The following is a 144,179-nucleotide window of genomic DNA, read 5'->3' as shown; positions in this document are numbered from 1 at the left end:
CAAATAGATGGAGAGATATACCATGTTCTTGGATTGGAAGAATCAACATTGTGAAAATGACTCTACTACCCAAAGCAATCTACAGATTCAATGCAATCTCTATCAAACTACCACTGGCATTTTTCACGGAACTAGAACAAAAAATTTCACAAGTTGTATGGAAACACAAGACACCCCAAATAGCCAAAGCAATCTGGAGAACAAAAAATGGAGCTGGAGGAATCAGGCTCCCTGACTTCAGACTATACTAGAAAACTACAGTAATCAAGACAGTATGGTACTGGCACAAAACCAGAAATATACATCAATGGAACAGGATAGAAAGCCCAGAGATAAACCCACGCACATATAGTCACCTTATCTTTGATAAAGGAGGCAAGAATATACAGTGGAGAAAAGACAGCCTCTTCAATAAGTGGTGCTGGGAAAACTGGACAGGTACGTGTAAAAGTATGAGATTAGAACACTCCCTGACACCATACACAGAAATAAGCTCAAAATGGATTAAAGACCTAAATGTAAGACCAGAAACTATCAAACTCTTAGAGGAACACATAGGCAGAACACTCTGACATAAATCACAGCAAGATCCTTTTTGACCCACCTCCTACAGAAATGGAAATAAAAACAAAAATAAACACATGGGACCTAATGAAACTTCAAATCTTTTGTACAGCAAAGGAAACCATAAAGAAGACCAAAAGACAACCCTCAGAATGGGAGAAAATATTTGCAAATGAAGCAACTGACAAAGGATTAATCTCCAAAATTTACAAGCAGCTCATGTAACTCAATCACAAAAAACAAACAACCCAATCCAAAAATGGGCAGAAGACCTAAATAGACATTTCTCCAAAGAAGATATACAGATTGCCAACAAACACATGAAAGAATGCTCAACATCATTAATCGTTAGAGAAATGCAAATCAAAACTACAGATATCATCTCACACCGGTCAGAATGGCCATCATCAAAAGATCTAGAAACAACAAATGCTGGAGAGGGTGTGGAGAAAAGGGAACACTCTTGCACTGCTGGTGGGAATGTAAATTGATACAGCCACTATGGAAAACAGTTGGAGTTTCCTTAAAAAACTACAAACAGAACTACCATACGACCCAGCAATCCCACTACTGGGCATATACCCTGAGGAAACCATAATTCAAAAGAGTCATGTACCAAAATGTTCATCGCAGCTCTATTTATAATAGCCAGGACATGGAAGGAACGTAATTGTCCACAACAGATGAATGGGTAAAGAAGATGCGGCACATATATATGATGGAATATTACTCAGCCATAAAAGGAAATGAAATTGAGTTATTTGTAGTGAGGCAGATGGACCTAGAGTCTGTCATACAGAGTGAAGTAAGTCAGAAAGAGAAAAAGAAATACGGTATGATAACACATAAATATGGAATCCAAAAAAAATGGTTTTCAAGAACCTAGGGCCAGGATTGGAATAAAGACGCAGACGTAGAGAATGGACTTGAGGACACAGGGAGGGGGAAGGGTAAGCTGGGACGAAGTGATAGTGGCATGGGCATATATACACTACCAAATGTATAATAGCTAGCGGGAAGCAGCTGCATAGCACAGGGAGATCAGCTCGGTGGTTTATGACCACCTAGAGGGGTGGGATAGGGAGGGTGGGAGGGAGATGCAAGACGGAGGAGATATGTGGATATATGTATATGTATAGCTGATTCACTTTGTTATAAAGCAGAAATTAACACACCATTGTAAAGCAATTATACTCCAATAAAGATGTTAGAAAGAAAAAAAGAGAATCCTCATCTCTCATCCTAGAGGAGCCACAAACTAGAGATGCTCTGAGTCAAGAGGTGACCTTGTATTGAGCCAGATATGACACCTAGGAAGTTGAGAAAGGATGCCTTCCACTGCTACTAGTCTCCCAGAATTCAACCTTTAGTTTTGGGCCATGTGGTTTAGGGTGACCAATCATCTGGGTGTTCCCAAGACCATCCCAGTTCTAGCCCTGAAAGTCCTGCATCTGGGAAACCCTATCTATGGATATGTTCCCTCTTCACCCTCTACCAAATCTCCCTGAGGCCAGCTGCCTTTCTACATCTCTAAATGTTCATTTTTTTAAGAAACATCAAGGCTTTACTATGTGGCAAGACTTTACTACAGTAAGACTATACCAGGTGTAAAGGATATCAAGGCAAAAAAAAATCAAAATCTCCAAACAGGTACCATCTGCCTGCTGTATCATCCTTTCAAACTGATAGCCATCTTTTCAAACACCATCCAGGCCTAAGACCTACCACCTGCCATCATGCTCTGTAAATACCAGGTCCCATCTGCCCAGCTCTTCTTCCTCTAGCTGGTTGCTCTAATAACTGCCTGTGTCCACCTGCTGTTCCCATATGGTCTGGTCTATTCACCCAGTGATTGAACTCCTAATCCCACCCTGACAAGTGGCTAAAAAGAAGCCACTTGTCTCACTAGCCTACCTAGCTAAGTGGGAAACTAGAAGTGGCTAAAAGCCTCATGCCTCAGGAGAGCTGTTGAGTCAATGATATGTTTTCTCAAGTTCTAGACCATAGATCCTCAAGTAGAACAACAGAAAAATGGTTATCAGGGGATCTCTGTTTTAAAATATAATTGGGGGCTTCCCTGGTGGCGCAGTGGTTGAGAGTCCGCCTGCCGATGCAGGGGACACGGGTTCGTGCCCCGGTCCGGGAAGATCCCACATGCCGCGGAGTGACTGGGCCCGTGAGCCATGGCCGCTGAGCCTGCGCGTCTGGAGCCTGTTCTCCGCAACAGGAGAGGCCACAACTGCGAGAGGCCCAAGTACCGCAAAAAAAAAAAAAAAGTAAAAAAAAAAAAAAAATATATATATATATAATTGGGAATTCTGAAAGTCTTTTTTTCTCATCCTCAGTACTTCCATTTCTCTGCCCCCTTAAGTCTATGCTTGGGCATTTTTTTCCTTGACGTGATGTAGCACTTGGACTGAATAGTAGGCCCTTGTAACTACTTCACATAACTGCTTTTCACAAAGAATATATTTCTGAATATATTGGAATCAGCTCAGCTACTTATTACCTCTGCTACTTTATGGATGTCACTTCATCTTTCAGGACCCCAGTTTATACAACATGAATGGGATGATAATATCCTAACAAAATAACTAACATATATTAATATGAATGTCATGGATACCTGTTGCTTTTGCCTATCCTATACACATCCCTTTACCTTCTGTCAAGTAACAGGACCTGTCTAACAAGTGAGAAAGTCATTACAAGTAGTCTGGACTGAGTTTGTGCCACCATGATACACTTCTTCCCAGCATTTAACTCCCTTTTCTCACCAACACTACCCTGATATTCTTTATGGAATATGCATCTCGCCATTCTTAGTCATGTCCTACCTGAATAAGTAAGCTACTTTTGGCTTAATGCAATTGACACATTCCATCCTCCAGGCCATAGAAGGAGGCATGTGACCCAGTGCCAGCCATTAAGAGAGGGGATGGGGCTTCCCTGGTGGCACAGTGGTTAAGAATCTGCCTTTCAATGCAGGGGACACAGGTTCGATCCCTGGTCCGGGAAGACCCCACATGCCGCGGAGCAACTAAGCCCGTGCGCCACAACTACTGAGCGTGCACTCTAGAGCCTGCAAGCCATAACTACTGAAGCCCGCGTGCCTAGAACCAGTGCTCCGCAGCAAGAGAAGCCACTGCAATGAGAAGCCCACGCACCACAACGAAGAATAGCCGCCGCTCGCCGCAACTAGCGAAAGCCCGCACGCAGCAACAAAGACCCAACGCAGCCAAAAATAATAAATAAATAAAATAAATTTTTTTAAAAAAAGAGAGGGGATGAATGTCAGAAATTGTGTGGGAGCACTGAAAGAGTACTCTCAACTTGAATCACACGGTGTGAGAAATAAAATCATTTTGATCCTGTGAAGAGAGAACCTCCACTTGCCAGGGCCATGTATGGAGCCCGATAATGAAGTCAACAATATAGGATACAGAGTGAAGAGATGGGGAGAAATCTGATCCCTGACAACATCGTTTGTAGATTGAACCCCACCTGAAATCAAATCTGTATGAGCCATTAGATTTCCTTTATTGTTTCTAATAGTTTGAAATGAACTCTCTGTCTCTTGCAAACAAAAGACATTTGAACCAGCATGAGACCCAGGCCTGGCCAATTAGAGCACATCCATCCCTCAGATTACAGTAATTAGGGTTCAAGGGTGCATAGAGAAGCCAAGGCAGGAGCTCCCCAGGAACGTTCAGCCAGTGCTCTTAGAGAGAGATGTTTCTAGAAAAGAACCTATCTCACAAATGAGTCTCTCTTTATAATCACATTTTTGAATTATGGAATCTAGCAGCACCAAATCCAGGTCTAGCCTTGATTTTTAGTCATGTAAAACATATTCCTTTTGCTTAACAAACCTGAATTGTGTTTCTGCTACTTATAACCGAAAAGGTCTTGACTAGACCCTTTATGCTAGATTCTTTGGTAACATTTTTATGTACATGAGAAACCATAATTATCCCCATTTCATAGATGAAGGAAGTGTGACTCAGAAGTTAAGTGAATTGTTCAAGGTCACACACCAGGTAACAGAGTTCCTGAAGTCAAAACTTTGTTGTTGGGCTTCCCCAGTGGCGCAGTGGTTAAGAGTCCGCCTGCCGATGCAGGGGACACGGGTTCGTGCCCTGGTCCGGGAAGATCCCACATGCCGCAGAGCGGCTGGGCCCGTGAGCCGTGGCCGCTGAGCCTGCGCGTCCGGAGCCTGTGCTCCACAACGGGAGAGGCCACAACAGTGAGAGGCCCTCATACCGCAAAAAAAAAAAAAAAAAATTGTTGTTAAAAATTGTGTTAAATGGTTTCCAGATGCTTTCATGAGGTTGTTCACAATTCTTGGATTCTGATTTAGCAGCTAAGCTCTATGTAACAAAATGGAATGGGGCAGTCTTGATGGATGACCTCACTGGCATGTCCTCAGAAAACATTTCGTCAACGGTTTACTCTGTTAACTTCTCAACAAAACTCCTAGTACCTGTGGATTCTGCTTGTCACAGGCAAATTCAAGGAGTTCAGTATGACTCATTTCCCTACAAAACCAAGGGTGCCTCCCAGGTGGACGTTTATCACCTGGTTTAAAGGAATGCATGATATTGGTACCTAAAAGCAGAGTCAGCAACATTTACATTCCGTTGCTTATAAACAAAATAAAAAGCAGGCAGTTTAAGGCTGTCAAATGGCAGCATCTTCTAGCGTTTAATTGTTGTTGGTAGTGGTTCTATTGGTGCAGTAGTGCTAGTATCTTGAAAACAGACATTTAAATCCAAGCAGGAAGAATTCTATTAAGAAAACAATAAACAAACAAAAGCCAGCCTCAATAAAACCACCTAAACATTAAGTGCCCCCCATCCCATTCCATGGTACCTTATGAAATCATGCTCCATCAGTCTTTCCCTCCTTTTCAGAATAAAGAAAAACCCTAGTGGAGTGTGAGTTTGGTTGCACATTTTTCTTGTACTCTCTAGTTACTACTGCTCAGACACTAGACAGCATTTAGGGCTGGACCTTATTAATTCAAAACTTTCAGATGGATTCATCTCTTCTGGCTCAAAGGGGAGAGTAAGGGTTTAGTATGAGCAATTGGACTCAGTCTTGACTCTCAGCCTCTGCAAATGGGCATATTTATAGAACTCTGTATTAGTGTATTCATCCCCTATGGCTGTCATAACAAATTACCACACACTTAAAACAACAAAAATGTATTCTCTTACAGTTTGGAGGTCAGAAGTCAAAATGAGTTTTAAGAGACACATATCAAGGTGTTGGGAAACTTGTTTCTTCTAGAGGCTCCAGGGGAGAATGTGCTCCTTGCCTCTTCCAGATTCTAAAGGCTGCAACATTCCTTGGCTCCTGGTGTCATCGCTCCAATATCTGCTCCATTGTCACATAGCCTTCTTCCACCTCTGATCTTCTTGCCTCCCTCTTTTAAAGACCATGGTGATTACCATTAGGGTCCACAGGATAATCCAAGATAAGCTTCCCATCTCAAGACCCTTAAATTAATCACATGTCCAAAATTTCTTTGCAATATTGGTGACATTCATGGGTTCTGGGGACTGGGAGGTAAACATCTTTGGGGGACCATAATTCAGCCCACCATAATTTGGAAACGTGAATTACCACTGAACACCAGGATAGAGAGGCAAAATCTAATATAGGAATTTTTAAATAATCAGATGAACGAAATCCTAGGCAGCTTTCTAAACAGAGTGGAACAGGTGGATAAAAACAGCCATGCACCATCCTTTGTAGAAATAGTCTAATTTACTATATGGTACAAGTAGCCTAGATCTAGGAAAGCCACACCAAAAATTTTTTTTAAAAAAGGTTGTAGCTGATCTACCACTTACCAGCTCTGTGAGACCTTACATGAATTACTCAATCTCTCTAAACCTGTTGTACTCTGTGAAGTGGGGAATACTTACCCACCTCATAGTGCTGTTGTAAGTATAAAATTTCCATGTAAAACATCAGATCAATGCAAGGAATGTAGCAAGTAACCTATAAATGTTAACTGTTTGTATAATGTTAATGATAACAATAATAATTTCTGATTTTTAAACTTGTGAAATACTTGACTATATTGGCCAGGAAGGTTTGCAATTTCATAGGGTTTTTTTAAAGCAAGACTAGAAAACAATTTTTCTCAGAGAACATCGTAATTTTTAGAAGCAAAGGGGATCATTTTTGCCTAAGGTCTGTCTCTAGCAAACAAGAAGAAAGTATTGATCCTCAACTTGTTATGCAACTCTTCCCGTGCGCTTTATAGCAGAAGATTAAAAAGACTAAGATGTGTTCTTCATCCTCAAGAGCCTTGCACTGTAGTTAATGTTGACAAGACTAACTTATTTAAAACAGAGCAAAATAGGAGACAATATCGAGTTGAGTCTGAATTACACGGAATGGATTATAAACGCAATAAAATCCCAGAAGAAAATCAGATTAGTATGGGACAGAGTGGTCAGGCAAGAGAGCAGGCATAAACTAGAACTTGAAGGGTGAGTAATATTTGGATAGCCAGGAAGAGGGCATTGTAAGACATGGAAAATGGAAAGAACAGAGAAGCAAAGGCTAGGGGCCAAAGAGAGGTCAATCATTGTAGCCTGGCACCACGCCTATGAATGTTAAAAACTAATAATGTAAGGACGCAAGTGCTGGAAATTAAAAAAGAAAGAAAGAAAGAAAGAGAAATACGTGGCAGTGGTTAAGAGTAGGAACTTGGGAGTCAAAATATTTGGATTTTGGTTCATGTCTTCACCACTTGCTAGCTTTGGGACCTTCAACAATTCCTGTAGCTTCTCTGGTCCTCAACTTTCGCACCTATTTAACAAACTTGATAATATCTACCTCATAGTATTGCTTCAAAATTAAAGATAATGAATGTGAAATGTTAACACAATGCCCGGTATATATTAATCATTCACTCAGTGACATCTATAATAGCTGTAATAGTGACAGTAGTAGTAGAATAATCCTGCTTGACTGTAGAATCATAGATGTTCAAACATAGAACAAACTCCAGAGATTTTTTTATCCGGGGCCCCTCATTTAAGAGGGAAGATAACTGAAGTGTGGAGAGATGAGATGACACTCAGCCTCTCATTGGCAAACTCAGAATCCACTATTCTTCCTTCCACACCTGTCAGATTCAACATTCCTATTCCGAAATAACTAGTGGTTGGTGCTCTTGAATATGCAAAATTAGTGCTGATTTAGGAACCCTTTTTAAAGGACTGCTGAGTGTTAGCTGCCTTCAGTCAGAGGGAGAATATGAGAAAGCCAAATTCTACAAAGAGAAGTTTTCAACCCTCCAATAACCACTCCACCAAGAGTAGAAGCTGAACAAGGACACTTTGGGCTTAAATTCATTTGCCTGTTCTTCCTCCAGTCAACCTTTTAACCGACCTTTGCTAGAAAAATTCCACCTCGGTCTCCTGGAGTTTAAACCAAGGCCATTAAACATCTCTCGTCTATGTTGGAGGGTTTTTTTTTAATGCTCTGGAATTTCTCAGCCCTGGAAATATATGCAAAAATAATTTCACAAAGCACTTGGTGTGATTTCTAACAAAAAACATTCTCAAATGCAGATTATTCAAAGACTTGGTGCAGTGAGCGGTGAGCAAACCATGCTCTTATACTGTCCCCTTCTGGTTGATGGCCAAAAGGGACAGACTGTATGGTTTAAGAAACTAGCTCAATTTCATTTTAAATAAAATCCCTCTTTTGTAATCACCTTGCCCTAGCCTTGTTGATAGGCAGCTGTAGGTAATTTACTTGCTAGAAATAGTTATATCAGCTGAAAAACTCATTAATGTTAAAGTGAAGACAGGTTTGTGCTTTGGAAGAGCAATAAGTAGGGAAAAATTACTCAGCTGTCTTAGCATCAGGCAGGAGCACGGAAGGAGAGAAGAAATAGAACTTGCTTCTTGGTTGCTGAGAATGGATGATATGAAATTTCTTCAGATGCCAAGTTTAGCCAAATCACAGGAGGATTCCATTAAACATAAGATAAGCAGCAGGAATATCCACCTGAGCTTTCTTTTTTGATGAGACAGAGGCAAGGAAAGGCCAATTTCTACAATAACGTGGCTAAATAGAGATCAATTTGAGGAATGAATCCTGGCCTCTGAATATCTTCCTAAAACATGAAAAGAAGACTTGAGAGAGGATTTAGGCAGGTATAATTCCTCTTATGCAGATACAGTCTGTTAGTTATGATAAGCTATGCCATAGTGACAAACAACCATAAAATCTCAGTGGCTTAATCCAAAAGAAAGTTTATTTCTCACTCACATAAAATCCACATGGCCAAGGCTCATTGTCCTTATCACACTGTATAGTAATTGCCCATTTATTTATTTACCATAGCAGACTGCATGGACAGGCCACTCAAGATAGCTATTCCTCTTGCTCTCTGTACATTCCCTGCTTTACCTACACCTACTCACATGACTATCCAATCCTCCTTATTATAGGGCTTAATCAGTAACTCCCTACATGCTTGCCCCCTGCCACAGCTTCTGGTTTCCCTGGTAACTGATAAGCCAAACTGACATCAATTCCCCCTATAACTAGTAGCCTCCTTCTCACCCCCCCTCCCCCCTCCCCAGTAGCGAAGACTGTTGCCATGTCCTGTCCACCAGCTGCTGTATACAGTGGGTTGTCACTCCAGGACTTTGCTTCAGACTTGTAAGATTCCCTATACAGTAAACAACTGATGTCTCTGTCACTGTCTCTGGGCTCTTTCCTTAGTCTCTCAGCTGAGCAATTACAAGGTTCGCAGGCCCACGGGATGCAGCCCAACAAGACCATGAACTATCTTCAGGGAGGAACTATGTCTATTCAGGTCTATGCTATATCCCCAATACTTAGCACAATACCTGACACGTAGGTACTCAAGGAATATTTGTTGAATAATGAAAGAATGAAGGAAGAGATGAATGAATGAATCAAACTAAATACCTCTGGGCATATTTCCAGGAGCTCTGACTTCTCTTTTCACCCTCTCCATACTTTAGGTACAGACCTAAAGCAAATGCCCATTTTACATTGGGGTAGCATTACTGTGTTCCCCTAGGCCTCTGTCATGGTATCATTCCCATGTAATTGTGTGATGTCTTTTAAAGGTCTTCTTGGTGGGCCCTTGACACACTGGGGCCCTTGGCACACTGGGGATGTGAGTCAACAAGGGTGGGAAGTAAATATTCTTAGCAACCAATCTTTGTAATGCTTGCATTAAGGAGAGGGGATGGATAGAGCACACAGCCCACTGGAGCCCTTACAGATGGGCTGCTTGGGGAGCCATTTCACAAAATGGTGCCAGCACAAAGCACTAAAAATTAAAAAGACAGGGCTTTCCTGGTGGCGCAGTGGTTGAGAGTCCACCTGCCGATACAGGGGACGCAGGTTTGTGCCCCGGTCCGGGAAGATCCCACATGCCGCGGAGCGGCTGGGCCCGTGAGCCATGGCCGCTGAGCCTGCGCATCCGGAGCCTGTGTTCCGCAACGGGAGAGGCCACAGCAGTGAGAGGCCCGCGTACGGAAAAAAAAAAAACAAAACAATGCAAGACCCAATGAGATCACAGGGAGAAAGAAATGGGGGGAAATATCCTAGATAGGAGGAAGATAGGAGAAGAAAATGGCACCTTAAGACGTGATTCTCATCAAAACAAAACATATCCATACGTCTTATCAGCAGTGTAGAAGACCCCTGGAGATTCTTTTCCTTTTGCTTTTCTCTTTTCTTTCCATAGAGTTTCACCATTTTTCACTGACTAAATACTAACTGAAGTAATACTGTGACCAACTATCTTGAATCCCCATCCCTAAAGATCTTACCATTTCTACCTGTTTTTTAGCAAAGACCCTTTTAACCATTACACATTGATGGACACCAAGCTGGCAGCTTTGGCTCTCTAAGTTTCTCAATTCTTTATGTATTTATTGGAGAATTTACAGATTATTATTTTGCACCTAAGGCAAGATAGGGAGTGTGTTTGAAATCACAAAAGGTGCTGGGACGTAAAATCTCTGAACCATAAATCTTGCAGTTTAACAAGAATTGCACCCAGGGGTACTGGGTCTGTCTGTATATGAGGTTTTGGAAAAAGATCCAGATCTATCGATCATAGCCCCATTCTTTGTACTAGAGACTGAGGATCAACTTACAATTTGTGCTGAAACACAGAGCTATTAGCCCAAATTCCTTCCTCCTTCCTGGCCCCCCATGCGCCTGATAGTGCGTCTCCCAGAGAAGGTGCAGTTCCCCACCACCACCCTGTGGTTAGAGGGAGAACTGCACTGTCATTGGGGCTTATATTTGCGTGACCTTTTGCATACTCACATTAGGCAATGATGACTATTTCTGGACTGCAAAATACTAACTGAAGAACAGATAGATTATATAGTGTGCCTTCTAAGTGGCATGTTGCTATGGTTTCCCACTGAAAGAACAGAATTCTCACCATTAGGTTATCTGAAATCTGCAGGATTGTTCCAAAATGTTTCTGCAGAGCAATGGAATGTCCTTTGAATACAACTCCATCTGTATGATCAAATGCAGTCTCAGACTAGCAGGGAGCACGATGTGTTTTTTGAAGAATGTCTTCATTGAATGCAGTAGGATTTGCAGGACATGTATAAGGCTAAAACAGGCATTGACCTCTGTTGATAAGGCACCTTTCCTATATTTATTAACTATATCCCTTATGCCAAAAAGTTATTGAATATGAACCACCTAGGCATGCAAATGGGATGCTTTAAACTCTTCAAAAGCTTCCCACTGCTCTTAAGATAAAATCCAAATCCTTTCTCATGGCCTGTGTTCCTTGTATGGTCAAACTCCAGACTACTTCTCTATCCTCACCTTACCCCACTCTTTCCCCCCAATTCACAATCTGCTACACTCACCTTTTTTTACATCCTTCAAAGCATCCTCTAAAACGCCAAGCTTTTCCCTGCAGTAGGGTCTATACACACGCTATTTCTCTTGCTTGGAATGCTCTTCCCCCATTCCTGGCCTGCCTTAATTCTTACAAATCCTCCAGTTCTCAAATTAATACCACATCCTGAGACACCCATCACCCCAATTTAAATTAAGTTCCCATTTATACTCTCTGACAGGACTCTGCACTATTTCACAGCACGCATCAAAATTTGAAATTAATTGTATATTCCTGTGATTGTTTAATATATATCCCCTCCACTAAAATAAAGCCTTGAAGTCATGGATTATGTCTTTTTGGTCTGCTATATCCCCAGCACTTATTACAGAACTTGGCATATGGTAGGCATTCAATACTGAATGAGTGAATCAGCCCACTGACTTCAATCCCCATTTACTTAGTAATTAGGAGGGAATTCAATGATCCATTGAATGAGTATTAAAACTGGGGAAGATGCAAAGAAATCTTGTCCTCAAGTAGCTTATGAATACAGTAAGGGGAAATACAACAGGGGAGACAAATAGGCATATATAAATGAAACAGCAATTTATGCAGGACGTTTCTTGTCTCCTGGAACCCTAATGACAATCACGGTCAATTAATGCCCATACATTGCACACCTCTGAAGGAATTGCTATCCAGTCCAGTAGGAGTCCTTAGGTCATCACGTAACCCCACCCAGGATAAAAGAAGCCCAGAGATTCAATAAGGAAGAGCGAGTATATTTTGAAGGGTGTTTGTGGAAACAGAGTGCTCTGAAACATACGCCCTCTCGCTCCTCAAGTTCCGTGAAGGGTCAGCAGGAGAATCCTTCAGGGAGATTGGGGGGAAATAAATCCAGAGTGTTGGGGTGGGAAGGGCAGGTGGGCACACAGAATGGTTGGTGAGCCAGAGCCATCTTGAGAGAACTCCTGATTCACGACAAAGGGAACACCAGGAGCACACTGCCAGTGGGCAGAAGTCAAGGGGATGTCAGTATCCTAAGAGGGCAGCACTTGTTCCTCATGGGGTGTCCAAAGAGTCCTTACAAGTGCCCCATGGTAGGAAGAGCCAGCAGGTTACCCTTGTCATGAAACAAAGCACCAGCAATCAAACTGACCAGCATCAGAGAAGTAACGCCTGGCCCTTTCTCTGTAAGTTCAGCACGTGCGTGCACGTGTGCACACACACACACACATCCACATACACTCGTACACGCTCTGTGCTCAACTCTAGAAGAGCCATAAGCAGCAGAGGGAATGGAAGGACCAGGTGGAGCAAGCACAACCAAAGAATGAACTACGTTGCCCTTTCCCAGTGGTAGACTAGGGATTCAGCGGTCAGGCCTGCAGGGAAGAGGTTGCTTAGACAGAAACCCTGACTTAGATCAGTGATTAACGTTTTGATTTGGGTTGCACACAAATTCACAATATCTGATAATGAGACTGTTCAAATACCTGAAAGTGTCTGAGATTTGGCGAAGAAATCCTCTCAATTGGGGAAGGTGATCCAAAGAGTCTAGTTGAAGGCAGTGCTTGGAAAATAATGAAGCTGGTTCCTGATTGTACCTTCTCAAGTCCAGTCTCTCCAACAAACCATCTACATAAAATAAAAAATGTTAAGTTCAATGAGAAGAGGAAAAATAAAGTACAATAAGATATCTGAGTTGTAATTAGCTCAAACCCTTCTCTGCTTAGAAAATAACTTACAACCAGTGTTCTAGGAATATTAGGAATAAAAGAATCATACTTGTACTATTACATATGGAAAATATATTCAAATTTTCCCTTCCTTCAGCAAAAATTATTCATGAAAAAGATAAATTTCTCATCAACTCTCAGGAAAAGTGTACATGCTGCAACTGTGGATAATTCGATAATTTTGTGAATATACAATGACAGTATATCACATCTGAACATGTTGCCCTATGCAAAGAACTTCAAAGAACAAATGCCTCTCACTCATCACCACCCTAGGTGGTTGGTAGAGAAAATATCCTCCCATTTTACCAGCAAAGAATGTCATACCAAAATGGGGGTCTGCAAATTATGACCTACCAGGTTTTGGTATGGCCCACGAGCTAAGAATGGTTTTTACATTTTTAATTCATTGAAAAAAAATCAAAGAATAATAATATATATTTCACAACACATGAAAATAATATGAAATTCAAATTTCACTATTCATAAATAAAGTTTTATTGAAACATAGCCAATGCTCATTCATTTACATATTGCTTATAGCTGCTTCCATGCTACAGTAACAGAAATGAATAGTTGTGGCAGAGACTGTATGGCTGGCAAAGCTTAAAATATTTACTATTTTCCCATTAAGATAAAAGTGTGCTGATCCCTGCTCTAAAAGGTTAAATGGCATCTAATTCCGCATGCTTAGTTAGCTGAAAAAAAGTCATAAGACCACTGATTCAGAACATAATCATTTCATCATATTTCCTATATAATAACAATAAATATTGGTAGTCTTTATATGTTTTTACCTTCCCCTTCTATTGGGCCACATTTTTTTGGGAAATAAAATCTCATAAAACTCAAAAACTTGGAATGCCCTTCCCCCATTCTTGGCCTGCCTTACTTAACTCTTACAAATCCTCCAGGTCTCAGATTAAATATTGTCTCCTGAGATACCCATCAGCCCCTGACAGGACCCTGCACTTCCAGCTCATAGCATTCATCAGTGGAGTGCTGTGAACTGGGCAGGACCTTAGCAATCATATAATCCAGGAGTCAGCAAACTTTCTGTAAAGGGACAAATACAGTTGTCCCTTGGTATCTATGGGGGATTGATTCCAGGAACCCCTGCAATACCAAAATCTGCTTATGCTCAAGTCCCTTACATAAAATGGTGTAGTATTTGTAAATAACCTACACACATCCTCCCAAATACTTTAAATCATCTCTAGATTACTTATAATACCTAATACAATGTAAATGCTATGTAAATAGTTGCCAGTATGCAGCAAATTCAAGTTTTGCTTTTTGGAACTTTCTGGAATTTTTTTAAAAAATATTTTCAATCTGTGGTTGGTTGAATTCATGAATGCAGAACCCATGGATATGAAGAGCTGACTACAGTAAACATTTTAGGCTTTTCAGGCCATATAGTCTCTACAGCAACTACTCAGTTCTGCCACTGTAGCAAAAAAGCAGCTATTACAGACAATATCTAAATGAATGGGTATGGCTGTATTCCAATAAAACTTTACTTACAAAAAAAAGGAGCTGGCTAGATTTGGCCGGTGAACTGTAGTTTGCCAACACCTGATATAGTCCATACCCTCATCTTAGTGTCATTGGATTTCCCTCCACCCTGGAACTTATTACAGAACCTGACTTACAGCAGACATCTGATAAATTTTGATGAATAAACGAATAACGGCAAGCAAGAAGGAAAGAAGGGAAGAATGCAAGGATCACAAGCAAATGTACTCACAGTCCTTGTTTTGAAAGTATTCAAAACACAATTAAGGAGACAAGCTATATACATGTGAAAATGCCTTGTATTACAAAAGCAGGATGGTGAGTGACTTAGATATCAAGGACCATCTAAACTCAGAAGAAGACTTCATAGGTAAGGTCAGATTTGAGCTGATTATTGACATTTGTTGCTTGTTTGGATTTTTATTGTTGTTTTGGGGAGGGGAGGTTAGCATTAATCAAATTTGTACAAAGAAAATCACATGTGCAAAAACTCACTATTATAAAAACAAAACATAAATCATTTTATAGAGCAAGAAATCCTTGAGAGATGCATATAAGCATTACCTAGTCATTTTTATTTTATTATTTTTTTTTATTATTTTTTTTACTTTTGACTGCACCGCACCGCTTGTGGGATCTTAGTTCCCCAACCAGGGAGTGAACCTGGACCCTCGGCAGTGAAAGTGAGGAGTCTTAACCACTGGACCGCCCGGTCCTACCTAGTCATTTTAATTCTAAGATTTGAGTATGTTAGGTTTTCTTAAGACATGGAATATTTTTGTTTGAAGCAACAGAATCCCAAAGTAGTACTTCCCTTAGGCCAGTGGTTTTCAATTTTTGGTGCCCAAGAATCATCTAGAGAGATTTTAGGTATGCAGATTCCTGAGCCCTACCTTAGACCTTCTGAACCAAAACCTCTAGGGTAGAACCAAAGGAATTTGAATCTTAAAACTTTCGCCCTCATGTAATTCCTCTGCAATTAGTCTGTGGAGGCTTTTGATGTCATGGAAATTGAACTTCTATAACTAATGGTAAAGATGTTATGACTCATGGGAAAGACTGTTCAGTAGAGAGTAAATAAATGTCAGTACGTCAAACACTATTGTTTTCTTGCTAATTTTTTCCAAGTGTATATTTTTTCCAGTATCTTCCAGATGCTGATCACCTTACAAGATTTCAAGTTTTTAACTCAGAGAAAGATTGTGTTGTTTTATTTTGAAGCCATTTTTATAATCTTGAAAAAGCAAACAGTTCCTTAAATATGCAGAATACCATGAATTCAGAGAGTCTCTTTATATTTGGTACCCCAAGTTGCTGACAAGGTCCACTAATGATCATTACCAATGAATTACCAATGGTTGCCAGGTACCAACAGGGGGCACAGTATTTAAGAACTTAAAATTTTCATTCTCCGTACTGTCTAGCAAAATGTTCCCTATTGAAAGACATTTTCAACCATCATGTTGGCAAGCCTTGATCACTGAACTGAACTATATTATTAATACGTATGCCTGGCCAGAAGCTCATGAACAAAAAACTCTTCCGCCTTGCTTCCTAAAAAGAACCAATTCTTCATGCTTTAATGTGAAAAGACTTGGAGCCATAATGATAAAAGCTAACTGAGCATTTACTATGGACCAGACACCATAATAAGCACTTTAAATATCAGTATCCATTTGTTGTCATGACGGCCTGTGATGGAGGTTCCATTATCATCCTCATCTTACACATGAGAAAACAGGGTTAACATTCCCAGGTCACATTATATAACAGAGATGAGATCTGGACTTGAGATCATCTGACTCCAAATCCTGTGCTACATGTTTTCACCTAAGTTATGAGATCCTGGTGAACTGGAATGAGCACCGGGCTGAGATCCAAGAGATAAATGTTCTTGTCTCAGCTGTGACATGAAGTAACTGGGTAGATCTAACCGTGATATTTCCCCTCTTTGGGTTTCCAATTCCTCTTCTACAAAGAGTTGTAATTGGACTACTAGATGAATAATAAAATTGCTTCCAAGACTAATATACCATGATTTAAGAGCAGCCACTTTGCACAAAAAGGGGACTAGAAAGACAATGGGAGCCATCTGGATGTGAAAATGATGAATGGCAAAAGCTGCTGGAGGGGATAGTCTCAGATTAGCATTCCCTGCCACTGGGTCCACACACCACATTGCCAGTCTCCTGCAAATTGCCCGCAGCTGTACTGATCTCGAGGCCATTTAGAGTGCAGAACCCTTAACAAATTGTTCAAGGTATTTAATCTTGGGTTTCCCAGGAGCCCATCTAGCCCCATAAAATTAAATGTCTTGTGATTTGCCAACTTTGCTGTTAGAAGAGCAACAAAGTTTTTTATTGTTGTTGTTTGAACTCAATTATCGCTTCGTTCTGGATAGAAAGGATGCTTTTGCAAATTCTTTCTTCAGTAGCTGACTGTGGAGTCAGCTTTTTCACATCAGTCAAAAAAAAATGAAAACCATCCAAAGAAACAACCATTGTCGATGATGGGAGAAAAGCTATGGTATTCTCCTAATCTACGTGTCTGCTTCCAATTTATAGGGTCATGCTTCCATTACTCCTGCCCCCAATCCATAATGCTCTTCCCAATGCTTCTACAGATTATAGGAAATTATACTCTCATATTACTACTTATTCTTATTTCGAGATCCTACAGAAGCCTTATTCTTACTCATTCTAGCTTCCTATAGCTATTTTTTTCTCTGTCCAATGTTAACTGAATATCTCCCTAAGTATGTCTCCCACAGGGTCGTGTTGGACATAACAATGGAGGGTTCCGTTATGGCAGAGCGAACAGTTATAAATCTAACATTACACATCACTGTTCTTGAATTTCTCCCAGCCATCTTCACCACTGGAAATTTCGCAATGGCCATATTTTGCACTGAAGTCCTGGCCCTTTCATCATGTTGCTTGACCCTCTCCCCATCTCCCTGGTTCCTTAATCCCTTAAGATACCCTCTCAAAAATCATATTCCCATGATGTTTTTATGCATAAAAAGTAGTTTTTGATACTGCCCTCTCCTTCCAGACAATGCCCAGAGCCTATTTCTTCATACTAACAAAGAACTCTGCCACTAGCGTGATGTATCAAAAAAATAACTTGGAGCTCCATCTGCTGTTTCCCAATCTTAGTACAAATCTACTACTACTTGAATATAAGTGAGGGTCTACATGACCCAGTCTCACAACATTCAAAGAAGAAAAAAAGTAATTCTGATTCTTCAAGTTATTTTTAAAAATAAACCTACTGCACCACATCTTAAAATTATTCTCACATTTCTCTCCACCCCCAACTTTCATGGTAACTGCCCCAAATTGTTCTCCCCATTCTTCATTTTCTGGAAAAAAAAATGTTTTAATTACCCAACATTCCTATCATCACATACACTTCTGTTTTCTTGTTCCTCTCCTGAACTCTCTTTTGTACTAGCATTTTGGGTGGGCATTTTTGCACTTCGCAATACCTCTTAGCTCTTTCTGAAACAACTCCCTCCCCATCCCTGGTTCACTGACTGGTCTGATCAGCACAATAGGTAAAAGGAGAGGAGGTAGCCGTGGGCAAGCACAAAATCTTCAGGTTCAGGTAAGGGGAAAGGAAAAAATGTGATACTCATGCATCATGAATTTTTGCCCCTTTTATAAATAAATTAAAATTTATTAACAAATGAAAACAAGACAACAAATGAATTGCAGCTGAATCGTGCGGTGACAATGGTCATGCCTGGAGTTCTTAGGACTTAAAAGAGATAACATGCCAGAAACAAATTAAAGTTCTTTTTGACACACTAAAAAACTTGACTGAAAAGAGGTTTAACCTGAGAACTGTACCTGAAAAATGACAGCTGTGAATGGATTTGAATTCAACAACAGCTATTAAAGGGAACCAAAAACAACTATATGCTACAAATACAAAAGAATCTTTCGAACCGTGTATTTGTAGCTTTAGGCAATATTCAGGCAACAGAATAAAACAGGACCCAGTGTAATGAAATCCAGTCCAACTGAGTGTTGACAACAGAATGCAAATCGAGAGAGCTGCGGAATCAGTTAAGCTTCATTGATTGCAAACAACAGAAAAGATCCTAACTTAATCAAAGTATAATGTCATTATAAAAAAATGAAGGAATGGGGGCTTCCCTGGTGGCACAGTGGTTGAGAGTCCGCCTGCCGATGCAGGGGACACGGGTTCGTGCCCCGGTCCGGGAAGATCCCACATGCCGCGGAGCGGCTGGGCCCGTGAGCCATGGCCGCTGAGCCTGCGCGTCCGGAGCCTGTGCTCCGCAACGGGAGAAGCCACAACAGTGAGAGGCCCACGTACCGCAAAAAAAAAAAAATGAAGGAATGCACAGAATGGAGTAAAGAGTGTAATTCTGGCCATCTCACTTTCCTGCTGGAAATGCTTAAGTGGATTTCTTTTAACTGTAATTAAGATCAAGACCAAACCATTAATAGTGCCTATACACTGTGCATGGCCCAGCCCTTCCTGCCTCTCCAGCAGTTTATTTCATCTCTCTCCCTTAATCTCTAAATTCTACTCACCCTGACCACCTCATGGTTTCACTTTTACCATATTGTCCTATAGCCACAGGGCCTCTGCACATATTCTTCCCTCTTAATAGATGCTTTTCCTCTTTCCATCCCTCCATCAACTAATTTTCATGTACTCATCTTGCAGGCAAAAGCTCAAACTGCACTTCTCAGGTAAGAGAGTTTGGGGTTGGATACATAAATGAAAATCCAAATAAAACAACAAAACAAGATTGTTAACTCCAGCAGAAAAGACTTTGTAAGAAAAGAAGAACAATTACTGTATACTTCATGACTAAGGCATGAATAATATTTACAGACAACAATCATACTGCCGAACACTGAACTCTCTAACCAGAATTATGATATAACTGTTTTGGGTGGGAGAGGGGTCAGGAGAGTGATTACATTTGTAAGGGGGGAGAACGATGGGGGGAGGGGGGAGAGGGAGCTAAATCTTTATCTTTCATAGCACAAAAGTTGCCATAAAAGTGCCTAAAACTGGAAAGTCAAGATAGAAAACAAAAGTGTTATTTACAATTGTGAAGAAGTAACTGGAAGAGTTCGAAGTATTTGTCTCTGGAGGATTGGGGCGAAGGTGAATCAGGAAATAGAGTTAAAAGATATAATGGCTATCTTTAAAATAATTCTAGAGTAATTTCTTATTCTTAAAACCAGGTATATGTATAACTTTAATTTTTAAATGACACTATTTTTAAAAAGTAGTAAATGTGCTAATGGGAAACTAAAATATGCAAGATACAATGAAGACTGGAGTGAAGCTAATGCATGCTGTAAAAACTTGTGCATCTCCTAGAAATGGGCCAACAATTTGATTTTCTCTAATAATGTATTGAAAGAACTTTTAGCCAAAAGTCATGTTCTCAGAAGAATATGTCTCTATGATTGCAGTTAGCACCTTGTGTCTAAAAAAAAAGTCCTCCTTTAAAATTACTCTTTGGTGTGTTTTGTGTTTGGTAATTGCAATCATTGTTGTTTTTGTTGTGGTCATCCATTTACAGTGCTTGGTGTCAGTTGATTTATCTGTTGTAAAAATAAAATACAGTGTGTGTGTGTGGAAAAAAAATTACTCATTGGTAGGCTACTGGTAGAGCTTTTAGAAGTGGTAGGTCTCTGGGAAAGGTTTATCTAGAATTCTCTAAAATGCATCATGACCACAAGTGACATTTTCTTCAAGATAAAAAATAATGTTTGATGGTCCATGTATGTTGTAAGGCAATTATTTCTGATATGAATAATAATAAGGTCATGTTTTGTACCAGAGAATGCATAAGCTTGAGAATTAAGGAACTAGCTTTGGATGTCCTGTCCAGTATAGTGGTCATCACCCACATGGGGTACTGAATACCTGCAATGTTGCTAGCGTGAATTGAGACATTCTGTATATGTGAATATACGAGTGGCTACTAGGAAACTTAACATCATGTCTGTGGTTTGCACTGTATTTCTGTTGGACAATGCTGCTCCAGGCTTAGTGCTTTCATTTCATAGTGCTAGTGGTGTTACTGCAAGTCACTTAAATTCACTGGGCTTCAGTTTTCTTACGTATAACATGAGGGGTTAGACAGAAGTCCTGTAAAGTCCCTTCTCAGAAATTTTATAAAGCTAGCATCCTAAAATATGATGGAGACTAATGGATTCTGGACTTGAAAAGTCAGCAGGTGGTTCCTTCCGACGGTCCACCCCCACCATGCTGTACTGTCCTCCCTGCCACCATCAACCTCATCCAGACATCTTTACCAAATGCTGCTTTCACCAGTCACCAATGCATGTCCTACGCAGAATGCTTTACAATTACTTCATCACATCTTAATTCCTACATGATGAAATAGCGTTATTACCCTGTTTCACATATGAAGAAAAAAATCTTGCAAAGGTTAGGTGACTTTGACAGGCATCAGATCCAGAATCTGGAGGAGTCACAATACACATCCCTCTGAATCCAACACCTGATCTCTTCGTCAGTGTGCTCCACTCCCCTTTACAGAAACCAAACGGGGGTATTTTTGGAACCTAAATGATAAACCCAACTTTTTGAGTCAGTACACCTCTCCTGCATTATTTTCCATCCCTGGATCCTCACCCCTTGAAAAAGATAGTTAATGAACAATATGTGACATAATATTCTGAACTTCCATGTCACTTGGTTTAAAATGAAGATCACACTTTAAGGTATGCCTGTAAAATGATGTGAAGTGGTTGGGTTTTTTTTTTGTTTTTTGTTTTTTTTATTGTTTTTTGCGGTACGCGGGCCTCTCACTGCTGTGGCCTCTCCCGTTGCGGGGCACAGGCTCCAGACACGCAGGCTCAGCGGCCATGGCTCATGGGCCCAGCCACTCCGCGGCATGTGGGACCCTCCCGGGCCGGGGCATGAACCCGTGTCCCCTGCATCGGCAGGCGGACTCTCAACCACTGCACCACCAGGGAAGCCCGGTTGGGTTTTTAAGAATAAATATCACCAAAAAAATTCATATGACTATTGTCCCCTCCAGATGAATTACTTTGAATACTTATTCCAACATCACTGTCAACTCAAAAACAACTAACCTCCTTTATAATTCTCAGAACTAATATATTCCTTTAAATGTCTGTGGCACAAATTTTGTCTCTTTCTTTAGGTATTGTTTATGTTGTGCCAGAGAACAAGATATCAAAAGGCCAACCTGACTCAAGAGCCAATCTTGAAGAGACTCCTAGTAGCCTAAGATGGGACAATTTGAGTATCAAAAAGGAATAATAATAGTATCTGATTAAAATAGAGCAAATATTTGAAAAAACATAGTGGAAAATAAACCTCATTTTCATAACAGGAATTGGCTATATCACCAACCCATTACTTTAAAAACTGACAAATAAAGGGAATAAATTGAGTACTTAGCCCAGCTTTCCTGTATGAGCTATATTTCAGCAAAGCCAATAGTTGCTGAGGAAAGTCTTTTACAGAACATTTCTAGCCAATAAGTGCAGCAAGTATAGTAAAATTAGAAAGTCAACATTCTGCAACCTCTAATAAAATAATGGATCAGGGCAATAATCATCATAGGTGCTAAGACCACTAGGTGAAATTTGATAAGGAACTTTATAAGGAAGAAATCAGGCTGACACCATCTGAAAATGGAACATCCAAAGTTATGCTTCCTCATGTGATGCAACAAAAAGTACAAAGCACTTGCTTCAAAAAAAAAAAAGAGGGCTTCCCTGGTGGCGCAGTGGTTGGGGGTCTGCCTGCCGATGCGGGGGGTGCGGGTTCGTTCCCCGGTCCGGGAGGATCCCGCGTGCCGCAGAGCGGCTGGGCCTGTGAGCCATGGCCGCTGAGCCTGCGCGTCCGGAGCCTGTGCTCCGCAACAGGAGAGGCCACAACAGTGAGAGGCCCGCCTACCGCAAAAAAAATAAAATAAAATAAGGAGGCTAGCAAAAAAGTTAAACACCAGAAGAAACCAATCAGCCACATTCAGAATCCAGCACATTCTTCAGGATAATTAACTCGGTTTACTCAATAAACAGTAGCATTTTTTAACAAGAAAAGGAGAGACCATTATAAATTAAAAGAGTTAAAAATATAAAAACCAAATGTGATGTGCACACTTTGTTTGGACCCTGATTCAAATAAACTAACTCTAAGAAATACTTTTGAAATAATCAAGGAAACTTGGACTGGGTATTAGATAATGTTAAGAAATTGTTAATTTTGTTAGGTATGGCATTGATTTGTGTTTTAAAAAAAAATATGCCCTTATATGTCAGACATATATTATGCATATAATGTGCATAATAAACTAGTAACTCTAGTTAGATGACAGGATAGTTGGGATTTTCTTTGAAGACTGAAATATACCAGCAAAAACACTATCACCATCACCAGTAGTAGTAGTAGTAGTAGTAGTAGTAGTAGTAGTAGTAGTAGTAGTAGGGATGGGAAATAATATAAGACTGGGCTTCCCTGGTGGTGCAGTGGTCAAGAATCCACCTGCCAGTGCAGGGGACACAGGTTTGAGCCCTGGTCCAGGAAGATCCCACATGCTGTAGAGCAACTAAGCCCATGCACCACAACTACTGAGCCTGCGCTCTAGAGCCCACGAGCCACAACCACTGAGCCCACGTGCCACAACTACTGGAGCCCGTGTGCCCAGAGCCCGTGCTCCACAACAAGAGTAGCCACCGCAATGAGAAGCCTGTGCACTGCAACAAAGAGCAGTCCCCACTTGCAGCAACTAGAGAAAGCCCACACGCAGCAACGAAGACCCAATGCAGGCAAAAATAAAAAATAAACAAAATAAATCTAAAAAAAATAATAATATAAGACTAACAAAATGTTTTATAATATGGAAACTGAATAACAGGTACACTAGGGTTCATTATATTTTTCTCTGTACTTCTGTATATGTTTGAAATTTTCCATAATAAAAATAATTTAAGCCTCAAATAATTTGGAAGCAAGTCTCATGAGTGAGGTGTTGATTCAAATGTATTATTCCATTTTGGTTGAAAACTACGTTTGTCTCTACCACAGTGAGTGGTTTTCTTGTGTGTTTCTGAAGGCAATTTCATAAGAGGATAACTGGGTTTTAATTATCATTCTGGGTGAACTTGAGCAACTTAGCCTCCACCTAGCTTGCTTTCCTTATCAGTCAACTAAGAATGACTTGATCACCAAGGTCTTTTCCAGCACTATGCTAGAGCTGTTTCACTCTCTAATAGGATAAGGGAACGGCCTTTAATGTAATAATAATCATTTGATTGTATAAGTATTCATTTTTTAAAGTAATTTTTAAAACAGCTTCATTACCTGTAATGACTGTATTTAATATTCGACCACAGTGATTATACAAGGTCTGAAATGTCCAAAGGCAACCAATTCTATGAACAATATCTTATGAGGAAACTGCTTTAATTTGTACTTTTCCAGTAAGAGTGAACCCATAACCCCTAGAAATTCTTACCTGCTAATAGTAATCCAATCATGATTGTCTACATGGCTCAAATCACCAGATAAGAGCTTAATTTACTACAATGAATGGACTGGTTGCCCCATCACATAGCAAAGATTCTTCAAAATAGTAATCTGATTCTGCATAGAATAAAAGAAACATTTGGAGGTCTCATACTCTTCAAACGGTTTGTACTGACTTCAAACGGTTTGTACTGATGACCTTGTGGATCAAATATTACCAACTGAACCAGCCATTACGCCCACACCTTCCAGAGACACAGAAGTGAAATGAGGCCAGCAGGATCATCCAGTGTGGGGTTTTTTTGTTTTTGATTCTGTTTTTGTTTTTTCATTCTCAGTCCATTATTTTCTACAAAACTCCATTCTATACTCTTACTTCCCAGGAACATTTCCAGTTCAGGATCAAACAGATCACTCATTAAGAGTAATGTTTCCATACCTTTCTTTTGATAATTTTAACTTAATTCAATTGCTAAGTTGCCACTGCATAATTTGATTCTTAAACTATTTTTATAAGGCAGAGAAGGGAGATTTTTCATATCCAATATTGTCCCTCTTAAGTTGATTTTAAAACTCCAAGTTACAGCTTTTCAACAAGAGAGAAAACATAACTTACAATCAGTAAAATAATTCAATATTTATATCGGAACATGGTAGGTATAATTAACTAATTAGGTTTAAATCTGAAATATTTGAGTGATGGCTACTTAACTTAAAAAATAAAATTGTTGGGCTTCCCTGGTGGCGCAGAGGTTGAGAGTCCGCCTGCCGATGCAGGGGACACGGGTTCGTGCCCCGGTCCGGGAGGATCCCACATGCCGCGGAGCGGCTGGGCCCGTGAGCCATGGCCACTAAGCCTGCGCGTCCGGAGCCTGTGCTCCGCAACGGGAGAGGCCACAACAGTGAGAGGTCCGTGTACCGCAAAAAAATAAAAAATAAATAAAATAAAATAAAATTGTTTATTACTCAATATGAGTACTTGTTTTCTTAATTGCAAATAAAGAACCAACCTGTCAATAATTTTACTGTTAAAAGATGTCAGACTTGGAAGAAATCAGAATTTAATGCTTCAGTTTTGAAGATTTTAGAAATACCTTTGACTTCTTGCCCTGCCTTAGGAAGAAAGTAATCACACTCTTGGTTAGATTTAGAATTTTGAGAGAGTTTATACAATCACCTTAGCCTGTTTCATTCTTCTAAGCCCTTTCAGGGTAAATTTCTCTATTGCTTCAGGAAAGGAGAGGTCTGATGAATTTGAAACAAAGTATTGCCTTTGAATTCTTTCATTAATTCATAGTAGGCTACCAGATAATTCTGGGTTGAAATGTTTGAATTTCCCTTGAAATAAACTTCCAAGTACAAATTATCACTATTTGCAAAAGCCCTGTGGGGCATCATTTGAAACTATTTTGTACTTTCATTGCTAATCCAGAAAATATATATTTCAGCCTCCGCACTGCATACCTTCGAGCAGTACCATGGCATCCCAGTCCATATGAAGATGCCCCTTGGCTGTACTGCATGGTTGTGTACAGTTGCCTCTGGCAACTGCATGCTCAATTTCACAAAAATGCTCTACCAAGAGTAAAGTCTCAATAAATATTTGCTAATTAATTGGCAGTTTCTATAGCAGCAGATTCAGGTGAATATTGGTGGGATATTAGAAGACTCCGATTCCAAAATTTCTTAATGATCAAGTAGTACCTGTGAAAGTTTTTATTATATTAAACTCTCTTACTTGGGTATATCTGTTGCAGGAAAGGAGGACCCCCTTCTAGGGCCCGAGAGTGGGCTCCTAACACTCGGAAACGAATTGTCCGAAGAGACACATGTGCTGACAAAGCAAGAGACTTTACTGGGAGGGGGCACCTGGGAGGAGAGCAGCAGGGCCCAGGAGAACTGCTCTAGCAAGTGGCTTGCAGTCTCAGGTTTTATGGTGATGGGGTTAGTTTCCAGCTTGTCTCTGGCCAATCACTCTGACTCAGGGTCCTTCCTGGTGGCGCACACATCGCTCAGCCAAGATGGATTCCAGCAAGAAGGATTCTGGGAGGTTGGCAGGACATATGGACTGGCATCTCCTCCATCCTTTTGACCTTTCCTAAATTATTCCAGTTTGTGGTAGCTTGTTAGTTCTGCATTCCTTGCCAGGACCTCCTGTTGTAAGATAACTATGCAAGTGGTTACTATCGGGCCTGGCTAGGGTGGGTGGTTTCCATCAGTGGTTCCCCTAATATATCCACACAGTGCAAAGTGAGTAAATATTTGGCAATCTTTGCATTCATTTGTTAGGGAGAAATAGAAAACTAGATTTGTAATTCAAACCAGCAGTGTGATAGTAGGCATTAACCAAGCAAATATAATGAATACCAAAATTCTGTTTTGCTCTTGGAGAAAGACCTAATCGTTACATCAATGTCCAACACAATATAATGTTTTCTATCCATAAGTGCCTTGTGCTTAACAAAATGCTGTCACAGACATCTTATCTTTTCCTTCCCTTTTCAACAACTGTATGAAGTGGTATTATTATCCATATTATTATTATACATTGGATGAAACTGAGACTTGGAGAATTTAAATAGCTTAACCATGGCCACCGCAAGTGGTAGCACCAAAACTGAAATCCATGCCTTCTAACTCCAAAGTTTGAGCACCTTCCACCACCAAGGTCAAGGTCAAGTTCTATTTCAGTCATTCTTTAATTCTTCCAATTAGCTCTCTTATTGCCTGAATGTAAAACCATGATGAAAAGAGAATCAGGTTATTTGAAATAATTATGATGAAGAAAACTGCCAAAAACAAAGATAGGTAAGTAATTTGATTTGCAGACTTTTGATTGTAGAGTTTATAAAATAAGTGGCATGGAACATGGAGCCCACAAGTTGCCCTTTCTCATTAAGAATCTTTTCCCTTTCAGAAATTGGCAACAGTGGGGGGCAGGGAGAGGTGGAATAGAACAGTAGAGCTGGAAGCATCCCTTGAAGCCCAGACTTACTCCAAAAATCTGGCTTCCAATCCAATTACGTGTCCTTGAATGTCTCTGAGCCTCAGTTTCTTCATCTATAAAATATATAGACTAATATACCCGTCCTCACAGTAGGTATCGTAAGATTAAATGAGGTAGCATAGGTAGGACATTAGTACAAGACAATTGTTCAATATAATCGCATCAACCTGGATATTTCCCAAATGGTTAGGGATGTTATTTTAGGTATGTTTTTACTACCTCTACACATACCACACCATGCAACATACTGAGGTAGATGCAATTGTATGCAACGATTATTATTTCAGGTAGCTTACACATAACTCACCAGATACTATGCAGCACAGTATCTCAAGACACAACCAGCTCAGTCTGATATGGCTGTTATTCATCCCCTCCTGTTTCCCTATTCTAAAACCTCCAGCTTCTCTGGCCCCTCCTAACCTCATCCATCCTTCTGCCCCCACCTCTGAATCCCCCTCCAACCTTCCCTCCAGGGTCCCAACTCCCACGCTTCACTTCCCCTCGGCTCTGCCTTCCCTAAGGCGGGGCTGTAGGGGACAGGTTAGACACCAGTGAGCCTGAAGGAAGCATGGGGTGGTGGCCTGAGGTTCCAGCAGGGTGGGGTTGGGGAAAGAGGCTGAGGGAGGAAGCCCAGTGTGCTTCAACGTGGAGCAGACGGCTCTGCGGCCCCAAGAGTCCACTTTCCTAAGCCCCTACTGGCAACCTTTTCATTTAGAACCCTCTTTAGTCTTAGATCTTCCTACTCTCTCCATCACTGGGCCCAAACTTCTTTTCCTAAAGAACTTCCAGGAAGCCCAGCTCTGTCTGCCCTCACCTGTTCTGGCAAAATCTTTCCAGCCTCCAACCCACTTACCTCTGCCCTGGCCTTTCTAGGCTGTAGCTTATTCTCTCCTGGCCATTGTCTCTATCTTTCACACCTGCCTTTCATTCCTCATCTACAATATTTACCTCAGTTAAAAGGAAAAAAAAAGAGCCTTATTTTAATGTTAGCTCAATAAGAGTATAGATGTGAGGAGGCATCAACAACAATTAAAAAAAAGAAACCATGAAGTAGGATATACTGATAACGAAGCTTGAGGAACACTGAACATTACCTTTGGAAATGAGAAAACTGAAATGCAGTGATGTTACGTGAATTGCTCAAAATCACACAGCTGACCAGTGCCAGAGCCTAAGCTATCCTTAGCCTTTTTTGCGGTACGTATCCCAAGGCAGAGTTGTATTCAGATTAGCTGTGGTTATTCAACACAAAGACATAGTATGCCTATTATGAAGAGGCCCAATTTTCCCACTTATTGGGATGTAGTTTAATGTCCCTTTGTTTAAAGATTCCCTGGCCTCTTCTATTCCCCTGTTTTCAATTACAATCTCAAATTGCAGAATAAATGTCTGTTAAGATTTGGGGAAAGAGATGTGACTAGCAAAATATTATCACACAGGCCTATTAGTGTCTTTTGAGGGAAGAAACACAGAAACACACACACACACACACACACACGCGCGCGCACACACACGACTCAAGAGAAGGACCTTGGTGACCGAGTCAAGAAAAATAAAAACTACACCTTTTTCTTTTAATAAGGAAGAACTGAAATGAGAAGGATGTCATACTGAGGATCTTGAAAAACATTTAGTGACAACATCTGAAGTTTTTATAAGGACCTCCAAATGCTACAATCACTCCACTATTAGAACTTAGTCAACTCTTTTTCTAGGAAAGAAAGTAAAGGTAATAAAGACCTATTACCTAATTCTGGACTATGGCTGAGTCACTGTTTAAACAAACTTCAGTTACTGGCCTGCTTTCTCAAGGGTTAATCAATTGCCTTGAACAATGAATGTGATGAGTCTTCCAGGCTTAGTCCAGCAGAATAGAACCACCCAGCATCGTTTTGTGGAAGAATGAAGTACAAGTCAATGTCTTCGGGGTTTGCAGGCTCTCTTCTATTTTGGAATTCGAATTTGCCCAACAGCCTGCAAAGATGAGCAACTAGGAGGGAAGGAGAATTGCTACAGTGCCATGAAGACAAGAGATAAGGAACTCAGAGACCTGGATTCTTTTCACGGCCAAAACAAAACTCCAAAGTCCCTGGGAAAAGAACACTTCCCAACACATTCACAGTAAGATGCAAAGGACTAATTTCACAGACTTTCCTTCCTTCTTTTTCAACAAAACTGCTCTTGGGAAAAAGCTGGGCCACTGCCTCCTCTCTCACTTATTAACTAATCTTAGACAAGTCAGGTAAGCTTTATGAGCCTCAGCCCTCTCCTCACCTGTAAAATCAGATATAATATCACCTACTATTAGTGTGAGAATTAAATAACACACCTAAAGTATTTAGCAATATGCCTGGCATACACCCCAATCAATGACAGTTATTATTTTTATTATGATGTATGGCAAGGACAATGTTGCTGCAAAATAGCTTAAAGATTACTCAAGCCACCTGACATGGGATGAGGGAGAAAGATAAGGTAAAAAAATTTTTAAAAAAAACAGACAACATTTCCCTTTCTTTAAGATTTTGCTAAAGAATGATTCCAGGTTTACAAACAGTTGGCAGCCAAGCACCAAGGATGTTTTCTTAACTTTTCTTTCAAAATCCAACCAGTCCTCATAAGAATAGACCCTATGTTGGCCTAAGTAAACTAGGGTTGTCAGATTTAGCAAATTAAAATGCTGGATGCCTATTTAACTTGGAATATCAGATAAATAATGAAATTTTTTAGTATGAGTATTCCATGAGATATTTGAAATACCTTTACTCAAAAAGTATTTGTTGTATAGCTGAAATTCAAATTTAACCGGCCATCTTGTATTTTATCTGGGAACCCTAATAAACACCTGGGTTCCAGAAATCAGGAGAATCCAAATGGAGTACCTAGAGCAACCTTCAAACACAAGTGTAAGCCTGGGGGCTGATAGGATATTTAAAGGAAATGGAAAAGTGATATTTACCTTCACTGGCTTCAATGCATTTCTATTCCTGAATACCAAAACACTCAACCTTGTCCATTTTAGTTTTCCTATCTTGAAAGATAGAGGAATAAGAACCATAAGGCCCTTGTAAAGACAAAATAGAAACTGAATGTGAAAGTACTTTGTAAACTAGGTTTTGGGGACTTCCAGGTAAAAATGCTAGACAGAACACATCCTCCCTCCAGCAACCCTTCTCAAATAAGAGGCAAGGGGGTTTTTTCAAGCATGAACCCAAAAGAAAAAGGAAAACAGGACCTGAAAGGACATAGAGGAGACAACAGCAGTGGCAACCCCTCCAAGGTGCCAAACTGGTGAGCGAAGCTGTCTTGGATCTTCTAGACCAGACCAGCTAAATACTATCAAGTTGACCTTAGTCAACAACAGATGGAGAACAATCCCCCAGCTAAGTCCTATTCAAATCCTTGACCAAGAAAATGATGAGTTATAATAAAAGAGCCATTAATTTGGGATGATTCATTACACAGCACTGAAATCCATAAGAGAAGGCAGGATGGGATTGGTGTCGTTAAGACATAGGGTGATATGGGACACAGGTAAGATCCACTTCTAAGCAAGCAAACTGGAGAAGAGTTCACCAGGAAGGTAGCATTTCAGCGGGTCTTAAAGGATAAGTAGAAAACAAGAAGCATTTCATATAGTGTATAGCATAGGCTTAAAGACCTTCCTCTCTTTCAGAGGGCCTTGAGGGCCCTAGATACTAGTTTTAAGGTCCCCTCAAATTATGGGAAATGCAAACATGAAGTGAGAAGTAAAATCCCCGGTGATAATGAAAGAGTAACTCCATTAAAAATATTAGCTTCAATTCTAAAAAATAAGATTTTGAAAAACATATTATTCCTAAAATCTTTCAAATACTGCTACCTGCAGAAAGTTTTCTTTAGCACTGAAAAGAGAGACCTGAATTGCGTTACGTGGGCCTCTCACTGTTGTGGCCTCTCCCGTTGCAGAGCACAGGCTCCGGACGCACAGGCTCTGCGGCCATGGCTCACAAGCCCAGCCGCTCCGCAGCATGTGGGATCTTCCCGGACCGGGGCACGAACCCGTGTCCCCTGCATCGGCAGGCAGACTCTCAACCACTGCACCACCAGGGAAGCCCAAGACCTGAATTTTTTTGTAATTTGTTTATTTTTATTTTTGGCTGTGTTGGGTCTTCATTGCTGCACAGGCTTTCTCTAGTTGCGGCAAGTGCGGGCTACTCTTCGTTGTGGTACGCGGGCTTCTCATTACGGTGGCTTCTCTTATTGCAGAGCACAGGCTCTAGGTGTGCAGGCTTCAGTAGTTGTGGTGCGTGGGCTTCAGTAGTTGTGGCAAGCAAGCTCAGTAGTTGTGGCTTGTGGGCTCTAGAGCGCAGGCTCAGTAGTTGTGGCGCACAGGCTTAGTTGCTCCGTGGCATGTGGGATCTTCCCAGAGCAGGGTTCGAACCCATGTCCCCTGCATTGGCAGGCGGATTCTTAACCACTGTGCCACCAGGGAAGCCCCAAGACCTGAACTTTTAACACAAGTTTTATTGCTTTTTCTTTTTATGGACTGTCGTAGAAAAAGACTATTTCTGTTGCAACTGACAGAATGCCAATTGAAACCAACTTAAGCAACGGGACAACTTTATCGACTCAAGAAACTTAAAAGTTCACACATGAAACTGACCTTCTCTAAGAATTCAAATGGTAATGTCATTCTCTCTTTCTCTCTGTGTGTCTATGTGTTGTCTAATTCTTTCCTATCATATGGAGGCTTCGGTCATAAGATGTTGTGCAGGCTATAACTTCAGATAAGACTAAGTCATCCCAGCTTGGTAAGCTCACAAAAAATGAAAACTTTTTTCCCAACCTTGCCTTAGTATTTAAAATCACAGGGAAGGTCTCTGATTGGCTGACTTGTTCACATGTCTTTGTCCAATCATTGTCCAATCATTGTCACCAGTTGATAGGGTAATATGACTGGCCAGTGACAAAAGTTCCTACAGAGGAAGGGGTAATAGTGCCATAAATCAGAAGAAGCAGGGTAGAAGTGTTGCTGGGCTGACCAAAAAAAAAAAATATATATATATATATATATATATATTATATATATATATATGGCTAGTACATGGATGTAAGGACCGACTTTGTTTGCAGAATTACAATTTAAACAACGAACCCTCATACTTTTAAGGGCAGCATAACTCTTCATTCCTAATTCACTCTTTCCTCATCCCACCTCAGTCTAATCTGATTGACTCTAGACTTAAGAAATTATAATTAATTCCTTGAGGAATTAAACAACTTGCACATCACAAAGAAGTCAATGAATAGACCTAGAAACATAATTCACCTTTTCTGAATTCCTAAGATGTGCAAGAAAGAAACACACAAGCAGGGATACATACCTCTTGAGAATGCAAAATAAGAATATAGACAATAAAAATAATGTGAGGAGTGGATAAATTTTACACTCCTGCACAGCAGATTTTATTTCCAAACATCTCATTCCCTCTCAAAAACTGCAGTGCAGATTTTGCAAACATGATGGGTTACATAAGTAGGATTATGTACTCTTCATGCAAACTCTGAAGCCAGCTGTCCATCCAGTTCTATTTCCCAAATAGCAAAAAGGATTACTACACAGCTCCAACACAATGCTGAACAGATATTGATAAATTCTGACTCTCTCATTTCAAGTTAGGAAGAGGAAATATATATATTTGAAAAGCTTATCCAACCAGACTCGCTTAATGAAGGCAATGGCATGTTGATTATATAATTATGGTTTTATAATTATATATTCAGTGTGTATATAAGGGATCCACACAATATATTAGAGTATTTTGGGTTTAATTGTGTCCTCCAAAAATTCATATGTTGAAGTCATAACCCACCCCATACTTCAGAATGTGACCGTATTCAGAGACAGGGTCTTTACAGAGATAATCAACTTAAAAAGAGGTAATTAGCATATGACTGGTATTTTTATAAAAACGGGAAATTTGAAGACAAACACTCATAGGGAAAATGCTATGTGAGGATAAAGGCAGCAAGCATGGTGATGCTTCTACAAGCCAAGGAACATCAAAGATTGCCAGAAAACTACCAGAAACAGGGGAAGACACATGGAACAGATTCTCCTTCACAGCTGCAGAAGCAAACAACCTTGCTGTGAGATCTGTGAGACAATACATTTCTATTGCTGAAGCCACAGTTTGGGGTACTTTGTTACAGCAGCTGTAGGAAACTAATATTGGGTTGGCCAAAAAGTTCCTTCGGTTTTTAAGTAAAAATAAAAGACACATTTTTCATTTTGACCAAGAACTTTATTGAACAACGTATTCACCATTTTGTTCCACTACCTTTTGCCATTTCTCAGGCAACTTCATAATTCCATCTTGCCAAAACTTTTTATCTTTTTGAGCAAAGAACTGTTCCAGGTGCCTTTTACAGTCTTCCAGGGAATTGAATTTTTTTTCCATTAAGAGAATTTTGTAAGGACCTAAACAAATGGAAATCCGAAGGTGCAATGTCTGGTGAATATAGCAGATGAATCAGAACTCCCCAGTCAAGCTGTAACAGTTTTTGCCTGGTCATCAAAGAAACATGCGGTCTTGCGTTATCCTGATGGAAGATTATGCATTATCTGTTAACTAATTCCAGATGCTTTTCATCGAGTGCTGCTTTCCGTTGGTCTAACTGGGAGCAGTACTTGTTGGAATTAATCGTTTGGTTTTCCAGAAGGACCTCATAATAGTACTCCCTTCCAATCCCACCATATACACACCATCACCTTCTTTGGATGAAGACAGGCCTTTGATGTGGTTGGTGGTGGTTCATTTTGCTTGCCCCACGATCTCTTCCATTCCGCATTACTGTACAGTATCCATTTTTCATCACCCCTCACAATTTGTTTTAAAAACGGAACGTTTTGGGGACTTCCCTCATGGTGCAGTGGATAAGACTCCACGCTCCCAATGTAGGGGGCCCAGGTTCGATCCCTGGTCGGGGAACTAGATCCCACATGCATGCCACAACTAAGAGTTTGAATGCCACAACCAAGGAACCAATGTGCTGCAATACAGAGCCTGAGAGCCGAAACTAAGGAGCCAGCGAGCTGCAACTAAGGAGCCCTGGAGCTGCAACTAAGGAGCCCACCTGCCACAACTAAGACCAGGTGCAACCAAATAAATAAATAAACATTTTTTTAAAAAGAAATAAATAAAAATGGAATGTTTTCATTATGTTTAAGTAAAGAATTGCATGTGGAAATACAGTCAAGAAGGTTTTTTCAGTTATGTGGAACCCAAACATCAAAGCATTAACATAACCAAACTGGTGCAAATGATTTTCAACTCTTGATTTGGATATTTTGAGTTTGTCGGCTACCTCCCATATGGTATAACATTGACTGTTTTCAACGAATATCTCAATTTGATCGCTATCGACTTCAACTAGTCTACCCGACCACTGAGCAGTCTCCAGCATGAAATTTCACAAATGACTTTTGACACATTCGATTAGTCACAGTACCTTCTTCATACACTGCACAAATCTTTTTTTGTATTTCAGTTGCGTTTCTTACTTTCTTGGAATAATAAAGCACAATATGCAGAAAATGTTGCTTTTTTCTTCCATCTTCAATATTAAAATGGCTACACAAAAATTCACCAATTTTGATTTTTTTTTTTAATGCACGCTGATATGACAGCTGTCACAATACAATCTAACAAAATTGTTTCGAATGAAGTTAAAGGCAACTAAGTGCTCACTGCTGGAGCCACCTTATGGAAAAAACCAAACCAACATTTTGGGCAACCGATCAATAAAGCAAGAAACATCATCACAAGAGTGGAAATGAAAGAAGGAATACATTACCTCTGAGAACTTTAAACTTTCATTTTTGCATTCACTCTAATGAAGAAAGGGTTTAGTCTATTCTCCTCAGACCAAACTACCTTCATAACCCAGGCCAAATTTCTACTGTTTTATTCAGTAAAATCAGATTAATTGAAGCAAAATCAGGTTTCTTCCTACGGACTAAATAATCCAGATAACGGTCTCAGCCCTCAACTTTGGTTGGCCATTATGTAGTAAACCTGATTTCAGGTAAAGGAGTTTAGATTACCCTTGACCAAAAAGACTTAACACCTTAATCAGTCTCTATTCATTGGCCCACAGAGAAGAGACCATTAAAAGGCAGAGCTTTCCCTTTCTAACCTGCTAAGCAATTTAGTCCTAGTTTCAGTGTCTAATCTAGCTCTCCCTTTCAGTTCCATGTGGGTTCATGTTCCTTCCTGTGCAAGTGGTGGGAGAGGGGCTGGAGGGAGGGATGAAGATAATATTGAAAATGCAAAACTAGCAATCCCAACCATCTGTGTCTATGTGTCAGGTGAAGGTCAAGACCCAGAACTGCCTGGGAAGATATCTAGGCTTCTCAACTTTTCCATTTCAGAAGCATTAGCCTCACACCCAGCCAAGAAAATGAATCAGAACTTTACTGAAGAGACTATAAATTTGATACCCCTGATCCCATGACTCCAACATGTTTCTTTTATAGGCCTGTGTACAGTTTTGGCAGAACTATATGGCCCTTAGCATCCTATTCATTGGTCAATCTGAGCATGAAATTCAATTGTTTCTCCAATAGGTAGCGAGAAAGCAGGATGCAGTGAAGGTAGTTATTAACTGGCCCTAAAGTAGCCTGGAAGGTCTGGGACTTGTCATTTTAACCTCAGCTGAAAAGCACAGAAAGTAAAAGGGGGTTAGGGTTAACTGCATTGTTCAAGAAACAAGGATTCTAGGAGAAGCATGTTGTCCTGTTCTTGTCTTCGTTGTCTTTTAGTTAGAAAACATGGCTATTTACTCAATATCAGAAGCCCACTTAGGAATGCAAAGAGCATGGTAGGTGTGCCAACCTATACATTCAAAATGGCAAATGCCAAATTGTTTTATGTAGGCAGATGGTGTGCATTTGGAAAAGGCTTTGAGGTTCAGATGCTTTGAGCAGAAGTAAAACTGCAAAGCCTCAAGAAATCTCTACCATTTCTGCCCCTTTTACCCTCCCAAACCTGCCCAATCCCCCAAGATGACACTCCTTTCACTTTATTCTTGGTTGTTGCCTCTCTGCATGCCCCCACCCCCTTATAACCTGACCTTTCACACTGCCTTTTGGTTTTGAAACTTGCTTCACTTAAATTGACCTATTAATACCACACTCCAACCTCTACCTGGACTTCACCCCTATAACCAAAAATCATCTCTGTCTCATTCCTACATCCCAGCACCAGCTCACCAGCCTGATGATTCAAAGCCTTGGTTTGCTGTTGTTATGTTTAACTTCCTCTATATCAAGAAAGATATGTGATTTTATCCCAAATGCCACTTCCTATGAATAGATAGAGCCCATTTCAGGTACTGTGTTGAGAAGGATTCTGAAGTCTTATCCTAATTTAGTTGAAAGGATGACTCAGCAATTAGCAATATCTGCCATAGTCACTAAGAGAGAAATGGAAAAATGCCTGCTATATGTTTGCCAACTGTCCTGTGTATCACTAAATCCTGTGCTTTGGTTTACTTATTTCTTCAAATACACACACACACACACACACACACACACAGTCATTTTAAAAGAACTATTTTAGTTACATATTCTTGCATCTAGTAGTACAAGCCATGTGATCAAGGCAATTTTAACCACATGGTAGCAACCTGGTGTTGCAAGCCCATTTAAAAATGGGATCGCAAATTTAACTCATAAAAAGATAATAGTGGAATTTCCCAGCAGCCCGTTGGTTAAGACCCCCACGCTTTCATTGTCGTGGGCAAGGGTTCGATCCCTGGTCAGGGAACTAAGATCCCACAAGCCACGCAGTGCAGACAAAAAATAAATTAATTAAAAGAAAATCATTCTTAATTAAAAAAATAAATAGTACGAAATTTTTTAAAAGAGTATAGTAACATTACAAATTATAAAACATTAGCACATTCACTTACATTTGTTAACCATATTGCCTCAAAAAATCCTGAATAAAGAGAGCACAGAATGAGTCATTTTGATGAACTAGCAGGAAATAGAAGAAAGGTCTAAAGCATGGGGTAGGGTCTAAAATGTCAATCCTAGAGGAATGCTGAAAAAAAGGAAGGGACTTCTGAAAGAAAAAGGCACCAGAACAAAGTTGCCTTATTTCAGGGCTTTTGAGGGTAGATGCTAACTATAGAGAACATCTCATGAATGAGATGGTATTAGACTCTGTTCCAAAATGAATAACCTTGAAACTGAAATCCACAGAAAGAAAAATCACATGAGTTAAAGCTTCCATAGTCTATCTTTAAACACAGTTTTTTTGTGGGGGGGAGAAATCTATTTTAAACAAGCATTTAGAAAAGCATTATTTCCCTGGCATGATTATTATGTGCTTCATGTTGGCAGGAAGACTTCATTTCCAGTGATATTTTCCAATTGTTAAAATAAAAAAAAAAAAAAAAACCCGCTGCTTTCTTTGCAATCCATAATTTTGTATTTTTAATTTCGATAACTCAAGTGTCTCTAAGCAGAAATAAGCTGCATATTCATGAGTCCTGATTTGCTGTAATCATTATTTCTGTCGCTCTCTATCTATGAAGACTCCAAGTACTTGAGTCCTTGTTCTCAGGCAATTATATCAGATTGACTTGGAGCTGAGGGAGCTCGGAGACCCCACTTTTTCCTTTTTCTCTTTGAAAGGCTCTGTTGTTCCATCTGAGGTCAACTTTCCTTGCTCCTAAACGGGGCTGTTAATTAGTTGCCTCAACATCAGCAGGAGGGATAAAAGTCTATTTAATATGCTAACTAGAGAACTGTTAACTTTTCATCAATCAGCCTTTGGTCATAGACAGCAAAGGGGAAAAAAAGATATATTAAAATGAGCTGAGCTGAAAGTAAAGGAAGGCAAATAGACATCAACAATGTTTTGTGTACGTGAAAGATATAGATGCAGAAGTAAAAAAATGAAATAAAATGAGGATGGCCAAAGGGTAAAAAAAAACAATACTAGGAACTAGAAAAACAACTAGAAATCATCTATATTCCTGTCTAAAACTTGGTTTCTCTTAGTGGAAATAGCCCAGGTTTGATGTTCAAAGAAATAGGAGTTTGAACGTCATAGCTGCTGCTCACCAGCTATCTGTCCAAGGAAAAGTTCCCTAATCTCTTGGCCTTACTTTCTTGGTCAGGACTGATACCCTCATCTACAGTGGGGTGATCACATTTCCTGCTAAAGGTTTCTTGGAAGACTTAAATGAGATGTATTGAAAGCATATAGTATCGAGTCTAGTACAAAGTATACACTCACAATAAATGTTACTGTCTTGCTTTGCCTGATTTCTCTTCTAGCTAAATAGCTATTCTGTTTTTAAAAGCCTAACAGCTCCCTTTAGCAACCATTCCAGGCTACAGCAAGCATCTCATTTAGGAAGTTCTCCCTAAAAGATGATACCAGAAAAGATGTCCCTGGTCATCTACCCATTTGCCTACAATTGGGCTTTCTTTAGATACAGTGGAAAGAGCACAAATAAGAATTCCAAATCTGGCTCCACCATTTTCTAGATATATGACCTTGGGTTCTCTAAACTTGTTTCCTCATCTGTACTTTTTTTTTTTTTTGCGGTACACGGGCCTCTCACCGCTGCGGCCTCTCCCGTTGTGGAGCACAGGCTCCGGATGCACAGGCTCAGCGGCCATGGCCCACGAGCCCAGCCGCCCCGCAGCATGTGGGATCCTCCCTGACTGGGGCACGAACCCGTGCCCCCTGCATCGGCAGATAGACTCCCAACCACTGCGCCGCCAGGGAAGCCCTCATCTGTACTTTTTAGATTTAAAAGAGATACACTGAATAAAGGGGCTTACCATGGTAGGTGGACAAAGTAGTAGATTACCAAATAGCATTTGTTGTTATGTCTCTTCTAGTCCTCCTACTTCCCCCAAGAAAATGCCAGCAGGAAGAAAGAGCACATTTGGGAAATGTGTCCTTCCTTTCTGCAATTATTTGGCAACAGTTACATGGTCACATCATTCAGTTCCAGAATCAGCTTGAACAAACAGCTAGATTCCACCCAAAACCTCCATTCTTCAGATGTTGTGTGTGAAGCCCAGAAAGTTAAAGTCCCCATTGGAGGTCACGCAGCAGAGGAAGTCTGAGATTTTAAAGCCATGAGATCAAAATAATAGTATGTCTTAACTGCTCAGCTTCTTGGAGCGACTCAAGTCTACATCTTTAAAAATCTGACCTGACAGACCATTTTTTCTGCCTGTCAGCTGGCTTGTTTAGCATAAGCTAAATTTGAGATATATATTACCAGCATACACAAAGCTATAGTATATTTATTTATTCATTGACTTAGAGAATGAATCTCTACCAGGGAAATAATAACATTTTCTATATAAATTCCTTGAGGGCAAGGACCATGTCCCTAAAAGTACTTAGTAAAATGCCTCCTAATCAGTATTTGTTAAATAAATCATAAAGAATTATCTAATTGGGAGGGGGGCTCCCCTACTTTTCGCTGGCTCCTTCCTTACCACGCCATTCATGAAGGACAGAGGTGCACTTTCCACCACTAAACCTTTGCACCTGCTGTTCCTCTCCCTGTGATGCGCTTCCCCATCTCTTCAATTAGCTGGCTCATTCTCATCCTTCATTTCTTGGCTTACATGCCACTTCTTCCCAGAAGACACCCCAGACCACCCTTTGTAAATTCCAGTGACTTACTATCTTACACTCCTGGGAGCTTCTTTAATTGTGTCCACCATTAACAGAATGACCTGATGGTGTGTTTCACATAAGCCAAATGGGAACACATTGCTTATCTGACTTGTTCTTTGCTATATGCCTAGGGCCTAGCATTGTGCCTGGCCAATAGAAAAGGCTCAGCAAATAATCACTGGAAAAGTGAGCATAAGAATGCAAAGCATGAACACAGAGTGAATTTCTGATCCAGTGTTAGGAATACATGAACCTGTTCCTACTTGTCTTTTGTTAGAGATAGAAAATGTGGACTTGGTGCTCTTGGTTTTCTTTCTTTATTATTTAAAACATTAATCAATTAATTAAATTCATTCCAGGGTGCAAGAGCACGTATGGTGAGTTCTGAAGGCTTCACTCCCCAACCCAAGACTTCATCTTGATCCCAGGCGAGGCCCCTAAAATCAAGATTAGCAATTGCATTGGGGAGTTTCGTGTTTCTTTTGAAAATTAAGTCCTGCCTGCTGTTCAAGAGATCAGCACTCACACCTCAGTTTTTTCTTGTTTGGTTACAAAGAAAGAGTAGGTCGATTCCCAGCAGGATGATTAAAAGGGCATTTTCCCCCCCTCTTAATCTTTCTATGTAAGTGAACCAGAGCTGACAGGCCATTACAGCAGTACAGTACCCAGCTGACAATATTGACTGAAAAGCAATTACCTTGCTTATTTTCTGTTGACTTAACGATGGGACAGGCACAAATGGAGCTTGCTGTCTTAGCTTTTAGTCCTTAATCCTGTAAAAGTGCTTAACCACGACCATATTGGTCATGTAGAAAGAGACAGCAAGCTAAAACTAAAAGCCTGCCCAGAATAGTTTGAGACAATCACAAGGCCATTTCACTCTCACACTTACAGACTTCTGCCTCACATCATGTTAATGAATTCTATGAGAATATAACTACAAATGCCTCATTAAACTAATTTTTGCTATATAAACATTCTTAGACATTTTACAAATTTTGCTTGTTAAATCATTTGGCTCTGGATAACACATTTAATTTTTATCAGCAATCATCACACATACTTAGGAATTCCTACCAGGTGAGCAAATTAATTTTTAAAAAGTTTTCAAATTGAATGAATTTTTATGACATACATTTAAGATTATTAAAAGTGACAATATATTTTGTGAACATCTGATTTAACATTTATTACATTATGACTTTTTAACTTTTTATGGCATTTCTGAGCCAATTCAAAGAATTTTTTTTTTTTTTTTTCAGGTCTCAAACACAGCCCTTTAGAAGCCCACAGGCCCTAATATCTTAGGGCATAAATTAGCCCTATCTATGCCTCATCCATGCAAAATTCAGATTTAGAACTGATCAACTTTCAATAGATAATCATACCTCTAGAGTAAAATCACTGGTGGATTAACCTGAAATTGTGCCCAAAAATAAAATAAATAAATAACATTTGTTCTACGGGGTGGAAAAATGAATAAGTTCTTGACACCCTTCAGAGAAAGACAATGCAAATGAGATGTTTTGGACAAACCTAAATACAGAACCTACCAAATAGTAGTTGCTAATAATATTTTTACTCATGTGAGTTTATATTATATAGAGTAGCCAGAAATAGCTCTAGTTATTTTTCATTTGGTGGTGGAAGAGGCTACATTAAAATATTTTACCCTAAATTTATGTTTCTTTTATGTCCAACTATTTGGAAATTTCTGGCACCCTAGAAATTTTTGCAAGTATTATAACCAGTTTCAAAGAGAATTCCCTGGTGGTCCAGTGGTTAGGATTCCACGCTTCTATTGCAGGGGGCACAGGTTCAATCCCTGGTTGGGGAACTAAGATCCCTCAAGCCACAGGGCATGGCCAAAAAATTAAAATAAAAAAAAAAGAAATAGTTTATACACTATACATTCTCTTATATACACAATGAAAGCGCTTCTAATCCCGATATTTTCTGAGAAAGTGTCTGTGGTGTGCAGTTGAGAACAAGAAATAATACAGGGCATGATCCATATTCTCATTCCCTAACAGTTCAGTGTAATTTGAAACAAGCTTTTTAAATCACATTGGTGATTAGGTAATTTCCCTCTCCAGCTATCCAATTTTTCTGAAGCTGATCCCTTGAATTGAGTGCATTAATATTAAAGTTTGCAAAATAGCAACCTTGAAAAAAATGTATGCTCTGACTTTCCCCCTTTCGGAAGTGACTTCACCAGTGGCTGCAGCCATCGGATGCTCAATCAGCTGAGTAACGATGATAATTAATATTTATGGAGCACTTGTCATAGCCAACACTGTGCTGAGCATTTTACATACATTACTTCATTTGATTTCTACAGCAACTATGAGACAGATATTATTCTCTCCATTCTAGAGATGAGGGAACAGACACTCGAAAAGTTTAAGTAAACTACAGAAGTCCCATAGTTGACAAACAGTATAATCGGGATTCAAAGCCAAGCAGTCTGACCCAAGAGCTCACACTCTTACCTTCTTGGCTAGTTCTTTTCTTAAGTGGATAGTTTAATTCAACTATTTAACAGGCACAGGCAAAATTCTAGAAGAATTTTTTTTAACTAGACCAACCATCCCGACATTATGATAAAAACACTACAGCCTGAACTCCCAAGAACTAAACTATTTCTTATTGTCAATTGTTCAATATGATTTAATTCTTAGTGAATGCAGATGAGTCCTTTCTGGACATGAGGTGGGAGTCCAGACAGCCTCATAACAACGGCAGCAGCTTAAAAGATGTACTCTAAAAAAGCTACAGCTTTTAATCTTCAAAGTAAATTTTTTTTTTTTTTTTTTTTTTTTTTTGCGGTACGCGGGCCTCTCACTGTTGTGGCCTCTCCCTTTGCGGAGCACAGGCTCCGGACGCGCAGGCTCAGCGGCCATGGCTCACGGGCCCAGCCGCTCCGCGGCATGTGGGATCTTCCCGGACCGGGGCACGAACCCGTGTCTCCTGCATCGGCAGGCGGACTCTCAACCACTGCGTCACCAGGGAAACCCCTTCAAAGTAAATATTGATTGACTTGGTGTTTTTTCTCTAACTTTTGAAAAAGCTTTAAAAAGAGAATAAAAGGGTGAGCTAAACTGAGAACATGATCAAGGAGGAGAGGATCAATAAGAAAAGGAAAAAAAAAATAGCACCACTATTCTGTGTTTCTCAGCTCTAAATTTTTCCAATAAACTAATCTACTCGGATATCTACTTGAATAACTCCACTTGACTTGGGTGATTTCTCAGGGAAACTGATAGGCATAGAACTGGGAACATCCTTTTTTTCCATGTAAAAATCTGCATAGTCTTTTTTTTTTTTTTTTTTTTTTTTTTGGGGTACGCGGGCCTCTCACTGTTGTGGCCTCTCCCGTTGTGGAGCACAGGCTCCAGACGCACAGGGTCAGCGGCCATGGCTCACGGGCCCAGCCACTCCACGGCATATGGTATCTTCCCGGACCGGGGCACAAACCTGTGTCCCCTGCATCGGCAGGCGGACTCTCAACCACTGCGCCACCAGGGAAGCCCTGCATTGTCTTCTTGAAGACTTCTTTTGTGGTCCTTATTAAACACTAGCAAGGGATGCACGTAAAAAGTTCACTGGAATTCAATGCAGCTCCTCATTTATACTCTGTCAATAGTCCATTCGGGCTGCTATAACAAATCCCACAGACTGGTGCCTTATCAAAAACATAAATGTATTTCTCACAGTCCTGGAGGCTGGAAGTCCCATATGAGGGCGGGCACCAGCATTGTTAGGTTCTGGTGAGGGGCCTCTTCCAGATTACAAACTGACATCTTCTCCTTGTGTCCTCACATGGTAGAAGGGGCAAGCTAGCTCTCTGAAGCCACTTTTATAAGGGCATTAATTTCATTCATGAGAGCAGAACCACCATGACCTAACCCCAAACACCCCACATCCTAATGTCATTATATTTCAACATGTAAATTTGGGGGGGACACAAACATTCAGACCATAGTACTTTCCTAGATAGGTATAATCTCTCTCTCTCACTCTCTCTCTCTGTCATACACACACACACCCAAAATGACCTTTATTTACTTCACAACTACATACACACCTCAGAACATAAGAGCTTTATGATTCCAGTATTTAGTCATTTCTAAATGCTCTCATCAAAGATTTATTGGGTATCTGTTGTGTCCCAGACACTCTGAATAACACCAAGTATACAAGATGAATAATCTATAGTTCCTACTGGATTTTAAAGGATCTTTAGTTGAGAAGACAAACATAAAAAAAAGAGCTACCTTTTTTGAGCATTTAGATGCCAAGCTAAGTGATTTCCATTTATTCTCTTGCTTGGTCATCACAGGAGCCTCATGATAAAAGTACTATTATTTTTTTCCATATGCCAGTTAGGTATCTGAAGCTTAGATAAGCACGTAATTTACATAGGATCACAGTGACAGAACTACTGCTACTATAATTAGTAGGAATATACATATATGGTATTTACAATGCACCAAGAATTGTTCTAAGCACCTTACATAGATTAGCTTATTTACTCATCACCTTCGTTTAATCAATGAGGCAACAGCAGCAAAGAGATGTTAAATTCTCCAAAGTTACCCAACTACAAAGTGGTAGAGCCAGGATGCAAACCCTAGCATTATAATACCAGTTGTTCTTAATAACTCACAGACTCAATCTGACCATCCCAAACCCACACTCATAATCACTATGACACTGGAAAACAACGTATGGTGTCCCCGATTATGACAGTTTGCCAATCTTCCTGGTCAGAAAACTGATGAAAGAAGAGGAGTTAAGGACAATGGTTTGTTTCAACAGGTTACACTTCTTTCAGAATATTTTCTGGTCTCAATCTGCAAACTGTAGTTAGAAGCTATAAAATTAATCAGTGAAACAGGGCTCCATTAAAGTGCCATTACATGGCTCAGTTTGCCACCTGTTTTTCCTATTTATAACAAAGAAGTGAGTAAGTAATAGTCATTTACTGCATAAGAGTGCTTTCCAACTTTATGTAGGAAAAATAAAGCTCCATGAGAGAAAAATTAGGTCCATCTTTACTCATCATTTTGTTTAAAAAAACTGAGCACAGGGCTTTCCTGGTGGTGCAGTGGTTGAGAGTCCGTCTGCCGATGCAGGGGACACAGGTTCGTGCCCCGGTCCGGGAAGATCCCACATGCCGCAGAGCGGCTGGGCCCGTGAGCCATGGCCGCTGAGCCTGCGCACCCGGAGCCTGTGCTCCGCAACGGGAGAGGCCACAACAGTGAGAGGCCTGTGTACCGCAAAAAAGAAAAAAAAAAATACTGAGCACAGTGATTGGCATGTAGTAGTCAGTCAATAAATTTTTATTGGATAAATGTTGAGGAAACCCATCTGAATAATCACTTAGGAGTATTTCCAGGGCTGGGACTAGGGAAAGGCAAGTGAGACACCCATTTGAGTGCAAAATTTAAGGGGCATCGAAAAACCTTTTGGAACCTTTTGCCTTAGGCTCCGAGATGGATCAGCATGGCACTGATACTGGTCCTATCTTTATATAAATATTTGATATTTTCTTCATATGGATTATTTTGCATTTATTTTGTTTCTGCCCTGATTACACGCATTCTGGCTATGCACAAACTCAATAAAGGCAATATAAGGCAAGAGTATGAAGAAATGGCTCAGGCATGGATCCTATCTTCCTGAACTCACAGGGAAATAGATGATTTTATCTGTGTACCACTTTATAGTACAAAGTAGAAACTGATACGTCATAAGAAAATCATGCCTATATTTCTATAAGCTTTGAAGTAAAAGAGTTAGAGTTCTGACGTCCAGTTGGAATAGGAGATTTTTTTATATCTAAATCCTGATTAAACCGATTTCTTTTCTATAATAAATCTAGAAAAGGCTAAATGCCATCCCTACAAATAAAACCAATGAAACTTCTGATGTTGGAATATGGGGAACAGTTAATTTAAAGCCTTGTGCATGAGTCCCATCTTATAAAACTTGGGGTTGAATCTAGCTGTAATTTACTGAGATTTTCAAAAAATCTAACTGCAATCAACATTTTCTCAAGAATTAAGCAAGGGTGTTATACTGGTAAATTAAGCTAACCTGGGTTCCAAACTCAGTTCTACCTTTTGGCTGCATTGCCTTGGGCTCATCACTAAACCTCTCGACCCTTAGTCTTCTCCAATGTAAAATGAGAGGTAATAATATTTATTTCATGGGGATGTTATGAGAATTAAATGAAACAATTCATATAAAGTGCCTGGCGCATGGTAGTTATTGAGGCAGCGCCCCCAAGGGTTTAATTAAAGCTTTGGCTCTCTGCCTCTCAGTGAACAAAAAACTTTGAGTGTCATAATTAATGGAGGAAGTCCAAAAAAACAGAATGTCAAAACCACGCGCAGGATACAGATGAATGAGCTGGCATCCTTTCCAAACTCCTAAGCTGGAGTCTTTTCCTCCTAAATTTAGCCTTTGCTGACTATTCGAAAAGTGATACGAGGCTGCCATCTCGTGGCTGAATGAATGAAAGCCAAACTCTTTGTATTTCAGAACCAGAGCTATGAATCCTTCCAAAAGGTACCCCTATTTTAAAAAACACTCCCTCGCCACAAGACTTGATTGGCAGTAAAGTGCCAACTTCCTTAAGCATAGCAACAAAGGTACTGACACAAACCCCTTCTTTGAGTTCTCTCCAACTTGGTGCCCCACCTTCCGGCCAAGGTCTTGCTAGTCTTATCCCTATCCAGCCCGTCAAAACCTGCTGTCAGCCACGTACCACACTGGAAAGAATCTGACTCATTTGCCGTGCTATTTTATTTTTTAAAATTCCTAATGCAGGGTCACTCCATGGGAGATTTGCATTTTAGTTCTGATTTAGTTTGGATTTTGTTTTATTCTGCGTTTCATCTTATTCTGTTCAGTTAAGGACACAATTGCTTACACAGTGTCTCTCACACCTTGGTGTACATCAGAATCACCCTGAGAGCTCTATAAATCACAGAATATTGGCCCCTACACTTTCTGGAAACATGGATTTCTAACGATTTCCCAGATGTTGTGATGTTGCTGGTCCGGGGACCACACTCTGGTCTCCAATTTCCACGACAGAATTTCATAACAGGATACAGCTGATGAGGGAGAGAATTTTTAAAGGAGCACCTCTGCAGACTGTTCCTGTGCTATCTCCTTTATTTCTGAAATCCATCCATCCTCTCCAACGCTGCTGCCATCTCTGTACTTGAGGTGACCACCACCTCTCTCCTCCATTCCTACAACAGCCTCGTTAGTTTTGTCCGTCTCCAACAGATTCTCCGTACATAGATTGAAGCAGTCAAAAGTATGTCACCATCAAGCCCCATCAAAAGCTTCCAATGGACCTTAGGACCCAATTCAAACATCTTTTAAGACCCTTTATAATCTAGCCCCTGCTTCATGTCCAGCCCACTTCTAGCCAATTCTGCACCTCACTCATTGTGCTCTTTCTAGCCCAATGGTTCTCAAAGTATGGTCCCCAGACCAGCAGCAGCAGCATTACCTGGGAGCTTGTTAGAAATGCAAATTTTCCAGCCTTCCCAGACCTACTGAATTAGAAACTCTTGGGAGTAAGGCCCAGCTACCTGTGCTTAACAAGCTTCCAGGTGATTTTGATGCAGCCGAAGTTTAAGAACCACTGCCTGGCCATCCTCAGCCATTTCTCAAGCATGCTACACCTTCCCTCTCATTGCCACCATTGTCACATGCCTCTCCCAGAACGCTCCAGCCCTACGCCTTCGCCACCATAACTCCTCGGTGCTCCTCAGGTCTCAGAATTCAGGTCGCTTCTTCCCAAATAATTTCCCTGCCCACCCATGTTGGTTCTGGGCTCATGTTAGGAACTTCACAGCATCCTGCACTTCATTCAGCACTCAAGCCATTACCATAATACAAGTTGAGTGTCCACATGTTCCAGTCCCAGTCTGGGTACCAACTGCTTTATTATATGTACACTGTATCTCAAATGCCAAGGGTAGGGCCTGGCTAAGAACAGCTATTCAGTGTTTGTTGAATGAATAAGCATCACATGAGTAAGCATCACATGAACAGTTGCCCTCTCCACTTGGCTCCATATCTAAGACATAAAACAGGTGAGTAGGGCTTCCCTGGTGGTGCAGTGGTTAAGAATCCACCTGACAATGCAGGGGACACGGGTTCGAGCCCTGGTCCGGGAAGATCCCACATGCCACGGAGCAACTAAACTGAAGCCCATGTGACTAGAGCCCATGCTCTGCAATAAGAAAAGCCACCGCAATAAGCCTACGCACCACAACGAAGAGTAGCCCCTGCTCTCCGCAACCAGAGAAAAGCCTGCGTGCAGCAACGAAGACCCAACGCAGCCAAAAATAAATAAATAAAAATTTTTTAAAAACAGGTGAGTAAAATGTTTTCTAGTTCAGAGAAGGTATCGGGCCTTGGTAGGAGCTCACTGATTTCACAATGGATTGTGAGCCGCTCTGGTCTGAATAACATAATTGCTGTTGTAAGTCAGCCTTAGAATGACAAAGTGACATGAGCAATTCTTTAAGTTCAACAAGCACACTGAGGTCTTACAATATGTCAGGCACTGTGCTAGGAACGCCAAGTCTAAGGAGCTCCTAATCTCCCACGGGAAACAGGCACACAATTAGAATAGTGCCACAGAATCACAGAGCAGGGGGAAACGGTGTGGACTGATTAGGAAAGACTTGAGTGAGAAAAGTGAGTTAGGCTGCTGTAGTGAGTTCAGCAATAGTCCCCAAAGATATGCCCAAGTCCTAGTACCCAGTGTCTGTGACTGTGATAGAATTTGGAAAAAGGGTCTTTGCAGATGTAATGAAGTTACAGATCTTGCAGTCTTCCTGGATTTAGATTCAATGACTGGTGTCCATATAAAAGAGAGAAAAGGGAGATTTGAGAAGAGTAAAAATAAGGAGAAGCCCATGTGAAGATGGAGGCGGAGACCGGAGTGATAAGGCCAGGAAGGCCAAAGATTGCCAGCCACCCCCAGAGCTGGGAGAGAGGTATGGAACTGAATCCCCGTCAGAGCCTCCAGAAGGAACCAATCCTGCCAACACCTTGATTTCGGACTTCTGGCCTCCAGAACTGTGAAAGAAAAATTTCTGTTGTTTTAAGCCACCAAGTTTGTGATTTGTTATGGCAGCCTTAGGAAACCAATACAGCCTTGAAGGATGGGTTAAAAGTAAGCTGTTAGGGTTCCCTGGTGGCGCAGTGGTTGAGAGTTCGCCTGCCGATGCAGGGGACACGGGTTCATGTCCCGGTCCGGGAGGATCCCACGTGCCGCGGAACGGCTGGGCCCGTGAGCCATGGCCGCTGAGCCTGCGCATCCGGAGTCTGTGCTCCACAACAGGAGAGGCCGCAGCGGTGAGAGGCCCATGTACCGCAAAAAAAAAAAAAAGTAAGCTGTTAGATAAAGAAAACAGAACAAAGGAAAGAAAGGAACAACGTATAAGCTCATGAGGGTATCATGTGTTCCAAGGACAGGAAGAGATCTGATGAGGGAACACCAAGCGAAATAAGTCAATTCGAAAGGTAGACGGCCGCCAGGTTGAGAGGGGCTGAGAACCTCATGCTGTGTTAGAAACTGGAGTCGTACTGAGAGATATCTGGATATTGTTATGGCCATCAAACTCAGAAATAAGGGAATTATCTTAGCTATTATCCTTGTTCTTACCCAGATATAGAAAAGGAAAGGAACACTTTAGTACCAGCCAGAGCCTTGGACCCAATCTCCAGACAGAAATCTAATAATCAATTTGTACCATATGGAAGCTTTCCTTCTCCTAAGCCTCAGACCAAAACAGACTCAGAGACCAGCTCTCCCTCTGTCCCCTGCCCCCACCTCCAATGCTCTTTACCACCATGTTGCAGTAAAAGCAAACCGTTAAAAGGTAAACTGAGGCACATTAAAATTTTTTTTTCAAGAATTTACTTGAGCACACGTCCATTCAAATCAGGCAGCACCAAACCAGAAATTGTTAGGAGCACCTGACAGGAGCAGGGGGAGAGGTTTTTACAGAGAAGCCATAGAAGCAAAACAAGGAAATCATTACCTTGGCTGTAACTGAAGTGACTGCCTTATTTGGGAAAGCCTAGTTGCTGTTTGTGATTGGTTGTTCATAAGTTCCCACTTCTTGGATTCAAGTGCATTGACTTTGACTTAGGGTTTGGTTTGCTTTGTTTCCTTAAGCTGCCAAGGCATTAAAGTCACCCCAGTCTAATGGCCTTCTCATTTAATTACTTCAACAAAACCAAGCCTACACTCTGCAGCATCACTGGAAATGAAGCCAGTGAGTCCCAGAAAGATCATGTTTACCCCTCAGTGCCTGGCACTGAGGCCCCCTGAGCCATTGTTCTGGGACCAGCTTCAAAGTACAAGAGAGAGGACATGTGAGAATGACCACACCCACTCCCCCACATGTCACTGCCCTTCTCAAACTCCACACAGGTTGCCTGTTGTAAATTTTACACTTATAAAAATACATATATACAGGGACTTCCCTGGCAGTCCAATGGTTAAGACTCCATGCTTCCAATGCAGGGGGCACAGGTCTGATCCCTGGTCAGGGAACTAAGATCCCACATGCCACAGTGCAGAAAAAAAAAATATATATATATATATGTGTGTGTGTGTGTGTGTGTGTGTGTATACATGCACATATACATATACATACATACACATATATACATATTTATAAAGCAAATGCAATTTGCATTAATAAAATTCTTTATTTCCTATTCATTGAAGGAACTTTTTTTCTTTTTACCTAACATCACAGTCACTTCATAACTAGCATGTACTGTGGTATCTATACAGTTGAATTCTAGGCTTTTGAACATGTTCAGCTGTTAGTAAGATACTCTCTCCTTTGATAGATCCTGTAAACTAGTTAACTGTGAAATGTTGTTTGCTCATAGCATCTCTTCATAGGTAACTGTGCAAAATAAGCTATTTCAAATGAAAACAAGATAGACAACTATATTTTTCAGCCACAGAAGACGTCTTCAGTCTGCTTACTTTGAAATGCATGATTTGCCTCAGCCGAGGTTAATTTTACTTTGACAATGTTCTTAGCCTCCAGGCCAAACGCCCCCATCATCCTACCCTCAGAAATCCCACTCACACTACACCCAAGGTCCCAGAGCTTACCAGTCTGGATTTGATCCATTTCCCAGACCAAGCTGTGTGGTATTCAGACACCCCTGATCCTCCTTCATCTGTGAGACCAGCCAGCAGAACACACAAGCACTTGTTCAGCACAAGACCTCAGAGGCAAGAGAAGTGGGTCCTCTCTGGGCCAGTTTCTAAAGTTATAATGTAGAACCAAACTAAAATGGAGTCACTTATGTCAGGGACAAAATGGAGACAGTCAATGCAGGCACAGAAAGGGAAAAAAAACAACCTCACCTAACAGAAACTTACAACTCTTCTCAGAGATCAGCAGAGGACGCCACCTAATCCCCAAATGTCAAGTCTGTTCACACTATTTCTGGACTTCCTCATTCCCGTGACCCAGCTACCCTGATCCAAATAAGGAAGAAGGCCACTAGGCAACCAGTCAGCTGGAAAAGCCAAATAACTAGTGCCACATTTACCCCATAAAAATCCCTTAGTCTGTGAGCAACTCAGAACTCATTGCTCACGTAAGCCTTGAGTTTCCCAACTTCAGGTTGAAATCCTTACAATAAATTCATCTTCCTGCTTTGTTTTATCCAGTACTCTGAGTTTGGTTTTGTTTATTTGTTTGTTTGTTTGTTTGTTGCGGTACGTGGGCCTCTCACTGCTGTGGCCTCTCCCGTTGCGGAGCACAGGCTCCGGACGCGCAGGCTCAGCGGCCATGGCTCACGGGCCCAGCCACTCCGCAGCATGTGGGATCTTCCCGGACAGGGGCACGAACCCATGTCCCCTGCATTGGCAGTCAGACTCTCAACCACTGCGCCACCAGGGAAGCCCCTCTGAGTTTGTTTTTTTGACAATAGCCTGGTGGCTGGTCCAATACAGGGGGAGACCATGGGGTTGCCCCATACTGGTCTGTATCATCTAGATTCACCTTGCTCTTACTCCTCTTCCAATTGTGCCATTTAAATTTCTTTCATTTCTACTTCCTCATCACTATAATGTCCCCCTGAAGTTCGGAACATCTAGGGGCCAACATACTGAAACTGTCATAGCAATAAATAGTCTCCATAGTCTTTTCAGTAAAAAAAGATCAACTCTGTTTTAGGCCCCCAACAAGCCTTTGAAAACATCCTAGTTTCATATTAATTTATGTCAGGCCATAGTGAGTCAGTGGGACAATATTTCTAACATATATAGTATATGTGACACCTAATTCACTAACTCGAGTGTGTAAGAAATCTCACATTTATTTTTCTTTAACCCAATTCCATCATTATTTCCTTCTCTAGAGTTACATGGAAATCTGGGGAGCTTACAAGTATTGTACTTAAGAAATCAACAAAATTCATCTACTCTTCGGTCCACTGTGATTCCTGCCATTATCCTCATGTCTGATTTTGCAGGACCCCTTGAAGTGGGCGGTTCCACTGCCACCATGTCGATAGAGCACAAGGGACTTCCCTTAGCCAGTATCCCCAGAATTCAGCTTCCTGGGCCCACCAAGGGCAGTTCCTTCTTAGGTTTTGCCACTCTCTAGATGGGGGCTAGGGCTGCAGCCAAGGTTCCATCATGTCATACTGTTGTTGTATCCTGTCCTCTTACTCTCTGGAAGTGGGGCAAGTGCTTCCTTAATCATGCAGCTAAAATCCCTCTCATGCAATCTAATGTCTGCCTTTGCTGGATCTCTGTGCTGCCCTAGAAGGAATGGGCAAAAGTACCCACCTGCCTGCTACTTCTGTCTCTGTGAATTTTCTCCAGTGGATACTGCAGTCTCAGGTCTGATGTGTGTGCTCTCTGGTTATTTGCCTTTGTTTGGCCATCACACATCCCATGCCAGAAAACGAGATGATGAATCTCTAGAGTGAAAATCACTTCATTCTTTCATGTCAGTTTTTTATTATGATACTTCAAAGCCATGCAAAAGGATTGACAGCATTTTGGACTTCGTTTAAAGTGACAGTGTGGATACATGTGTTAACTGCCACTCCTTTCTGACACCCACTGAAAAAACAGTAAAAGAAATGAAAACAGTGTAATTCCAAAATACAAAGAGAATGGGAGTGGAGACAATGAAGAAGTTAACATGTTTCTGAAAGATGAGAAGTAATTAGCACAATGGTAACTTATTTACCAGAGCTGAGAAAGCATAAACCAGGACTGCAGGAAAGAGCTTCCCCCTCCCACCGTTCCTGCCGCCAAAAAAAGAAAACCTACTCAGTCAAAAAAAGAAGGAGAAGAAGGGAAAGTGGAGGGGAGGGGAGAGAGAGAAGCACCACAGGAATTAAAGGCTCCAGGTATCTCAGAAGACAGAGCGAAATATTTGAAACTCTGTAAAAGGAGCAGTAAACCACCCAGTTCCCCATCCCCACGTCACAGCCAGGTAATTGCTTCTCCCAGACCACCATGGACACTGCTGGGCTCATTCTCTAAAGACACTGAGGCAGAGAGATCTTGGGCTCTGGAACACGAGGCACTGAGAAGAGGGGGTGGGGCACCCTGCTGAAAACAAGTGGACTTCCCTACCTCACTCCCCAAACACTGTCAGTTGAACTTATTTTCTTTTAATTCTGCAGACAAACTATTAGAGGATCCCTTGGTGGAGAAAATGAATGCTCCCCAATAAGCTCTATAGACAATAATTTTTGAAATAATTTTGTGAATATATATCCCAGTTGTCTTATCACTAATATAGCAGAGGTCATTATACCTAATCATCTAGACAGAATTGACATTTTGGACCCTATAATTCTTTGTTGTGGGATCTGTCCTGTACTTTATAGGATGTTTTAACAGCACCCCTGGACTCTAGCCAGTAAAAAGCATAGATCTTCCCCAGTGGTAACAATCACAAACATCTCCAGATGTAGGCAAATGTCCCCTAGAGGGCAAAATCACGCCCAGATGAGAACCTCTGCCTTCCATTTTAAAAGTGTGGTTGTAAATGCAAGAAAAAGTAGTTAAAATGTTAAGGGCTTTTATCTCTAATAAACAGAAGTGAGGGATGGGAAGAAGTGGGGCAGGGATTTGAGTCACATCGATAGATATGAAAATAGCTGTTACTATTAGTGCTAAGAAGACATAAGTGATAATTGCCAAATGATGAAGACAAATGATGTAAAAAACTTAAAAGAGAAAAAGCTATTTTTCTTTTGAGAATTGGGAATATCTTCATTGAAGAAGCTGTGTTTGAAAAACGATCTTAAACAATTGAGAAGGGAGGAGCTAAGAAGGTGGGAGACATTTCAGGCAGAGGAATTTATGTTTAGGTGAGATAGAATACAAAAGCCAGGGAGAACAGAATCAATGTTACTGGAGTAGTTATAGGGAAACAAGGGAAAGAGTTCAGTTTCTTCAGCTAGAGGCAGAGGGCTACACTGTTCGATGCAGTGCATGTTATGTCATGTCAAACTCTAATATTCCAGCAATTGCTGTAATCCTCAGATATTTTAAGAGGGGGATGTCAACCCAGTGTTTGGGATTAGGAGGTGTCTGTGGGGTGCTAGTCTTGTAGGGAGAATTCATATATTAATATCCAGGTTTTTAGGAAACTACCAAGAGGAAGAGTATTGATTTAGGATGTCCTCATTATTTGAGGATAAATAATAACAAGAAAATTACATTGACTTAAAAAGAGAATATCATTTCATAGCAAATAATGAGAAAATTTTTATAAGGATATTCATAATGAGAAGAGAAACCAAAGATTATGAAATAATTTTTTCACACATTTAAAAATTAGTTTACAATTAACTTCTAACACAACAAACAAAAACTGTATTAAGGGTAAACTTTGTTTTATTTTTGGCATGATTCTTTTGATAAAGTTTTCTAAGAGTAATAAGTCAGTCTTTCATATTCAATTTTCAGATTTTTTGTAAAATGTTCCAGAACTTCATCAGTTTTCCCAAGGGCCTCTCCTTATCCTTTGATATTCAAATCATTCCCTTCTGAATCATCTATCCTGTCATCATCCTTTTTACAAGGTTTGCAATTTCATTTTGTAATCCATTTGTGTCCTATTTACATTATATATTCTGCTTGACAAAGATGTTGACCTGATGGGTGGGCTAGACACAAGTGCTAATGAGTGAAAGAATCTTTGAGATGAGACTAATTTCATAAGTGTTTAGTTCATTAGTGAGTATGTTCATATTATAATCCACTACTGCACCTGTGAGGTAACTTTCATAAGCACTTGTTTAACAAGAACTCCCTGTACCTACCACAATAATCTTGAGCTTACATATGAAATAAAGGCTCTGTTGTCCAGGGAATGATAAAGGAGAGTTACTCAAATATTCTGGTTAACTGATAGCATTTGGGTTTCCTTAACTTTTAACCCACAATTCAAGGGAGTAAATAGGGAGGGACAACACCACCAGTAACAGCATGTGACCAAGAGAATGAAGCAACGGTGTCTTTCTTCTCAAATCAGAATAATACTAACTGTAGCAATTCAATATTCACTTAATGCTTAATTCCTGTGAGTGTCAAAATTTGGTACCAGTAAGTAGACTGAAGTTTGCATAAAAATATCAACTATATCTATCTGTAGAACTGTTTAGCAAAGTGACAAACAATAAAATTTGGAGCCGTTCTCCCCCACCCCAGTCATGAGTAACCTTCTCAACAGGCACATACTGACCATGGAAATAATCAGACCTGGTTACACAAATGTAAATCACTTAGACTTTAAGTTCAAAATCAGCATGAATAAAGGCACTGACCATATTCTAGCAACACAGTGACTCTTTCTCCATAGAATTCTAAATGGCCTTCAAATCCAATGTCTTTTTTTCACCTTCCTTGATATATTACTTTGTTCAACATTCATCTTTCATACTGTCTAAACTTTACTAATTTTATAATTAGGTGGTTTTGGAGTTTTATAAAAGAACCCACACTGAAAACACCCTGACCATTTCGGATGGCAACATATTTCTGTACAAGTTTAAGTAGAATGATAAAAAAAAAACTTATTAGAACATTCCCTTCAAATCCTGAGATTAGTGAGTTTGCAAAAATAAATTCTACTTTGCAAGACTTTCCATGGAAAGCTTGGCTCATTTAAGCCTTAGAAAAGTTCATGGTTCCCTTTCAGAACTGAAGAATATGTGATTGCCTACCTAATGTTATTGAAAGAGCTGCCTAAATATCTCTGCCAGAGGTGTGCTTTATTGCCTGAAATTCCCACTTTGACAATCATTTCTTTAGATTTTGACCTTGCCTTTTTAAAATTTGTGTATTACCACTGAGAGGTGCAGAGATTATATTTTTCAAAATAGCCACAGCCATATTTCCAGTTTTACATGCTCTTCCAGAACCTGGCAGCTCTCCATCAAGAAGTGGAACCTATTTTCCCTGTCCTTGAATTGGGCTAGGCTACCTGACCAATATAGAAGAGCAGAAGGAAAGAAGCACGACTTCTAAAACTAGCTCAGACAAGACAATATGGCTTCTGCCTGCTCTTAACTCTCTCTGTCTCTGTCTCTGTCTCTGTCTCTAAGTAATCACCCTTGGAACCCTGTCTCCATGCTGTGAGGAAGCCCAGCGGCCACATGAAAAGGTCACATGTAAGCATTCTGACCACAGAAGTCTCAGAGAGCATTAAGGACGCACGTCTGAGTGAGTGAGTGAGTGAGTGACCCTTCAGAGAATTCCAGCCACCAGACTCCAACCCACTCTAGCCAACACTGGCTGAGTGTAGATTTGTTAGTAAGTAAATGACATCATTATTTTACATCACTTAGCTTGGAGAGGTTTTTATGTACCCATAGATAACCAATAGGAGTAACACATTAATATTGGTACAGGTTAACTTTTCAGAGTAGCTAGCCATTTTTTGTAGTAGATATAAAAACCGTGAGGGGGACTTCCCTGGTGGTATGGTGGTTGGGAGTCCGCCTGCCAATGCAGGGGACATGGGTTCTATCCCTGCTCTGGGAGGATCCCACATGCTGTGGAATAACTGGGCCTGTGAGCCACAACTACTGAGCCTGCGCTCTATAGCCCGCGAGCCACAACTACTGATCCCACGTGCCACAACTACTGAAGCCCGCACGCCTAGAGCCTGTGCTACGCGGCAAGAGAGGCCACTGCAGTGAGGGGCCCGCACACCACAGGGAAGAGTGGCTCCCACTTGCCACAGCTGGAGAGAGCCCACGTGCAGCAGTGAGGACCCAACGCAGCCATAAATAAATAAATAAATAAATTTATAAAAACCATGCGGGATTACAACATGAAGAGAAAAAGGAAGAAGAGAGATACTGCATCTAAGGCAAGATTCTTTTTCTGCTTATGTCGAGTAGGCTAAAACTATAAAACTCTTAGAAGAAAATACAAGGGGAAAGTTTCATGACATTATATTTAGCAATAATTTCTTGGATATGAAACCAAAAGCGTGGGCAACAAAATAAAAAATTGGACTGCATCAACATGAGAAACTATTGTGCATCAAAGCTCACTACCATCAGAGTGAAAAGGCAACCCACAGAAAGGGAGAAAATATTTGCAAATCATATATATGATAAGGGGTTAATATCCATAATATATAAAAAACACCCACAACTCAACGACAACAAATAAAACCTGATTAAAAGATGGACAAAGGACTGGACATTTCTCCAAAGAAGATATATAAATAGTCAATAACAACATGAAAAGGCACAACATCCCTGTGAAATGGGTGTTATTGCTTTTACACAGAAGATGGAATGGATTCTCAGACAAGTTAATAATGTTCCCAAGGTCACACAGCTAGAGCTATCCTAAATCCAAAGAGGTGTTAAGCACTAGATTATACTCTACTAAGAAGAGCTTCTTGAGGTCCAGGATTATGGATGTACTTTGTTTCTGTATGCCCAGACCTAGGTCTTGGAAGACACCTAATAAACAACAGTTGAATTAAAAAAAGAATAAAAAGAACATGAAAAGATGCTTAATGTCACTAATCATTAGGGAAATGCAAGTCAAGACCACAGAAATACCACTTCTTACCCATTAGAATGGCTCTTATAAAAAAAAAAAGACGAAAAGAAAATAGCAAGTATTGGCAAGTATGTGGAGAAATTAGAACTATTGTGTGCTATTGGTAAGAACATAAAATAGTGCAACCATTATACAAAATAGTATGGCAATTCTTCAAAAAATTAAAAGCCGAGGGCTTCCCTGGTGGCACAGTGGTTGAGAGTCCGCCTGCCAATGCAGGAGACACAGGTTCGTGCCCTGGTCCGGGAGGATCCCACATGCCGCGGAGCAGCTGGGCCCCTGAGCCATGGCTGCTGAGCCTGCACATCCAGAGCCTGTGCTCCGCAATGGGAGAGGCCACAACAGTGAGAGGCCTGCGTACCGCAAAAAAAAAAAACAAAAAGAAAAAAAAAAGTCGAATTACCAACAATCCCACTTCAATATAAACAAAAAGACTTGAAATCAGAGTCTCAAAGAAATATTTATACACCAACGTTCATAGCAGCACTATTCACAAAAGCCAAAAGATGGAAACAACACAAATACCTACTGACATATAAGTAGATAAAGAAATATGGTATATACATACAAAGGACTACTACTTACTCTTATAAAGGAAAGAAATTCTGACACATGCTACAACATGAATGATCCTTGAGGACATTATGCTAAGCGAAAGAAGCCAGTCACAAAAAGACAAATGCTGTATGGTTCCATTTACATGAAACACTTAGAATGGTCAAATTCATAGCCAAAAAGTAGTATGGCAGTTGCCAGGAGCTGCGGAAAAAGGTACGGGGAGTTATTGCTGGGTACAGAGTTTCAGTTTGGGAAGATGAAAAAGTTCTGGAGCTGGATGGTGGTGATGGTTACACAACAATGTAAATGTACTTAATGCCACTGAACTGTACACTTAAAAATGGTTAAAATGTAAATTTTATCTTACCTATATACTACCACAATAAAAAAAATTGGGCAAAGGCTTTGAACATTTTTCCAAAGAAGATATTAAAATGACCAATAAGCAAATGAAAAGATGATCAACATCGTTAGTTAATAGGTAAAAGCAAATCAAAACTATGAAATACTTACTAGGATGGCAATCATCAAAACAACAGATAATAACAAGTGTTGACAAGGATGTGGAGAAATTGGAACCCTTACCTATTGCTGGTGGGAATGTACAGTGGTGTGGCTACTTTAGAAAATAGTTTGGCAGTTACTCAGAATGTTAAATATAGAGCTACCATATGACCATCAATTCCACTGCTAGGTAAATACCCAACAGAAATGAAAGTATATGTCCATACAAAAACATACAAAAAGTATATGTCCATGTGCATGAATGCAGCATTATTCATAATTGCCAAAAATAGAAACAACCCTGTTATGTGTCCCCTTAAAATTCATATGCTGAAGCCCTAACGCTCAATGTGATGGGATTTGGAGGTGGGAGTCTCTGGGAGGTAATCAGGTTTGCATGATGCCATGAGAGTGGGGCCCACTTAATGGGATTAGAGAGTTCTCTCTCTACTTCCCCTGCCACCCCACTATTGAGGATACAGCCAGAAGGTAGCTATATGCACACCAGGAACCAAGTCTGCCAGCACCTTAATCTCGGATTTCTCAGTCTCCAGAACTATGAGAAATAAATATCCGTTGTTTAAGCCATCCAGTCAATGGTATTTTGTTATAGCAGCCTGAGCTGACTAAGACAAATCCAAATGCCCATAAACTGTAGAAAAGATATACAGAATTTGGTATATTCATACAATGGAATATTATTTAAAAGGAATGAAATGCTGATACATGCCACAACATGGAAGAACCTAGAAAACATTATGCTAAGTGAAAGAAGCCAATTGCAAAGGACCACATATCCTAAGATTCCATTTATATGAAATGTCCAGAATAGGCAAATATATAGAGACAGAATGTAAATTATTGATGGCCTAGAGCTGGGGAATTGAGAGAAGAGAATGAAGAATTGACTGCTAATGAATATGGTGTTTCTTTGGGGGTGAAATGTTCTAAACATAGATTGTGGTGATGGTTGCACAACTCTAAGAATATAATAAAATCCACTGAATTGTACACTTGGGGTGAAATGTATGTGAATTAAAATCTTGATAAAAATATTCAAAAAGCTTTAAAAATCACTTTGAGAGAAGAAATGATATATATGGTCACTTATGGAAGGCACATACATGTGAGAAGGAATTATATATTCAAAAACAAACACTTATGTCCATAGATTCATTAAATTCCTTTTAGTAATGATCTCAAATTAGAGGTAGGAAAAGGGTAGCAGGTGTGCCTTTTGTGTGGATATCTTTCTGTAGAGTATTGGTATGATGACCTCTCCTTGGAAGAAAGGGGATTATAGTCATACTGGCTATGAAAACACCTTTTGCTTGAAATGTACAATGAATCAGAGATAAGTCTGTATGAAACATCTTTTTTTTTCAATATATAATGAATCAAGAGTAAATGTGTAAGTGTAATAAAATGTCTGATTAGAAAGATGTTTTGAGTCCTCAAATATTACCAAATTCTGTTACTCAACATTATACAAATTTTTTGAGCCTTGTGGGATGATGGACTGTGGGTGGGAGAGGCCAGAAGAACTGAGACTCTGTGTTCCACAGAGGACATTTCATTTGTATCGGTACTGACAAGATGTCCCTATTCATTCCCCTGTTTTAAAAAAATGAAAACTTGGAACCACAATAATAATTAATTCACAGCCCAAGAGAGGTTCTTAACATCACATTCCTCACAAGCAATTTCATAATAGGCTCTTTCCTTTTTCAGGTTCTTATTATTGTTAAGGGGTTTGTGCGTTAGGGAGTATTTGAATAAGCTAGCCCTTAATTTCTCAAGATAGTCAAAAAGTTATTGTGAAATAACCATCTAAAAATTAACAATAGTGAAGTCTAAGACAGAGTTTAGTTAAATAGAGGAAAGTACAATGAAGCAATGAAATTGTGAAATTCAGGATAAAATAGCATTCTTTAGTCCATGAACTTAAAATCATTTTCATAAACACATGCCATCAAAAAAAAGCATTTCTGGGGCTTCCCTGGTGGCGCAGTGGTTGAGAGTCCGCCTGCCGATGCAGGGGACACGGGTTCATGCCCCGGTCCGGGAAGATCCCACATGCCGCGGAGCGGCTGGTCCCGTGAGCCATGGCCGCTGAGCCTGCGCGTCCGGAGCCTGTGCTCCGCAACGGGAGAGGCCACAACAGTGAGAGGCCCGCGTACCGCAAAAAAAAAAAAAAAAAAAAAAAGCATTTCTGGAGAAGTAATTCCAGAAGGGAATGTGGGGTGTTCAATGGGGAAAAATAGGAGGATGAAAAGTCCTGCCAAGTGACCCTGAATAAAATCATTTAACCTCTCTGGCCTTTCTGTTCTCCCCAAGAAAATATGGATCACAATCTATTATGGACTGAATTGTGTCCCCCCAAATTCATATCTGACTATATTTGGAAATAGGGCCTGTAAAGGGATAATTAAAGTTAAATGAAGCCACAAAGGTGGGTCCCTAAGCCGATATGACTATTGTCCTTATAAGAAGAGAAAGAGACACCAGGAAGATGCAGATACACAGAAAAGTCCACGTGATGACACAGCGAGGAGGTGGCCACATGCAAGCCAAGGCAAGGTCTTAGGAGAACCCTAACCTACCATCTCATCGATCTTGGACTTCAGACTCCAGACTGTGAGAAAACAAATTTCTGTTGTTTAAGGCAGCCAGTCTGTGGTATTTTGTGATGGCAGCCCTAGCAAACTAACAATCCATGCCCTGAAAATCTGGCAAGGATTTTCGGGAGTTTGAGAAAATATATGTGAAAATCCTTGGTAAACTATGAAGTTTACTAAAAATAGAAGATTTTTATCTTGATGGGAATCATCATACACTTTCATACGTAAAGGAGAGTCCACTTAAGGAAAATGCTTCACAGAAGAAAGACTAAGGAAAAACCTAAAACATTGGTTTATGTTTGTTAGTTGATTTGTTCTAGCAACTCCTCCCAGTTTATGAGGTCTTATATCTGGCATAGTAGGAGATGAATTCCCACTTTAAAGTGAAAACAACTGGAAGACTAACTTATTATTGTAAGTAAAAAAGAGCAAAGACCTTGATAACATTTCTTCGTTTAAATATACTTAGTAATTGACGTCAGCAGTATCGTGGGTTGCAATTTATTTATCTCACAGAAGTTTACTTATTTCTGCAGATAATAATATCTAACATTTAATAAGTCCTTACATATGCTACTTCTGAGTATTAGTTCAATTAATTAAACCTCTGATGTAGTACTGTTATTATTTTCCCAATTAAAATATGAAAATATTGAGAGTGGGAGATAGTAACTAGGGAAAATGAGACCCAGACTGTAGTCTGTCCCTTCATGTCTCAACCAAACCACTGCTTTTAGTTATTAAAAATTCTTCTACAAGGCCAGGATTGACAGGAAATGTGTTATAGAAAAATCTATATCAATGCTATTTGGCAGTATTACTTATCACATCCACATATTTCCATGCTCACACACACTTATGGTTGTATGATGTAAATATATGTATATTTCCATTAAAAATAGAAACCTCCATAATGTGCCTCAAGTTTTTATTCTATTTGAGCTCAATCTATGTATGGCTGACTTTCAACAAGTTAGATATTTAAGGCTTGGATGGATGCCTTGTTCTATCATATTCTAACTACATATGGTTACATAAAATGCATGTTTTTATTTATTACTCTTACTTCAACACTGATATAAAGCTCCTAAACCTGGCAAGCCAGAATATTTTAAATCAAGAGGAGTGCTTTGGATAATCTGAAACTGGAAATGCTGAATATAAAATAGCTATAGAAAACATAAACATTTATAAAGCATGTAGTGATATTTCTTAACATCTATTTAGAGAATTTTAGGCATGCTAAACACATATAATTTCTGCCCCTTTGTGTTGTTTCCTTCCATTGTAGTCTGTGAGTATTTGACTATATAGAAGCTTCTATAACAATACAGCTGACGGAATGCAAATTGACTAGTGTCATCTGAGAACTTAGATTGTTCTGGCAGTCAGATCCTTCTTTTTCTCTGCTGGCTCTTTCTGGTCATTACTTAAACATGCACAAGTCTAGCTCATCTTTGAAAAGCAAAATATCTCTCTCAATACCATTCCACTCTCTGTCCAGGGTCTCTATGCCTCACAGTCCAGCCCCTTGCAAGAGTGGGTCACACATTCATTGATTTCATTTTCTTTCTCTGTTGTTCATACTTCATTTCATCCTCTTTGCAGCATGAGACACTGGTGCTCACTCCCTCCTTGAAACACTTTCTCTGACTCCAGTAACATGCCTTCTCCTTCTAGATCCCTTCAGAGACTCCTGTTCCCTAGACTCTCTCCTCAGGCTTCTCTTACCACCTTCAATTGTCCCTGACTGATCTCCTTCCATGACTCAATCACCTCTCATATTCTGATGAGTCCGAAAGTTATCAGTAGCACCAAATGTTTCTCTGGATGCCTTTGGACATTTCCACCTAGAGTTCCCTCAGGCATCTCTAGGTCAACGTCTTCCCCTACAAACCTGGTCTTTTTCCTGTATTCCCTGAACTTAGCACATAAATAGACTCTTCATTCAACTTTTTGCCTGAACCAGAAATTTGAACAGTATTCTTGACTCTGCCTTCATCCTGATCACCTAACCAATCAAATCTAATCAATCACCACAATCCATCAGCTCAACCTCCTAAGGTCCCTTGAATCCATCTCCTTCCCATTCCCACTCTCACTCCCTCAGTTCAATCTTCTCATTTTTTCCTAGGTTAAGGCAGTGGCCTCTTAAACTGCTCTTCCGACTCCACTCTTGGCCCTCTCTTTCCTCTCTTCACACTGATGCCAAATGGTCATTCTAAATCACAAATCCAGTTGTGACAGTCCCTTTAAATTCCATGGTTGGTTCCCCAAAGCCTATAAAGTCCAAAATTCCAATAATGGTATATATGGTATACCTGGTCCTTCAGGATAAGCAACTGCTTCTTTCCCCACCTCACTGCTAGACTCCCCCGCCTCCAACAACCTCCATGCTTTAGCCAGAGTCATCTGTATTTCATTTACAGAAATCAACTTAGTCTCTCTTTCCTCCATGCCTTTGCCATACTGTTGCTTTTGTCTGGAATGCCCTTTGCACCAACCTCTTCACTTGGCTGCATCAAAACTCAGATCACGAGTTATAGAGTTAAAAGGCTAAAGAAATGAGGAAAAGTGGTGACCTCAGGCAAGGAAGGCTGACCTAGAGAACAAAAGTTCAGACCTATGAGATCCCTAAGGGACAAAAAAGCTAGATTAGAAAGTACTTCATTTCCCAAAATTCAACTCTGTCAAAATCTTTTGTAAAGGGGTGTGTGTGTGTGTGTGTGTGTGTGTGTGTCTGGGTGTGTCTGCATGCACTTCTGTGAGGAAGGTTAGCAGTACAGGCAGAGACCTAAATAAGGAAGGGAACTATTATCCCTCCCCATTCCCTCCTTCTCCTATCAAAGCAGCAGACCCCAGAGACACCTTCAGTGTGCGCTTCAGACTAGAAAGAGATGCACCTGGAGAATGACCCAGCTGATCCTTCCAATCCCTATCTCCACAAAACACAATAGCCAACACACCCTATGGCCCAAAATTGTAACATTTTCAATCTGGGACTACAAAACACAATGGTTTGGCACCTAGAAAGTTCTCAATAAATATTTGTTGAATATGAGACAAACAGAAAGTAAATAGGCAACATGGGCAAAATGCTGATGATTACTGAAGTTGGGTAATGAGCTTAAAAGGTTCCAAAATAAAAACTTGTTTTTAAACGCTGTAAAATCCAAATTCAAGCTATGTGTTAAGAATATTTAGTAAACAGTAAAAAGTAGTTGCTAAACAGGAGATATACGAGATATTCCTCATTTCTGAACATAATAATAATATCAGAGTTGTTAGAGGACTAAATAAGATCATGTGTGTTTAAGTTCAGCACACAGCCTGGCACTTGGGAAATACATAACAAATGCAAACTCTTTTCGTTATTGGCTGATCTTGGCTTTGAGCCCTGTACTCAACAGAGCCTATGGCCATTAGACTAAATGCTAGCAAGTGGGAGATCTGCGTCTAATGTTCTCCAGTGCCTTTATATAGCAGTGGTTACCTGACAAAGTTTATTTTTCCACTGAATATAGTAACACCTCAATTAATTGGAAAGGGTTACTTTATCAGAGATAGCTAGAATCTCTGAAAGGCAAGATATACCTGACATTACTAATCTGTTTTCTATGTATCCTTTTCCCTGCCTCCCCATCACCACCCAAACTATACACAATTTCTCTGCTATCCCAGGGGCTAATGAAGACTCCAAAAAGCCAAAGCCAAGCAAGTTCTCTTCTAAGACAGAGCAGATGCACTAGAGAATAGTTGGAGAGGTGGAGGGGGCCATAATTAGTTCCAGGAAGGATCAGGAAATAGAGCGGAAGAGACTGAGCTGAGATCTTTGGATCCTCACTTTTTCAGCCCTCATCACAGTTGGACAAGCCCACATTCAAAAGTTCTGGACATTTGTCTGGGAGCCTCAACAGAGGGTGAGGTGCAAAGACTCCTCCAGTCTCTAGGATGGAAACAGAACCAATGAGGAATTTCCCTGGTCAGGGCAGCATTTGACAAGCCACCACTGTTATACCTGCTTGTTATAATTTTTGCTACTCAAGGCACTTCTATAATCTGCAGTGTAGAGAATATGATTAAATCCTCCTGTTAACTGCCTTGGATTCTTGCCCAGCCTTGAGGCCATTATTCTGAGTTTCAGTACTTGCTGCACTTAACTGCTGATTAAGAAGAAGGTGTGAAGATGGCAGCTGAATATATCACTGAGCCTAGAAAATACCCTGGAAGTCAGTCCTTTGAAAGATTCCTGATAGACTCATTACTAAATCTGTAAGTCTTTAAAAATAAATCACAATTAACAAAAGGCTCATTTTTTTCTTTTACAACAGTACATAATTGAGTCTTACATTTGCACATTTTGCTAATTAGGACTTTAAAATTATTTAAATGATAGTCTGTATTCTAATATTATGGAATAAAAATGACAGTGGAGGTGAGGGGAAGGAGAAAAGGTAAAAAATGTCCATTTGATCTGATTTGTATTGAATCAATGTTTCTTCAGTGCTATAGAAACAATTTTTTTCATGCAGGTAATTTCAGATTTTAATAACAAGTAATAAGATCCTAACGTAAGAGAAAACATTTTTATTACATAAACAATGATATATTACCTAAAGCTGCATGTGAAAATTTTAAGTATAAAAAAGGCATAGAAATTAATACACATGGGACTTCCCTGGTGGTCCAGTGGTAAAGAATCCACCTTCCTATGCAGGTGACATGGGTTCGATCCCTGGTCAGGGAACTAAGATCCCACATGCCATGGGGCAACTAAGCCTGCATGCCACAACTACTGAGCTCGCACGCCTCAACTAGAGAGAGAAAACCCACACACCACAACTAGAGAGAAGCCCGGGCGCCACAACGAAGAGCCCATGCACCACAACGAAAAATCCCGCATGCCCCAACGAAGATCCCACATGCCGCAACTAAGACCCAGCGCACTCATAAATAAATAAATAAATAAATCTTAAAAAAAAAAGAAATTAATAGACACGATTTAGATACTTTCATTAGTGTTAAGTAAACAATACTCCCATTCTAGAAGACTAACTCTGACAATAGGTAAAACAGAATTAAATGTATGTTAAGCAAGACATTTCAAAAGAAATGTTAGTAATTTAATAATAAAGGCTACCATTTATCAAGTACTTACTGTGCTCTGGGCACAATGCCTACCTCTTTAGGTACTCTGCATTATTTAATCCTCTCAATAACCCTGTGAATAAGGTATTTTTATTTCCTATTTTTTAATAAAAGAAAATGGAAACTCAATGCGATTAAAAACTTGTTAAAAGTCATGTACCTAGTTAGTAGCCTGTGGCTTGAAAATAAATCAGTTTATATTGTCCACAAAACTACACAATCCACAAGGACAGGAACCAGTATATTCTGTCCTCCACTGACACATATTACGTGTTCAACAAGTAGTGAAAGAGTGCATGTGTACATACCTATATTCCTAATTTTGTTACTAATTTTGTTCCTTTGTTACTAAAGGAGAAACATTTACATTTGTAAACTCATCACACATTATTGTAAAAAGAACTTTTTAAATGTTTTTAATTGCCCATTTATATTCATTACGTGAGTTCTTTTTCAAGGATGACCAAGGCCTCTTCCCCATTTGAAACACAGAGATTTGACAAACTGACCTAGTGATGTAGCTAAGGTAATATTTTAGAGCATTAACTTTTTCTCTCAGGTTTTCCTTTCCCCTTTCTCTCCACAACTCTGCTTCCATTTCAGGGCTTGGTTCTGTGTCATTGCCTCAGGGAAGCACCCGGCAGGGCAAACAGCAAACATGCCAGCAAATCTTTCAGATTTTAATTTTTTCAAAGCCCAGGTAGCCACTAACAAGGAAGAGACCATGAGAACAGAGACATCAAAGTACAGTCCACCAGAACTGATAACCAATTCCTTGTTCACCAATCCTCAGGCCCTTTTAATGTAGACCCTTCTCATTTGTGACAATAGGGAAAGAAAGAGGGAAGGAGTGAGTCCAGGAAGGCTTCAAGCTATTTTTCCACTTACCAGGCAAAGGCTCACAGTCAGAGATTAAGTTCATGGACAGCAAGTAAAAAGACTAATATTGCTTCACACACGGATCTGTGAACTCAGATTCATAAGCACTACAATTATTTTTGTCTACTTATTCCTCTTGAGTCAACCACACACCTTTCATTTTAAGCCGATGAAGAACTACCAACTTTTCTAATTTGTTCAAAAATCAAATTCAGCAAACTGGTAGGAGACCAAGAATGTACGTAGCCCAACTCCACCCTTTGATAAATTATACAAAAAAGCAAAACAAGGCAAGGAACAAGTGATTTCCAAAGCTCACACGGAGAAACTTCTGGAAATTTAATAAACCACACCATAGAATATCCACCACCTCTCCAACTGCAGTGAAAAATCAGGCCTTTCTTTTTTTGTGTGGAATCAGACACTGTATTTTTAGAGAGAGCAAAAGCACTCTACTAAACCGAACGGAACGAAAACTCCCAGTACATTCTGGAACGATATTCTGGCCAATCCGCCCGCCAGCAGAGGCCTTACCGGGCTTGGGTTGGTGCGCGCAGCGTTCAGCTCCCCCTCCTCTTCATTGAAGACACTGGGGGAAATCCTCCAATGAGAGACAGTTAGAGGTAGGGGGCGTGGTCTCAAGGGGCGGAGAATTTGACTCCGGGATCGTGAAAAGCGTGTGCTGATTGGCCGGACTTCTTCCCTCTACGGACCAGCCCTCTTTGGACCGCAGGAGCCATCTATCATAAGACTTACACCAGTCAGCGGCGAAAATGCCTCCCATGTGCCCCTCCCACCGCAGCGAGAAAACCCCGCCCTCCAATATATTACTCGGGAGGCCAGGCGCGGCCCCTTCGGCTCCGAGCAGACCCCGAGGAGGGCGGTGTCGTCTCGGCGGCGCTGCAGAGACCTCCACCCAAGACGGCTACCCTCCCCGGGCCTCTCCCGTCTTGCCCGCGAGCCCTCTCGCCTCATAGGCCTCTCGGTTCTAATATCTTGGGGTGAGGTGAGAGCAGGCCCGGGGAGGGTGGTTACCGCTGAGGAGCTGCAATCGCGATCAAGGTGAGCTCGGATTTCGGGGTTGACCTCAGAGTGCGGGTAGGGAGCAGGGTTGGGGGGCGCGGGGTGAGGGGTAAGTCTCGAGCCCTTTTCCTCGGTTAACTCTCCCCGAGCAACAAGTTCAGGCTAGTACGAGCATGGAGGGGCGGGGCCAGATGCGACCTCCTGAGATGTCTTAGTGTCTTATGGGCCCGGTCCCAGCCCAGGGGCCAAAGAGTTGGACCCTTGAAGTTTGCGGTTCTCCATCTGCCCACCCTTTCCGTCGCGCAACCCTAAGGATTCTTTCTGCCTCCCTGTCTTTCGGTTGTTGCGAGGAGGGACCGTCCGTGTGTCCAGGGCTTAGCCCGTTCCCGGAGCAGGCACATAGTAGATGTTCAGTATTGCCTTAAATTAATGAAACTCCCAGCTTCCTCTTGCAGGCTGGATTAGCCTCCCGCCCCCACTGCGTGCACCCATAACTGCCTTCCTTTCCTAACATCAATAAAAGTTAACAGTTACTGAGCAGTGAGTGCCAAGCACTATGCTAAACTCTTTAGTTGAATCATCTTGGTTAATCTTCACAGCCATTCAAAGAGGCAGATATGCCTCATTTTACAGACTAGAAGTAAGCTCATTAATATTGCCCAGTGTTTATTAGGCACCTACTGTATGTGCTAAGTACCTGTGTACCTAGATGATCTCATTCATTCCTCACAAGTGTCTCTGGAATAGGTAATAACCTTATACCCACTTTACGGACTAGGAATTGAGGACTAAGAAAAATTTACTAACTTGAACAGTTCACATTGTTAATAAATGGCAGAATACATGCTACCATCTAATTTCAAAGTTTGGGCATGAAGATTTGCATTTTTTTTCTTTAAAAAGCCATGGCCACTGCCCTCTAGGAACTCACAATTTAGGATGTGACCAACTGGTTGGGGAGGTGGAGAATTACAGATGGCATTTTGCAGTGACTTAGATTCACTAATAGCATTGAGGGAGGGGAGACTTGTGTTATAATGCACCTGGCACAACACAAGGCAGGAAGGGCTGTTCTTTCACTCCTTTCTGGGCTTTGTTCTATATATAGATGATAGAGGTACTGACAACAACTGACTCTCAGAAACTGCTACACCAGCTGAATGCCCTGTTGGAACAGGAGTTGAGATGTCAGCCAAAGGTCTGCGGCTTGAGACTAATTGAATCTGCACACGATAATGGCCTTAGAATGACTGCAAGACTGAGGGACTTTGAAGTAAAAGATCTCCTTAGTCTAACTCAGTTCTTTGGCTTTGACACGGAGACATTTTCTCTAGCTGTGAATTTACTGGACAGATTCCTGTCTAAAATGAAGGTACGTCTAAAGCTACATTACCCTGAGTATTTCGTGGTTTTGTTCAATGTGTTTTGGAGGTGGTATTGCTGGCTTTGGGCTGGTGTTCATAACTTTTTTTGTTTTCAGCAAGTAGCCAAAACATTATGGAAATTCTGTGTACTACAGCACTGATGAAATCCTTCCTTTTAATTAAGAGTGATGCATCATTTATTCAACCTACTTTCTGACATTGAAAAGTAGTCTAATATCAAATAATTAATTGCATAGTCTCCCAGTAGGAGAGTTGGCTGTTGTTTTTAAAAGTCTTTTTTGATAGGTTGGGTGTTTTCATTATTTACTGTTGTTTCTAAATTTTAAGAAATGTGTTAGAGGCAGAATGCTAGATTGGGGGTTAAGAATTAGACTATATTTCTTTTTTTTTCCTTTTTGTTGATGCTGTCAACCATCTGGTCATAGAGTATATTTCTTGATCTCTATTCATATAGAATAGAATAAAGTTCTAATTGTTTTAGCCTTAAATTTACCCAAGTCGTGCCTATGCTTGTCATTTCCAGCCTAAGTTTGCATATAATAGAGAGTATCTTCTGAAGGAGCATTTATATATAGTTATTTCCCTGTATTGGATAAGCAGGACATCTGTGTAACTTTCAGAGCTTAATTGTTACAAATACATCTGACTTCTCTGTGTGCCAGTGGTCATTGGTAGATAATGAAATAACGTGACAGTTAAAATGCAGCTCATCTTTTAGTCCTCAGTACCTAACAGAATGCATCATATATGGGAGGAACTCAATGTGTATTGAATGGTTCAAGAAACTTTTTCAATACCCTAATTAAACAACTCTTTAGACACCATGTGCAGGCACTACCTTTGACTATAAATGTTACATAGATGAAGTACATCTATCATTTAAGTGTATTATAATCTTAGTGGCAATAATGTTTGCACTGATAACTATTATATAGTACAAGGAATAATAAGAAAAATAATCACATTATACCTCAAAAGAGGCATAAATGTATTGCTGAAGGGGTTCTAAGAAGAGGAGAGCACAAATACTGGTAAAGGCTTCATAAAGTTTCCGTTGAGCGGAACTTAAAGTGGACAGAATTTTGACTGTGACAAATTTTGTAGACATTCAGAAAATGATGAATAAATTTAAAATACTGGTAGTGAATAGAGCTTTACAGGCAGAGTAAACAGTATGCTGTAGTATTTAAAAACATTTTACATGTGTTACTACAAAGAAAACAGCCTGGAAAAACACAACATTCTGGAAAGAAATTTTGTGCATAAGCTGTAAGGTATTTCAGTCCTCATATAAGCCTTTGACCTAGTAGCTTATTGCTTATCGTTCTGCACTGATTTAAACAAACCAAAAGAAGTACGAATTGTTTTGTGCTGAAGCCACACATTACACTGAAACTTAGTCTGTTTGGTTCTGGAATTGGTTCCAAGTGGGTACATATGGTTAAGAGGCTACAGTTGAGGTATCAGTGGATCTTGTTAAGTCCTTCACAGCTGAGAAATATACCTCAAAGATACATTTTCGAAGTGATAGGTTGAGTTCTAGATTATCCTTTATGTTTTTTTAACTGAAATAAGGTAAAGACATGGACTTACTGTCTTTTTAGGTACAGCCCAAGCACCTTGGGTGTGTTGGACTGAGCTGCTTCTATTTGGCTGTAAAATCAATAGAAGAGGAAAGGAATGTCCCATTGGCAACTGACTTGATCCGAATAAGCCAGTATAGGTTCACAGTTTCAGACTTGATGAGAATGGAAAAGATTGTGTTGGAGAAGGTGTGTTGGAAAGTCAAAGCTACTACTGCCTTTCAGTTTCTACAACTCTATTATGCACTCCTTCAAGAGAACTTGCCATATGAAAGGTATGTGATCTTTGTTTTTAACAAAGCAGATTTGGAAATCAGAATGATGTTGTCCGGATGTTAAATAAAATCAATATCCTAGGAGAATTCCAATCAAAATAAGTAAAGTGACAGCTAAGCTCCTTGAGTTTCACTTCACTCTCCAGCAGAAGTGAGAAGACTTTCAGTCAAAAGTAGCTTCTTGAAGTCTGTGAATTCTAAAGATGGACATTTCAACTTTTTTTAAAATTACGTTTTCCATTTATAGACAAGTTAACTTATAGAACCTAGTAGGTAAGCATCTAACACAGATGTATGGAAAAAGGAACTTCAGATTCAAAAATAGATTTATTAAAATGAAAAGAAACCTTGGGAGTTGTAGCATGATACTTTTTTTTTGGCCCAGATCAGTTAAAATTCATATATGGTATCCTCAAGAAGTTAATGTTTCTGAAGGAAGGGAAATTCTTTACTTCGAATAATTCACTTTCTATGATAAGTGTGCATAAACTTCACTTTAAAATTGACTTATTTTTCTAAAAATTTCTTTTTGACTTGATATAAAATTATCTATATAAAATTAATTTCATTTTCTTTTTAAAGGAGGAATAGCCTTAATTTTGAAAGACTAGAAGCTCAACTTAAGGCATGCTACTGCAGGATCATATTTTCTAAAGCAAAGGTAAATATTTTATAAAGATTAAACCTATTTATATACCTACTTTTATATTCAACATTTACTTTAAAATTTATCTCTTTTAGCCATCTGTGTTGGCATTGTCTATCATTGCCTTGGAGATCCAGGCACAGAGGTGTGTAGAGTTAACAGAAGGAGTAGAATGTCTTCAGAAACATTCCAAGGTATGTCCAGGTCATAGCCTAAATCCTGTTGACAGCTGTAAAAGCAACTAAACCACTTGTTCCTAAAGTAAAATGAGATGTCCTGTGTTTATTTGAAACTTAAGTAGCTTATCCTCAAATTTTTTTGACAAGGAAACACACGTGTTAATAAGATTGCCATTATTACTATAATTAAATACTGTAGGACTTTTATTTTAAAGAATTTTTTTTTAAATTTATTCACAGATCAATGGCAGAGATTTGACTTTCTGGCAAGAGCTCGTATCCAAGTGTTTAACTGAATATTCATCAAACAAGTGTTCCAAACCAAATGTTCAGAAGTTGAAATGGATTGTTTCTGGGCGTACTGCACGGCAACTGAAGCATAGTTACTACAGAATAACCCACCTTCCAACAATTCCTGAAATGGTCCCTTAATTGGTAAATTTGGTTCATAGTTTTTCTCCATGTAGAGAGACTTTTCTAATGCTATAATTTTCTTCTGCAATTCAAGAATTTAAATCTGCATTATTTTAAAAAAAAATGGAATTGGACTAGCAGAGGGGAAAATGACTTCTCTGATCTAGTCAGCTAGTATTTGAAGACATTTACTACATTCAAGGTACAACAGCCTAAGAGGAATTCTCTTAACCTTTCATATATATGTTAGCCATTTCATTAAATTTTCAGCTTAAAAAGCAGCATCCTTAATAACCTGAACTTTAAAAGTAGCACTAAAACAGTATTTTTTTTTCAATTTCACATCATTTTGCTGTATGTAGACTTAGGCTTTGGCTCATTTAAAGTTACACAAGCCTGAGTGAGGGAGCAGGACCAAGAGTTTGAACCATACATTGAACTAATTTGAGACTGTTAGCTTATTAGCAAAATCAGTATGAACTTGGGTATTGTACTTAAAAAGTAAGTTGTGGCAGGTGGTCTCTACATTGAATGTCTAGAAACTGCCAGGATGTCTCAACTGTATAGTGTATCATTATACATCTCAACTTATGTGTATCATTGCTATAGTAGTTGAACACTGGAAAGTATTTACATGCATAAAAAATGTAAGCCTCCTCACAAATATATGATACACATTCTTGCCATCTAAGTTTAATTCATGTTGGTGATTTCCTTCTTCCTACTCAAAACTAAATATTAACATAGAACACATCTACATAAGATGTGATTGAGTCAGATATTTTAACAGGTAGTAATATTTGTGTTTGGCAAACTTCTGATAACTTGATTTTTTTGTTTATTAGGATTCTTACAGCAACAAATAACTCTTCTGAAGCCTTTCTCCACAATCCTGAGCTGTGGATTCCATAATGTTATAACGGATTTAAGCTGTGAAGCCTCAAAACATCACAAGTAGATTAACATTGGTGTTCTCAGATTTGGGAAAACTGCCTAATTAACATTACCCTTTAGTGGAATTACTCACATTTGAATTCACCTGTGAAGCATACAAATCAAAGCTAACAGCATAAATGTGAAATGCTAATGACAAGCCTGGGAAGGTAAACTGTGAATCTTCATTTCTAACACTGATCCAACTTTCTGTATTGGGTCAATATATTGTATTTAGGTGGTGTTAAAAACGGTAACCTACTTAATTTAAATTTAAACTTTAAATTTAAATATGAGGTTTACATCAAAACCACCACTTCACAAATGCACTTTTAAGGCATAATAAGGGTCAGTATTCTAGGCAGTGAAAATGGTTTCTTGGCACCCATAATGCAAGTAATATATAATCCAGAGATGTGGACTTTATTGCTACATGGGAGTCACATTTAAATTTGAGGGCATTTTATATAAAGCAAAACTACAGACCTATTAATTTCAGCATATTAAGTTATCTTTAATATTTTTCTAGAAAACAGGTGATGTTCATATCCATGATTTAAAAAGTTTTATACAAAATTCACTGCCTCAGTCTAGTCCCATCAAGAAAATTAGTTTTTACTGTAGTAGTAACTCAAATTAACGTCACTCTGAAAACTTTCTGATTTAACACTCCAGAAGTTTTTACTAAGCACTGTTTTTATGAAACTGTCATTGCTTCTAATTTAGAGTTTTGCTTAAAAGGGAGAGAATATACTTTCATTAATTGTCCCTACTGTGCCAAAGGAAAGTATTAAGAAAGGTAAGTAGGCATCTTCATAATTATAAGGTTGCTGAGGTAGTGTTCAGGATTTCAGTGAACCTAAGGAGATCTACTGTGTTAAAGTGTCAGTTAATGTAATGTGTAGCCTGAATCCATCCAGGATGGCTGTACCCAAGTTTGACATCATGTTATGGGGAGATATGCATTGAAAAATAAACCAAAGAACCACAGTGTATCCTATACTTTTGTAAACCATGTTTTACGGATAACTTTACAGTTTTCCCAAAAGACTGATAAATTTCAATATTTTGAATACATCAGTGTTAATTTTGAGTTGGCAGAGGTAACCTAACCAACTACCATTATGTTTTGGTACTAAGGGATATACCTTTCAATAAAGTTACTGAAATGCATTCCTTTGCTGGGTGGTTTTCTATATGTTTCTCTTCTAATTTAATTAACTATTTTGGCACTGTGATAATAGAACCACAATAAAAAGCTGTCTTCACTCACTATATTTAAATTTAGCACTAAAGTAAGATGCATGGTAGGAGAAACAAAATTTCGTATAAGAGTATGGCTATTACCTAATTGACACTTTCCTTTCTAATGGTTTTTTAAAGATAGACACAAGATGATGACAATTAAATATGCTTAATATGCATTAAAAAGTCAGTGTTTATACACTATTGGTCACTTTTATTATTTAGATTCATCACTACTATGGCTATCCATAATACAAATTCACCCTCAGATTCAGCCCACCTGAAGTTCTCTGCAACCCTATTATCTAATTAAACAGTATTCCAGCAGGTCGTTGTTAATCTGCTTACATCACTTGTTAATTATTATTATTGGAACTGAAACAATAGATGACTTTGAACTGTTCATGTTTAAACTAACAAGATACAAAGTAGACATTGTATGGAATTACTGGTGAAAGAAAAACTTATAAAAGAAGGTTCCTGGGCTTCCCTGGTGGCGCAGTGGTTGAGAGTCCACCTGCCGATGCAGGGGACACGAGTTCGTGCCCCAGTCCGGGAAGATCCCACATGCCGCAGAGCGGCTGGGCCTGTGAGCCATGGCCACTGAGCCTGCGCGTCCAGAGCCTGTGCACCACAAAAAAAACCTGGTATTTGACTCAGGTTAGATATATTTAATAATCCCTCTTTTCACAAGTGCTGTTTTTAAAAAGGGACCTGAACCTTCTATGTATTTCTAATTATGTGACATACTTTCTAAAAACTAGACATTTCTGATCTAACATTTGTGGTTAACAATGATAGTTTTTACTGTCAGGTACTATAGTCATGTTTTAGATGAATCATCTCATGTAATCCTTAATCCTACAAATTGAATGAGATTATCCCAATTTACAAATGAACCAGAACGAAGGAACAGGTAAGTGATGAGCCCAAGGTCATACACCTGTACTTGAATGTGTGATTCAAATCCAGGCAATTCTGACTCGGAGGCTATTCTCTTAACCTCTCTGCACATTACTTCCCAATATAGATTAAATGGACTCGTGAAATTGTATCAAAATTATCAGGAATAAAGAGGGATATTAAAAAATGATAAAAGAATCAATTCACCAAGACATGACAATCTTAAATATGTATGCACCTAACATCAGACCTTAAAAATACAAGAAGTAAAAACAGCAGTGAAAGGAGAAATGAACAAACCTTCAATTACAGTTGGAGACTTAAACACTCCACTCAGTAATGTATAGAACTACTAGAAAATCAGCAAGGACATAGAAGGACTGAAAAATACCAACAACCAAATAAAAAATCATTTACAACAGCTCCAGAAAATGAACACTTAGGAATAAATCTAACAACAGATGTACAGGTTCTATAAGCTGAAAACCATAAATGCTGATGATCTATATCAAAGAGGTGCTAAATGAAGATGCCCCATGTTCATGGATCAGAAGACATGCTATTCCAGTGGAAACTCCAACAGGACTTTTTGTTATACAGACTAGCTGATTCTAAACTTCACACGGAAAGGCAAAGAAAATACAGCCAAAACAATTCTGAAGAATTAAGTTGAAGGTATCACGCTACCCAATTTAAAGACTTGCTTTAAAGCTACAATTGTCAAGGCAGTGTGGTATTTGTGAAGGGAAAGACACACAGATCAATGGAACAGTACTGAGACCAAAAACAGACCCATATAAATAGCAATTGATTTTTGAGAAAAGTGCAGAAACAATTTAATGGAGAATGAATACCCTTTCCAACAAATGATTTTAAAACTAGACATCCATATGCAAAAAAATAACCTATATTTCACAGCTCTTACAAAAAATAAAATAGGTCACAGATCTAAATGTAAAAGATAAAATTATAAAACTTTTAGAAGAAAACATTGGAAAAAAGTCCTCATAACCTGGGCTTACAAAATTCTTAGATGTGACACCAAAAGCATGATGAATTAAACTTCATCAAAATTAACATTCATGCTTCAAAAGTCACCATCAAGAAAGTGAAAAAACATATATAAAAGGAGAAAATATATGCAAATCACATATCTGATAAAGGACTTTTGTGCAGAATATATAAAGAACTCTCACGTCTCAATAATAAAAAGGCAGATAACCCATTAAAAAATGGGCAAAGGATCTGAATAGACATTTCTCCAAGGAAGATACACAAATGGTCAATAAGTACAAGAAAAGATGCTCAACGTAATTAGCGATCAGAGAAATGTAAATCAAAACCACAATGTGATACAATTCCATATTCACCAGGATAGCTAGGATCCAAAAGTCACATAACACATGTTAGCAAAGATGTGGAGAAACTGGAACTCTCATATACTGCTGATGGGAATGTAAAATGGTGTAGCCACTTTGCAAAACAATCTAGCAGTTCCTCAAATAATTAAACAGTTTCCAAAAAACTTGAAATTCCACTCCTAGGTAAGAAATGAAAATACAGATGCACACAAAAATTTGTACTTGAATGTTTATAGCAGAATTATTCACAGTAGCCAAAAGGTGGAAACTTCCCAGATGTCCATCAACTGGCAAATGGATAAATATGTGGTAGTCATAAATGGAGCATTATTTAGCCAGCCAAAAAGAATGAAGCACTGACACATACTAGAACGTGGATGAACTTCTAAAACATTATGCTAAGTCAAAGAAACCAGAAACAAAAGACCACACTATGATTCCAGGTACGTGAAATATCCAGAACAGAGAAATCTACGTGATGGAACATAAATTATTGGTTGCTTCAGGGGGTTGGGTGTCTGTGCGCGGTTGGGTGGGGTGATAGTTAAAAAGTATGGATTTGGTGGGGGGTTTTTTCTGAGGTGATGAAAATTAAAGTTGATGATGGTGATGGTTGAACTTAATGTGACTATCCTAAAAACCACTGAATTATACACTTTAAATGAGTAAAATGTATGGTATGTGAATTATCTCAACGCTATGTTTTTAAAAGATTATATATGATTCTATTTAAATGAAAATCTTTAAAAAAAAAATATTGAGGCAGAGACTAAATCAGTGGACTCCAGGGTTTGAGGCTAAGAGTAGGGTGTAACTATAAAGAGAAAGCATGAAGGAGTTTTTGGGCTGACTGAACTGGTCAATTTCCTGATTTTTGAGGTGTTTACACATATCTTTACATAAGTTAAAATTCACAAAACTACAAACAAAAAAAGTTGACTTTATGTTTATTCAAAATATTAAAAAATTTTAATGTCACATAGATAAGCCAATTAAAGGAAAAACGCCTCTTCCCCAACAACTCATTCCTAAAGTTATTGGGTAAAATGAACATCATAGGTATCTTGCCGAAGGGTGTGGTTGGGCTGCAGCGGCCCAGAGTGGAGCATTAGGATCCAAGTAGGTGAGGCGGGTTATCTCTGCTTGGCATAGGGTTTTGGAGCCTGAGCAGTGAGAAAGGTATTCGCATGGGAAGATGACCTAGAATAATGAACCAACTATATTAAGGATAATAGGGATCAGGTATCTCACTGTTGAAAGGAGTTCTATACAAAGGGAGAGAGCAAAAATGAACCCCATGGGATCAGAAATGAAAGTTTAAGTGTGAACTCATGGTTTTCAATATATACATAAATATAAAAATATAGATGTAAATGTATGCATAATAAACACACACCAACAGCAACTACTCACTAACACATAGAACCTGGCTTCTAAACACCATTCTTCACTAGAGAACCAGGGCTCCTGGGAAAAATGGCTGATTCTTGTGCTAGCGTAGGGAAAGCAATAAGTCTGGTATATCTTATGCCAGAGAATAAGAAGTTGCTCAAATAATGATGGGGACATGTCAAAAGGGCATAGAAGCCACCTACAATGACCTTTCACTGGCCGAATCCAGAAAAAAATTTGAGGATCAAAGTAATGGGAATAATAGATTTTAACCCAATGAATAAAGTGGAAATCATGAGTATATATAGATAAATTTAAAGTTTGATGAGAAACAAGGTGGTACTTTTGAAACTACATCACACAAAATACCTAACCATAAACATGAAAAGAATAGCTTTATAGTGGAGAAGACTGACAGACACCACTTAATCAGTGATCTAAGTACAGTCATCCCTCAGTATTCACAGGGTATTGGTTCCAGCATCCCCCTCGGACACCAAAATCCAGATGCTCAATAATATGACATAGTATTTGCATATAACCTACCCACATCCATCCCACAATACTTTAAATCATCTCTAGATTACTTATAATACCTAATACAATGTAAATGCTATGTAAATAGTTGTAAACAACATAAGTGCCATGTAACTAGTTGCCTGTTGCAAGGCAAATTCAAGTTTTGCTTTCTGGAAGTTTCTGGATTTTTTTTTTTTTACTATTTTCTATCCTTGGTTGGTTGAATCTGAGAATCTGAAACCCACACATATGGCAGGCCAACAGTAAACACTATCAGAAAAAGGACAAATTGAAACCAATAACTTAGGATACAGAAAGAACACAGCATCACTCCTGCAACAGTCCTGTCAAAGATTCATAACCTGATTCTAATCATGAAGAAATATCAAACAAAATTCACAATGACAGAGGTGTACAAAACTAGCCTGTAATCTTCAAAAGAGCCAAGGCTGTAAGAGTCAAGGTTAAAATGAAGACTTGTTCCAGTTTGAAGCAGACTAAAGACACTGATATTAAAGGCAAGGCATGGGGAATTCCCTAGCAGTCCAGTGGTTAGGACCTAGCACATTTTCACTGACGGCAGCCCAAGTTCAATCCCTGGTCAGGGAACTAAGATCCCACAAGCCATGTGGCACGGCAAAAAAAATAAAATAAAGGCAAGGCATGATTGTGACTGGACCCCTTTGCTATAAAGAACATTACTGGGATAATAAGTAAACTTGAATGGAATGAAGGTCCAAGGATTAGGTGGCCATAATTTGTCAATGCTACTTTCCTGATTTTAATGATTGTATTGTAGCTATGTAGCAGCATGTCCTTCGAAGGAAATACACACTTAGGTACTCAGAGGTGATGGGGAATCAAGTTATCAACTTACACACAAACCTGAAGAGTCAGGAAGAAAACAATTCTGTGTTCTTTACTTTAACTTTTCAATACATTTAAGACTCTTTAAAATATTTAAAATTAGAAAGGACATAAAAAGGATGAAGTAAAACTTCAAGACAATTCTTACCTATATGTCTGGATCACTGGAGATCAAAATGTCACTGACTTATAACCATTGACTATAATTTGTTTTTGTCACTAAAAGGATTCACCCAATAACCATATTCACTTCACCAATTCTCTTTTGCACTAATCTATTCTTATTGATAGGTTTTTAACTATTTTTCAATTTCTTGACTTAAAGGCATCTCTCAAGGAATTCAGAAATTTTCAGTAACTCTTAAAATTAACTTAGAATATATCTGTGGATTGTTTTCTCCTTTCTGAAAATTTTTTTCCAGTAATACATTTTCCTTGTATGAACTGGTACACTTAGACAAAGGGGTACACAATTCCTATTTAGAAAAGTTTATTGAACATTATTCCTGCATCACACTTATTGAAAGAAAAACTTAATTTTCCCTGATGGTACCCTGTCATTTCACATGATCTATACCCTAAAGATTTTTGTATTAAAAATACAGGTTAAATATGAAATTAGTAAAATGCAGCATATAAAACTTCATGCTGAGCAAAAACAAGTCCAAAAAAAAAAGTTACCGTATATCAACAGAATAGTTCCTACAGTATTTAAGATGTTTCCTATGTAACTCATATTTGAATGCAATTTTTAGAACCATATTTAAATATATTTTGCAATTTGTTAACTGCAGACATTCCCATTTTTCTTCCACCACATAATCTGTTCGTTTCATTAAGTTGGCAAATCTGCTAGGATCCACAAAATGCAGCAAGAAGATGGCAGTTATTTCTCAAGATTTGAGAAATCTGGTCCACCTTTAGTGTAGTTTCCTGAGATTTCTGCTCCACTGAAGTCAAAACCAGGATTCTGAAAATTACGAAAAAAAAAAAACATTATAAAACTTATAAGGAAAAATATAAGTAACCCAAAAGGAAAATGGTAAAAAGATATAAACCAGCAATTGACAAAAAAGGAAATCTAAATGGACAATAAACGTGTGAAAAGATATCAAACCTCACTGTAATCACCAAAGTGGAACCTAAAACTATGAGGTACTTTCTCAACTTTCATATTTACAAATATTTAGAAGATCAATATGCATATTACAATGTTGACAAGTGTATGGGCAAACATATACTTTACCATCAGTATATAAACAGATTTTTAATAACCAGCATTTTTTGAGAGCTTATTACATGCCAGGCAGGGTTCTAAGAGCTATATATATTTTAAAATACTCAGTCCTCATGACAATCTTATGGAGTAAGTAAGTACTACCTCAGCCTTCAGTATTTTTAGAGGCATTTCATTTATTCAACAAACATCTATTGAGTTCCTACTGTTTAGAAGACACCATGAGAGGCATGTGGAATTTAAGAATGAACAAAATAGACAAAGATCCATGTTCTGGTGGAGATTACATTCTAACAGGAGGAGACAAATAATAAACCCTAAATTACCTAGAGCAGGGATCAGCAAGCTTTTCTGTAAGGAGCCAGGTAGTAAATACTTTAGGCTTTGAAGGTCATATAGTCTCTGTCATACTACTTAATTCTGCTGTGACTATATGAAAGACAATACACAAACAAATAAGCATAGCTGTGTTCCAGTAAAACTTTGCTTCAAAAACAAACAGTGGGCTGGATTTGACCAGTGGCCATAGTCCGCCAACTCCATGATCTAGTGTTAAAAGTTCCTAAGTGCTATAGTATAGGATAAAAAAAAAAGAAGAAAAGTAGGGCAAGTAAGGAAAATGAGGAGATTAGAGTATTTAAATAGAATGATCAAAGTATGCTTCATTGAGAAATGACTTGAAAACAGTAAAGAAATTAGCTAAGCTTTGGGAGAAGACCACTGCAGTCAAAAGGCCAGGCATGTTTAATGAAAAGCAAAAAGGCCAGTATGGCTAGAGCAGAATAAATGAGGGGGGCAGTAGTAGGAGAGGAGGTCAGAGACACCATGGAGGACCAGACCAATTAGGGCCTTATAAAAGACTTTGTCTTCTACTTGAGTGAAAGAGTTCTGAGAAGTCATATAATCTGACATGCATTTTAAAAGGACTGCTCTAACTATTTTCAGAAGATGGTAGCTTGGCAAGGGTAGAGGTAAAGAGAACAATTAAGAGGTCATTAGAGTAACCCAGGCAAGACGTTAGAGGTGGTCCAGGTGAGAGTGGTAGTAGAGTTGGTGGTGATGAGTGGTCAAATCCTGAATATATCTAGAAGGCCATGCCAGTAAGGTTTCCTGACAATTGGAGAGAGTGTGAGAGAGAGAGGAATGGAGGATGATTCCCCAGATTTTTTTTGATCTGAACCAGTTTCCATCATGTGAGATGAGAAGGCCATAGGTAGGACAAATGCGGGAGGGAAATTAGGGAGTTCACATTGGACATGTTGAGTTTGACATGTCTATTAGACAGAAAAGTGAAGATGTTAAATAGGCAGCTGGATATGCAAGTCCAACATTCAGGAGAAAAGTCCAGGCCATAGACATACGTTTGGGAATCACTATCATATAGATGAAATTATCCATCAAAACTTTAACAGTTGTTTGATCCAGTAATAATTCTCCCATATATCTATCTTAAAGGAAAATTTGAATATTTTCAAAGATGAAAATACAAACTGTTTGAAATAGACACATACAGAGAAATCTAAATCTCATCAAAGAGGAAACAGCTAAATAATGATACACTCAAACTAGGGAACACTCTAAAGCAGTTAAAAGTAATGAATTTTATCTGTATGTACTAGTAGGGAAAGAGACTGAAGACATTGGTTTTTTTTTTTTTTTTTGGCTGCACTGGGTCTTAGTTGCAGCACTCAGCATCTTTGTTGCAGCATGCAGGCTCTTAGTTGTGGCACGAGGACTTCTTAGTTGAGGCAGCAAATCCATATATAGAAAGGCCAGTCATTTTTCTAACCATTTAACTTAAAAAATTTCTTTGAAGAATTTTAGTAATTTTTTAAAACCACATTTGAGTTTTAATTTCAAATAATAATTATTCTATGAGTTTAAGATGTTTAACTATACATATTCATACATTCAACTGACTTACTTCTTTCTGGAATCTCTCTAATGTAAGTTTTCTTTGCATTTGGTCTTGCACCCAAGGATCAGCTGCATATCCAGATTCTAGAAGAGAAGTCCAACAATTTGCCGCATCTCTCTTTGTCTTTGTAAGAACAATACGGACCATTTTTCTATCCTCTAAACAAACAAACAAAAATCACAAAGAAATCAGAGTTAATCATTAATTTGTATTTTCAAAAATCATTAGGGAATCCTGACATACAATTGTTTTCAATACATTTCTTTTACTATATCTTCCAAAGCTGCAAATCTACAGCAGGGAGAAACATACTAATTTCCAAGACAAAATTAATTTTTAAACAGATTCTAAGAAATATAATAGATTACCCTTACCCAGAGTCCACGTTCCCTCATCAGCTATTGTAGAATCAAAGAGTTTGCCCTGAAAAATAAACATATGAGTACTAAAAATAAAGAAATTCCATTAATTTTCATAAAGTTTTCATGATTTAAGACTTACCTTACTTCCCATCTAATCCACATATAATTACTTAATTTGTTTAGAGTAGGGAGATCAAATTTTATACCATTTCAACACACTGATAGGTGCTCAACCCTAAGTTCCCTCCTAGCAAGTGAAGCAGAACCTAGTTTACACTATGGAATATATACTACGACAAAGAACACAGGGCTCTCTACAGAAAGATGAGGGCTCCTTAATTTTTAGAAGATGAAGAAATACTATTGATCACTGATTGGCCAAATGTGAAGTTAATATCTGAAATGCTTTAACTTTACCAACTATAATAAACTACAAGAAGAGCTCTCCTGTGGATATTAAGAAGAAATGATGTCTTTTAAAACAAACTTTTAAAAAACTAAAAACAGAACTACCATACAACCCAGCAGTCCCACTACTGGGCATATACCCTGAGAAAACTGTAATTCAAAAAGAGTCATGGGGCTTCCCTGGTGGCGCAGTGGTTGAGAGTCCGCCTGCCGATGCGGGGGACGCGGGTTCGTGCCCCGGTCTGGGAGGATCCCGCGTGCCGCGGGGCGGCTGGGCCCGTGGGCCATGGCCGCTGGGCCTGCGCGTCCGGAGCCTGTGCTCCGCAATGGGAGAGGCCACAGCAGTGAGGGGCCCGCATACTGCAAAAAAAAAAAAAAAAAAAAAAAGACAAAAAGAGTCATGTACCACAGTGTCCACTGCAGCTCTATTTACAATAGCCAGGATATGGAAGCAACCTAAGTGTCCAGTGACGAATGGATAAAGAAGGTGTGGCACATATATACAATGGAATATTACTCAGCCATAAAAAGAAACAAAATTGAGTTACTTGTAGTGAAGTGGATGGACCTAGAGTCTGTCATACAGAGTGAAGTAAGGCAGAAAAAGAAAAACAAATACCGTATGCTAACACATATATATGGAATCTTAAAAAAAAAAAAAAAATGGTTCCGAGGAACCTAGGGGCAGGACAGGAATAAAGGTACAGACATAGAGAATGGACCTGAGGACACAGGGAGGGGGAAGGGTAAGCTGGGACGAAATGAGAGAGTGGCATGGACATATATAAACTACCAAATGTAAAATAGACAGCTAGTGGGAAGCAGCCGCACAGCACAGGGAGATCAGCTCAGAGCTTTGTGACCACCTAGAGGGGTGGGATAAGGAGGGTGGGGCGGGGCCGCAAGAGGGAGGAGATATGGGGATATATGTATATGTGTAGCTGACTCACTTTGTTATAAAGCAGAAACTAACACACCATTGTAAAGCAATTATACTGCAATAAAGATGTTAAGAAAAATAAAATAAAATAAAAAAAAATAAAACTGGTTCAATCTCTTTGTAGGGCAATGTAGCATTAAAAAAATTTTAAAGCACATACTGTACATCTGACGTCAGATGAGTTGTCACTGATTTTTCAGAAACTCGTTTTAAGAAAGAACTAAGCAAAATATAAGTTTAAAAGAGAATGCATCTGCTAAAATCCATTTTGATTTGTTGTAGGAAATGAAATTAAAATGTCACATTAAAAAAAGAAAACACATTCTTTTCATGTCAATACCAGTGGAAAAAAATCCTACTTGTCTAAAATCCTAGAGTTAAGAGTTATTGCTAAATTCCCTAAGCTACTGCAAATTAACTAAATTTACTAAAGTAAATTTGAAGTGTACGATTACATCACCGTTCAGTAAACCCCACAAAATTGCACAACTATTCAGAAAGGTCATCAAGATCCAAGCTGACATAAATCAATGTCTTTCACATGAATCTTCCTTTTCTCTGAGGCACTCAAAACACTTTCCTATAAAATAATAATAACTAACACGTAGTGTGAGCTTATTACATACCAGTCACCACTTACTCCAAGCTCTTCACTCACCATGCTATGCTGAAAACAATCCTGAGAAAGGTACTATAATTACCCCACTTTGTGGATGAAGGCTTAAACAATGAATAATCTCTTGCCCAAGGTTACAAAACTGGAAAAATGACAAAGCCAGGTATCTTACCAAGTATCCCTTGACCATTACACAACACTGCCATCAAATATCTTGGGCATCTAATCTGCGAAAGAAATCTAACTTCAACTTAACTGAATTTAACTATAAATTTTAACAAGGAAAAAATGGGTACCAGATCCAAAGGGTACTGATGAGAATAAAAGGGATATTATTTTCTTCACAACCTCTTGACACTGCTTAACCACTCCACAAACGAGAATTTTTCTAATTTCAGATGAGAAAATAAATCACCTGACATCACCTTCGAATCCTCGTCCTGACGTCTTTATCCTTTATTTTCATCTTTATTTTCCTCTAACTGCCTAAATATTTATTAGTTTAATTATGACTCCCTACAAGAGCATAACCTCTCTTGAGTGCGGGAACATAATCTGGTTCGTTCACCGCTGTCCTACTAGCACCGAGATCAGTGCCTAGAAGAAAGTATAGGTACCACAAGTATTTGTTCCTTCAACGATCTAGTTAAGCGGTTCTCAGCTGAAGACCCGCAGAGGAACAAAACAGCTTCATTTGTCTTAGAAACAAAGCCAGGAAAAGTGGCGTACTCAAATTCCCACCTCAACTCAGGACTGGCCCTGAGGGTGGGGTCTCCGCAGACTAGTCTTTCCAAGGAAACTATGAACTCTAGCACTCAGAGATTTGAGGGGGCCGGGAAGAAACTGAGCACAAGCCCCAACCTGCCACTACCTTGAGTATCTCGCGGCCCCCCACGGCCAGCGCCACATGCCGGCTCTGCAGGCCGCACTGAATATCCTGAGCGCGAGTGCCTGGCGGCACCTGAACTTCAATGAACACCTCCTCCAAGGTCTGGTACCACTGGCCCCACGGTGTTGCGCACGGAACCACCCCACTGCGCTCCTCAAACGGGGCTGACATACTCCAGTCGCCTCTCGGCCGCGGTGGCACCGAGAGAGCTGAGCGCACGCACGGAATATCCGCGTTCGGGCCACGCCCCGGCTTCTCCGCTCGGGTCACTACACATGCGCAGGAATGTAACCTGAAGTCTCCGCTCGTGTTCGTTTTTCCCTTTCAGGGGCCATTTAGGACGTTGGCAGGACCCAGGTTTAACGAACTGAAATCCGGAAAAGTTTACATCCAAGGAACGACGGGAGACACCTGGAACCAGCAAAGTCAGAATTCATTACACTGCCACCAACATAACGTCAAAAGCGACTGAAAATTCTTTGATGTGAACTGCGCTTGCGCAAATGCTGCCGGTGCTTAGTTAAAATTGAGTAACGCCAGTAGGGGTTGGGCCCATGGGGAGGGGGCGGGGCGAGAGGAGACAGTAATAGTCTCCTATTGCTTGGTAGCCTAAACAGATCACCTAATTGGACGCTGCTAGAACCGAGTACGCATGCTCTAAGGATGTTCCCGTCCTGGATTGGTGTGTCCAAGGCCTTGGCTTTCCGATTGGTTAAAGTTGGGTGGGCGGGGAATAAGCGGGGAGATTTGAATTTGAAGCGAATAGGGCCTAACAAGCCGCAGGAAGTTGCCGAGGAGCACCCTAGAAACCTTCGGTTTTGTGCAGCGGGTCGTCAGCATGTCCTTTTCTAAGGCGCCCCTGAAACGATTCAATGACCCTTCTGGTGCGTACGGGGAAAGGATCTGGGGGACAGGAGATGCTCTCACGCCCCTTGCCCCTCTTGATTCCCTTCATCAGAGGCAAATAGAAGGCGATTTTTAGGGCTGGGATGGGGCTCACTTAATTGATTCATTTTCCTGAAACACATGCTAAGGTTTTACTACATGCCAAGCACTATTCAGAATGATAAGGTTACAACAGCGAGCGAAGCAAAATCCCTGCTCCATGAAGCTTACATTCAATTGGAGAATGCAGCCAATAAACAGTGCTGTGGAGAAACTAAAGCAGAGGGAAGGGAATAGGAATTAGGAAGCATTGATAGCTGTTTGTTGGTCAAGTCCGAAGGCCTCACTGTTAAAAATATATATATATATATATATATATATTTATTTATTTATTTACTATTGCTTTTGGCTTGAACTTGTGGATTTCTTTTGGATATCCCATTCAGGCGTAAAAGAAGGAAGATTGGTAAAGGCAGTTTATGGGTGTAAAATTATGGCAGTAGCACTTAGTGAACACACTATAGATGAAGTAATGAGAGCTAATTTTGACAGTACCCCAGGCACCACACTAAGTCTTTACCTAGATTATTCTATTTTAATTCCCCCAAATCCCTATTGTTCATTATTTTATTGATAAAGAGATGGAGACTATTTGCTAAATGTTACACAATCCAAACTGTCAGAACTGGGGCTTGAAACCAGGCCTCCACGAACCCATCCTGTGCTCCTAACCACTGCGATGCAAAAGCACAATAACCATGAAGCCTTCCATGTGGTTGGTAAGGCATCCATCATTTAGTGGCTACTAACTGGATGCAGGGACTATGCTAAGGTCTTCCCTACTAGATCTGGTTTATTCTTGCCAACGGCCAGGTGAGGCAGGTACTGATATTGTCCTCATTTTACAGCTAAGGACACTAAGGGGGTTTGTAAGTGTACTGAGCAGCCTGTAAGTGACAGAGCTTAATATCAAAGCTCATGATTTATCCTTTATAATGTACACTTTTAACAGTCACTCATTACACCTTAATTTCTATTAGCTAAAATGCAAATGGAAAAGACCTCTGCTCACAGAGGAAGGCCAAGGGAGCAAATGGATCAGCACAAGCGTATTTTTTAATTAGAAGACTCAAGAACCATATAATTTTCCAGACATTCAAAGAACCTACTCTAAGTTCTGTCAGCAGTGTGTCTTTTAAGGAGATTTGTTTGTTTGCTTGCTTTATAATAGATTAAACTGCTTTTGCCAATTACACAAAATTTCAGGCTCACAGTTTCAAGAGTAATAAGTTACCATCTATTTGATGCTGTGTGTGTGTGTGTGTGTGTGTGTGTATGTGTGTGTGTCACTGTAGTGATTTCTCGTATTACTCCAGAAATCCTAACAACAAAAGTATGAGGTAGATACTGTTTTGTGAATGAAGAATCAGTCTCAAATACAAATAACTTTCCAGGGGTCTTAAAGCTAGACTGGAAAAGGAGAGAGTATAATGTTCTTATTTATCATCTTCTCCCTATGACTGCAAAGTACCTGGCATATAGTATTATCTATTGATTGGCAGGCAAAGCTGGATTTGAACATCGATCTAGCTGATTACTATACAAAACTCTATTCCCAATCCTACATCCCAAGTAACTTTCTGTTTTCTTTGCCACACTGCCAAACTCAACCCTGAGCTAAATACTGAGGAAAGGGACATGATTGAGACTGTCCCTAACTTCAAGCAGTTTTGTTTAAGGTGGGAGATGGATAAGTACATTATTATAACCCATTACAAAACTGCAAGAAGTTCTGTGATAGTAACAATGCGTAGGCTGCTGTGGAATGGTTTCTAGCTTGATTTGGGGATTTGGAGAAAACTGGAAGAGGCGACCTCCAGGCTGAGATCTAAAGTAAGTAAGAGCCGGATCTCAAGTCAGCTTTGCATAAGCCCTCTGAAATGCCTTCCATTTGGGACTCCAGTTACATGAGGTTATACAGTATAAATTGCTGAAACATAGAAATATAGTCTAGCGTAGTAGTTTGTACTTTGCATAACATGGCTTTATAAATTTTCTGGTGTATTGATACTAGACAGAGATGGATCGTCACTAAATTTTTATTCCAAGCTAAATCTTGAGGGCTAGACATTTTTAGTAGCTTCATTTCTAAAATCTGCTGATGGTTAGCTCAGTGAATCTCTCTGAGTAGAGTTGATTCCAAATATTTTATTTCTTATATTCAATCCTTAATAACAAAGCTGTATTGCTTGTTCTGACACAATTTTCATCCCAAAACTGTCTGTTGTTTTGCATGGTTGTCTGTGTTCCTTTGACCCAATTGAAGTAAAGGTCATTTGGGAAGATAATGATACTTATTATTCTTCACAGAGAAGCCTAATATCAAATGGGTGCTATTTTTACATTTGAAAATAAAGAAACTTTTTAAAAAATTTTATTGGAGTATAGTTGATTTACAGTGTTGTGTTAGTTTCAGGTGTACAGTATAGTGATTCAGTTATACATACACATATATTCATTCTTTTTTAGATTCTTTTCCCATATAGGTTATTACAGAATATTGAGCAGAGTTCCATGTGCTATACAGTAGGTCTTGTTGGTTATCTATTTTATATAGATATGTATGTGTGTATATGTTAATCCCAAGCTCCTAATTTATCCCTCCTCCCCATGTTTCCCTTTTGGTAACCATAACTTTGTTTTCGAAATATGTGAGTCTGTTTCTGTTTTGTAAATAAGTTCATTTATATCATTTTTTTTAATTAGAAAAAGAAGCAATTTATTAATAGTATTTTTACATTTATATTACTTTACTATGACTTTTTTTTAACTGAAGTATAATTGATTTAAAATATTGTGTTAGTTTCAAAGTGATTAGTACAGCAGTTAGTACAGCAAAGTGATTCAATTATATTTTTTTCAGATTATTTTCTATTATAGGTTATTATAAGACATTGAATATAATTCCCTGTGCTACACAGGAGATCCTTGTTGCTTATCTGTTTTATGTGTAGTAGTTTGTATGTGTTAATCCCATACACTTAATTTGTCCCTCCCCCCTTGCTCCCCTTTGGTATCCATAAGTTTGTTTCCCATGTCTGTGAGTCTGTGTCTGCTTTGCATATAGATTCATTTGTATTAATTTTTAGATTCCACATATAAATATCATATAATATTTGTAAGACATGTTTTTAACTTAAGATCATAAGTCACATTAGATGAGATTTTAATATTTTATGTTTCCTCTAGGATGTGCACCATCTCCAGGTGCTTATGATGTTAAAACTTCAGAAGTATTAAAAGGACCAGTATCCTTTCGGAAGTCACAAAGGTTTAAAAATCAAAAAGGTAATTGATCCCAAAATAAAATAATGGTTATATGATCTTGTAAATTTTTAAGTTAAGAAAACAGTATTTAAATGTAAAGATGCTGTAGTATTTCTAAAAATGTGAAGCTACACCTATATTTAATTTTTCTTAATTGATAGATTTACAAAAGGGTCAACTTCAGAATAACACTTTCATCATTACACTGTTGTATAACCAGGAAAATTAAGCAAGATGCCATAGATATGTAGTTTTCCTTTTCTCTGTTGGAGAATATTAGAAAGAATATTAGGAAAATTAGGAAAGAGATGTGTAAAAAATATTGTGCAACTAATTATTTGAAAATGTACAATCAAGAAAAGAATAACTTTATATTGCTATAAGAAATTTGGGAATTGTGTTTTGTCTGTGGTTCAAATATGTAAGCACAAACCATGATCTGTACAATTTGTTTTATAGCAGAATCTCAACAAAATCTTAATGTTGACAAAGATACTACCTTGCCTGCTTCAGCAAGAAAAGTGAAGACTTCGGGATTAAAGGTAAGGAGCTCTTATATTCTAGCTGGTTTATAAACTGTAATATGAAAATATTTCTGAAAGGTACTGTATTTGACTAGAATGGGTTAAGTGTATAAATTAAGGTTATTGGTAAATCTGTAAATTAGTAAAACATTATCATTGGAACTCCAGCAAGCTTTACATACCTGCCTGTGTCATTACTAAATATATTGTGTTTAAATGTGCCCTTAGTTCAAAGTTACAAAATGGTCTCCACTTCTCAGTCATTTCTATAGCTGGGTAAATTTTATAATACTTAGTAAGTCTTTAAAAATTATGCAATGCTTTGATTTGTTAGTTACCATAATTTGAGTTGTTCTGGTTTTGTTTGTTTATTTGTTTTGGCGGAAGAGTAAATATTGGCGAACAAAAAGGAAAAAACATTCTAATGCCTAAAAGAGGTCTAGTACTCAGAAACTGCCAAGGAGTGGTAGGAGATTAAATTCTTAATAACTTCATGTTATAGCTTGTGCAATAGCCTACTATTACGGTTTCCATTAGTTCATAAAGCAAGTTGTTCTTCCTTAAGGAGTTGCACAACTTGGTATTTTAATGTGAAAAGATTCAGAGTTGGGAAATCAAAGCTATAAATTAAGCTTATTCTTGTTCATTAATTTGGGGATTACCTAAGTCTTTTGTTCTATAAAAAAAGAGCTGTTGTCCAATATGGAAGTGATCAGCCACGTGTGGCTACTGAGCACTTGAAAGTGAAGAATTGAATTTTTAGTATTATTTAATTTTAATTAATGGGTAGTTAAAAACTGATACTCAATTCTGTTGTTATAAAACTTAAATGTTTTTGGAATAACTTGGGTATGTGAATCTACTTTTTCATCTGTATATTTTGTGAAATCTAAATATAGATAGCTATTTCTAATGAAAATTTAGCATCTGAATTGAGACGTGCTGTAAGTGTAAAATATACAGCAAATTTTGAAGACCTAGTACCAAAAATATAAAATATCTTGTTAATAATTTTATACTAATGACATGTTGAAATAATATTTTTGATATCTTAGTTAAAGTAAAATGTATTATTAAAAATTTTACCTTTTAAATATGGCTCCTAGAAAATTTGAAAATATGTACATAGCTTGCATTATATTTTTATGGGCAGCACTGATACAGATACCCTTTTCTTGGAAGTTGATGTAAATTTCTTGACTTGAATTTCTTGGAGAAACAGTTCTGAAATTTAAAACTAAATTACAAACAAGTTTGTGTAAAACTCCTACGTAATAGGCCTTCCTTGATAGAAAATGCTATCAGGCGTGAAATTAATAAACATGAGACTGGTGGCCCTTCCCCAACTTAGAAATATATGAAACACATTTTGTTCAAGGTGTTTATGACTTTTCTTCCATCTTTAGATGGAAAAGATAGATATTCTGTTTTGGGCCATTATCTCAGAAAGGCTATTGGATATAAAAAGATACATAAAAATAAATCTTATTGAGAATAAAGGCAATGAGTAGATTAGAATCAGTTTGTATTATTTCAGTTTTTCTTTATGTTTTTGCACTTGTAGTTTTTTTTCATATTTGGGATCTAAGTTTAAGTTGATTTCTCTTTTTTTTTTTTTTTTTTTTTGCGGTATGCGGGCCTCTCACTGTTGTGGCCTCTCCTGTTGCGGGGCACAGGCTCCGGACACGCAGGCTCAGCGGCCATGGCTCACAGGCCCAGCCGCTCCGCGGCATGTGGGATCTTCCCGGACCGGGGCACAAACCTGTGTCCCCTGCATCAGCAGGCGGACTCTCAACCACTGCGCCACCAGGGAAGCCCTGATTTCTCTTTTTAAGAGTCTTTTTTTTTTCTGAGATAGCATATTTAAGTATTTAAAATGTATTGCTGTTTAACATTAGAAAAGAGGACCTGTTCTTTTCAGTGGACTTGTTAGCAAAAGCCTCATCTATTGGGGTAAAAAATGTTCAAGCCTGAAATATTTTAAGATTTGAAGAAGCTTTTCATTCATTTGCTAGGTAAGTCACCTACAAAATATTTTATAGAGTCAGTGAAATGTTTGGAACCCTTAATCTTTTCTGATACCTAAAAATCAAATTTGGCTATGGTATTTGTGGCACTTAAATTTGATTGTCTCTGTTCTTTGATTTTCAAATAGAAAGAATCTCAAAAGAATGAAAAAGATTTGAAGATGTTGGAAAAAGAGGTAAGCAGTACTTTCAACTTACTGAAAAGTAAGTGCAATATAATGGAAAAAGAGTTACACATAGTTAAGAGACAAGGATTCTGTTGCTATTTGAGGAGTCATATAGTGAGGCATATGTACCATCCAGGCCAGTACCTACAGGGTAACCAATCCTTGGCTTGGATACCATATTTTAGAGCGTGGTTGTCAATGTGGTATGCAATTTGTTAGCATACTAAGGGGCAGATTCAAGATAATCTACTTCATGAAAAACGGATAACTAAAATAAATGTGTTAGTTTATTACAACTATACGTGGATCAAATATTAACCTTTACTCATAGCATACACTCTTCCTATATAGTAATCTATGTGTTAAGACAGTAACTAGCTAGAAAACTTGGTGAGCATGAAATCCTAGCAGGTTATTTGAATTGTGATGAAGTTGTGCTAACTTACTGCATCTCTGCACTATAGGTATATGCCTTCCTCAAGGATAAAATGACCTACTGCCTGTACTATCCAATATAGTAGCCATTTACCACATCTCTATTTAAATAAAATTAAGAATTCAGTTCTTCAGTTCCACTAGTCACATTTCACCTGCTCAGTAGGCACTTGTGGTAAGTGGCTACCATACTGCACAGTGCATTTCCATCGTAGCAGAAATCTCTATTGAGCAAAGCTGACCTAAAAAACCTGCCTACTTCCCTAAGCAGGGCAAGGCTGGTCACTGCCAGTTTTGCTTTTCTGGCAGTCTTTTTTCTGTGTTTCCATTACTGAGCAACTCTTTCTAGTAGACATATTCTTTTTTTTAATAAGCATTTTCTACTTATTTATTTATTTATATTTTTTGGCCACACTACACAGCATGTGGGATCTTAGTTCCCCAACCAGGGATCAAACCTGTGCCCCCTGCATTGGAAGCATGGAGTCTTAACCACTGGACCGCCAGGGAAGTCCCCTAGACATATTCTTTTGACGTATTAAAACTTACTATTGATTACAGTTGAATGTTGGCTTAAGATCCAGAATATGTCAAAATAACTTTGCAAATCTCTGCCCTTGTTGCTCTGATCCTTTCTGTATTTATTTTAGTAATATTGGCTATCATTTTATTGAGGATACATGCCTATGATGTAGGAGTTAATACTTAGATATATAATAACTGAGTGTCTCCGAGTCTTTATGAGATAGCTGGTGAGTGAGTGGCAGTGCCAGGATTAGAACTGGTCATTTGTATCAGTTACTTAATCTTTTAGAATAGAAATTTTTGACAAATACAGCTCTATTTTATTTAAGCCTCACAGTATTTGTTGTTTGTTTGATTAATTTGAATTAATTATCAATATTTAAAAGTAAAATATCATGCAAAACAAATTCAGATTTCTGACTTCTCTTGCAAAATTAGAAGATCTGATAGCACAGTTTCCGCATCCGTTGCCTTCTTTAGACCCAACATTTGCTCAGTCAGTCCTCGCCTGGCTCTCTTATTTATATTATCTGCTTGGTCTTTTGAGTTTACAGTCCTTTTTTGGAGCTTAAGTTTCTTTAACTGAAAAAAGTGTGATGTAGATAATCTCAGCATCCTTTTTTCTGTTTTATGATGTGCTATCAACATTGGTTTTAAACCAATAATGTAGGCATAAAGAATCTTATAGTAGGGAATCTTAAAGCTCGTTCAGTCCCTAGCATCTAGTTCACAGCTGTATATATAAGTGGTGCTTGATATATTTTTAGTTAAAGGAATTGGCTTAGAATACTGAGATTAGTATGAATACAAAGCCAATGAGGGTAGAAAATACTTTTCATGTGATTTAATGCAGCTGTGCTTTCTTGATACTTTTATACCCAGCTAACAGTCTATTTGGGTAAATGTTTTATGTGAACTAGAAAAGAATGTACATGCACTTGTTGGTTATAGTGGTCTATATATGACAATTAGTTCAAGTTGTTTAACAGTTTTCTTCAGATCTTTATCTCTACTGATATTTTTGTCTGCTTACTCTATCAGTTACTGAGAAAGGTATTTTTAAATTTGTAGCTCTGGGGATTAGTCTATTGATCTTTTTAATTCTGTCAGTTTTTGCTTTGTATATCTTGAAGTTATAATGTTACTTTGTTGTGCACAACAAATTTAAGATTATGTCTTCCTCTTGAAATAATCTTTTACCCGTAAAATTCTTTATTCCTAGTAATATTTTTTGCCTTAAAGTCTACTTTGTATGATATTAACATAGCCATACCACCTTTCTTTTGTTTAATGTTTACATGGTAAATCTTTTCCGATCCCTTTATTGTCAATCTATGTCCTTAAAGTGCATATCTTACAAACACCTGGGATCACTTTCCTTCAGCCTGAAGAACTTCCTTTAGAATTCCTTATGCAGTTCTACTGTTGACAAATACTCTCAGCCTTTTTTTTTTCCCCTCTGAAAACATCTGTATGTCACCTTCATATTTTTAAAGGATATTTTCATTGGGAATAGAATTTTTGATTGGCAGATTTTCTGCATACGTTTTTAAACATTTCATTGTCTTCTGGCTTCCACATTTTTTGTTGACAAGTATGTGTTTTTGATTTAGGTTTTGGTTTTTACCTAGTAATTGCAGCAGGAATGATGGCTTGCTGATGCCTACCATATCCTACTCAGAAGCCCAGTTCTGCTTTCCCAGAAATGAAAAAGATATTTAGCATTTCAAGCTATAATTTGACTTCCTATAATTAGAACTAAAGAAGACTTTTATAGGTAGAAATACCTTAAAAGTGAATAAACAGTTTAATTACACCTAGAAGTTTATGACAGTTCAAATCCTCTGTTCTTAAAATGCTTACAGTTTTTCAAGATGTGTCATAAAATAAATATGATTGCTTAAGCAGCTAAGAATATCTAAGAGCATCATGTCACAATCAGACGTTTGTCTAGAACTTTAATATTTTGATTATCAGTAGCATTTAGTGATTATGTTGGCAGTAATCAGTGAATTATTCTTTCATCACCTTGTTTCTGTCCAGATTCGTGTTCTTGTGCAGGAACGTGGTGCTCAAGACAAGCGGATCCAGGATCTGGAAGCTGAGTTGGAGAAGATGGAAGCAAAGCTAAATGCTGCCGTCAGGGAAAAAACATCTCTCTCTGCAAGTAATGCTTCACTGGAAAAACAGCTTATTGAATTAACCAGGACTAATGAGCTACTAAAATCTAAGGTATTTGAACCTCTTGATAATATTTACAATTGAATAAATAATAAACATGTTTTTTTTCTCATATAGCTTTTTGGGAATTTTAGGCCTAGTTTAGTCATTTTCCTTCACTAAATGTACTTTAAATATTAAGCTGCTCCCAGTAGGAATTATTATTGCATCTTTTTTATTTTGGTGCCTGGCACATAAGAGGTTATAAACAGAAAAGTTTACTTTTTGTTTTAATGTCTGACACTTTCTCACCTTCTTCAAAGTCACCCCCAATAAATAAGGCCACTAATAAATGTTGCAGAATTTACATCTAGAAGTATCTTTAAAGATCTTTCTCTGAAATAAATAATAGCATAATAGCAAGCTTCCATCTCAAATCATTTTGGAAATAATAGTGGGAAATGAATAATTGTGTGGACTAAATGTGTTGAATAGATAAATTGCATTTATCAATATTAATATACTAATGATCTTAAAGGACTTAACATGGTCGTCTTGCTTTTTTACAGATGTAGAAGGAAGCTGTAAATCACTCTTCAGCTTAATAAGAGTCATTTATTCAGGGCCTGTCATGTGCTGGGCTCTTTGATTACAAAGGGAGTAAGAATGCATAAGAATTAAGCACGGGGAAGGGAGCAGATTCCTAGGCCCCACTCAGGGAGATTCTGATTTTTTAGGCCTGCAATGGACCCTATAGTCTGCATATTTCAAAGTAGACCAAACAATGCAAATGCATTTTGTTAAGCAAACACACTTTACGAAATTCTCTCCAAGAAGCTTGTTTTAGAGCCACACAGTGGACTTTCTAGCATATACAGATAAATGACCACTGAAGCTGATTTCAAAAGTAGACCAGAAAGTCACATGAAGAAAAAGGAGAGACAAGAACAGTAGTAGTGTAAAACCAGTAATCCTGGCTCTTTTCTCTACCAGAGTATGTTGTAGGCAAATAATAGTCCCAATACTAGATAATCAATATTTAAGTGATTTTTTTTACAGGACTTAATAGAAAATATTTCTCGATTTTTTATGTTCGTTGTACTTAGTTTTCTGATGATAGTAACCAGAAGAATTTGAGAATTCTAAGCCTTGAGTTGATGAAACTTAGAAACAAAAGAGAAATAAAGATGAGGGTGAGTGATACCTTTGGTAAGTTTGCTGTGTCTGGAGTGGGGGATCTGAACAAGTTCTCATTTCCTAAAACAGATATTTCTGTTGTGTAGAGCATGATGGCTAAACAAGAAGGCATGGAGGTGAAGCTGCAGGTTACCCAGAAGAATCTCGAAGAGTCTCAGGAGAAAATAGCACAACTTGAGGGGAAGATGTGAGTGACTAAAAGGAAAGAGATTCCTTTGTATAACCAGTGTGTGTGTCTGTGTGTGTGTGTGTGTATAACCAATTTTTGATTTACCTTTCTCGGCTAGTTATTGTTTACTGAGACTTTAACCTTCCCTTCATACTTACCTCATTGCCTGCCTCTACTTGCCCTATTTCTCTTCCTAAGTGACAGTTGAGCCCTAATCATTCCCAAACATTTTATGCTGAAAGATGTATGAATGTATTACTTTTGTACATCTTCTATATCAATAATGAGGAAAGACTCATGGTCTTTCTAACAACATAATCTTACGGAGGTTGTAGTGAGACCAAAACTGAGAAGTATTGGTATAGGGAGCTGTGATGAATGCACAATCCTAGCCTTCTTTTTATTACTCAGCTGTAATTCGTATACAGTAAAATGCACAGATCATAAGTATTCAGTTTAGTGACTTTTGACAATTGTATACACCTGTATAACCACCACCCAAATAAGGTAGACAGTGTGGCCATCCCCTCAGAAAGTTCCTTCGTGCTCCTTCCTGCTCCCCTGTTCCTGCCCCCGTACCCCTGCAACCACTTTCTGACTTCTATCATCATAAATTAGTTTGCCCTTTTTGGGGACATTTATTACCACATGGATGCATATGTGTGTATATGTGGCTTCTTTTGTTTAAGATAATTTTTTGAGATTCACCTGTACTGTTGGGTGTATTATAATTTGCTCCTTTCATTTCTGAGTAGTATTCCATTATATGAATATACCTCCATTTGTTTATTATTCTCCTATTGATCAATACTTGGGTTTTCAGTTTTTGACTATTATCAGTAAGTCAACTATATATGCCTTTTTGTAGACACAGGCTTTTATTTCTCTGAGTAAATATCTAGGAGTGGAATTTCTGTGTCATAGGGTTGTATACATATAACATTTTTTAAAACACTCAAAGTGGTTTTGCTGTTTTACACTCCCACCTAACAATGTGTGATAGTTTCATCTGTTCCATATCTTCATCAATATTTGATGTTGTCATCTATTTGATTTCGGCCTTTCTAGTGGATGTGAAGTAGTATCTCATTTGTGATTTTATTTATTTATTTTAATTTATTTATTTTATTTATTCTTAGCTGCATTGGGTCTTCATTGCTGTGTGTAGGCTTTTCTCTAGTTGTGGTGAGCGGGGGCTACTCTTCGTAGCAGTGCACGGGCTTCTCATTGCGGTGGCTTCTCTGTTGCAGAGCACAGGCTCTAGGCACACGGGCTTCAGTAGTTGTGGCGCGTGAGCTCAGTAGTTGTGGCGCATGGGCTTAGTTGCTCCATGGCATGTGGGATCTTCCCAGACCAGGGCTCGAACCCATGTCCCCTGCATTGGCAGGTGGATTCTTAACCACTGCACCACCAGGGAAGTCCCTCATTTGTGATTTTAATTTGTTGTTATTAATGTCGAGCATCTTTTTATGTGCTTATTGACCATTCGTATATATCCTTTTGTAAGGTGTCTGTTTGTCGCTTGCCCGTTTCTCAAATTGTGGTGTTTGGAGGAGGTAAACACATAAGTAACTGAATATAAGGCAGCCTGGAACAAAGGCTTTGTGGCACACAAAATGTTATTTTGTATGTGTGGGGGGTGGGGAAGCTAGGAAAGCTACAGAAAAGATGATTTCTGTTACACTTGGAGTGTTGCAGAGGATGACTCTCATCATCATAACCCTTTTGTCAGAATATATTTTGAAAGCTTTCTTACTTAAAAATAAAAAACTTGAGCCTCCTATTTGCATATATTAAATTGTCAACTTGAGGGGTCACATAAGTGAATGGTGAGGAGTTTGGACTCCGGAGTCAGCCTACCTGAGATAACAGTATCTGGTACAGAGTAAGCATTATGCGTGATTATTGTGTATATTAATATGTGCAATTTTTTTTTAGTATTTCAATAGAGAAAGAAAAGATTGATGAAAAATCTGAAACAGAAAAACTTTTAGAATACATCGAAGAAATAAGGTAATATGAAGAGTAGTTTTAAATTGGACTTTATTTTGTTGAACTGTGATGAATACATCATTTTCATCTCTTTTCATTTAATGTTCCCTATGCTTAAATAGATGTGCTCTTCAACATAATTTGTTTTAATGCAGTTGTGCATCAGATCAAGTGGAAAAATACAAGCTAGATATTGCCCAGTTAGAAGAAAATCTGAAAGAGAAGAATCATGAAGTTTTAAGCCTTAAGCAGTCTCTGGAGGAAAATGTTGCTATATTGTCTAAACAAGTAGAAGACATGAATGCTAAATGCCAGCTGCTTGAAAAAGAAAAAGGTATTCCACTGTTTATAGTACTACTTTCTTTAGATAAGTACTACCGATGATATTTTTTAAAAGTACTGCTATGTTATAACAACTTTCTAAAATAATTATATAAACAACAAAAATTTTGTTCTATGTTTGGGAATTTTTGTCTTTTACGATATTTGTTATCTGTTTATTTCAATATATTTCTTGTCTTGATTGAAATATATATGGTTGTGCAGTTCATGACTTCCCCATTGGGTGGCCATTTAAAATTGGTAGATACATAGAACTAGGTTTGGGGGTTTTATTATATAATATACATACTATTTTATATATAGTAATCATACCAACTTCAGAGTTATTTTTCCCCCCTTTGGAAATACTTGATCTCTGTAACATGCTACAAAGCAGTATAGTGGAATATTATGGGAATCTGGGTTTCTCAAAGTTAATATTAGTATCTAATTACAGCATTGTTAATGTTTTCCCTTTTCTAGAAGACCTCATCAATAGGGACAGAGAACAGGATGAAAATCTAAACTCTGAGATACGAAACTTAAAAGAGAGGTCTGTTCTTGAACAACAAGAACATGAAGAGCTACAACAAAAAGTATTGCAAATTGATTCACTTCTGCAACAAGAGAAGGTAGTTTACTACAATATTTTAAAACGCTAGTGCTTCTTTTAGGTAATACATTTCCCTATCAGAAAACCTTTAAATTGTATACGTCCTTTGATCCAGCAATTCTACTTCTAGAATCTTATCCTGAGGAAATAATCGTGCCTATGCCACATATTTAACTGCTGTTCACCACAGGGTTATTCATAATGTGAGAAAATTCAAGCAACAGTTGAAGCAAAATAAGGAAATTGTTTTTAAAAATTTTTCAGCACATTCTTGTGTTAGATCACTACATAGGCATTTACAGTTCTATGGTAAAAGAGTGTCTAATTAGACAAGAAAGGAAACTGACAGTTTTTTAAAATGCAGATTACATAAAGAACACTTTACATATCAATGAGGAAAAAAAGACAATTCACTAAAAAAAAAAAAAAATAGGCATAGGATGGAAATAGATAATTCTTAGAAGCAGAAATTCAGATAGCTTCAGGACTTCCCTTGCGGTCCAGTGATTAGGACTCCATGCTTCCACTGCAGGGGGCCCAGGTTTCATCGCTGGTTGGGGAACTAGGATAACACAAGCTGCATGGTGCAGCCAAAAACTTTTAAAAATTAAAAAAAAAAAAGAAATTCAGGTAGTCTGTAAACACGAGAAGATGCTCTACCTTAGTAGTAATCCAAGAAATAGAAATAATTTGTTTTTGTCGCTTACAAGATTGACACATATTAAAACATTTACTAATATGACACATTGGTGAGAGTTGGGCAAGCAGGCATTCACATGCACATGAAATATTGTATCGTTGGGCAATCTGCAACAACAAAGGAATTAAGTAGATCTGTATATATTGACTTGAAAAGATCTCAACTACTATTTTTATGATATTTTAAATGAGCTTTACATACACAGTATATATCATTTACACTTTAAGTATATAAATAGATAGAAAAAGACCATAAGGCATAGAATACCAAACTAGTGGTTATCTCTGGAATGGGAAAACTAAGGTTAGAATACGAGTAGGCAATTTTCATTTTATTTGTAATGTCAGAATTTTTTCACAAGTGATTTATTTGTATTTATTTATTCATATTTACTCATCTTATATAACATTAAAATATTTTATATAACATTGAAATCATAGTACTCTTTTTATATAAATCATATGAGAAAAATGATAAAAGTCAGTTGTAGAATATGATTTTGGTTTTCTAAGTGTGTGTGTGTGTGTGTGTGCGTGTGTGTGTGTGTGTGTGTGTGTTGCGTAGGAAAAAAGACTGAAATAGCATTTACCATAATGTTAACAAAGTGTAGGATATAATCCATGATAAAATAAATATGATATCTCTCTATTTTTCAAGTTTCCTGGAGGCTCTTGAATTTAGTGTCCATACTTCATCATCTGTACTTCCTTTTTGCCCTTAGTAAAACCTCACAAATCATTCAATTTAATTATTTATTAAATTTTCCAAAGCTTTCAAATTATTTTGATGGTTTTCTATTTGGATGCAGGAATTATCTTCTAGTCTTCAACAGAAGCTATGTTCTTTTCAAGAGGAAATGGTTAAAGAGAGGAATCTCTTTGAGGGAGAATTAAAGCAAGCACTGGATGAGCTAGATAAATTACAGCAAAAGGAGGAACAAGTTGAAAGCCTGGTCAAGCAATTGGAAGAAGAATCAGAATCTAGAGGTGAAGAACTAAAACTCATAGAAGAAAGACTGAAAGGGTTTGTATTAATAGGACTTCATTTTTATATATGACTTCAAATGTTGACAAGTGTTTTCTAGTACATTCTCTCAGGATTCTCACACCAATCGTGTGAGTGGTGAGGTTGGAATTATTTTACAAATAAGGGATAAACACAGACAGGTAAAGTACATGCATAGGATGTGCATATAAACAAGTATGACAGCCAAAGTCAGAAGCCATGCCCTTTCTTTATTTAAGGCCCAAGGTTTAACTAAAGAGAGTTTTAATAACCAAAATTTTGTATTCCTATACTGCTCTTATATTTTCTAAAAATTATTGGACATTAGCATTACAATGATAACAGATTTAGAAAAATACCCAAAATAATAAGATTCCCACCCTTTAATAAGAAACATTTCCATTTTTTGTCCATATATGCATCATAGTGTAAGTTATACTTTTAATTACCTCTTTTGAGGGAGCACAAACACTTCAGAAGTAACAATCAAAAAGCACAATGGGAAAAAAACAACCAGAACTGGGAAACATTCAAAAATTAAAAATTTGTCATTAAAAGTAGAAAGCCTGGGGCTTCCCTGGTGGCGCAGTGGTTAGGAATCCGCCTGCCAATGCAGGGGACATGGGTTCGAGCCCTGGTCCGGGAAGATCCCACATGCCACGGAGCAACTAAGCCTAAGCCCGTGCACCACGACTACTGAGCCTGCGCTCTAGAGCCCGTGAGCCACAACTACTGAGCCCATGTGCCACAACTACTGAAGCCTGGGCACGTAGAGCCTGTGCTCTGCAACAAGAGAAGCCACCACAGTGAGAAGCCTGTACACCACAGCAAAGAGCAGCCCCCACTTGTTGCAACCAGAGAGAGCCCACGTGCAGTAACGAAGACCCAATGCAGCCAAAAATAAAATAAATTTATAAAAAAATAAGTAAATAAATAACCTCAGTCTCCAAAGCCAGAAAGAGGAAGAGGACAATTTCAGGTAGACAAAGCTAGTGGGTTTAAAAAAAAAAAAGTAGAAAGCCTGAGATCTCATGCTTTTTTTTTTTTTAAACTCTTATTCCATACTATTTTCATCACATTATAGGTCCTTCTCCACTACATTTATTTAAATGGGTTGAGGGACTTCCCTGGTGGCGCAGTGGTTAAGAACCCACCTTCCAATGCAGGGGACAGGGGTTCGATCCCTGGTCAGGGGATTAGATCCCACATGCGTGCTTCAACTAAGAATTCATGTGCCACAACTAAGGATCTGCATGACACAACTAACAACCTACAACAAAGGAGCCCACCTGCCGCAACTAAGACCTGGCACAACCAAAATAAATAAAATAAAATAAAATAAAAATAAAAAGTTTAAGTTGTTAAAAAAAAGAGAGAGAGAGCTAATAAATACAAAAGGTATAAAAAGAAAATAAAACAAAAATATCTGGGTTGATTCTTGAGTTCAATTTGTGAATAAATATTTGAATCCTTGGGATTTCAGCAGTAAAACATTTTCTAGCAAGGAACCATGGACTAGACATAAAGCTACAGAATTGCCACTTATTTCACAAGTGTATATCTATCTCTTATTAGGTACTTTTGTTATTAATCCCTTTTCTGTTTTCTTTTGTTACTGATTAAAAAAACACCAAAGTTTTCTCTATGTTTGCATTTTGGGGAACACTACCAAAGTGTACTTAGGGGGATTGTTCTATATTGCAGCCAGCCTCAGGGAACAGGTACTTTAAGAAACTTGAGTGGATGATGTCAGTTTAGGAAAGAAAGATGAGATAATCATTTATTCTAACTCAACGAACTCAGTCCAGAGGTCAGGAGATAAGGATTTTATTCCTAGATCTGTTAACTAGTTGTGTGATTCTGAGCAAGACAATCTTAATTTCTTTTATTTTCTGTTTTATTAGATATAAAATAAAGGAGTTTTATGAGATCATTTCTAAGGTTCTTTCCAGCCTGGAAATTTCAAGCTTAAGAGAAAAACTTAGAAGTTGACAACGATTCCTCTAGGGGGCAGGAAAGAGAACATTTTTATTATAAACGCTTTAGTACTAGTTGATTGCTTTTAGCTGTGGTATTTATTTTTTAAACCCTATACTCATTACAGAATGAATTTGATCAACTATCTTGTCTCAGTGTCCAACTTAGTCTGTAAGTGAATAATGCTTCTTACTTAGTTTTTATTAGTTCTTTACAAGATCTCTCATAAGCTCATATGCCTACCAAAAATGTTGTATCACCATTGTGGTAATATGTAATATTAATATTTTTAAAAATCTCTATAGTCTTGTAGTATATATTTATAAAGATGTCTTAAAAGCCATTCTGTCTATGCAAAATAGTCTACTAGATAAGTTGTTGAATCTTTGGATAATTAACAATTTATTATGTGGGTAATTGGTGTAATCAAAATAAATCCACATAGTTCTGTAACTCTTTTTTCAAAAGAACTCTTAAAATGAAGTTAACTTAACTGTACCTAGTGTTCCTTAAATGTCTAAATGCAGAGAATTAAATTTTATTCAACCCTAGTGCTTTTTAACTGGTAATCCTTCACATTCTTTAGATTTAGCTGCTATCAAGATTTTGTTTCAGAGTCTTTTTAATCTACTTTCTTCCAAAAAAGTGTTTAAACTACCTACCTAAGTACGTATGATATGAAACGATAAGTAAGTAAATTAGGATGAAAACAGAAGTAAAATAAAAGCAGGAAAGATAAAATGAAGCTGTATGTAAATGAACAGGCTATTAGATGTAGGTCATAAATTTGGGTCTAAGCTGCCAGTATCTGATATAAACATGAAGATATGGGATATATGATTCACAGTGTCAAAGGTAATCCTAGGGCTTCCCTGGTGGCGCAGTGGTTGGGGGTCTGCCTGCCGATGCGGGGGACGCGGGTTCGTGCCCCGGTCCGGGGGGGTCCCGCATGCCATGGAGCGGCTGGGACCGTGAGCCATGGCTGCTGGGCCTGCGCGTCCGGAGCCTGTGCTCCGCAACAGGAGAGGCCGCAACAGTGAGAGGCCCGCGTACAGCAAAAAAAAAAAAAAAAAAAAAAAAAAAAAGGTAATCCTAGTCTCTTTCTGAGACTAATGATTTGCGGTTAGCATTTTATCTTTTAACTGTTCCTTTTTCTTAGGAAAGAAGCTGAACTGGAGAAAAGTAACGCAGCTCATGCTCAGGCCACACTGCTTTTGCAGGAAAGGTATAACAGTACAGTGCAGAGCCTGAGAGATGTTACCACTCAATTTGAAAGGTATTTGTATGGGGAGACTGCACTCTCGAACATACATGAGCAAGGAGGGGTGTTTATGTAGGAACATCTGTCAACAAAATAATCACAAAAATAAAACAATTGGTATTACTTTAAATTCCATAGTGTCCAATCATAATGGGCATTTAATGTTACCTCGTATCTTAGAATATATAGTAATTTCCCTTTCCCACTACCCACTTCAAATTTCATGCATTCTCAGACCTTTGGCACTTCTGTCTGACTCTCCTGATGTCATCATTTTCCTCATGAAGAATCCAAACGCTTTTATTTCCTCTTCATCAAACCTGTAAACGCACCTGTATCTATGCTCATCTCGTCTTCCTCCCACTTATTACAGATGAAGTATCTAATTCCTTTAACCTTCAGTGACTTCATGCTATCATTTATCCCTTGTCTCATAATTTTCAGCCTTTCTTCTAGAATTTTTCCAGTCAATATTAAATCATGTTAATATGCCTTCATCTTTAAAATACATTTTAAAAAGTCTCTCTTTACCCCCCACTTCCTTCTGCAGTTATCCAATAACACCTGTCACTCCCAGCACCCTTCTTACCCCAAAATTCTACTCCTCTTCATAGCCTTTTTTTTTTTGGCTGCGCAGTTTGTGAGATCTTAGTTCGCCCGACCAGGGATCGAACCCGTGCCCCCTGCAATGGAAGCGTGGAGTCCCAACCAACCACTGGACCACCAGCGAATTCCCCCCATCTTCTTTTTTTTTCTTTTAATTTATTTTATTGAAATATAGTTGATTTACAGTGTTGTGCTAATTTCTGCTGTATTGCAAAGTGATTTAGTTATACATATATATACATTCCTTTTCATATTCTTTTCCATTATGGCTTATCACAGGATATTGAATATAGTTCCCTGTGCTATACAGTAGGACCTTGTTGTTGATCCATCTTATATATAATAGTTTGCATCTCATAGCCCATCTTCTTGATAGAAGATTATATACTGTATCCACTTCTTCACTTCCTATTTTTCTCACTTGTTATTTTCCTTTTTTTAAAGTTTATTTTGGAGGGGACTACAAGTTGCAACAAATACCGATACATCACACAGTCTCACACCAGAGTATATTAATGTTAACATTTTTACTTATTGTATATACTTTATATAATTTGGGGGTAAGGGTTCTTCTTTTATCTATTTTAGTAAGTTCAATAAATAGAAAAGATATACAATGTATACATAAATTATAAAGCATAAAGGTAAAATTAACATGCATGAGCTCATAGAAGACAACCTACAGGCTAAAAGATTTTCAACCGCTTGATATATATATGAGTTCTTCCACTATCCCATCTTCATGCCTTCATGCTTTCCTCTGACAGATAACACCATCTCAGAGTCTACATTGATTATTTCCTTGCTTTTTTTCCTGTGTATAATTTTATAGCATGTATATCCATATGAATAATATATTATCTAATTTTGTTTTTTCCTGAACTTCACCAAAAATGTCATGTAGTGTATGCCATATCCTGGGATTTGCCTTTTCACTCTGCGTTATGTATGTTTCTAGGATTGAATCACAGTGTTGCCAGTGTTCATTCATGGTCACTGTTATAGAATATTTGGTTTTATCAATCTACCACTATTTTTCCATTCTCAGTTTGGGCTTTTGGGTTGTTTCCCATTTCTTTCATTTTTTTAATAGTTCTCTATGAATATTCTTGTGGTCTCCTAGTATACACGTGTAAGAATTTATCTATAGTAATATTTAAGTGAATGTTCAACCTTAAAATTTAATGCCCAATCACTTTACAAGGTGGGTGTGAAAATCTACACTCCCACTAGTGATGTGTGAGTTCTCAATGATCTATCTCCCCTCCAAAACTTGTCAGACTTCATAAATTTTGCCAGTGTAATAAGTGTAAAAGAGCTTTTTCTTATGGATGATTTATCTTTCCTTTTCTGTAACAGGCTTGTATGTGACTTTTTTTCATTTCTCTCTCATTTCATTTCTTTTATTCGTTGATTTGTAGTTTTTATCAGTGATATGGGTTGCAAATATCTTCTCGCAAAGTGTGGCTTGTCTTTTCATTTTCTTTATGGTTTCTTCTTTTTTTTCTTTAAAGCTTGTGTGTCACTACCTCTTTTTTTTATTAATTTTTATTTTTGGGGGGTAACATTTATATACAATATTGTATATGTTGTAGGTGTACAGTATCTTTTTCTGTTATACATATATATATTCATCTTTGGATTCTCTTCCCACATAGGTTATTACAGAGTGTTGATAGACCTCCTTGGTATACATCGGTCCTTGCTGATTATCTATTTTTTTTCTTTATTTTTTTGGCTGCATCGGGTCTTAGGTGCAGCACGCAGGATCTTCATTGGGGCATGTGGGATCTTTCATTGCGGCATGCGGTCTCTTGCAGCGCTTGGGCTTCTCTCTAGTTTAGTGTGCAGGTTTTCTCTCTCTAGTTGTGGTGCCCGGGCTACAGGGTGGATGGGCTCTATAGTTGTGGCGCGCGGGCTCCAGAGTGCGTGGGCTCTGTAGTTTACGGCACATGGGCTCTCTTGTTGAGGCATGCGACCTCAATAGTTGTGGCACTCGGGCTTAGTTGCCCCGCAGCATGTGGGATCTTAGTTCCCTGACCAGGGATCGAACCCGAGGCCCCTGCATTGGAAGGTGGATTCTTTACCACTGGACCATCAGGGAAGTGCCTATGGTTTCTTCTGATGAATAGAAATTCTTGATTTTAATGTGCTTAAGTTTATAAATTTTTATTGAACACTTTCACATCCAAAACTTCTTTCTATCCCAAGAACATAAAGATATTCACCTATTTTTTTTCTAAAAGTTCCAAAGTATCACTTTTCATTTTTCCACCTAGAACTGACTTCTGTATGTGTAGTGATAAAGGGATAAAACTTACTTTTGTTTTCCCATATGGATAATCAATTGCCTAGTACCCATTCATTGACTAGTACCTTCTTTCCCCTGTGATCTGTTCCTACATCTGATATATTATGACATACATATATATATACACACACACACACATAATGTATGTGAGTATATATATTTTAATTATAATTTACGCATGTCAACATGAATATGAATTATATAAATTAAATATATATATAATTTTTAGTGCTATTCTCAACCCTGAAAAGCGATTTCCCTTCTTGCTATTTTAAAAAGTACTGCCTTAAGAAGTTTTCAACTATTCTATGATGTCACTCACCATCAGTATGCTAGTAACATTAAAATTTATTTCTTCCAACCAGACCTATCCTTTCAGCTTCCTACCCATGTATCCAGCTTCCTACTTGACTTCTGCAAGTAGGTGTCTCACTATCGTCTAACATTAACCTGACCAAAACAGCTCTTGATCTCCTTTCTACCTCTTTCTCCCTCTAGTTTCTCATTCTTGTTGAGCCCAGTCAGTGATATCTCCATCTTCTGAGCTTCTCGTTCCATAAATCTTAGAGTCATCTTGATCATTTTCTCTCCCCTTCTCCCAACATCCAATCTATTTCTTGAATTTTTCAATTCTGCCTCCAAAAGAGAGCTCATATCTTACCATTGCCAACTCCTTGGTTCAAGATTCTTTTACCACTCACCTGGGCTGAAAAATAATTGCCTTCTAGTTAATCCTCCAGTTTAGCATTCCTGCCCCTTCCCCAGTCAGTTCTCCACGTATCTCTAGAATAATCTACACACTTACTTAGAGACCTTTGAAGTCTCTCCTTTATCCCTCAGGTAATCCCACTCACTGTGCCCCACCAGTGATGACTGGCCTCATGCCTCTTGCTTCTGCCCCTGCCTCTCTTGTTCATTAGACTCCAGTCCCAGCTCTTTATGGACTGTGTTCTACCTGTCTCTGAGCACATATGCATCTTTTCCCTCTGAAATACTTGTCCCCAACTGGCTAGCTAAATCCTTCCTATCCATCATGTCTCAGCTTAACTGTAAATTCCTCAGAAAGGCCTCTTCCATTTCTATCAGCTAATCAGCTAAGGTGTTCTGTAGTTTTCCTTCAAAACATTTACTACAAATTTAATTATATATATTTATTTTTCCTTTTTTTTTTTTTTTTTGCAAAGACCTGTGGGGGCATTTTTTTCCCTCTCTTACCCACAGGATGATAAAGTGTGTGACAATAGGTGGAAGGATGTGTGGGCTTTTTGTTTGGGGATAATTTCGATGTTTGGTAGTTGATTTCTTTGCATCTCTAGGCCTAGTTTCCGCACATAGTAGGCACTTGACTCTTTAAATGAACAGCATGTGTCATATAAGTTCATATAAGTACTGACTTCAAAACATTGAATTCTTACCTATGCAAATGCAAAAATAGATAAGATTTTATTTGTTTTACCTAAAAGCAGCAGTCACCAACCTTTTTGGCACCAGGGACTGGTTTCATGGAAGACAGTTTTTCCATGGGGTTGGGACTGGGAGGGGCGGGGCTGTGGTTCAGGCAGTAATGCCAGTGATGGGGAGTGGCAGATGAAGCTTCACTAGCTCGCCCTGCAGCTCACCTCCTGCTGTGCGGCCCTGTTCCTAACAGGCTGCAGACCGCTACCAGTCCACGGGCCAGGGGTTGGGGACCCCTGCCTAGAAGTGCATAAAATATAAGCTAATCAGCTATAGGTTTGTCGTGCATACAGCAGTCAGAAAAATCCTTTAACCTTTTTCTTTTTTATAAGCTATAAAGCATCAGCCGCAAGTGAGATAGAAGATCTTAAGGTGGAGAACATGTCACTTCACGAAAAAGTGGCCAAGGCTGAGAAAAGTGCAGAGGATGTTCAGCATGAGATATTGGCAACTGAGAATGCAAATCAAGAATATGCAAGGTATTGGGGAAAAATAAAATCTGGCGGCACCTGTGACCTGAGAACCATTAAGACAATTTAATGTTGTTGAAAGCCAGCTACTAAGTGAGGCAGGAAACTGTAGTCCCATGGCTTGCTTTGTGTGATCTTCAATTGCAAATTAAGAATTTACACAGTTAAAAAAGTACAATTCTTGATAGTTGCTTGAGTTAAAGAAACTAAAATGGCTGTAAATTGTTTAGTGGACTCTTCTCTCTCAAACCCAAGGATGCTTCTAGATCTGCAGACCAAATCAGCACTTAAAGAAGCAGAAGTTAAAGAAATCACAGTTTCTTTTCTTAAAAAAATAACTGATTTGCAGAACCAACTCAAGCAACAAGGCGAAGACTTTAAGAAACAACTGGAAAAGGGAGAAGCAAGGTAATTTATGTTTAGAACCGAAATGCCATGTGTCTCAGTTATTTTTTCTAGTATACTATGGTTTAAAATTTAATTTTCCCTTACAGAAAAGCTGGAAAAGAAAAATCAACGGCAGAATTAACTGAGGAAATGAATAAGTGGCGTCTCCTCTATGAAGAATTATATAATAAAACAAAACCATTTCAGGTCTGTCAATTAGGACTTAGCTTACTTGTATTTAAGAATTCATGTTGTTCCCTGTCAGTCATGAAAGTGACATGATTTCTTCTGAAAGATCATTTTGCTGTGCATTTACAGTAACAATTTAACTTCCTATTTTAAAAAGCCTATAAATTTTATTCCATTATTATGCATACTTTTTTTTTTTTTGGCTGCCTTGGGTCTTCGTTGCTGCGTGTGCGCTTTCTCTAGTTATGGTGAGCGGGGGCTACTCTTCATTGCAGTATGCATGCTTCTCATTGTGGTGGCTTCTCTTGTTGCGGACCACAGGCTCTAGGTGAGTGGGCTTCAGTAGTTGCAGCATGCGAGCTCAGTAGTTGTGGCATGCAGGCCCTAGAGCACACAGACTTCAGTAGTTGTGGCATGTGGGCTCAGTAGTTGTGGCACACGGGCTTAGTTGTTTCACAGCATGTGGGATCTTCCCGGACCAGGGCCCGAACCCACGTCCCCTGCATTGGCGGTGGATTCTTAACCACTGCGCCACCAGGGAAGTCCCTATGCATACATTTTTTTAATGTAATCTTTATAGGCTTAAGAAATTACCTTTTAAGGACTTCCCTGGTGGCGCAGTGGCTAAGAATCCACCGCCAATGCAGGGGACGTGGGTTCGGGCCCTGGTCCGGGAAGATCCCACATGCTGTGGAACAACTAAGCCCGTGTGCCACAACTACTGAGCCCACGCACCTACAGCCCATGCTTCTCAACAAGAGAAACCACCACAAAGAAGAGCAGCCCCTGCTCGCCGCAACTAGAGAAAGCCCGTGTGTAGCAACGAAGACCCAAGGCAGCCAAAACTAAAACTAAAAATTTTTAAATTACCTTTTAATAAGCTTCTTAAAGTTAATAGCTTAGAAGGCTCTGCTGATGTGAACTTTTGATCATTAAGCTATGTAAATTTGTGACACTTAACTTTGTTATGATTTTTCTCAGTGTTTCTCTAATACGCTGATCGTAAAAGGATAAATGCTAATTTTGGTAGTTAAATAGAGTCAGAAGACAGTATGAGTTATGATGGGGTGATGTGGCTGATACAGATTAGGCTGGCTAGCAGGGCTTCTTTCCTCATTTCTTTCCCTCTGTTTTAATAATGATCTTTGAAATGAAAAACAACTTTTTTTAAAAAGAATCAATTTAAAAAAAAAAAGGTCAATTTATGGAGAACCTTAAGAGTAAGTCAGCATAATCTTTTTTTTGTCTTTTGCCTTTTTATTTTCTTTCACTTTAGTTGTACTTATAGTTTATATGAGTCAAGTAAGATTTAGCAGTTTTAAATCTTAACTTTATAAAAAAATATATTTTTCAGCTACAACTGGATGCATTTGAAGCAGAGAAACAGGCGTTGTTGAATGAACATGGTGCAGCTCAGGAGCAGCTGAATAAACTAAGAGATTCGTATGCTAAATTATTGGGTCATCAGAATCTAAAGCAAAAAATCAAGCATGTTGTGAAATTGAAAGATGAAAATAGCCAACTCAAATCGGTTTGTAAAATCACATTTAGTTCTGTTGATATTGATATTGGGGTGGGGTGGGTTTTATTTTATTAAGGTAGTGCTGACCTCATAAAATGAGCTGGGAAGTGTTTCATCCTTTCCGGTTTTTTGGAATAGTTTGTGAATAACTGGTATTAATTCTTTATTGAATGTGTAGTAGAATTCAGTGGTAAAGTCCTCTGGACCTGGGCTTTTCTTTGTGGGTGGTTTTTGATTGCTAGTTTAATCTATTTGCTTATTAGAGGTCTATCAGATTGACTATTTCTTTTTGAGACAGTTTCAGGAGTTTGTGGATTTCTTGGAACTTGTTCACTTCATTTTAGTTATTTGATTTGCTGGTATACAATTGTTCATAATATTCCCTTACAATCCTTTTTATTTTAGTAATATCAGTAGTAATGTCCCCTCTTTCATTTCTGATTCTAGCAATTTGAGTATACTCCCTTTTTTTAGTTCCTTTACTTCTGCGAACATGTTTATAATGGCTTTAAAATCTTTTTTGGATAAATTCAATATCTGATTACTCTCTTGGACAGTTTTTGTTGCCTGATTTTTCCCAGTATATAGGTCATGCTTTCCTGTTTGCATACTTCGTAATTTTTTGTTGGAAAATGGATGTTTTAGATAAGATGCGGTAGCACCTCTGGGTACTGCTATCCCTTTCCAGGTGTGTTGTTATTTCTTATTTAGTGAAGTCTATTCCTCCTCCCCAGCCCCAGTAGTTTGTGCCTCTGATGTTGCTACTGAGGAAGGTTCAGTTTGGGGTGTGCCCACAGTCACCCTGAGATGACTTTGGTTTTGGTAAGGCTGTCTTCCTCTCTCCCCAAACACTCATAGCTGCTGGCTTATCCCTCTGTTATTTTCAACAATGCCCTGGGGCATAATAAGTTGCTGTACAGACTAATCCAATCTAATTCTGGCCCTTTTGTTGGAATTGTGTCTTAGGTCAGTACTCCAGGAGGGCTCCTCCCTCTTGTCTCATTCAGCAGTTCTCCTCTACAAAGCAGACAGCCTACCATTTAGCCTACATTTTTTTTTTTTTTTTTTTTTTTTTTTTTTGCGGTACACAGGCCTCTCACTGTTGTGGCCTCTCCTGTTGCGGAGCACAGGCTCCGGACGCACAGGCTCAGCAGCCATGGCTCACGGGCCCAGCCGCTCTGCAGCATGTGGAATCTTCCCGGACCAGGGCACGAACCTGTGTCCCCTGCATCAGCAGGTGGATTCTCAACCACTGCGCCACTAGGGAAGTCCTAGCCTACATTTTGAATCACTTTCCAATTCCCTTGCACTACAAACTCTACTATTTTTTTTTTGTTGTTGTTGTTGTTTGTTTTTGGCTGCATTGGGTCTTCATTGCTGTGCACGGGCTTTCTCTAGTTGTGGCGAACAGGGGCTACTCGTTGTTGCAGTTCATGGGCTTCTTATTGTGGTGGCTTCTCTTGTTGCAGAGCACAGGCTCTAGACACATGGACTTCAGTAGTTGTGGCACACGGGCTCAGTAGTTGTGGCTCACAGGCTCTAGAGCGCAGGCTCAGTAGTTGTGGCACACAGGCTTAGTTGCTCTGCGGCATGTGGGATCTTCCCGGACCAGAACTCGAACCCGTGTCCCTGCATTGACAGGTGGATTCTTAACCACTGCGCCACCAGGGAAGTCCCTCTACTGTTCTTGAGAGCACCCTTCAGCTTGAACTTCTCTAAGCTCTGTTGCAAGTGAAGTCAGTTCCTTTGGGAATAAATTAGGAGCTCTGTGTTTTATAGCCTGCTTCTCCCACCAGGCAAAATTTCTGAGCCCAGGCTTCAGAGCTGGATTTGTGGACAATGGCAAGCTTTTCTCTGAATGACACCTCTGTCCCAGTAGCTAGATGCTCAGTAGACTTGTGGGGAGAGAGAGATGGAGAGCACCCTGAGGTTCTCTCACCTTGCCTCTCTTGGTTTGAAACCATTGTCTCATGAGCCAGGGAAAGGGTGATCAGGGTCTCAGTATTTTCAGCACTCTGCACCTGAGATAAGGCCTCCATTCCTTGAAAGAAAAGACCCTCCACCTCTCAACAACATTTGCTGTGGTTCAGAGTAACAGGTAGCTGGGGGGCAAGATGAGAGATGCTGATGTCCTGCTCCTCCTGGCAGGAAAAGCCTCTGACTGGGAGCTAGGGAAAGAGGGAGCCCTGTGCACTTGGCTGCAAGGGTCTGATGTATAAAGTCTTTGCTTCGCTAAGCAGGGATTGGAGAGAAAGGAAACAGGACTGGTTCAAACACAATAGGCCGCTGCCTCTTTTAACCACCTTTTTGTGGATCTGCTTGAATAAATATTTCTTCACTTGCTGTTTTACCTTAAGACCATTTTCAGAGGCTTTAAGTGGTTGCCTTTTTATAATTTTTTATATCACTAGGGAACAGGTCGACAGAGCTTCTCATGCTATCATGCTTGTAGTGGATCTCATCTCAGCATTTAATTTGGTGTTGAACTTTTATCAGAAACATAGCTTTGTACCTGTAGAGGGACAAGAAGATTTAAATGACTTGTCGTCTTTGTCGCAGCTCTTCAAAGTCGTTTTGTAATTTATAGTCTGAAAGCCTATATCTAGTAGGCTTTTGCCATTAAGTTTCGAAAAATGAACAACTTTGGAATTGTCGGTAACATTGGTAATGCATTTCACCAACATGATCTTCAATAATTATTTATTGACTGTATTTTTTCTTATATAGGAGGTGTCAAAACTCCGCGCTCAACTTGCTAAAAGAAAACAACATGAAACAAAACTTCAGGAGGAATTGAATAAAGTTCTGGGTATCAAACACTTTGATCCTTCAAAGTCTTTTCTTCATGAAAGTAAAGAAAATTTTGTTCTCAAAACCCCGCTAAAAGAAGGTAGGAAATGAATAAATGTCCATAAGTCTCATCTTCCTTTGGATTTCCTTTCACAGCATTGAGCAAGTTATCCATCTTTGTGAAAATTTGTTAACGGTTTCTGATATAAAAGAAATTCTTACTGAGATTTTTTGTATAAAATGCCTTTTCTTTCCTGCTTCCATACTCTCTATTCTCCATTTGTTCAAATCCCATCTGTCCTTCAAGCCCAGCTCAAGTTATATCTTCCTTGAAACCTCTTCTGACTTTTTTGCTCCTACCCACCCCCTACCAGAGTTAATCCCTCTATCATACCCTTGGCATTTTTTTTTTTTTTTGCGGTCCGCGGGCCTCTCACTGTTGTGGCCTCTCCCACTGCGGAGCACAGGCTCCGGACGCGCAGGCTCAGCGGCCATGGCTCACGAGCCCAACCACTCCACGGCATGTGGGATCCTCTCGGACCGGGGCATGAACCCGTGTCCCCTGCATTGGCAGGCGGACTCCCAACCACTGCGCCACCATGGAAGCCCCCCTTGGCATTTTTAACCTAAATGTCCAATTTGTAATTTTGAAGTAGATTTTCCTTCTTTCTTGACTACAAATCTCTGTATCTTTGACAATAAACTGAAATTGGCTGAAATAGTGAATGAAGAAATAGAAATAAAATTATGCTAAAGAGCACACGCATTGCTTCATCTGCCTTAGAGAAGATAGAAGGTGCCTGTTTTTAGTTCATAGTGACTGATGAATTCATTTTAATTTAGAAAACTAACACTACTGTTTAATACTCCTTTCAGGCAATACAAACTGCTCCTGAGATCTTAATGGAGTTTCAAGAATCATGCAAGTAAACATCTGAAAAGCCTGTTGAAGATTATTTCATTCTTATTATTTTTATTGTTATTATTGCTACTTTTGTTATTATTTTTTGTAATGAATATTTTTAAATCTCCTATTTAATATTAACTTCCTCTCCTTACATATGTGAAAGGAAGTTCAGAACTTTTACATTTACTAAATGTCTCTGACATTTTAGTTTCTATTGTCATTACTTCTTCCTTGATGCTTACCCTTATTACCTCATTCTAAACCTTCTGACAGGCTTTCCAGCTTTGCAGCTCATCCCATCAAGTCAATATTCTTTTAAAAATGCTGACTCTCATACTATTATTTCTGTATTCTGAAACCTTAGGTGGTTTCAAGACTCTAATCCCCAGGTTTTTTAGTTTGATATTGGAAGTCTTGTCTAATCTGAACCTTAAGGGCTAAAATACCTTGGCTTGGGCTTGCCTCTATTTTGATTCTCCTAATAGTGTTCGTTCTGTCCTACCCATCATCCATTTATCCAGTTCAAGTAAGAAATAAAGGTATGCTTAATTCTATAGCAACCTCTTTATCTCTTACCAAAGTCACTGAGTTGATTAATAATTTATGGATTCCTAGACCCCACCCCAGTCCTCCTAAATTAAAATCTGGGATTTGGTCTGAAAATCTGCATTTTTAACAAACTGCGGTTAATTCTTAGAAACTCTGCTCATAACCTCTTTAGAGAATTTGTCTTATGCTACTTGGCATCTGCCTGATTCCTGGGTGTTTGATTTATATTTAAGTAATATGAAATAAAATCACACATTAAGTCATTGACCCAATTATACAACTTGTATTATATGAAGTTACGTTAATCCTTCTATTTAAGCTGTGTTTATTGTCTCTGCCCTCCCCTCCCCAACTTGTCTCCAGAATCACTAATGGTAATATACTACTTAGAAAGTGGTCATTCTCCATCTAAAATATCTGATTAACACAGTTGGTATGATATTATAGTCCATCTTTTTTGTAATGTTTCCCCATTGATGGACCAACAGAGACTATTACAGTAAGAATAACTTCATAATAAATTATTTTATTAGATATTAATACATACTTAAGTTCAGAGGAAATGTAGAAATTAGAAAAATTGTCTAATAAAATGAAAAAGTTCGGGGCTTCCCTGGTGGCGCAGTGGTTGAGAGTCCACCTGCCGATGCAGGGGACACGGGTTCGTGCCCCGGTCCGGGAAGATTCCACATGCCGCAGAGCGGCTGGGCCCGTGAGCCATGGCCACTGAGCCTGTGCGTCCGGATCCTGTGCTCCGCAACGGGAGAGGCCACAACAGTGAGAGGCCCGTGTACCGCAAAAAAAAAAAAAAGAAATATTTCAAGACTTCTGCTTTTAGCCAAGATGGAGTAACAGTGATCAGATTTATTGCTCCTCCTCCTACCCTACACACACACACACACACACACACACACACACACACACACACCTAAAACTATCCAAAATATACAAAAGAATGATTTTCAAGATGCTAGATATGAGATAAGAAACACAACAATCCCTTAGAGTTTAGGAAAATCAAGGTGAACCCTACAGTTGCTCGCTGTTTATAGCCTTGAGAGAGTTTCCAAACTATGATGCAGGGAAGGGGAACCCAGGCAGAGCCCACCGAACTAACTGAGTTGAAAAGACAGAACTGAGACCTGGGGAGATGAGAAAGAGGCTAGAGATTGCAGGACATAGTACTAGAAAGGAGAAAATTGCAGGGAGAGAGAATTCTGGAGATACACAAAGGGTCCCTCAAGTAATCACCTGAATACTGACTAGTCGTATATATAAGGAAACTACCTGAAGCCTAGGGAAGAGCCACCCTCCAAAATTAAAAGTAACAGTGCTCAAAGTTCACACAGGCTAGAAAATACTGCCTGTTCCCACAAGCCAAACTGGAAAACCTCATGATTAATAGGGCATTGAGTAGGGTATACAGAAGTGTTCAGTACTGGGGAATAATTAGTACTAAAATGAGCACTGCTCTAGTCCCACCTAACAAATCTTAAAAGGAAGAACCAAAAGGATCAGACTCTAAGAAACTTAATTATTACATCCCAGAACAAAGCTCAAGAAAAGTTATAGGCTTATAAAAATATCAAGCACTCAAAAAAGTAAATTTTAAAGTAACATCTAATTAAAACAAGATTCTAAAAATGAACAGAACACCAAGGTGCTCTGGGACAACTTCAAGCAGCCTAATATATATGTAATCAGAGTTCCCAGAAGATAGAAGGAGGGGACAGAAAAATCATTTGAAGAAATACTGGTGGAAACATTTCCAAATATGATGAAAACTAGAAATCTAGGAACAGTAAATATGAAACATCACAAATTGCTGAAAAGCAATGATAAAGAAAAACTCAACCTAAAACTATCTCAACAAAAATAGTTCTCAGAAGCAAAGATGAAAACTTACTTTCAGACATAAAAAACTTTTTTCTTATTAGTGTCTTTAAAATATAATTGACTGTTTAAACAAAAAGAATAGCAATGTGGTCTGTAGTTTATACATACTTAAAATTAGAATATGACAGCAATAGCTCAAGGCCCTGGAGGGGAGAATGCAAGTATATGATTGTAAGTTCCTTATACTATATGTAAAGTGGTATAATGTTACTTGAAGACAGACTGGTAACTTAACAATGTGTACTGTAAACCCTAACACAATCACTAAAATAAAACACTTGTAGCCAATAAACCAACAAAGAAGATAAAACGGAATCATAAAAAAAAGTTCAATTAATTCACAAAAAGGCAGAAAAAGAGGAAAAGGAAAACAGAACAGAGGGGTCAAAAAGAAATCAAATAGCAGTATGATGAATTTAAACTTAACCATATCAATAGTCACATTAAATGTAAATGGTCTGTATACCTCAATTAAAATGCAGAAATGATCAAATTAGATTAAAAAGCAAGACTTGACTATATGCTGCCAACAAAAATATACTTCAAATATAATGACAAAAACAGGTGAAAAGTACAAGGGTGTTAAAAGGTACACCATGCTGAAGGGAGAGGAAGACCTGGGCCCTCCTTCCTCCCACAAACACACTGATTCAACAGCAATACAGACAAATTCCATTTGGAAATGGGGAAAGAATAGTCTCTCCAACAAATAGTGTTGGGAAAACTGGATATCCAAATGCGAAAGAAGGAAATTGGAACCTTATCTTACACTACACAAAAGTCAACTCAAAAAGGATTAAAGGCTTAAACGTAAGACCTTAAACTAAAACTACTGTAACAAAACATGGAAAAGACTTAATGACATTGGTCTTGGCAACAATTTCTTGGTTATGATACCAAAAGGTCAGTCAAGCAAAGCAAAAATGGACAAGTGGGACTAGATGCAACTAAAAACTTTCTGCATGACAAAAGAAGCAAAGTAAATGTTGGCAAGGGTGTAGAAAAAATAGAACTCTTATGCACTGTTGGTGGAAATTTAATATGGTGTGACGCTATGGAAAATAAGATGGAGCTTTCTCAAAAAATTAAAAATAGAACTACCATATGATCCAGCAATCCCACTTATGGGTATTTATCCTAAATAATTGAAATCGGGATTTCAAAGAGTTATTTACACTTCCACATTCATTGCATTGTTATTCACAATAGCCAAGATGTGGGAATGGATAAGGAGAATGTGATACATACCTGCAATGGAATATTATTCATCCTTTAAAAAGAAGGAAATCCTGCCATGTGCAAGAAATGGATGAATCTTGAGGACATTATGCCAAGTAAACTAAATTAATCACCAAAGGACAAAAACTGCATGATTCCACTTAAATGAGGTATCTAAAATAGAATCATAGAAGCAGAGAATACAATGGTGGTTGCCAGGGCCTGGGTGGCAGGGGAAATGGGGAGTTGCTAATCAACAGGCATAAAATCTCAGTTATGCAAGGTAAGTTCTAGAGATCTGCTCTACAACATCATGCCTATAATTAAAATACTGTATTTTACACTTAAAATTTTCCTAGAGGGTAGATCTGTTAAATATTCTTACCACACACAAAAAAAAAAGGATATGCCATGATAATGTTAACCAATTGAAAACAAAAACTAAAGTAGCTGTATTAATATCAGACAAAATAGATTTCAGAGCAAAGAATATTACTGGGAATATAAAGAAGTTCATTTCATAATGATAAATGAGTCAGTTCATCAGGAGGCCAAAACCTAAACATTTATGTACCCAGTCATGGTCTCAAAATACATGAATCAAAAATTGCTAGATTTGGGCTTCCCTGATTGCACGGTGGTTAAGAATCTGCCTGCCAATGCAGGGGACATGGATTTGAGCCCTGGTCTGCGAAGATCCCACATGCCACGGAGCAACTAAGCCTGTGTGCCACAACTACTGAGCCCGCACGCCTAGAGCCCATGCTCCGCAACAAGAGAAGCCACCGCAATGAGAAGCCCGCGCACCGCAGAGAAGAGCAGCCCCTGCTCGCCACAACTAGAGAAAGCCCTTACGCAGCAACAAAGATCCAACACAGCCAAAAATAAATACATATTTTTTTTAATTGATAGATTTACAAGGAGAAATAGAAAAATCTGTAATTATAGTCAGAGATATCAATAGCCTCCCTCATTAAATTGTAGAACAAATAAATAGAAAATGAGAAAGAACATAGAAGATTTAAAAAATACTGTGAACCAACTTGATCAAATTGACATTTATAGACATCACCTAACACCAGCAGAATACTTTTTAAGTGAGCACACAAAATTTACCAAGATTGGTTATACACTGGACCATGAAAACAATCTCAATAAATTTAAATGGATTCCAGTCAAACCAAGTATGTTCTCTGTCCACAATAGAATTGAATTAGAAATCAATTGCAAAAATCTCTGGAAAACCCATAAATGGTTGGAAATCAATTATCACACTTTTAAGTGAGCCACTGGTCAAAGAATAAATCAAAAGAGAAATTAGAAACTATTTTGAACAGAATGAAAGTGAAGACACAACATATCAAAACGTGAAATGCTGCTAAAGCAGATTTAGCACAAAATTACTTCACTGATGGCCTATATTTCAAAAAAAAGAAAGGTTTCAAATCAATGACCTCAGCTTTTACCTTAGAAATAAGAAAGAAAAGAGCAACTTAAATCCAAAGTAAGTAGAGGAAAAGGAATAATAAAGGTCAGAGCAGAAATCAGTAAACAAGAAAATGAAAAAACAATAGAGAAAAATCAATGAAAATAATTCATTGAGAAAAGCCAATAAAATTGATAAACATCTAGCTAGACTGATAGAGAATATAAAAATACATAAACTAGCAATATCAGGAATAAGAAAGGTGACATTATTTTGTGTGTGATGGATATATTCACTATCTTGATTATGGTGACAACTTTATGGGTATGTATATCAAACATACCAAATTGTTCAAATTGTACACTTTAAATACATACAGTTTATTATGTCAGTTATACTTCAGTAAAGCTAGCTCTTAAAGAGTAGTTCATTCTGAAACTAAAGTTTTAGTATTGCGATTATTCTTGTCTTTTGGGCTACTGGTTTTAAATGGCTTTATTTCTGAAGAGCTTTTTGGGGTCTTTGGGGATTTTTTTTTTAGATTTTTTATTGACCTAAGACCTGTTCATTTGTGTGTGTGTGTGTGTGTGTTTAATTCTTTTTTTTAACATCTTTATTGGAGTATAATTGCTTTACAATGTTGTGTTAGTTTCTGCTGAATAACAAAGTGAATCAGCTGTACGTATACCCATATCCCCTTCCTCTTGCGTCTCCCTCCCACCGTCCCTATCCCACCACTCTAGGTGGTCACAAAGCATTAAGCTGATATCCCTGTGCTATGCAGCTGCTTCCCACTAGCTATCTATTTACATTTGGTAGTGTATATATGTCAGTGCTACTCTCTCACTTCGTCCCAGCTTACCCTTCCTCCTCCCCATGTCCTCAAGTCCATTCTCTGTGTGCATCTTTATGTCTGATGTCCTGCCATCAGAACCTTTTTTCTTTTTAGATTCCATATATATGTGTTAGCATAAGGTATTTGTTTTTCTCTTTCTGACTTACTTCACTCTGTATGACAGACTAGTAAGACCTGTTCATTTTTACATGCATTATTTTTAGTTAAGGTTTGTTCAAAGGAAATTAGTTTTCATTCTTAGAAAATTTTGAGCTTTGTTTTGGGGGGAGGGTTTCAGAATGTGTTTGTTTTTTAATTATTAACAGAAGAAAATCCCTTAAGGGAAAAAAATATGCCCTTTTTTTGTAGATGCTAATGATTTCTTCCCTTTTGAGATTATGAGGAAAATGGGACAGTTGTTAGGAGGAATCTTTGGTACCACATGTATGATGGTTTCAGGTTGAGAATGTCAAGTCCCAAACCTTATTTTCTTGTCCCCACCTAACCCCTCTCATCCCCAGCATTATATAATCCTTCAAGTATGAAATGGTAGACAGCCCCTTTATCTCATTATATAAAGTACTAAATTCCATTTATTAGCAGTTTTAATAGATATTTGGAACAGCTTCAAAATATATTCCCATATTTTGGCTAACACTACTCCAGAGTGCCTATAATTTCCGAGAAGCACCCCATCTTGAAAAGCCACATATTGGAAAGTGTTCATGGTTAAGCCCTAATAAAGATTTACAAGTACTCAGCTCCTGAAGACTGGGCTTCTGAACATATAGGTCTTAACTAATCAAGTTGATCCCAATTTTCCTCCTACTGCAGATAATATTTTCCAGAGATGGCCACAATAATATCTCCTAACCAACACGCTCTTCTTTGAAGTGACATTCTCTTCCATTGTGAGACAGTGGTCTGTTTCCTCCCCACCCCATGAATTGGGAAGGCCCATTAACTATAGTGGAAGTGGCACTATGTAACTTCAGTCGCTAAGTCATCTATATTAGTTTCATATTGCTGCTGTAACAAATTGACCCCAAAATTAGTGGTTTAAAACATCACAAATTTATTATCTAAAAATTCTGGAGGTGAGAAGTCTAAAATGCATCTTATGGGGCTGAAATCAAGGTGTTGGCAGGGCTGCATTCTTTCTGGAGGCTCCCGGGACAAATCAGTTTCCTTGTCTTTCTCAGATTCTGGTGGTCACCTGCATTCCTTGGTCCATAGCCCCTTCCTCCCTCTTCAAAGCATATCACTCAAATCTCTGCTTCCACTGTCACATCTTTTCTGATTCTGACCCTCCTGTTTCCTTCTTATAGGGACTCGTTTGATTACCCTGGACCCACATAGATAATCAAGTATAATCCCCCAATCTCAAAGTCTTTAATTTAGTAACGTCTGCAAAGTCCCTTTTGCCATGTAAAGTAACCTATTAACAGGTTCCAGAGATTAGGATGTGGGCATATGTGGTGGAGTCATTAGCTTGTCTACTATATTCATCAAAGATGATACAGTGTCTCCCTCGTGTTCTTGGATACTCATTCTTGGAAGCCATTCACCTTCAGTTGATTCCCATCCTTGGAGTTAGCTGCCCCAGGTGTGAAGCAACAATGAATGGCCTGGGCTGAACCCTACCCAAATTACAGATTTGTGGACAAAATAGATGCTGCCATTTAAGCCACAAGGTTTTAGAGTGAGTTGTTACCAGACTACCTTCTATTTAATTCCCTTTACTACTTATCTTAGACTCAATGTTCCATCACTCTACCCTCTATCTTTCCATTCTTTTTCCTCTCACCTCCCTATTAAACTCAACACTTCACAGATTCAAATGTCTGTATCTTTTGCTTTTGTACCCAGGCCGTCAAGCACTACTAAAGAAAATCATCTAATTTCAGAGTTGGTGGCCATGGCAAGGTCCTGCTTTCTACCTTAACTAGGCTCTTAATGTCATCTAACATTATTGTTTCTTTTTCTTTCCCATTTTTCATTTTTCTCAAACCTCAGACACCTCCCCTCAGCAGATGATAGCAAAGAAAATTACTTCACAAAGAAAATTAAAATAACAATGGTGGAATTTCCTAAAAATGTAGATTATTCAACAAATGATTTTGAGATAACTGGCTTTCTGCATGTTGGAAAGAAGTTGCATCTTTTACCTCACTCTCAAACCAAAAATAAACTCCAGATTTAAATTAAAAAAAAAAACAAAATGATATACATATATCCACTCTCTTTTAGATTCTTTTCCCATATAGGTCATCACAGTGTATTGAGAAGAGTTCCGTGTGCTATACAGTAGGTCCTTGTTAGTTATCTATTTGATATATAGTAGTGTGTATTTGTCAATCCCAGTCTCCCAATTTATCCCTCCTCACCCTGCTGTGCTTCCCCACCCCCCACCCCCCACGCCCCCCACCCCCCCACAACCATAAGTTTGTTTTCTACATCTGTGACTCTATTTCTGTTTTGCTCTACAGCAGAAACTAATAAAACATTGTAAGTCAACTATACTCTAATAAAAATTTTTTTTAATTAAAAAAACTAGAAAACTATTACAAGATAATGTGGGAGAATGTCTTTATAATTTCAAAATGGAGAGGCTTTCTAAAGAAGATTATGAAGCCAGAAAAGATAGCTGTGATTTCTTAAAAAGTAAAAGAATCTGGATGTAGAAAAATTCCATAATAAAATGACAAACACAAAGTCATGCAATGCAAATTTCCTCTGATTAGAGGCTTTTTTAAATCAATAAGTAAACCAGATCCATACAGATGTAACTTAAAAGAAGAAATGCTTTTTATTTTTGAGAAGATAATCTTACTCATCATCCAAGTTATGCAAAGTAAGATGAAATGTTAATCTTTCCATATCAGATTAACAATGATCAAAACTTTGATGACACACTAAGGTGAAGGTAGGAGGAAATGGCATAGCATACAACTTAATCATAAAAATCATCGTTTTTTAAAATTAACTGATTTATTCATTTATTTTTGGCTGCACTGGGTCTTTGTTGCTTCGTGTGGGCTTTCTCTAGTTGTGATGAGTGGGGGCCACTCTTCGTTGCAGTGCGTGGGCTTCTCATTGCAGTGGCTTCTCTTGTTGTGGAGCATGGGCTCTAGGCTTGAGGGCTTCAGTAGTTGTGGCACACAGGCTCTAGAGCGCAGGCTCAGTAGTTGTGGTGCACAGGCTTAGTTGCTTCATGGCATGTGGGATCTTCCCGGAGCAGGGCTCGAACCCATGACTCCTTCATTGGCAGGTGGATTCTTAACCACTGTGCCACCAAGGAAGTCCCCATAAAAATCATCTTGACAGTATCTGTTAAAGTCAAAAATCATGTGCTCTTTGATCCAGAAATTCCTCTTCTAGGACTTAATCTTTCAGATATCCATACGAATATGGATAGAATTCAGTATAAGAATATTCTCTACAAAACTGTTTGGTAGCAAAAGACAATGTAGTCCTTGATTAACTAAGTGCCTGATTAAGTACGTGCTTGATTAGCTAAGTACTTAGTGATCTAGCCAGGAGTCTCTAACCTTGTCCAGGTCAGGTCGGGAGGTGAGTGCTAAGGTAGAACCTCAAGAATTAGTAGGTGTGAGTCAGATGAAGGGGGCTGGGGATATGAGGATTCAGTGCAAATGTAAATTACATGAAATGGGAAGGTAGGATAGTTTGGCATATTCGAGAAACTGAACATTCAGTATCACCAACAGAAACGTGGTGAGGAGTTAAACTGCAAGGGTAAGTAGATCTGATTGTGTGAATCATAAAGAGCAAAACATGCAATAAGAGTTTGATCTTTAACCTGTGGACAATGGTGAGCCATTAAAGGGTATTAGAGCAGCAACAGGTATGTATTTCAGAACATCACTCTGACTGCTGAGTAGGAAATTAATTGAATGGGAATAAACCTGAAGTCAGACTATTCATCCAATACTATTTATGAATACCTCGTATATAGTTAGACACTGTCTAGTTGCTTAAAAAAAAAAAGACAATACTCCACGTAAGGGTAAAATGTGGCCCCTGGCCTGAGGAAGAATTCAAGGCTTTCTGGCTTGGGAAGTTGGAGGAAAGACCATACTATTCCTTGAGATAAAGAACTTGGGTAAAAAAAGCACATTTGCATAGGCAAGTTGACACTTGGTTTGATACACACTGAATTTGAGAAAGTGGAGATGTCAGGTAGAATCTTGCATACATACGCCCTCAGGAAAAGGCTCTGAGCTAGAGACACACATCTGGAAATGATGACTGTGCCGATGGTAATTGATCTTTAGGATCAGTGAGATCTGCCCGAATGTTAGAGTCATTTAGCAACTATCAAGATATTTTAAATAACCACTGTGCTAGAGGCTATAGAAAGAACCAAGACAATTCCTATCTTAAGAGTTTACAGTATAGCGAGAAAGACAATCAGTCATGCTTATAAATGTAACATTACAAAGTCATTTAACTACTCTGAAGAAAAAGGAGCGCAGCTTTAATACTGTTATGGGGATGAAGGTACAGATGATAATAAATGACCACCAAGGGTTTACACCAACTACATGAGTGAGTGGCCAATGAGGTTAGCTTTCCATAAAGTTGCTAAGTAGTAGTAGTAGTAGTAGTAGTAATAGTCCTGGCTTTCTGCAAAAGAAGAGGATATCTAGGGGGAGATTTTAGATCTTTCAGAATTCAGCTCTGATATGAGTGGACTGCACTCCTGAGGGAGTGCCAGGCTAGAGTGTATTGAAGGTGTGGATGAGGTCTCTTTGGGAGGAATGAGCTAAACTTCGGTCTGTTTATTAAGCCTCCAAACTTTTGCCTCAAGGTTTTTGCCATGCTGCCTGCCAAGGAACATGCAGGACCTGGCCTGTGTGTGTTGGGCTGACAGGTAAAAATCCAAGTGATGAGAAGCTTGGGGCATGTCTAGTTCCACTCAGGCCCTATCTCTCCATCATAGCCCTTAACTGTGAATACCCGTCCATGCTCCACACTAATGACAAGAGGGGATTGTCTGCAGTTTGGGATGCCCTGCCACCTTCCCCACTCTCCCTGGAACCCTTCTACCACATCCTCTCTTCTTGCTGCCATTCATGACTTCTACCTGAACACCACATTGTACAGGGTGGGGCCCAGGAGGGTGGAGGCAGTGTAAAAGATAAGGCCCCAGAGTCTAAAGACATCGAGACATCTACTCTCATTACAAAGGTTTTAGTTAGGACTCCAAGTCTAGCTCATTCAGTAGTCCTTTAACTTAGAAGTCATCTGAACCTCAATCACAAATCAAATTTTGTCGACTAGATTTTCTGGAGACTGTTACAACAGAGAGGGTGGCTTCAATACCTTCTATCTCCAGCTCAGTCACAGTAACGTTTATCCATTCTCCCTGAGCCGGAATTGATTGATCCTCTCCCTCCCCCATTCACTTCACAGTCCGTGTTAGCTCTAGATTCAAGAGAATAACAACAGCAGAAAAAATATTTGCTGTTTCTGTGTACTTTCACTTGAATCATCCTAATTCTCCTCCTGGCTCTACGGATGCTTGCCACCTGGGTAGGAAAAATTAAGGAAGTGCAGTAAGAAATGTAAAAACCATGAAGGTTAGTATTTCAAGATCTTATCCCACCATGCTACACTTCAAAGCTCACGTTGAGGGGTTTCCCTGGTGGTGCAGTTGTTAAGAATCCGCCTGCCAATGCAGGAGACATGGGTTCGGGCCCTGGTCCGGGAAGATCCCACGTGCTGTGGAGCATCTGGGCCTGTGTGCTACAGCTGCTGAGCCTGCGCTCTGGAGCCCACGAGCCGCAACTGCTGGGATCTGCGCGCCTGGAGGCCGTGCTCTGAATCAGGGGAGGCCACTGCAATGAAAAGCCCACACACCGCAACGAAGAGTAGCCCCCAGCTCGAGGCAACTGGAGAAAGCCCGTGTGCAGCAACGGGGACCCAACGTAGCCAAAAATAATAAAATAAATTAATTAAATAAATTAAAAAAAAATAATCCACTGACATTAGGACATTTTAAAAAAAAAGAAAAGCTCACGTTGAGAGAAATGACCAAAGGAAGAGAAATAAATGTAAAATTTGTGAAAGCCAATAAATGTTTATTGACATGCCTAAGCTAGAGATACTTAAAGCCACCTCTGAAAAAGGTACATAGTATGGCTCTTTCTCCTTTGTTAGTTCTCATATACTCTAACCCACTGTAGTTTGGTTTCTGTCCCCAGTCCTCTGTGAAGTCTCCTGCTAATTTCTCCAGTGAATTCTATCTTGCCAAATCCAATGGACACTTCTCTAGTCCCATCTTACTCTAATTCACAACTTCCTCTTTCTTGAAAGCTCTCATTTCTAGACCGCTGAGGCCATTTCCTTGGTTTTCCTTTCACCTGCTTCTTTCCTCACTCCTTTGCTGGACCATCCTGCACTATACTTTTAACTGTTGGGGTGAGTAAGGGATTAACCATTTCTTCTTTATCCACACTCTCTTCCTACATGAGCTCACTGAATTTCATGAATTCAAACACCATCTTTACCACTTTGCCGCATCTGATGTGATAATTGATTTAGGTGAAGAACATCAATGGAGGCAATTTGGTGAAAGTTGTTAGGTTTCAGGATATTTACAGATTCCAAAGTAGGACCCCTAAGATTACTTACTATTGCAAAGGGTAAAAAAAGTACCACTCTAACAAATGGGAAAACAAAATCACTAATATTGAGATGATCTTTTGTCATCTAATGTGTTACAATATGGAATACACAGCATCGTCAATCTAATCAAGTCTCAAAAAAAATTCACTTTACAGAAAACACAAAGCTTAGTGGAATATTAAATGACTCCCTGAAGAAAATAATCAGATAATTGGTATCTTCAAAAAGTCAAAGTGACGGAAAAAAAAAGTAGGAACATCTGCACAAAAACCTGCACACATATGTTTATAGCAGATTTATTCATAATTGCCCAAACGTGGAAGCAGCCAAGATATCCTTCTGTAGGTGAATGGATAAATAAACTGTGGTACATCCAGACCTCCAGACAATGGAAGCTCATTCAGCACTAAAAATTACTAGCTCTCAAACCATGAGGAGACTTAGAGCAGGAATCTTTTTTTTTTAATTAATTAATTAATTAATTTTTGGCTGACTTGGGTCTTTGTTGCTGCACACAGGCTTTCTCGAGTTGCGGCAAGCGGGGGCTACTCTTGGTTGCGGTGCATAGGCTTCTCATTGCAGTGGCTTCTCTTTGTTGTGGAGCATGGGCTCTAGGCACGCGGGCTTCAGTAGTTGTGGCATGCGGGCTCAGTAGTTGTGGCGCACGGGCTCAGTTGCTCCGCGGCATGTGGAATCTTCACGGACCAGGGCTCAAACCCGTGTCCCCTGCATTGGCAGGTGGATTCTTAACCACTGCACCACCAGCGAAGTCCTAGAGGAGGAATCTTAGATGCATATTTCTAAGTGAAAGAAGCCAATCTGCAAAGACTACGCACTGTATGATTCCAAATATATAACATTCTGGAAAGGGCAAAACTATGGAGGCAGTAAAAAGATCAGTGGTTGCCAGGGGGTGAAGGGTGGGGTGGAATAAATAGGCAGAGCACAAGATCTTTAGGGCAGTGAAAATACCCTGTATGATACCACAGTGATAGATACATGTCATTATACACTTGTCTAAACCCATAGACTGTACAACAGCACAAGTGATCCATAATGTAAATTATGGGATTTGGGTGATTATGATTTGTCAGCATAGATTCATCGGTTGTGACAAATGTACCACTCTGATGGGGGATGTTGATAATGGAGATGCTGTGCATGTATGAGGGCAGTTGGTATTTGAGAAACCTCTGTAACTTCCCCTCAGTTTTGCTATGAACCTAAAACTGCTCTTAAAAAAAAAAAAAAGGTTTAATTCTTTTTAAAATGTAGAAGTGTTGATTTAGATGAAAATAAAACTAATAAGATATAATAACCAAACAAAATTGGGTACAAGGTATAATGGTATCCATTAAGCTATTCTTTAAACTTTTCTGTAAGTTTGAAAATTTTTATAATAAAAAGTTTTAAAGGGGACTTCCCTGGTGGTCCAGTGGTTAAGAATCCACCTTCCAATGCAGGGGATGCAGGTTCGATCCTTGGTCAGGGAACTAAGATCGCACATGCCACGGGGCAACTAAGCCTGTGCGCCATAACTAGAGAGAGGCCTGCGTGCCACAACTAGAGAAGAGCCTGTGCGCCACAGCAAAGACCCAATGCAGCCAAAAATAAATAAATAAATATTTTTAAAAAAAAGTTTAAAAAGTTTCCCCACATTAGCTAAAAAGTGATAACATATAATTTTAGCTCAGGCCTCTCCTCAAAGTCCTGACTCATGTATCCCTCATTCCTTATCACCCTCACCTGATGGCATTACTGCATACTTCACTGAAAATTGAAGCAGTCAGACAGGGACTTCCTCATCCTTCCTCTATTAAATTTCCCAACATAAATATTTATGTACTCATATCCCCTGCCTTTACTCCTTACAAGGTGCAGCACCTTGTATTATTCTTCAAATACAGTAATTCCAAGGGGAGGATTATACTTCTAACCTCCATTGATGTTAAGCTGGGCCATGAAACTCGCAGTGTACCTCCCTTTAGGAGAATTATACATCCCTGCCCTGGTAAATGTGAGTTGGTCAATGGCCCTGTTTCCAAAAAAGATCACATTCTGAGGTGTTGCGGCTTAGGACTTCAACATATCAACCCATAACACCTCCCACTGGTTAATGGATCATGCCCACTATCATATAAACATGATCTAATATTGGACCTGCTAAAACAAAACAAAACCTAAAACCCAAACTTACAATTCTCCTGGGATCTTCTATCACTTTCCAGCTTCCATGCCTTTACTTAACCCCTTCACAGGAAAAGTATTTGGAAGAATTTTCTACAGTATTGGCATCCATGTCTTTATTTTCCATTCTCTCTCCTCACCCTTCAGTTGAACTTCTGTACCCTCACTCCACCAACCTGACAATTCCAATGTTCACTTCAGAGAATTTGGCAATGGTCACTGAATGGTGGTGATGGCTGCACAGCTCTGTGAATCTACTGAAAACCATTAAATTGTACAAACTGTACAATTAAATTGAGTTTTATGGTATGTGAATTATATATAAATAAAGCTATTAAAAAAAAAATCCTTAAGCAGAGTGCCATCTTAAGTTGCCTAGAAATATGTTACCTCCTAGAATGCAAATTTTCTTGCCGGTACACCATAAAAATAGTCTGACACAAACAAAGGCTAGTTTTGGTCGGTGTTTTCATCTTCAACAATAAATATTTTGAATATTTGTTCTTTAAATATACATACTTCAATTTCGCTATTAGCAATCATCAACAGAAATAGACTCTTTCTACACTTTTTCTACTATTCTGCCTTTTCCTATAGTGATTTCTTTTCACAGTTAAGACATGCTGTCTCTTCAATCACTGGTGCTTAGAAGAGCAAACCAGTTATCTTTAGCAACAGAATAATGACAAAACACATACCTTTATTAATTGGGATTGTTTAGAATAAAGTCTACTTTGGGGGAAAAACAATCAAAAAAGTATTATATTCATGTACTTACACAATTGAGAATTTAGTAAGAATGAAATAAGTTCACCAATACATTCTGATTTTTTTTTTTTTTTTTTTTTTTTTTTTTTTTTGCGGTACACGGGCCTCTCACTGTTGTGGCCTCTCCCGTTGCGGAGCACAGGCTCCGGATGCACAGGCTCAGCGGCCATGGCTCACGGGCCCAGCTGTTCCGCGGCATGTGGGATCTTCCCGGACCGGGGCACGAACCCGTGTCCCCTGCATCGGCAGGCGGACTCTCAACCACTGCGCCACCAGGGAAGCCCAAATTCTGCTTTTGATATTGATTTTAATCCATTCATTTACTCACTGATTCATATATTGAAAAAATATTTACAAAATATCCATTCTGTGCCAGGTGCTGAATCTGGACCTGATACACAGAGGTGAAAAACTTAAGTTTATAGTTGAGTGTAAGGAGACAGACATGAAGTAAATGATGGTAATCACACATAAAAAACGCTAAAAAAATAAAGGTGTAAAATGCTGTGAGAAAGGAAAACATGGAGGCCTAATTAAGATTGTGTGTGTGTGTCTGTGTGTCTACATGTGTCTGTCTGTATGTCTTTTTGAGGCGAGAGGCTGACAATGTGAGCGGAGTCAAAGGTGGGACAAAGATCATGTATGGTCATGTAGACCGGAAGTTATTGACAGGTTGTAAGAAAGTAGGAAAACAATCTGATCTATGTCTTAAAAAGGTTATTCAGTGGGTGGTGGCGTAGTGCAATGTGCAGAGACGCCAAGAATAAAATCCAAAGTTATCACGTGGCCTAAATGGCCCTAACAGACCTCCATCCCCACATGCCCACCCCTCCCCTCTCTGGCTTCACCTCCTACCTCCCACTTCCCTATTTTATTCTTTTCAGCCACACTAGACTTCTTGCAGTTGCTTGAGCCCATCAGGCTGCCTAGGCACGTGTTCTGTGCACTTGGTGTTTCCTCTGCCTGCAGTGTTCTTTTATTAGATATTCTTGGAGTTACAGAATGGAGGAATCTCCTTTACCTGGCTTTCTGTGGTAACTGTAAAGCAGAGCCCTGGCTGGTTGACCTGTAGGAGAGGGAAGTAAAACTTCTTAAAGTGAAGCCACTGAGATCTTGGATTTAATGTGTTAACTTAGTGTAAACTAGCCTATCTTGACTAGTAAATACAACAGTTAACATAACAGACAAAAATTATTAATTAAAAAAATATCTTTAAAGATTTTTCAATCTGTTAGAGAACTTAAAATAGTGTCAATTTCATTTTGTTGACTAATGGTGAGGTTGAGTATTTTGTCACGTGTTTTGGCCATTCAAATTTTGTCATCTTGAATTGCTTTTTTAAAAAACATATGTTCAAGTATAATTGATTTACAATGTTCTATTAATTTCTGCTCTACAGCAAAGTGATTCAGTTAAACATATATACATTCTTTCTCATATTCTTTTCCATTATGGTTTATCACAGGATAGTGAGTATAGTTCCCTGTGCTATACAGCAGGACCTTGTTGTTTACCTATTCTATATACAATAGTTTGCATCTACTAACCCCAAACTCCCAACTGAATTGCTTTTTAATGTCAATATTCAATTTCTTATTTATTTATTTATGGCTGCATTGGGTTTTCGTTGCTGCGTGTGGGCTTTCTCTAGTTGTGGCGAGCGGGAGCTACTCTTTGTTGCGATGCGCGGGCTTCTCATTGAGGTGGCTTCTCTTGTTGCGGAGCAGGGGCTCTAGGCACACGGACTCCAAGTTGTTCTGGCTCATGGGCTCTAGAGCTCAGGCTCAGTAGTTGTGGCACACGGGCTTAGCTGCTCTGCGGCATGTGGGATCTTCCCAGACCAGGGCTCAAACCCGTGTCCCCTGCATTGGCAGGCGGATTCTTAACCACTGTGCCACCAGGGAAGTCGAATATTCAATTTCTGTTTATTGGCTTTTTCCCTATTGATTTACAAAAGTTCCTTATGTAGCATGGCAATTAACTCTTTGTCTCTCATGCATAACGTATATTTTCTCCCAGTCTCTCTTTTGATTATGTTAATTATCATTATTTTGTTGTTATGCAGATATTTACAAAAATCTATGTAGTCTATTTTCTTGATATTTTCACTTTTGGTTTCTGAATTTCATGATATGCTTATAAAAGACTTCCTCACTCTAAGATTATTCTGTACATTTTCCTCTAGTACTTTTGTTCCATATTTTGGTTAAACTTTTTTAATCTGTCAAGAACTTATTTTAGTATAAGTGAAGTAGGAATCCAGCCTTATTTTTTTTAAATTAATATTTATTTATTTGGTTGCATTGGGTCTTAGTTGCGCCATGCAAACTCTTAGTTGCGGCATGCATGTAGTATCTAGCTCCCGGACCAGGGATCAAACCTGGGCCCTCTGTGTTGGGAGCTCAGAGTCCTATCCACTGCGCCACCTGGGAAGTCCCCCAGCCTTATTGTTTTTAATGATTCATTTTTAATTTATTATCTTTATCCCCTAATAAATTCCCGTATGCATATTTGAGTCTAGCTGAATTAATTAGTGTAATAGTGTCTTTCACATAAACCTGGGAGGTTAAGAGGAAGAGCAGGTTTGGGAGCAAGACGAAGAATTAATATTAAATTTACTTTCAGTTTCTTGTATCTGTGAGTTTGATATGTCAGTGGAATATCAGGTATAAATGCCTTTTAGGCATCTAGAATGTGGAAACTATGGTTTGGGAGAGAGTATTGGTCAAAGCCACTTGTGTGGGCATCAGAGTCACAGAAATGGGAACAGCTGGGATGGGGGAAGCAGAGGTAATTTACACAGGGACACAGGAGGCTGTAAAAAGGAAGAAACAGAACTCTGTTCTTGTCCTTTGGTATCAAGATAACTTAGAGATGGATTTCTCAAACTTGAAATATGTATGTGTACCATGTCAAGGAAAAAATTTTTGTTTTTTAAAATCCTAATGAGTTTAGAAATTTAAAAACTGTCCATTTATTTCATCACTTGGTACCAATACAATGGTTAATACTACCTCAAACTAGTATCCTGGAAGTTGTTGCCTGTGTCTAAGGTTGTGATCCAAATGGTCCAAAATATGACTGTATTATTGTTTTTAAATTGAGGTATAAACTACAAACAGCAATACAGACAGTGAGATAAACAGATCTTAATTGATATAGTTCGATGAGTTCTGATAAACATATATACTCATGTTACCCACACCCCTATCAGGATATAAATCATCTCCATAACCTCAGAAAGTTCATTTATGGCTGCAACAGTTAATCCCTACCTTTCCCTAAGGCAAGATAATTTCTTTCACCATAGGTTAGTTTCACCTGTTTTAGAATTTCACATAAATCAAACTATACTGTTTTGTGTCTGGTTTCCCACATAGTATAATGATTTTGAGATTCTTTTGTCAACAAAAATTCATTTAACAGTCAACTTAAGGAATAAAAGGGAATTTTATTTGAGCCAAACTGAGGATTATAACCTGGGAGACAGATTCTCATAAAGCTCTGAGAACTGTTCCTCCAGTTAGAAGTTGAAAGCACAGTCGTATACATTTTTGAGACAAAGGCTCGTACATCAAATGACATGCTAATGTTTACACAAAGTTCACCAAATGTACGTAGTCCACGTAAGCACATACAAAGTGAGCAGTAAGTCACTAGACCCCTTACAGAGCTGGGAGGGAACTTTATTCTTTTAAAAAGTCACATTGCTAGCATCAGAAGAAAGGAAAAAAAATATTGATCTTTTCAGTCGAGCAAGCACTCCCATCTTTGATGAGCTCTGGTTAATGTGTAATGCAGGTGCACAGTGCATATTAGGGAGGGAGGGAGGAGGCCGAAGTGGACACACAGAGAGAATTTTATGTTTAACTTTTCTTGTCTTGCCTTAAAATATAAAATTTTATTTCATTACATTCATATAGTTCATTACTTCGCATAGTTGAGTAATATTCCATGGTATGGTTCTACCACAGTTTGTCTATCCATTCATCTACTGATGGATGTTTGGGTTGTTTCCAGTTTTAGGTTATTTTGGTTTTTTTTGTTTTGTTTTATTTTGGCCACATGCAGTATCTTAGTTCCCCAACCAGGGACTGAACCTGTGCCCCCTGCAGGGGAAGGGCGTAGTCCTAACCACTGGACGGCCAGGGAATTCCCTAAGTTATTTTGAATTAATCTGCTGTGAATATTCTTGTGCAAGACTTCGTGAATATATGCTTTCATTTCTCTTGGGTAAGCACCTAGAAGTGGAATTTTAGGTCATGGGGTAGGTGTATATTTGACTTTATAATAAACTGCCAAACAGTTTTCTAAAGTGAAACTAACAATGAATCCCACTAACAATGAATGGCACTCTAGTTGCTTAAAATGCTTGTTAGCATATAATGTTATCAGTCTTTATTTTAGCCATTCTGTTAGGTATGTATCTCAGTGTGATTTTAATGTTCATTTCCCTGATTTTGAGCATCTTTTTATGTGATTATTGGCCATCATGTCTTTACTTTGTCAAGTGTCTGTTCAAAACATGTCCATTTTAGAAATGATTTTTTAAAAACTATTGAGTTGTAGGAGTTTTTTAAGTATTCTGAATATGTCCTTTTCAGATATGTGTATCAAGATTATTTTTCCCAGTCTGTTTTATTTTTCTTAATATTGTCTTTTGATGAACAGAAGTTTTAAATTTTGATGAATTTTAATTTATCAATTAAAAAAAACTGTAAATTCTTCATCACTTACAGACCCTCTACATGCCTCATACAGTTTACCACAGGCTGTGTACTCTGAGTAGAATATAAAGGGTTAAGTGACTTTTTTTAAAGCTCCATCTGAATGGCAATTTTTTGTTGGTTGTTCTTAAATTGTTACAGAGCCTTAATCCAGAAGAGTGGTTCAAAATTTAACTGAGCATACTCATCACCCTTGAAATTGTTAAAAATAGGATTGCTGGGCTCCACTTGATCGTGTTTCATGGGTTCTCCGTTGTTGGCAGGTCTGGGAATCACTGATCTAGTAGTCCTTAAAGCTCGGCCAAACTTAAGGCTACTCCACCTACCATTTCCTCAAACGGAGGGCAGGACACTGTTCATGGAAATAATCTGTTGCGTTTTAATTTCCACATATTGTTACCACCAGTGCCTTTTACCGTCCTTTGAAATAGTTAATTATAAAGCACTTGTTGGGAAAGCAGTGGCGAACTTTACCAAACAGATTCTGTTGTAACAAGGCATAACTCAATAAAATATTTCAGAACAGAAATCAGTTGCATAGTCTGTGTGCTTTCCAACTGCTGGCTCTTGCTTTTCTTTTGCAAGAGAAAACTGCAAAAAGGTTTCACAGGAAGTTTTTGTTGTTACATCTTTATTTCTTAAAAAAAAAAAAAAGTTGTTTTTCCTAATGGTTTTGATAATGGACCTTCATTTGGCTGGCAATAAAACATGAAACTTCTCATTGGGTATTTTCAAGATTGCCACGGGGAATCAGCTGCCAGTTTACTGCAGTGTGGAAAACTGCACGAGATTCTGGGATTGGACTCAAAATGCTAATTTCAAAGGTCGAGTGAAGCTGTGGCTCACGTTTTCGCTTGCCTGCGCTCTCTGCAGGCAGAACAAAGACCCAGCCCGAGGAGGCAGAGGCAGAGACCCATCTTAAATCTTTTTCTTGAGATAATTTTGGAATCATGCCTGAAATGCCGGAGAACATGGAACAGGTAAGAGTTAGCTATTCAAGAAAAGAAGCATTCTGGAGTTAAGAGTTTCTTTAAAAGAATCCCAATGAAGGTCTGGTAAAAGCCGAAAGGGTGTGTAAAAAAACAAATAAATGTCATTCATTTCTTTAAAACGTGTAACTTTGGGACTTGGAATAATAAAGCAACTTTAATTATTGACGCTGTATGGAGAGCTCAGCTAAGTCTCAATTGACAAAAATAAAATCCAAAACAGAACAGCAGTTTCATTTACCAGATTAAATGCAGTGATGTAGGTGAAGGTTCTATATAAATAACGATTTTTATCAATAGTTGTGTGCTCCAGCCTTTCTTTGTCTTGGCATGAAATGAATCTGCTAACCTAACTTTTATCTCCAGATTGCTGTCGTTAAATTTATAGACTTAGCCACCACAGGAACTTGGATATTGTCTGTATAACAGTGGCGTTTTTATTCACAAAGAAACTTCCATTTTTAAAAAGAATGATTAAAACCCATACACGAACATGTGCCCCTGGAACCATACCCACGTTTTATCTGGCAAACATGAAACCAGATCCTCAAACGCAGGCAAGTAAAGTCTATTTGTTCCTCACTCTAGATAAAGCTGCTCTGAGACTCAAAATGCTAATTGCATATGCATGACCTTAAACCGTTTTCGCGTTGAACACATTTTTTTTTTTTTCCTGGAAAGATCAGACTGCATCACACGTTGCAACTAGAAACTTCACAAAAATTCCCGCTCCTTAAAGAGAGGAGGATCAAGAGGATCTTGAAACCGCTCCCCCAAAACCCACCCACACATTTTCTTTGTTGTTTGCAGATTATGCATGGTTTAGTGTTTGGGGCATTCCTCTCAAGGACTCTAAGTAATGCTAAATTGATTAACAGCCTGGATTAAAACAAAAATTGAAAAGTGGGGGGCCTCAGGCTATCTTCTGTTACTGTTCTAAAGAAACTTTATGCTTATGCAAATAAGGAAATGAGTTCTTGTTGGGGGTTGGGTAGGAAGGAAAGTCACGGGACTCAGATGGGGAAAAAAATTTTTAAAGGCTGCTTAGCGTTGAGCTCTAAGATTAAACCAAAAAAAGGTTTATGAAAATAATGTCGTTTTAGAAAGATCCAAACAGTAATCACGTTTGCGGGCGACTTTTAAGGTCTTGGTATCCTGTATACCTGGACAAGAACGCTCAAGACTGTTCGGTGGAAAGTTGGCCAAACCTATGCGGTCCATGCTCTGGTTCCCCCCCACCCGCCGAGTAAATTTCATAAGCATCTCGGCTGGCGGGGGGCTTTTCGGGTTTGAACTGGAAGAGAAATCAGTTGCAATTAAGTGCTAGGTCAGCCTCAACGCTTAGAGCTGTCTTTGTCACTTTAAAAAAGCGCGATCCAGGTGGTAGAAGGTTCGGTATTACTATATTCCCCTGGTTCCTTTAATTTTCCTTGGTAGCGGAGGTTCGGCTCGTGTAGTCCGACGCTGCAGCCTGTAAGGCGGTGCTTCTCAAGGGCTGATCTGGACTCCCGTTAAATCTACCAGAAGTCCCAGGCTCTACTACCACAGCTCATTCTGCAAATACTGGTAAAGTCCGAGAATCTGCGTTTGGAAGAGGTACCCAAATAATTCATCCCCCAGCCTCCCACATCTTTTTATTTTTAACTAGTCAAAATTAGTTTGAGATCTTTGGAATTTCACACGTACTACTTCTTAGCATCCCGGAAAGACAAATGGATTCTTGGGGTGTTAATGACTCAGATACCAACAGTTTCATTTTTATTCCAGTGTCTTTCTAAATCTCTCAAACACTCTTAATGCTCTAGAGACACAGGTCCATTGTGCTTCCTCCCCTCCCCCTCACCCCCCGCCTCCCCCCTCCCACCATGACTTTAAACTGTTTTATCCCACTTTATGTATTACGTGCCCAGTAGATTCTTATGCAGTAGATTCTTATGCACTGCTCAAGTCTAGGCGATCCAATTCAATCCTTACCTAGTCGAGAAGGAAAAACACACAAAATAAACAACTCCTCCTTCCCCCCCCACCCCCGCCCCCGGCCCCAAAACAAAACTCGCATTCCTTGCTTAAGACCAGGGCCTTTGTTTCCCTTTAAGAGTTGGCGCGTGGGCTGGGACCGTCCAGAGCGCGCCAGTCCCCTTTCTGGGGCGTCGGCGGAGCGTGGCCAATCAAGGGGCGCGGTCTTGGCGGCGGAAGCCGGAAGCGGTGAGCGGGGGCTGGCCCGGACCTAGGGGAGGCGGGCCGAGGGCTTTAGAGCTGCGGACCGCGGCGATCTTGGGCTGGGGGAAGTGGCGGTCGCTGCGGCGGCGGCGCCAAAACGGCGGGCATGGTGGGGCGGGAGAAGGAGCTCTCTATTCACTTTGTTCCCGGGAACTGCCGTTTGGTGGAGGTGAGGGAGTCGGCCCGGGTCTTGGGGCGGGGAGGAGAGGTGCGTCTCGTAGGAACTGAGTGCGCGGAGGGGGACGAGTCTTGCAGCGGGCGCTCGAGTGGTTTTCCAGACGCCTCCTGCCGGAGTCGGAGGCCCCGGGCGGCGAGGGCGGCGCCGCCGAGTTTGTTTACTTCGGTGCACACCCTTCTGTGTTTTCTTTTTCAGTCGCTGTGACGGGAAAAGAGTAGGTCGGGTTTCAGTTTCGACTCTCCTGTCTCCCCTCTCGGGAACAGAGAGGGGTTTTCAGACCTGTTTCAATTTTGATTATTTCTAAATTTCTTTTTCATCCTTTGTTCGTATCTTTTGGTCTTAACAGTTCGTATCTCTAAGAAAGAAGGGGCCAGGTGGCTTTTCAGAAATAATAACAGGATTGGAGTTGAAAAGTTACTGAACTCGTCACTGTGTTACGCACTTTACATGCATTATTTACTTTAGTTCTCATATTTATGACATACTCGTTTTGTTCTATTTTACAGATAAGAAAATTGAGGCTTAGAGGGCGAGTCCTTGGCCCAAGTTCATTCAGTAAGATTGCAGCCGGGATTCAAATACAGATCTATTTGAACCACTACGGAGGTTGCATAAACGAAAGCTACTACTGTGTTTGGAGAGCCTCCATTCTCTCCTGTTTAATTCCAGGCCCCCCAGCATTCATCAGTCCACAGAGTGTATCTAGCACTGGGTATAGGAAGATGTTAATGCCCAGGCCAATATATCTTAAGGATATAAGAGAGGACATAGGTGATGGCTATTTTGATTATGCAGAATTCTTACACCTTCAAAATATGGCAGATTTAGTGTTTCAGATCGTTTTGGTATTTGGGGGGTAAGGTTAGAATAATGGGCAATTTAAACCTCTCTTTTGTTCCTGTGTACTCCAAACAATGCTGAGTACTGTAATGTTACATACTGTTTGTTTATGTCAGTGTATATGCGCACATGTATGTATATACAGCTTAATCAGTTTTCACAGTAGGAGTTCAGTAGACTAATGAAAATGGATTTTCCTTCAGTAAAATTGCACAACCAAAAGCTTGGCACATATTTGCTGCTCTCAAAACCGGAATTAAAACTTGCTCGTGTCTTATAGTTTATGTCTGAGAAATAGACTGTAGTGGTTCCTGTTAATAATACTGGCTGTGGGGTACAATAGGATGCCAGTAGGAGTTAGACAAGTGTCACCTAGGTATCTAAAGTTTTTTAAAGTCCAGGAGTATCTCCTCAAAGATCTGCCTCAAGGGGAATGTTGTAAGAATCATATAAATCAGTGTGAAGCTTTGCCAAATTGAAGAGGTTCTAAAAATAGCAAAGTATAATTACATTTACCACTAACATTTAAGAAGATCCCTCTTTAGACACTTGTTTTGTTTCACTCTTGACTTTTTCTAGGACATTTTTTAGTAGAAGTTAATCCAAGTGTGCTAAAGTAGAAACCTCTGTTCCAGAGTACTGTTTAGACCATTTTGAAAGAGCCATTTATCTTCCTTTACCTGTACAGTTTGGTATTATTTGATTTGATGGCGTAGTAAGAGCTACAGCACTTCATTTATTTATATGTGTTTACTTTTTCAAGTTTTTTTTTTTTTTTTTGTGGGGGGGGTGTCTGTAAATCTGGCCACCTGAAGTTACTGAATTCTGTACATCTAAGAGTTTATAGGATAAGAGGCACATATGTTCAGGGCAACTTAAAGTGGTGTTTAATATTCCTGACCCATAAGAATAAAAATTGCAAAATAGACTTTTCAGGCAGACAGAGTATCTTCAACTCTTAATTATTCTTTGGGTTAACTAGACAGCTTTTTGTTCCTCTATTCAGAGTTCCTTGAAGTGTTTGGACATTCCTGTGTTTTGTAGAACTAAAGTAATTTACAGACTAATGGTCCAAAATAATTTTTAGAGGACTATTTCTCCTCTTTTAAAAAGAAAAAAATCAAAATAGTGTGTTTTAAGAAGCTTCAGGTAGAGTCAAATATAGAAGAGATAGTTTTGTTTGGCCTCTTTTAATTTCAGAGTGATGTGTATTTTATTTGCTAACCACCAATAAACTTGCAGTCCAAATGAAAACATCTTGTTGGGCTTGTATACTGGTGACAAAAGGTGCTCATTGAGTCTCTAGAGAGAACTATATGAAAAGAGGATAAGTTACTTTAAGTAAATGAACCTTCTTTCACTCTATTCAGATCCCTCTGTGGTAAGGATAATATGGAATTGTAGGACTGTAAAGCTGGAAGAGCCTTAGGCATCTTGTCCAAATGCCTCATTTCACCAGTGAGGAGTTAGATCAATAGAGATGGAGTCACTTCTCAATGCCACAGAGTGTGGGAGTTAGATCAATAGAGATGGAATCACTTCTCAATGCCACAGAGTGTGGCAGTTAGATCAATAGAGATGGAGTAACTTCTCAATGCCACAGAGTGTGGTTAATCATCATGAAACCGAGTATAAGTTCAAAGGATTGAGACAAAACTCAGTATGTATTTGGCTGGATGATAGAAGCAAAAGGGCCCAAGTTCTGTTTCCAACCTTTTCCCTTTTACTCTGGGCAAGACCTTTAACATCTGTAGACAAGGTTCCTCACTTCGGAAGTGATATCTGCCCTGCCTGTCTAATAGGACTCCTCCTGTGGTCAAAAGGTATGATGTAGGTTTATATAACACATGATAGTTTTCACATATAAGATTGTGCAGAATCGTTTGTTTCAGAAAATGCTTGTACTTTAGATCTCTGCTCTTTTTTTTTTTTTGCGGTATGCGGGCCTCTCCCTGTTGTGGCCTCTCCCGTTGCGGAGCGCAGGCTCAGCGGCCATGGCTCACGGGCCCAGACGCTCCGCGGCATGTGGGATCTTCCCGGGCCGGGGCACGAACCCGTGTCCCCTGCATCGGCAGGCGGACTGTCAACCACTGCGCCACCAGGGAAGCCCCATCTCTGCTCTTTTAACGTAGAAAATTCTTGAGCATTGACATCTGACCACTAGGTAACACGGACTGTTTCATATTTTCTTCCAGGGACCTTACATATTATCCCAGGGTATAAGGATGTAAGGTTGTATTTTTCCATGCAACCCCCATCCTTTTTTAAAGTTAAGTGGTATTATATTCCCTAAAGAGCATTGCTGTGCTTGGAACTTAATACTGTATTTCATCAAATCTAAGATGCTCTCAATTATAAGATTATCTGGGCTCTTATTTTAAGATGCACTAAAAAGCAAAAAACACTGCCAAACCATCTTTATTTCAATTCATTTAACAGAGATGATAAATGAGGAAAAAATGTGCTTCACACAATCAGTGAAGTACCTAGAGATCTTATTTTACTGTTTAAGAATTTTGTGGTTACTGCAAGCATGATGCTTGTTCTTTAACTACTTCTTCTAGTTTTCCTTTTTAAGGGGGAAAATGGGAAAGATGTTGTCGCTGCTAGAAAGGCAGATGGCAGTTTTTTGACTTCTTTGATTGAGAGCTATCTTTAGGAAGGTCTTGGGACTTTCCTGGAGTTCTCAAAATTCAGTTTCCAAATCACCAGCATCGGCACCTGGAAACTTGTTACAAAGGCAAATTACGAGGCCTCATTCCAAATCTACTTGATCTGAAAGCCTTCCAGTCGATTCCTGTCCTCAGCGAATAAAGCCTGTGAACCACTGATCTAAGAACTCTTGTCTATTCCTTTCCTTCTTTAGAGTGAAGTGAGA

General features: G+C 38.9%; 4 protein-coding genes across 6 annotated transcripts in view; 3 read left to right on the top strand and 1 right to left on the bottom strand.

The window, feature by feature from the left end:
- The first annotated feature begins 68,636 nt into the window (after positions 1-68,636).
- On the top strand, positions 68,637-75,411 carry CCNG1 (cyclin G1). The gene is made up of 8 exons (XM_032627008.1): positions 68,637-68,862; positions 69,932-70,195; positions 71,813-72,066; positions 72,649-72,727; positions 72,808-72,906; positions 73,132-73,256; positions 73,306-73,326; positions 74,151-75,411. Exons 2-8 carry the CDS (start codon positions 69,932-69,934, stop codon positions 74,215-74,217), a joined length of 909 nt encoding a protein of 302 aa, XP_032482899.1. The 5' UTR covers positions 68,637-68,862; the 3' UTR covers positions 74,218-75,411.
- Positions 75,412-79,843: 4,432 nt separating this feature from the next.
- NUDCD2 (NudC domain containing 2) lies at positions 79,844-87,337 on the bottom strand. The gene is made up of 4 exons (XM_032627006.1): positions 86,878-87,337; positions 84,055-84,103; positions 83,687-83,838; positions 79,844-81,495 (listed from the first exon to the last, which is right to left on the bottom strand). The coding sequence occupies exons 1-4, from the start codon at positions 87,064-87,066 to the stop codon at positions 81,412-81,414; spliced, it is 474 nt and encodes a 157-aa protein (XP_032482897.1). The 5' UTR covers positions 87,067-87,337; the 3' UTR covers positions 79,844-81,411.
- A 301-nt stretch (positions 87,338-87,638) lies between these two features.
- On the top strand, positions 87,639-117,641 carry HMMR (hyaluronan mediated motility receptor). 3 transcript variants are annotated; one of them, XM_032627005.1, is made up of 19 exons: positions 87,670-87,779; positions 90,310-90,366; positions 91,030-91,128; positions 91,567-91,649; positions 93,787-93,834; positions 96,829-97,017; positions 98,052-98,138; positions 98,229-98,329; positions 100,250-100,324; positions 100,459-100,637; positions 101,108-101,256; positions 102,746-102,960; positions 106,079-106,195; positions 110,885-111,031; positions 111,278-111,430; positions 111,517-111,616; positions 112,953-113,129; positions 115,848-116,010; positions 116,787-117,641. In XM_032627005.1, exons 5-19 carry the CDS (start codon positions 93,820-93,822, stop codon positions 116,804-116,806), a joined length of 1,887 nt encoding a protein of 628 aa, XP_032482896.1. In that variant the 5' UTR covers positions 87,670-87,779; positions 90,310-90,366; positions 91,030-91,128; positions 91,567-91,649; positions 93,787-93,819; the 3' UTR covers positions 116,807-117,641. The 3 variants fall into 3 exon arrangements, with proteins under 3 accessions (XP_032482894.1, XP_032482895.1, XP_032482896.1); XM_032627003.1 differs by lacking the exon at positions 90,310-90,366 and having other exon boundaries at positions 87,639-87,779; XM_032627004.1 differs by lacking the exon at positions 90,310-90,366 and having other exon boundaries at positions 87,651-87,779; positions 91,570-91,649.
- Positions 117,642-137,921: 20,280 nt separating this feature from the next.
- MAT2B (methionine adenosyltransferase 2B) overlaps positions 137,922-144,179 on the top strand; it is a 15,904-nt gene continuing 9,646 nt past the window's right edge. Inside the window, 1 exon segment of the mRNA XM_032626498.1 lies at positions 137,922-138,054. Within this exon segment, the coding sequence (XP_032482389.1) occupies positions 138,025-138,054 (30 nt within the window). The 5' untranslated portion in view covers positions 137,922-138,024.

Source organism: Phocoena sinus, chromosome 3, assembly GCF_008692025.1.
Source record: "Phocoena sinus isolate mPhoSin1 chromosome 3, mPhoSin1.pri, whole genome shotgun sequence".
In the NCBI taxonomy this organism is placed as follows: Eukaryota; Metazoa; Chordata; class Mammalia; order Artiodactyla; family Phocoenidae; genus Phocoena; species Phocoena sinus.
Note: the sequence above shows the minus strand (reverse complement) of the source record. Positions and strands in the feature narration are given on the sequence as shown.

Excerpts from the sequence above, each read along its gene's own strand:
- CCNG1 (XM_032627008.1), top strand. The coding sequence starts at position 69,932 with ATGATAGAGGTACTGACAACAACTGACTCTCAGAAACTGCTACACCAG. Across the intron at positions 73,257-73,305 it reads ATTGTTTCTGGGCGTACTGC|CCTGAAATGGTCCCTTAATT; the intron begins ACGGCAACTGAA and ends CTTCCAACAATT. Across the intron at positions 73,327-74,150 it reads CTGAAATGGTCCCTTAATTG|GATTCTTACAGCAACAAATA; the intron begins GTAAATTTGGTT and ends TTTGTTTATTAG.
- NUDCD2 (XM_032627006.1), bottom strand. The coding sequence starts at position 87,066 with ATGTCAGCCCCGTTTGAGGAGCGCAGTGGGGTGGTTCCGTGCGCAACA. Across the intron at positions 84,104-86,877 it reads GGGGCCGCGAGATACTCAAG|GGCAAACTCTTTGATTCTAC; the intron begins GTAGTGGCAGGT and ends TTTATTTTTCAG. Across the intron at positions 81,496-83,686 it reads TAGAGAGATTCCAGAAAGAA|AATCCTGGTTTTGACTTCAG; the intron begins GTAAGTCAGTTG and ends CGTAATTTTCAG.
- HMMR (XM_032627003.1), top strand. The coding sequence starts at position 87,734 with ATGTCCTTTTCTAAGGCGCCCCTGAAACGATTCAATGACCCTTCTG. Across the intron at positions 91,650-93,786 it reads TGAAGACTTCGGGATTAAAG|AAAGAATCTCAAAAGAATGA; the intron begins GTAAGGAGCTCT and ends ATTTTCAAATAG. Across the intron at positions 111,617-112,952 it reads ATAAAACAAAACCATTTCAG|CTACAACTGGATGCATTTGA; the intron begins GTCTGTCAATTA and ends TATATTTTTCAG.